This window comes from Mustelus asterias, chromosome 1, assembly GCF_964213995.1.
Source record: "Mustelus asterias chromosome 1, sMusAst1.hap1.1, whole genome shotgun sequence".
NCBI lineage: Eukaryota > Metazoa > Chordata > Chondrichthyes > Carcharhiniformes > Triakidae > Mustelus > Mustelus asterias.
Window position 1 is genome coordinate 29,311,363 of NC_135801.1, and position 144,179 is coordinate 29,455,541.

Consider the following 144,179-nt stretch of genomic DNA (forward strand, 5'->3'; position numbering starts at 1 on the left):
TTCCACAGATACTGCAATCTTTTTAAAAATTGGTGATTTTTAAACTTAATTTCACCCAATACAAAATTGGTGGCGGGTCCCCTATAATTGCGACCCAGAAACTAAAACACCTTAAAAAAAAGGGGGGGGGGCAACACAAAGCGACCCAGACCCTCACCAGCAACATGCATTTGACTAACGCCCTTTAACATTGGTGAGACGTCTTGGGACATTGATGAGGGATCGTCAAACAGACAATGGGGGGGGGGGGGGGGGAGTTAAAAACAGAACACTGCGAATCTGAAACAGAAACAATAAAAGGCTAGAAAAAGCCAGCAGCAGGTCTGGCAGCATCTGTAGATGCTACCAAATATTTGCTACCAAATAAACCTGTTGGACTTTAACCTGGTGTTGTTAAAACTCTTACAGCATCTGTAGAGAGACAGAGTTTTAACTTTTGGAGGTCATCAGAACTCTGATTGTTGAAGTTCCAGGAGTTGGTGGGAATCAGATAGCCGCCCTGAGCTGCGTCTGGGCGCGATACGTAATATTGGGGACCGCCTCGACTGTGTGTGTGTACTGGCAGCTTGAACTTTCTCTTTCGAAGTGTGATCGAGGCACGGTGCGAGGGGAAGAATAACAAACTGTTGACAGGGCAGATAGAGAGGGTGCCACCCCCCCCCAGTCACTGCGGGAGTATCGCCCATCTGATGCCAATTTTCTAAAGTGCCTGAGTTGCCCATTTGGTTTGAGTGAGAGACAGTGGGGAACTTACCCGGAAGATCTATCTTTACGCACTGTGCAGACTAGCGGGATTTACCAGCGGCTCGCCGGGACCATGAACACCGACTTGCGGCCACGGCACTCGCTGCAGTGAAGAGGGAGTGAAGCGGGCGAATGAACCCCCTATTCTGCATCTTCGCCCTAACTCTCAGCAGACTGTCGCTTATGCAGTCCGCTCTATTCACACAGGTAATCTTGATTTTAAAAAAAACTCCACTTCGAATTACAAGGAGGCATTCTTTTAAAAAAAAGTACAGGGGGCATGCATTTAAAAAAAATAATTAAATGAGGCATTCTTTTCAAAAAATAATGTTAAGTGCACGCTTCATTCCTTTAATTGTTGTGTGAAGTTATATAACCTGAGCAGGATTCTGGCTGGTTCTTTACCCACCCTCTTCCCAGCAAACTGGCGCGCTGAAATTGACTTGTTTCTTGGACCCTGTTCAGCAGCTGCCACTGAGCAGAGGTTATATTCTCTCTCTGTCGGTGTGTATGTCTCTGTCCGTATGTGTGTGTCTGTCTCAGTGTGTGTGTCTCTGGCTGTCCGTGTGTGTGTCTGGCTGTCTGTGTGTGTGCCTGTCTCTGGCTGTGTGTGCGCCTGTCTCTGGCTGTCTGTGTGTTTGTGTGTGTGTGTGTGGCTGTCTCTCTGTGTGTCTGTCTCTGGCTGTCTGTGTGTGTGTCAGTCTCTATGTGTGTGTGTGTCTGTCTCTGTGTGTGTGTCTGTGTGTGTGTCTGTCTGTGTCTGTGTGTGTGTCTCTGTCTCTATCTGTGTGTCTCTGTCTCTGTGTTTGTTTCTGTCTGTGTGTGTGTGTCTGTCTCTATGTGTGTGTCTCTGTCTCTGTGTGTGTGTCTCTGTCTCTGTGTGTGTGTCTCTGTCTCTATGTGTGTGTCTCTGTCTCTGTGTGTGTCTCTGTCTCTGTGTGTGTGTCTCTGTCTCTGTGTGTGTGTCTCTGTCTCTGTGTGTGTGTCTGTCTCTGTATGTGTGTGTGTGTGTCTGTCTCTCTCTCTATGTGTGTGTGTGTGTCTCTGTCTCTATGTGTGTGTCTCTGTCTCTGTGTGTGTCTGTCTCTGTATGTGTGTGTGTGTGTGTCTGTCTCTATATGTGTGTGTGTGTGTCTGTCTCTCTCTATGTGTGTGTGTGTCTCTGTGTGTGTGTGTGTGTATCTATGTGTGTGTGTCTGTCTCTATGTGTGTGTGCGTGTGTGTCTCTGTCTCTGTCTCTGTGTGTGTGTGTGTCTCTATATCTGTGTGTGTGTGTGTCTCTGTCTCTATGTGTGTGTGTGTGTGTCTGTCTGTGTGTCTCTGTCTCTATATCTCTGGGTGTGTGTGTCTCTGTCTCTATATCTCTGGGTGTGTGTGTGTGTGTGTCTCTGTCTCTATATCTCTGGGTGTGTGTGTGTGTGTGTCTCTGTCTCTATGTGTGTGTGTGTGTGTCTCTCTGTCTCTATATCTCTGGGTGTGTGTGTCTCTGTCTCTATATCTCTGTGTGTGTGTGTGTGTCTCTGTCTCTGTATCTCTGGGTGTGTGTGTCTCTGTCTCTGTATCTCTGGGTGTGTGTGTGTCTCTGTATCTCTGGGTGTGTGTGTGTGTCTACCTCTGGGTGTGTGTCTCTCTCTGTATCTCTGGGGGTGTGTGTGTGTGTCTCTGTATCTCTGGGTGTGTGTCTCTGTCTCTGTATCTCTGGGTGTGTGTGTGTATGTGTGTCTCTGTATCTCTGGGTGTGTGTGTCTCTGTCTCTGTATCTCTGGGTGTGTGTGTGTCTCTGTATCCCTGGGTGTGTGTGTCTCTGTTTCTGTATCTCTGGGTGTGTGTGTGTGTGTCTCTGTATCTCTGTGTGTGTGTGTGTCTCTGTCTCTCTGGGTGTGTGTGTGTGTGTCTGTATCTGTGTGTGTGTGTGTGTGTCTCTGTATCTCTGGGTGTGTGTCTGTATCTGTGTGTGTCTGTATCTGTGTGTGTGTGTGTGTGTGTCTGTATCTCTGGGTGTGTGTGTGTGTGTGTCTGTATCTCTGTGTGTGTGTGTGTGTGTGTGTCTGTATCTCTGGGTGTGTGTGTGTGTGTGTGTGTCTGTATCTCTGGGTGTGTGTGTGTGTCTCTGTCTCCCTGGGTGTGTGTGTGTGTCTCTGTCTCCCTGGGTGTGTGTGTGTGTCTCTGTATCTCTGGGTGTGTGTGTGTGTGTCTGTATCTCTGGGTGTGTGTGTGTGTGTCTGTATCTCTGGGTGTGTGTGTGTCTGTATCTCTGGGTGTGTGTGTGTGTCTGTATCTCTGGGTGTGTGTGTGTGTGTCTGTATCTCTGGGTGTGTGTGTGTGTCTCTGTCTCTCTGGGTGTGTGTGTGTGTGTCTGTATCTCTGGGTGTGTGTGTGTCTCTATATCAGTTGGGTGTGTGTGTGTGTGTCTGTATCTCTGGGTGTGTGTGTGTGTCTCTATATCAGTTGGGTGTGTGTGTCTGTATCTCTGGGTGTGTGTGTGTCTCTATATCAGTTGGGTGTGTGTGTGTGTGTCTGTATCTCTGGGTGTGTGTGTGTGTCTATCTCTGGGTGTGTGTGTGTCTGTATCTCTGGGTGTGTGTGTGTCTGTATCTCTGGGTGTGTGTGTGTGTGTCTGTATCTCTGGGTGTGTGTGTGTCTCTATATCAGTTGGGTGTGAAGTGAAGTCAAAGAGGCTGAAAGTGTGCCTAACTTTAAAGTACGTTGAGTTGGTCAGTCACCTTTGAAACCACACATTTACCCAACTCCACAGTAGCAATGACCTGTGTAATTTTAATCATTGATTTTTCTAATCGGTGCAAGGGTTCCCTGATTGCTAAATACAGACTCGAGTGAGAGTCCACTTGTTGAAACTTGAGCTCCCTTTGACACACAGTCACTTCTGAGTTGAATGTACAGTTCTCTAGCGGTATAACTGACTGCCAAAGGGAGAGAGTGATCAGGGTTATTACAGCACTGGGGAGATTTCCAACCCCCCTCTGTAATTATCTCCCTATGATCAGCAGAATCAGCTGTAATCTTTTAACTATTTTCGTAATTATGTGAATTTCCAGTTTTTGTCATTTCAGTCACAACCACCTCCCCCCCCCCCCCACACCCCGCCCCCCCAAACACGGAGTGCTTTCAGTAAACACATCAAAGAAAATATTTTAACTTCACGAATCAGTTGACCTGTTTGGGGGTTGAGCAGTCATTCCCACAGTGCAGAATGAGGCCATTCGGCCCATTGAGTCTGCACCAACTTCCCAACAAAGGATCTTACCCACCTGCTCCACGCTGCAACCCCATGTATTTGCCCCGCTAATCCCCCTAGCCTACACATCTTTCATCACTAAGGGGCAATGTAGCATGGCCAATTCACCTAACTTGCACATCTTTGGACTGTGGGAGGAAACTGGAGCACCCAGAGCCACGGTGGTACAATGGTTAGCACTGCTGCCTCACAGGCCAGGGACCCGGGTTTGATTCCCAGCTTGGGTCTCTGTCTGTGTGAAGTCTGTACGTTCTCCCCGTCTCTGCGTGGGCTTCCTCTGGATGCTCCGGTTTTCTCCCATAGTCTGAACAGGTGCCGGAGGCGTGGCGACTAGGCGATTTTCACAGTAACTTAATTGCATTGTTAATGTAAGCCTACTTGTGACTAATAAATAAACTTTGATCTGACATTCTGTTTTCAGGGTGGCACAGCGGTTAGCACTGCTGCCTCACAACGCCAGGGACCCGGGTTTGATTCTAGCCTTGTGTCACTATCTGTATGGCATTTGCACATTCTCCCTGTGTCTGCATGGGTTTCTGCCAGGTGCTCCGGTTTCCTCCCACATTCCAAAGATGTGCGTGCGGGTTAGGTGGACTGGCCATAGTAAATTGGCTCTCGTGTCGGGGATTAGCAGAGTATATATGGGGTTACGAGAATAGAGCCTGGGTGGGATTGTGGTTGGTGCAGACCCGATGGGCTGAATGGCCTCCTCCTTCACTTCAGGGGCTCTATATTTAAACAAAAAAGAAAACCACACAGACACGGGGAGAACATGCAGACTTCACACCCAAGCCAGGAATTGAACCTGGGTCTCTGGTGCTGTGAGGCGGCAGTGCTAACCGTGGTTAGCACTCTTATCCACTCTGGCATATATGTGATTCCAAACCATTGTGCTGCCGTGCTGAGGGGAACTTCTCTTCGCATTTGGCAATAGTTCAAAAGAAAAACATATTTGGTAATTTTTGCTTTGTGCTCCTTTCATTTGGAAATTCCAAAATATAATGTAAATTCAACTAAAACGCCTTTTAATATGGAAGAATATCAAATAATATTTAGTTCCTGGATTTCATGCCTTGTTAATTTGTTTGCTGGGACAACACAAGGTGGATCATTGGTTGGAAATTATGAGTTCAAATGCTATCCTTATGGGGTGGGTGATGCAGGTGGACACATTAATGTAGTTACTTAGGTTATCAGTATGGGATGTTGAGTTAGCCTCTTAAGGAAGGTAAACCCATTGGGAGGGGAGAAAATGAGAATTTTTGAGATGTTAATGCATAGAAGACTTACTTAGGCACAGCCTCAGAGTAAAGGGACGACCCTTTAGAACCGAGATGAGGAGGAATTTCTTCAGCCAGCGGGTGGTGGATCTATGGAATTTGTTGCCTTGGAAAGCTGTGGAGGCCAGGTTATTGAGTATAGTTAAGACAGAGGTAGATAGGTTCTTGATGGGTAAGGGGATCAAAGGTTACGGGAAAAAGGCAGGAGAATGGGGTAACCAGCCATGTTGAATGGTGGAGCAGACTCGATGGGCCGAATGGCCTAATTCTGCTCCTATATCTTACGGTCTTAATACCATAATCCTCACATTTTCCCCTCTGAGGATCACCTTCCTTTTAAAAGCTTACTCAAACTCCTGTACTGACATTCTCTGTAACAACACAAGCATGAATTGCACTGATGTGTTCACCGGAACCTGCATCTCTATTTCACCCATTCCCACAGCGATGGGAGCACAGGGATGCAACACTTCTCACTCATAGTAATGCACCAGCAACCGCAGTTTGGCAGGACATGAAATCCAGGAGTGAAGTATTGTAGAATATCTTTCCCCATTTAAGGCCAAATAATGCTACACACATTTTTGGAATTTTCCTGGAAATAATACAAAGTGAAAGTCGGTAAATAGATTTTCTCGTCCTGGGACTTTCACCAGATGAATAGACAGTCTGGAGTTCCCTCCCCCCTACCCCTCCAACATGAATTCAGTAGAACTGAAAGGAAATGGTTGAGTGAAGTTAAGATATTTAGTGTGATGTTTTTACAGAAAGTCTCCAAATCAGCATGTTTGAGGGAGAGGGGTCGGGGTGGGGGGGAACTAAAATGCTAACATGTCAAAATCTGAAAGCTCATTTTTATGAAAATAATTAAAATGTTGATTCTTTGGTGTGAATAAACAGATATCTCCCACTGCCCGAATTATCCTTAGCACCCCCCAGCGCCCCCCCATGGCGGCCCATTGGACTGCGGTAGAACCATATGTTGCACATCTCTTTAAATTGAAAATGATTGTTTCAAAGGGTGCAAGTTTCAAAACCAGAGAAGAAGCTTGATATTCCTTTTCGAAGCGGGAATTCTACAGGCAAGGATGGATGGCTGCTCAAATCCAACGTGGAAAGATACAACATAATTCTATTACCAGGGGTGCAGTATCATAAATGGCTACGTTACTGGAGTAGTAATCCAGAGGCCTCCACTAAAAGTGCAAGAACATGAGTTCAATTCCCTCCATGGAAATGTAAATATAATTCAAGAAAATCTGGAATAAAATGCCAGCATCAGTAATGGTGACCATAAAACCGTTAGATTGTTGTCAAATTCCATCTGTCCATTAGGAAAGGAAATCTGCCACTCTTATCCACTCTGGCATATATGTGATTCCAAACTATATCAATATGGTTGACTCTTAACTGTTCTCTGAAATGGCCTAGTAAACTATTGAGTTATATCCAAGAAGGCTACTCACCATTTCTCAAATGCAATTAGGGATGAGTAATAAATGCTGGTCTTACCTGTGAATGAATAAAAATCGTGTTCCCCTTATAGACACTGATTTATTTGCAAATTTGTATGTTACGTGATGACCGTATGGCCACTACTTAACAAAACCTTCCAGCTCTCCCTTTAATGCTTGCATAAAAGTAGATGATAGGTTATGAAGGAATAGGTTCCAGGGACTTGTGGTCCTTCTTCCTCCAGAATAGGTTAGAATCATACAGTGCAGAAAGAGGCCATTTGACCCATCAAATCTGCACTGACCACAATCTCACCCAGGCCCTTTCCCCATAACCCCATACATTTGCCAGTCCCCCTGTCTGTCACTAAGGGGCAATTTAGCATGGCCAATCCACCTAACCCACATATCTTTGGACTGTGGGAGGAAATTGGAGCACCCGGAGTAAACCCACGCAGACACGAGGAGAATGTGCAAACTCCACACGAACAGTGACCCAAGCTGGGAATCGAACCCAGGTCCCTGGTGCTGTGAGGCAGTGCTAACCACTGTGTCGCCCTAATAACTTCATGGTTATTAAGAACCTATTCTGCAATCTGAGAAGAAAAAAATAGCAAGTAGGCATCTCTTGAGGATCCCTTTTCAGTGCCATTGTTGAAATGGGGATATAGGAAGACGGTGGTGTAGAAGTATTGTCACTGGATTAGTAATCTGGCGACCTGAATCCCACCATGGCGGATGGTGAAATTTGAATTCAATAAAAAAATGGGTAATTAAAAATCCAACCATTGTATATTGTCATAAAAACCCATCTGGTTCATTAATGTCCTTTAAGGAAAGAAATCTGCCAGCTTTACAGGGCCTGGCCTACATGTGACTCTTAACTGTCCTCTGAAATTTCCTAGCAAGCCACTCGGCTCAAGGGCAATTAAGGATGGGCAATAAATGCTGGCCCAGCTAGCAATGCCCACATTCCATGAAAGAATTAAAAATTAACTATGAACGGGGAGAGAAAGTGAGCTGCCTGTCTATGGGCGGCTGATAAAACTCTGCCTCCCGCTTTAAAATAGACATTGGGGGATGCAGAGGAATAACTTTCAGTAATCCTTCACTACAGTATTTAAATGTGATTTTGGAACAGAGTTATTAACATCAGGATAATAAAAAATATGTGCAAGAGGCCAGAGGTTATTTGAGTTCATGAGTAAAGTAAAAATTCAACCATATGCCTCAGATCAGATAGTAGGATGCATACCAGCTGATAAGTGACTTGTTTGATAAGCAGCACAGAAATAGGCAAAAAGAGCTTACTGTAAAACCCGTACATAAGTTGCACAGTTCCGGCCGAGTATCCTTTATCCAAAAGCCCCGGAGTTGATTGCATTTTGGATTTCAGATCATTTATTTTTTTGCATACCACGTATAAACTTACATTATAATAGTCTAAGCCTCGATCACCTCTCATCTAAATAGCTCAAAGTAAGATGTATCACTGAATAATAAATACAAGGCGCCTGAAAGAGTTTCTTTTTGAGATGGTCAACAGAAAAATCACAAGGTGAATAGTGCAGACAAACAAAACCAGACTTCCTAAAGGTCAGGTCAATGAGGTCAATGCGCTAAAGGTCAATGAGGTTCACAAAAAGGTGTGATTTTATTTTTGGATGTGTCCTGTTTTTGGATTTATAGGTAAAGGAAACTCAATCTGTATTTCTTTCAGTTTATCCAGGTTAAATCCTCTTTTTGCTACAATTTGCTGGACTCAATTTAGTCAATTTTTCTATTTGACTTTTTCTTTGCTTCTTGATTTTGATTTTTAAATTAATTTATATCATGATAGCCCATGCCTAAGTTCTATGCTACCTGCATGTAGTTTATTATCCGGAACCAAGTTCAGTATTGCATGGATCCTTGCGGAACTTATATACAAAGTCAAAAATAATCTTGAATGTATTCTACAAATCCCTCTCCACCTAAACCATCTCCTACTGCTTCTCAAACTTCATTATGACTGTAACACTACATTCTGCTCTTTCTCGTTTCCTTCTTTATGAACGGTATGCTCTGTCTGTATAGCGCACAAGAAACAATACTTTTCGCTGTATGCTAATACATGTGACAATAAATCAAATCATAAAAACCAGAGAGTCTGGATGACCCTTTGCCAGAGCCGATGTTTTGCTTTTATACTCGTGCTTGTAATATGTTTAGCCTAGATCTTAATATCTCAAGCCCTTCTGAATGACTTGCATTGAACTCCTTCATATTTTTGTTTGGATATGAAGAATAACTCCAGGCTGATTAGCATCCTTTTTTGAAAAGCTTTCCCATCCTTTACATTATAGGTGGGATTTTCTGGCTGCACTCGTCCCAAAATCAGGAAATCCCGCCTGAGGTCAATGGACCTTTCCATGGTCTGCCCCCCGCCCACTACGATTCCCATGGCAGGTGGGACGGGAAAATACCCCCCATGTTTCTAACAGGCAGCAGACTTTCTTGGTACTGCCAATTGTAGCTGCAAAAATAGTTCTCTATCTTTCTAATTATGAAATACCCCAGAACTACCACTTATCTATTCTGTTTGTTAGTGTTGTTCTTTGCTGGCCCCATGATGATTTGCTTCATGGCATTGTGATGTTGCATCTGGTTATCTTCCCTATCCGGTCTCCTTGTTGGCCTCAGAAGTATGAAGTACGACATTCTTGAGAGATAGATTAGACTGGGGAAAGGTGTCTCTTGCATTGACTCCAACAAGTTACATTTATATAGTATCTTTATGTAGAAAAATGCCTAACACATTTAACAGATTGGTGATAATAGATGCTGAATCAAAGGAGATAGTGACTGTAAGCTTGGTAAATGGGTAAATTGTAAGAATTAAACTTCAAATCTACCTCTTTCGTTGAAGGGGATTTGGGATGTCTTGAGCTTGTTGCATGCTATATAAATACAAGTTTGTTTTTCCTCCAAGTGTTTCCTTTGACATAAGTCTTATCTATTGGCCTTCAAATAATTGAAGAATACACGTTTGATCAGGTTGTACAACCTGGTGTAAAATCTAATAGTGCAAATTTATCTTGGTTACAGACCTTATTAGTTGCATGTCTTTGAGTACAAAAGTAAGAAAAGTTACAAGTCGCGTAAGTATTAAATTTGTGTTAGTTCCCACAGGGCAAATCTATCAGAGAATTTGTCTCATTAGTCGAGTCTTCATTCCTTGTTTCTATCTCATCAAAAATAGATCATTTGCAGTTACATTGTTTCTTTCACTGCCTTACAACCGCTAAAAGTACTTTTGAGGTGCAGTCACTATTGAAATATGACAATCAATTTGTACACAGCAAGATCCCGTAAAGAGCAATAAGAGATTTGACCAGAATCTCTTAATTAATGATATGGATTAAGGGATAAATATTACATAGAATATACAGCACAAGCGAAAGGTCATTTGGCCCAAACAGTTCAAGCTGGCATTTATGCTTCACTTAAGCCTCCTCCACCCTGTGTTATTTTGCCATAGCTACATAACTGTATGCAGGTTGCCCTTGTGTACTTATCTGGCTTCCCCTTAAGTGCTATTATACTATTCATGTCAATAAATCACTTTGACGCGAGTTCCACATTCTCAACAATTTGGATTGATGAGGTTTCTGAATTTCCTATTTGATCTCTTAGTGACTCTCTGATATTGATGTAGTTTTGCATTTCTCGCAAAGGAAATACCCTTTGTTTATGCAATCAAAATCATTTCATAATTTCAAAGACCTCTATTAGATCTACCCTTCGCCTTTTCTTTTCAAGAGAAAAGTGATCCAGTCTTTTCAGCCTGTCCTATGGGATCTAACCTACTATGATTGGAAATCTTTTTGCCCACTCTCCAGTTTCAATATTCTTTTATATAATACATGGTGGCACAGTGGTTAGCACTGCTGCCTCACAGCACCAGGGACCCGGGTTCGATTCCTGGCTTGGCTCGCTGTCTGTGTGAAGTTTGCATGTTCTCCCCGTGTCTGCATGGGTTTCCTCCGGGTGCTCCAGTTTCCTCCCACAGTCTGAAAGACATGCTGGTTAGATGCATTGACCCGAACAGGTGCTGGTGTGTGGCGACTAGGGGAATTTCACAGTAACTTAACTTAATGTGACAACAAAACCTGCGCTTGGTCAAACCAGGTTTCTCTACAAGTTTAGCATATGTTCTATACTTTTACACACTATCCCTCTGGAAATAAGCCCTAGTGCTCAGTTTGATTCTGTTATTGCCTTATTGAGTTGTGTCACAACCTTAAGTGATTTGTGTATGTACTCCTTCTTATTTTCCAAGTAGTATGTAACCTCCTTATTTTTCTTGCCAAAATTGAGAGCCTCACACTTTAAGATTTATTTTCTAATTATTTACCCATTCTGAAAGTTAATTAATGTCTTTCAATCTGCTGGCTACCAATTCTGTTACTTGTCCCTGCTACCGCCCGTGTAGATGAACTAAATTGGCCTTCACAAAGGGGCCAAATGTAACTTTTTGATGTCTCATGCAAAAGATGGCACCTCTGACACAATGCTGCACTCTCTCAGTATTGCAGTATTCAAGTCTCTGGAATGGAACTTAATTGTACCTACAACATCCTGACTCCAGATTGTTACCACTGAGCAACCTCTGAAATCTAGGCTGAATTGACAAGTATTCAAGAGCTGTATGTAAATGATCTGAAGGAAAATGTGGGTGGTCTGATTAGTAAGTTTTCGGATGACACGAAGATTGGTGGAGTTGCTGATAGTGCCGGGGATTGTCAGAGGATACAACAGGATATAAATCGATTGGAGACTTGGGCACAGGAATGGCAGATGGAGTTTAATCTGGACAAATGTGAGGTGATGCATTTTGGAGGATCAAATTTAGGTCTGAATTATATTGTAAATAGCAGAACCCTTAGGAATATTAACATACAGAGGGCTCAGAGCATGCAGGTCCACAGTTCCCTAAAAGTGGCAACACCGGTGGCCAAGGTGATTAAAAAGGCTTATGGCATGCTTGTCTTCATCAGCCGGGGTATTGAGTACAAGAGTTGGGAAATCATGTTGTAGCTATATAAAAGCTTGGTTAGGCTGCATTTGGAGTATTGCATGCAGTTCTGGTCGCCACACTACCAGAAGGGCGTGGAAGCTTTGGAGAGAGTGCAAAGTAAGTTCACCAGGATGTTGCTGGTCTCAAGGGTGCTGGCTATGAGGAGAGGTTTAATAAACTGGGATTGTTTTCACTGGAAAGACGGAGGCTGAGGGGAGACCTGATAGAGGTCTACAAAATTATGAGGCATAGACACAGGGTGGGTAGTCAGAGGCTTTTTCCAGGGGGAGAAATGTCAATTACAAGGCAGCACGGGTTCAAGGTGAGAGGGGAATGTTTAGGAAAGATATGTAGAGGAAGTTTTCCACACAGAATGTGACGCGCTGCCAGAGGAAGTGGTGGAAGCAGGCACAGTAGCAACATTTGAGAGGCATCTGGATGGGTACATGAATCAGGAGGGAATAGAGGGATATGGACTGAGTAAGGGCAGAAGATTTTTTTAAGTTTAGTTAGAGCATCATGATCGGCATGGGCTTTGGAAGACCGAAGGGCCTGTTCCTGTGCTGTACTTTTCTTTGTTATTTGTATAACAGGCTGCCAAAATGCATAGCAATTAAAAAGAAAAAAAAGGGGTACTGGGTGTTATGGGAAGAAAATGTTAAATCAAGAATAATGGCAAATCCATATGAGCTATAAAACCACAGTTGGATTATTGACTTCACAACATAGGAAGGATATTGTGTTAATAGAAAGGATACAGCATAGATTCATCAGAATGTTGCCTAGTAAAATTATTACAAAACATGAGTAGGAAAAATGAGACCATTTTCTTTAATAGAGGGGAGATTACAAGATGATTTCATAATTATAAGCACTTATCAAGAGATGGGACAGATTAGATAGAAACAGACAACTTAAGGTACTAGAGGAGGTGAGAATGAGGGCCTTACATAAGATTATATATAAAATTAAGGTGGCTGACCATGTAAATTACCCCTTTGTGTCCCAAGATGTGTAGGTTGGATGGATTAGCCATGGTGGGGTTACAGGAATAGAGTGGGGGAAAGGGCCTGGGTAAGATATTCTGTCAGAGAGTGAGTGCAGTCTTGATGGGCCGAATGGCCTTCTGCACTGTAAGGATTCGATGATTCTAAGTGATTTTGGACCAAGAGCAGGAGAGATGTTTTGAAGTAATTGGTTACGAACTGTACATTGCAATACTTTAGTTATTAATTGAAACAGTGCCCATATCAACATTTAAGAATAGATTGGGTATGTGATTGATGGTAAGGAGGATATAAGGATATGGGAACAGGACTAGCACATGAATTTGGAACTACTGCTGATGTGAAGGATAAACACTAACACTTGCTAGTTGGGCTGAATGGCCTGTGTAATTCTATATAATCCTATGCTAGGCTGAGAGATGGTATTCGTACCTCTGAGCAAAATACCTTGTTTATTTCCTGCCTCAAAGAAAACTCACTCACGGTATGTTCACCCAAGCCTTGTGCAGACAAATTGGGACCCAGCCGGTGCCACCCAGTAGATGCTTGATACTTGCATGCTATAAAGGTTTTGCCTTAAATTAGTTGTTCTTAAACAATTTGAGTCACTTGCTTTCTATGTGCACTGAAATCAAGATAGGTTTGCGATCATAATTCTATCTCCTTCACGATAGCATTGGAAAGAGATAGGATCAGGCAGGCTAGGAAAGTGTTTCTCTGGAGTAAAGGGAAATACAGTGTCATCAGGGAGGAAATTAGACGGGTAAATTGGAAGGAGGCATTCTTGGGGAAAAGTACCGAAGGAAAGTGGAGGATTTTCAAGGAATGTTTGTCTGGAGCTCTGCATGACAACGTTCCAATGAGACAGGGGGGTGTTGGTAGGGTACGGGAACCGTGGTGCACGAAGGTTGTGATGAACCTGGTGAATAAGAAAAGAGAGGCGTACAGAAGGTTCAGAGAGCTAGGAGGTGTTAAGGATTTAGAGGAGTATACGGGATGTAGGAAGGAGCTTAAGAAGGAAATTAGGAGAGCGAGAAGGGGTCATGAGAAGGCCTTGGCGGGTAAGATTAAGGAGAATCCCAAGGCTTTCTACAAATATGTCAAGAGTAAAAGGATGAGATGTGAAGGCATAGGACCCTTAAAAGGTGAAGGGAGAAAAGTTTGTGCGGAACCGTTAGAAATGGCGGAGCTGCTTAATGAATACTTTACCTCGGTATTCACGGTGGAAAGGGATCTGGGTGGTTGTACTGCTGGTTTGCGGTGGACAGAAAGGATCGAGCATGTGGACATAAAGAAAGAGGATGTGTTGGAACTATTGAATGGCATCAAGGTTGGTAAGTCGCCGGGACCGGATGGGATGTACCCCAGGTTACTGTGGGAGGCGAGGGAGGAGATTGCGGAGCCTTTGGCGATGATCTTTGCATCGTCGATGGAGACGGGAGAGGTTCCGGAGGATTGGAGGATTGCAGATGTGGTCCCTATATTCAAGAAAGGGAACAGGGACAGCCCGGGAAATTACCGACCGGTGAGTCTAACCTCAGTGGTTGGTAAGTTGATGGAGAGGATCCTGAGAGACAGGATTTATGATCATCTAGAGAAGTTTAGTATGATCAAAAGTAGTCAGCACGGCTTTGTCAAGGGCAGGTCGTGCCTTACGAGCCTGGTTGAGTTCTTTGAAAATGTGACCAAACACATTGACGAAGGAAGAGCGGTGGATGTGGTCTATATGGACTTCAGCAAGGCGTTCGATAAGGTCCCCCATGCAAGACTTCTTGAGAAAGTGAGAGGGCATGGGATCCAAGGGGCTGTTGCCTTGTGGATCCAGAACTGGCTTGCCTGCAGAAGGCAGAGAGTGGCTGTGGAGGGGTCTTTCTCTGCATGGAGGTCAGTGACCAGTGGAGTGCCCCAGGGATCTGTTCTGGGACCCTTGCTGTTTGTCATTTTCATAAATGACCTGGATGAGGAAGTGGAGGGATGGGTTGGTAAGTTTGCTGACGACACCAAGGTAGGTGGTGTTGTGGATAGTTTGGAGGGATGTCAGAAGTTGCAGCGAGACATAGATAGAATGCAAGACTGGGCGGAGAAGTGGCAGATGGACTTCAACCCGGATAAGTGTGTGGTGATCCATTTTGGCAGATCCAATGGGATGAAGCAGCAGTATAATATGAAGGGTACCATTCTTAGCAGTGTAGAGGATCAGAAGGACCTTGGGGTCCGGGTCCATAGGACTCTTAAATCGGCCTCGCAGGTGGAGGATGCGGTCAAGAAGGCGTACGGCGTACTGGCCTTCATTAATCGAGGGATTGAGTTTAGGAGTCGGGAGATAATGCTGCAGCTTTATAGGACCCTGGTTAGACCCCACTTGGAGTACTGCGCGCAGTTCTGGTCACCTCATTACAGGAAAGATGTTGAAGCCATTGAAAGGGTGCAGAGGAGATTTACAAGGATGTTGCCTGGATTGGGGGGCATGCCTTATGAGGATAGGTTGAGGGAGCTTGGTCTCTTCTCCCTGGAGAGACGAAGGATGAGAGGTGACCTGATAGAGGTTTACAAGATGTTGAGAGGTCTGGATAGGGTAGACTCTCAGAGGCTATTTCCAAGGGCTGAAATGGTTGCTACGAGAGGACACAGGTTTAAGGTGCTGGGGGGTAGGTACAGAGGAGATGTCAGGGGTAAGTTTTTCACTCAGAGGGTGGTGGGTGAGTGGAATCGGCTGACGTCGGTGGTGGTGGAGGCAAACTCGTTGGGGTCTTTTAAGAGACTTCTGGATGAGTACATGGGATTTAATGGGATTGAGGGCTATAGATAGGCCTAGAGGTGGGGATGTGATCGGCGCAACTTGTGGGCCGAAGGGCCTGTTTGTGCTGTGGCTTTCTATGTCTCTGAATGTTTCCCATTCATTGGTAATTTTCAGCAAACCATATGAAATGTGGATTCGAATTCCAACCCAGAGAAACTTAAAGCTGCGGTAAAATAAATTCATAATGACCAGGCAAATTTCCAAAGGCCATATTTGAAAAAAAATCATGGGCGGGATTTACCACGCAACCCGGCGCGTGTTTCGTGAAGGTGCCCCACCATTGACCAGCGGCTGGATCTTCCAGTCCAGCCATTGTCAATGGGGTTACCTATTAAATGCACCCCTCCCACCATGAAACCCATGGCGGGGGTGCGTCTTCGGCAGGTCTGGAAGATTCCACCAGTGTGCAAAGCTGGAAAGTTCTGGCCCAAATTTCCTTGAACTCCACATCTGAGAATTGCTGAAAAAGGACATTTTGTCGAAGCTTTTTGTATTGCACTCATCAGGACATCAGTGTTGGGAAATAGCAACTTTATACTGTATGAGAAGAGAATGCTGATTGAGAGTACAAATCAGAGTCTACTTGCCAACTAATGTACTGGTTGAGAAATCTGCCAGGGAGTTCTGTACCACATGCCTATGTGCACTTGTCAATGCATGCATTGGGATTCTTAAAGTTCCACGCGCTATACGATTGGCCTTCTATTGACCTTGTAAATAGGGCTCGAACTATGTGCTCACCATGCAAGCTTGATGCTGAAATAAGGAGCGTTAAAGACATCCTGCGGTATAATGGCTACCCTGATCAAATCATTTTGTGTTGTATATCACACAAACTCATGAATGGGCTTAAGGCCATCATTTCAGCTCTGCAAAGAGCCCAATGTACCTCAGAGAGTATCTCAAAACTTTGAAAACAGGTGAAGCTGGTTGTTTCACACTGCTCCAGTGCAGTGGCAACACAAGTGGTATTTGCCATCAACAGAATGCTGCCGACAAACCAAAAAGACATTCCGCCTAGCACACACATGACTAATGTGGTAAATGAATTTTCAGTGCCAGTGGGATGCTAGGTATGTAGGCCATATGTATGTAGAGTGGCACAATGATTAGCACTGCTGCATCACAGTGCCAGGGACCTGGGTTCAATTCCCAGCTTGGGTCACTGTCTGTGCAGAGTCTACACATTCTCCCCGGAATCTGTACGTTCTCCCTATGTCTGCATGGGTTTCCTCCGGGCGCTCCGGTTTTTTCCCACAGTCCAAAAGACATGCTGGTTAGGTGCATTGGCCATGCTAAATTTTCCCTCTGTGTACCCGAACAGGCACCGGAGTGAGGCAACTAAGGGATTTTCACAGTAACAGCATATCCCAGCTGATGGTCACAATTGACAAGGTACAGACTGTACTGACCCAGCCTGTGCTTGCAAATCAAAACACAGGTGTGATTCTGAAATTGTCCAACATTTGCTAAGTAATCCTAAGAATTACGCTGACAACCAATTTAAGATTGTCAGTCAAGCTTGCAGTGTGGTGCATTTCCATGTACTGGAAGCTGTGTGTATTAATACATGATGTGGAGATGCCGGCGTTGGACTGGGGTAAGCACAGTAAGAAGTCTCACAACACCAGGTTAAAGTCCAACAGGTTTATTTGGTAGCAAATGTGGATGGAGGGAGACAATGTGGGTGGAGGGAGCATTCAACACAGGTTAAAGAGATGTGTATTGTCTGGAGACAATTGTCTGTACCTTTAAGACCTGGCTGGCTGTAGAGATTTGCATTCTAATTAGTATTCTGTAACTTGATTTCTGTGTCTGTCCACTGTTGGAGAACAGATATCCACTCCATCTGACAAAGGAGCTGTGCTCCGAAAGCTTATGGTATTTGCTACCAAATAAACCTGTTGGACTTTAACCTGGTGTTGTGAGACTTCTTACTGTATTAATACACACAGGACCTTGTTTTTTGTAGACAGGACTTGTGTACTCGTGGCTGTTTCGGCTAAAATAAGTGACAAGCTATTTGCTGGTCTGTTCCTCAGGACAATGCCTTGATCAATCAGAGTAAAACTGGCAGGTTTAAATTTTCAAACAATGCTTGGCAGTTAACTGTCAGTCACCATTAAGAGCATAAGAATATAAGTAGTAGGAGCAGGAGTAGGCCATCTGGTCCCTCGAGCCTGCTCCACCATTCAATAAGATCATGGCTGATCTTTTTGTGGACTCAGCTCCACTTACCCGCCCGCTCACCATAACCCTTAATTCCTTTACTGTTCAAAAATGTATCTATCCTTGCCTTAAAAACATTCAATGAGGTAGCCTCAACTGCTTCACTGGGCAGGGAATTCCACAGATTCACAACGCTTTGTGTGAAGAAGTTCCTCCTCAACTCAGTCCTAAATCTGCTTACACTTATTTTGAGGCTATGCCCCCTAGTTCTAGTTTCACAGGAACATTCTCCAAGGCAATGCCTCTGAATCAGAGTCATTTGCCAACCAATCACCACTCTCTTCTCTTACAGTATAAAGTTCTTGTTTCCTCTGACAAAGAACAAAGAACAATACAGCACAGGAACAGGCCCTTTGGCACTCCAAGCCCGCGCCGCTCCCTGGCCCAAACTAGACCATTCTTTTTTATCCCTCCATTCCCACTCTGTTCATGTGGCTATCTAGATAAGTCTTAAACGTTCCCAGTGTGCCCGCCTCCACCACCTTGCCCGGCAGCGCATTCCAGGCCCCCACCACCCTCTGTGTAAAATATGTCCTTCTGATATCTATGTTAAACCTCCCCCCCCCCCTCACCTTGAACCTATGACCCCCTCGTGAACGTCACCACCGACCTGAGAAAAAGCTTCCCACCGTTCACCCTATCTATGCCTTTCATAATTTTATACACCTCTATTAGGTCTCCCCTCATCCTCCGTCTTTCCAGGGAGAACAACCCCAGTTTACCCAATCTCTCCTCATAACTAAGCCCCTCCATACCAGGCAACATCTGGTAAACCTCCTCTGCACTCTCTCTAAAGCCTCCACTTCCTTCTGGTAGTGTGGCGACCAGAACTGGGTGCAGTATTCCAAATGCGGCCGAACCAATGTTCTATACATCTGCAACATCAGACCCCAACTTTTATACTCTATGCCATATGCCTTCTTCACCACCTTCTCCACCTGTGATGTCACCTTCAAGGATCTGTGGACTTGCACACCCAGGTCCCTCTGCGTATCTACCCCCTTTATGGTTCTGCCATTTATCGTATAGCTCCCCCCGACATTAGCTGTACCAAAATGCATCACTTCACATTTATCTGGATTGAACTCCATCTGCCATTTCTTTGCCCAAATTTCCAGCCTATCTATATCCATCTGTAGCCTCTGACAATGTTCCTCACTATCTGCAAGTGCAGCCAATTTCGTGTCGTCCGCAAACTTACTGATCACCCCAGTTACACCTTCTTCCAGATCGTTTATATAAATCACAAACAGCAGAGGTCCCAATACAGAGCCCTGCGGAACACCACTAGTCACAGGCCTCCAGCCGGAAAAAGACCCTTCCACTACCACCCTCTGTCTTCTGTGACATTGGTATGCTTGCCATTGTTCTGATGAGTGCAAGGCGAAAAGCTTTGACAAAATGTATTTTTTCGCAATACTCAAGTTCTGTTGTTACAAATGACTCTGAACTTCCTATCTGTTACAACTGAGTTAACTAAAGTTGGAAAGTAATGGACTCTAAGCTTAACCTGTCTTGTCACCAGGAAGCAGCAATCAATAAGGCAAACGTAATTGTGAACCTCAGAGTCAAAATAATTGCATGCAAGATAAAGAGTGTTCTGCTAAAACACTGCAGCCAGATTATGCCCTATTGTTAGCGGGATTTTCCGACGACATGGCAATTATACTCATGGAATCAATGTCACAGTGTAAAGGTAAAACTTTATTAAAAACCAGTGATCAATGGGAGAAATTATATCGATGGTCTCAGATACAGAATACCTGGACCGCTCAAAAGTTCTAATGTTATCAGTAAAAAAAAAGATGGTTATACATTTTCTTAATCTGATTCTCCACTTTACATTAGTTTAAAAGGGATTTCATTTAATGTCCGTACATCAATAAAATCTTTGTCAGATACTTCAGCCAATAGCTTAGCACTTTCCAGCATAATGGTTTTTCATTTGTCCATTTCTAACCGGACGTGATTTCCATCTTGGCCGAAGCTATTTCCTTGTTGCCTGGATACGGCAGACATTACTGGAAGGGTCAATGTGGAAGTTCCCACCTGCTCACTGCCAAGCTGAATGGACATGTGTTCCTGCGTCCGGGGTCATGCCTCATCTATGTCTGGGCTGTAAATCGACCTATCGATAAAGTTGCAAAATATGTTCCCTCATAATGGTCTCCCAGATAAGAGTATGCTAATTAGGGGTTCCCAGACCTTTGGCTCTAAACTATTCAACTTTCCCATTCTAACCCATACCTTGCATTGACTGAAAGTTTAATCACAGTAAAATACTTTGAAATGCATTTAAAATATCAATGTATATGTCTTAAAATCATAGTTACTTGTTTTAATTCTCTAACTGCATTCACATGTGGGTAGGTAATCATTCCTCTTCCTACTGTTGGCTCTGTCAGTGCCTGTATTCTGTTTAACCGAAGGGGAAATCTGAAATAATCGCTTTCACCTATATAGTGACAAGAAAATAAGGGTGACATTCCAGCTCTCTATTTAGCGCAAGTAAGAACATTAATGCCCCAATTTATCTACAGAGTATTGTTTGGGAAATTGAAAAGCTCGTGTCAAGGTGCCCCATATGCTGTTGGTACTGCCAGCAACAGAAGCATATTGATGAATAATGCTGGAGTGAAAATGAATAATGCAAAAATAACATGAAAGCATGGGTGCAGAAGACTTGTGGCAAACAGTAATAATGATACTTAATTATTTTAAAGATGACTGCATTCCAGCCTGAGGAAAAAAACTGAAAGAAACCTTCACTGTAATCTTAGCAGGTGGAATGACCAGAATCCTTTAGCCTCTAGGCAGAGGAGGTAAGAATAACATAACCATAAAGTAATGGGTGGATTAGAGCAGAAGTGGCACCCAGCCTTTCACTGCAGAAGTCGTGTGACAATAAATACATAAAGCAAAATCTAATAGCTGTGAAGCAGTTTTGTTTTGGAGTGTGGCGAGCAGGTCAGAGGCTAGGAATACAGCAGCGTTTCAAGAAGGCAGCTCACCACCACCATCACCTCAAGGGCAACTAGGAATGGGCAATCAATGCTGGTCAGCCAGCGACGCCCATGTCCCACGTTTGAATAAATAAAGGGGAAGGCAGAAAAGTCATGACTGTGTTTTTAGTTTAATTTGATGCAAATTTAAAAACTAAAATGGAACCAGAAGATTCACACTTGTAATTAAACTTGATCGGTTAATATGTATGAGAAGTTCCTTAAGAAATCTCCCGAGGATTGTTACTTATGTAGAAGGTAATGGGAGCAATTACTTTGACCGTTATTTAAAACAATGGCCGTAATATAAGTTGTTGAATGTGGCGTGTAGATTTGTTCATCCTGTTTGTAGCCACTCCAGGGATATTGAAAATATAAATAATTCATTCTATAAGAAAACCCAATTATGGCTTTCGATCTCGGAATTTTATATACTTGTCCCAGTCCAATAAAATGTGATAGATTTAGGACCAAGAGCAGGATAAGAGACATTGATATTTTGTGCCTAAAAGTTATGCCACTTTCAGTAGGCGCAGATTGTCAAAATCCAGAGCAGGAATATTCCAGATGGCATGTCTTTATAGTTGTACCTCTTGATGATGGAACCAAAAATATTTGTGATGTGAATGCAATATGGAGATGCATCATGTTATGTTGAGATTATCCTATATTGCTAAATTTTCTTTCTCCAATTTTATACAAATGATTTAGTCACTCCACAATCACGTTATCAGCTGCTAACTGGGCGGTCAGTGGTTAGCACTGCAGCCTCACAGCGCCAGGGTTCGATTCCCAGCTTGGGTCACTGTCTGTGTGGAGTCTGCACGTTTTCCCCGTGTCTGCGTCTAATCTTTGGCATGACTCAACAGAATCCAAATCCTTAGTGAATAATACAACTCAATGTTAACTGGGTTCAATTTAATATATTGGCCCGTAGTCTGCATAGAGTGGCAATCACAGTCAGATTGCCGTTCTGCTCCTGTTGCTTACCTGCAAATGAAGCTGCTCCTTTCTTGCCCAACCTCCCGACTCAGGCCGGGTGAGAACTGTGCGGCACAACGGATTCCCAAGGCCTTGTGTCAAGGCAGCTGAGTCAGAGAAAAGGAAGCCTACCGCAGCTGTAGTACAGCAAGTAGATTTAAAGGTCCAGCCAGATTGCGAAGCCAGTGAAAAGGTAGGTGGGTAGGATTGGGGATTTGGTGATGGGATCAGTGGGTTTGGTGATTTTGGGGAAGTTGGGTGGTCGGTGGGGAGGTCCTGGTGGTCGGGGCTGGGGTTGGGTTGAATAGTCAATGGGGGTGGGGGGTGGGGGTGGGGGTGGGGGGGCGGTGATCACTGGGGAATTGGTTAGTTTGGAAGGTCAGGTGGTCAGCGGGTGGTTGGGAGGGGTGGTTGGTCATATGCAGGGAATTGAGTGGTCAGCAGCTGTGGTCAGGCTTGTAACAGGCGGACAGGTGAATACAGCAGGAGAATGCCAACTAAGGACCTCCTGTGAGCCCGGAGCAGAAACCTGACAGGGGCAACTTGGAGCACTTTACTAACACTGTCTAAGAGAAGGACTCTCAGAGCATGCAAGAGCGCAACAACCCGGGAATCACCGTGACAGAAGAGGACACCGAATTCAGAGAAGAAGAACAGTCATTCTGTAAAGAAGACCCTGATTTCGGAGCTCAGATATCCGTATTGAGTAACTGAAGCTTAGCCAGCTTCATCACCGGTGTGGGTAATACCTTGATCTCAGTACTGAGTCTGAGTTGCCTCTGTACTATATTCTCAGAAATCGTGATTAAGCTAGCTCTTCTGAATGAAGTAGAGTTGTACTAAATTGCGGTGTCTTCATCGTGTCTACCTAGGCCAAATGAGCAAGGTCTTGGCCAACAGTTTGGCGCCTCCTGGGTGGCCTCGATTAAAACGATCGCCTTAAAGCCGCAGCCTTAAAGTCGAGCTGGAACCCCCAAAAGCTTGGTGGACACAATGGCGCACGCTGGTGAAGCCTGGGTCTGAGGTATTTCGGAAGCACCTACAGGGAAAAGGGCTAGAGGGCACAAAGTTTCTCGAACTCCCTCTAGAGCATCTGGGGTCCACTGGGAGTCAGTTGTGAGTGGAAACTAAGGAACAACTAGGCAAAAGCCACGAAGGCTGAAAAGTCTTTGGGGAGCACTTGCTTGATTCGGTCTCTCCTATGAGGCTGAAAAGGAAAATAAAACCCTCCAGGAGGGGAAAGACATCCGTAAAAGGCAAGTTGCTGAATTAGAAAAACGACTGAAAGAGGAAGTAAGAAAGGGTGAGATAAATGTGATCCATGTGACTCAGTTCCAGAGTCAGTGTGACAGAATTTACTAAGAAAAGTAACAGGCAGTGAGAGCAAATCAGAGATCCACGAGTTAACCCGTGAAAACACGGATCTTAAAGCAGCAGTTACAACGTCCCACATCAGAACAAGCCACATCACCAACCAGTGGCGGACCGCGCAAAATGTTGCAGAGAAATCGAAAGGTTGGCATCGCACCTATCATTCCAGAGAGCGATGATATGCACAAATGGGGGATGTTGAGGGAAATGATGTGCTCTGGAGAAATTTAGCAGAAGAGGCGTCTGAATATGGACGACGGGATGCTTGGCCTCGAGGGGGACCCCCACCTCCCTATCACATCACCTCGGAGTATTTGGCACCTCCCCAGACAGAAGCAATCCTCACCAAACCGTAGAGGAGGATCAACTCTCAGACAACAGATTCCAAGACATTAAATGGTATCAGATTATAAAAACTGTATATAATAGCAGGAGTTATCCTGATCTGTATTTCAAGGGGTATAATACTAAATGGTATGGTTTGTTGTTCTCGTCATCCTGGGACTGATCGGAGCCTCAGCGGATTCAATTCATCCGGTGAACTTGTTGAGTGAAGGATCGGTACCCTTTAGTGAACCAAAGGTCACGATAACGACTCTGACATAGAATCATAGAATCCCTACAGTGCAGAAGGAAGCCATTCGGCCTATCAAGTCTGCACTGATCCTCTGATAAAACACCCCACCCAGGCACTGTCACCATAACCTCACATATTCACCCAGCTATTCCCCTAACCCGCACTAAGGGGCAATTTAGTTTGGCCAATCCACCTAACCAGCACATCTTTGGATTGTGGGAGGAAGCCAGAGCACCTGGAGGAAACCCACGCAGACACAGGGAGAATGTGCAAACTCCACACACAGTCATCCAAGGCTGGTCTTGAACCCGGGTCCCTGGCGCTGTGGCGCTAACCACTGTGCCACCATGCCACCCATGTGCTTTGCATGTCTGGTTAATCCCAGTCCTTTGCAACTCACCTGGGATTTGGTAGATACTCCCGCAGGTGGGTTGGGGAATGTGGGATGCCTTCAGTCATGGAACCAGACCACAGAAGTTCTGTGTCAGAACTTTTTGACAAACACCGTCCGCAGCCTGATGAAAACAGAATGCTGGAACAGTGTGACAACAACTCCAGTATCTGACCACATGATCCCAAAATTCCAGTGTAAAAACGTGTGATATTAGAGACATGACTAAAGTCTGGTTTAACAAAGAATCATAAAATCCCTACATTGCAGAAGAGGCCATTCAGCCCATTGAGTCTGCACCGACTCTGACAGAGTATCTTGCCCATGCCCTCTATCCTGCCTGATCCTGCAACCCCACACATTTACCTCACTAATCCCTCTAACCTACACATCCCGGGACACTAGGGGGCAATTTTGCATGGCCAATCCACCTAACCCACACATCTTTGGACTGTGGTGGGGGGAAACCGGAGCACCCGGAGAAAACCCACGCAGACACAGAGAGAATGTGCAAACTCCACACAGGCAGTTACCCAAGGCTGGAATTGAACTGTGAAATGAAGCTGTGAGGCAGCAGTGCTAACCGCTGTGCCACCTTGCCACTCGAATTCTCCTCATGTCTGCATGGTTTTCCTCCGGGTGCTCCGGTTTCCTCTCACAGTTGAAAAATGCGCGGGTTAGGTGGATTGGCCATGCTAAATTGCCCCTTAGTGTCAGGGGGAATAGCTAGGGTAAATGTGTGGGATAGGGCATGGGTGGGATTATATTTAGTGCAGACTCGGTGGGCCAAGTGGCCTCCCTCTGCACTCTGATTCTATGAATGTGAAGGGAATACTGGGAATGCCCTGGGCATAGTACTAAGGATACCTTTAGTACTATCCATTGCCCAAGGAATGAAGATATTTTCCGTAGATAATATTGGGGATACTAAATGGGGAACATTCATACAGCAGAAGAACATTCAACCCTATGCCATCAGTCATAAGTGCTCAGTGGTTGGAAATGCCCTTTCTAAATGTAAATAGACCAGCCGAATTATTCTATCTATCCAGAAGTGAAAGCGAAGTGTGGGTGGAAAACCAATGTAATGTCCATAAATTGTACCTTAGAAATAAGTGAGGAGGAAAAGACTTAGTTAAGAGTCGGATAAGGGCAGTATATTGCTTTCGGCACTTTATCTGCTGTTACTGGTTGTGACGTTAGTATACCTTTAAGAGTTTTTAAAAAATCATTTCCTCTGGAGCTCACATCCTTAGCTGATGTCAGTGTTGCCAAGCTGTCTACGAGGAGTCCTTTTATTACTCCTTCAGTGGCTTAAATAGGGGTTGTTTTATTTTTACTTTGGGGATTAATTTTATGACCCTGCATTGTCCGGAGGAAGCATGTTTGCAGATCAGCTGATAGGAGCTCTTTCATTTTCAGCTCTGAGCTGCAGGGTTTGGTTTTAGAAGGGACATCAAGCTGGAAAGAAGTGTGTCTCTCTCTTTTTCCCTCTCTTTCTCTCTCTCACACACACACTCTCTCCTTGGTTTTGGGAAATTCTGCTGGTTAGCTGAAAGCCTTCCTGGAGTAGAAAATCTACTGTTGGTGGTTTGACCAGAGCCCCTCCCTGGTGTTCTGGGAAGCTGTTCTGAGTGTTTCAAGAGAACTGCAGCACTCATCCAAAGGACTTGGTTCCAGTATCACGTGAGCACTAGTTTTTGCTCTCTTAAACCTGCGGAAGGGTTTTGTCTAAAGGAAGTTTTTGTTTGATTGGAACATCTTAGATATATTTGTTAAGGGTTATACATTATTGTGGTTATTTTGTGTTTGTTTGTAATTGATAAAAATTATTGCTAATTTTCTTTCCATACATGTTAATTATATTCTTAAATAAACTTTGTTTGATAAAGGCTCCCTAGTGGATCATTTGAATCATACCAGAGGTGAACCAGATCATGCTTATCCTAGCCAAATTCAAGGTGAAAACGTATGATCCAGGCAGGCTTCATAAAACACTGGAGTTACTGACCTGAACCATAACATGATCAGGCAAAAATCAGACAAAAGCTGTGAGCTCCAAACTGTGGAAGAAAGGCTCCTGACATTTTAGCAGATACACTTGCACAAGTACAAATCCCACTGTTCTAACAACTGATAGTGGAGGAGGAAAGAGCCCATTCTGGTGCACTTTCATCACTCTACTGTCTCTGTTTCTCGACCTTAAATGGTTGAATCCGAAACATTCAGGGACACAGAGGATTCTGCCGTCAGGTTAGCTGAACCAGTGACACTGGAATCCGAATACCCATCAGCAAAGGCCATTACAAATTCTGGGGCATTAGACATAGAAAATCAAACCCTTTAGTTAGCATGTTGTAATTTATCTGTAGCCGTCTTCTTGCTTGATTTAATGGTATTATTGCCACAAAAGTAACACATCTTGCATAGACTTGTAAAACATTCCTTCAACATAATTTCCAGCGACCTACAAAGGTGATTTTATTTTTTAAAATTCTACGTTTCTAAAATTGATCATCACTTCAGATAATCTGACCATTCAAAACAACCAAGTCTATTTTAGTCAACCCTAATCCAGCTGTACAAAAATGCCCGAGGAACTAACATTTGCTGATGGCACAAAGATAGATAGGAAAGTAAGTTGTGAAGAAACATAAGGAGGCTACAAAGGGACACAGGTTCAGTGAGCGGGCAAAGATTTGCCAAATGGAATATAATGCCGAAAATTTGAAATTCTCATTTTAGCAGGAAGAATGGAAAAAAAAAAGAAGCTGATTATTTAAATGGTGAGAGATTGCAGAGTTCTGACATCCAGGGGGATCTGGGCGTCCTAGTTCTGCCGATCACACAAATAATGTGGTATTTGTGTTTCAGTGCTGGTGTGATGCCAGGTATGTAGTCAGTATGTCCCTATGACTGGCCGATCATATCAAACAGCATGCCCCTTCAGTTCTTTATAACAAAGTACTGACCGTACCCAACCAGGCATTGCAATGTCCAACATTAGATGTGATTCTGTGATTGTGCTAAGGAATGCACTGACAACCAATTTAAGAATGGCCAAGGTGATCAAGTAAACATATGGCATGCTTGCCTTCATCGGCCGGGGCATTGAGTACAGGAGTTGGCAAATCATGTTGCAGCTATATATAACCTTGGTTAGGCCGCATTTGGAGTATTGCGTGCAGTTCTGGTCGCCACACTACCAGAAGGACGTGGAAGCTTTGGCAGGAGTGCAAAGAAGGTTCACCAGGATGTGGCCTGGTTTCGAGGGTGTTGGCTATGAGGAGAGGTCGAATAAACTAGGATTTTCACTGGAAAGATGGAGGCTGAGGGGAATCCTGATAGAGGTCTACAAAATTATGAGAGGCATAGACAGGGTGGATAGTCAGAAGCTTTTTCCCCAGAGTGGATGTGTCAATTACAAGGGGGCACAGGTTCAAGGTGAGAGGGGGAAAGTTTAAGGGAGATGTGTGGGGGAAATGTTTTCATGCAGAGTGGTGGGCGTCTGGAAACCGCTGCCGGGGGGGAGGTGATGGAGCAGGCACATTAGTAACATTTAAGAGGCATCTGGATGGGTAAATGAATAGGAAGGGAATAGAGGGATGAAGTCCAAGTAAGGGCAGAAGCCTTTTTTTTAGCTTGGGTAGGGTGAAGGATCGGCACAGGCTGGGAGGGCTGAAGGACCTGTTCTTGTGCTGTACTTTTCTTCGTTCTAGTATCAGTTGGGCTTACAGTGTGGAAGCTACGTATATTCACATTCAGGACCCTGTCCTTTACAGACACAAGGAGAATGTCCATACATTGCACCTTTTTCAACTAAACTAAAGCTTGGGGGTGACAGTCATTCCCTGCTTCATTCTCGTTGGCAATAACTTATCCAATCCAAGATGACCTGCCTGGTCTGAATTAAATCATAGAATCATAGAAACCCTACAGTGCAGAAGGAGGCCATTCGGCCCATCGAGTCTGCACCGACCACAATCCCACCCAGGCCCTACCCCTACATATTTACCCACTAATCCCTCTAACCTAGACATCTCAGGACACTAAGGGGCAATTTTTTAGTATGGCCAATCAACCTAACCCGCACATCTTTGGACTGTGGGAGGAAACCGGAGCACCCGGAGGAAACCCACGCTGACACGAGGAGAATGTGCAAACTCCACACAGACAGTGACCCAAGCCGGGAATCGAACCCAGCTCCCTGGAGCTGTGAAGCAGCAGTGCTAACCACTGTGCTACCGTGCCGCCCCTCTAAAACAGAAGCTTGGCAGTTAACTGCTCCCTGGTGCATTCTCCATGGCAAAGACTCTACCATTCAGTGTCCACTTGTCAACCAATCAGTGCTGCCTTCTCATGCCGTACGAATTGTTGTTCCCTTTACTATAGTCATTCTTGCCAATTCTGTCCTGATGAGTGCAAGGCGAAAAGCTTCGACACTATGTCTCTTTTTCTTAGCAATACTCAAACTCTTCTCGTTCTTCTAAACTCCGGTGAGTATAGGCCTAAAATGCTCAATCTCTCTTCATAAGACAAGTCCTTCATCCCTAGAATCAATCTAGTGAGCCATCTCTGACCTGCCCCTCATGCATTTGCAACCTTCCTCAAGTAAGGGGATCAAAACTTTGCGCAGTGCTCCAGATGCAGTCTCAGCAATGCCCTAGTTTTATCCTCTGTTCCATCAGCAACAAATGCCAAAATTCCATTTGCCTTCCTTATTACCTGTCGCACCTGTTTACTAACTTTCTGCAATTTGTGTATGAGGGCACCCAGATCCCTTTGCATCGAAGCATTTTGAAGTTTCTTGCCATTTAGATAAGTTGCCTTTTTATTCCTCTGACCAAAATGGATAACCTCACACATCCATATTAAGTTCCAAATTTTGGCCCACTTACCTAACCTATCCAAATCCATTTTTAAATTTCTTACTTCCTCATTGCAGCTTGCTTTCCCACCTATTTTGATGTCATCTGCAAATTTGGCTTTAGTACATTCTATTCCTGCATCTAAGTTCTCAATATAGATTGTAAATAGTTGGGGCCCAAGGCCCCAAACCCTGTGGCACCCCATGATTACAGCTTGTCAACTAGAAAAAGATTCATTTATCCCCATTCTCTGCTTTCTGTTGGTTAGCCAGTCCGCTATCCAAGCTAATATATTACCCCAACTCCATGAGATCTTATCCTGTGTATTAACCTTTTGTATGGCACCTTATGAAGTAACCTCCTTAGTGTAAGATATTTAAGTGCTTGCATGATTGCTTTAAGAGTTGGTCACATGATTTGATGGTGATGTCACTAAGGTGTTTCACAGGCTCCTGCCTTAATTTAATTTTCTAGTCTATAGAGTCAACAGCTCCTGCAACAAACCTGTTTTGTTATTTTGAATCTACGTGTGCAAGCCACATCTTTTTCTTTATGTTCAAAACCTACAACTCCTAACATATTTAGGACATTAAATTTCGGCCCAATTCTCTTTTGGGTAATAAGTTCCACTAACTGTTTTACATCCATTATTGGTGGTTCTATAATCTCAATGTTCTCCCCCTTTGTGAGAACTAAGGAGAAGTACTTAATTAGTATCCCTGCTATTCCCTCAGTATCCACTGATTCACCCTTCACCTTCTTCATCACTTACTGAGAGGAATATAGGGCTCATTCCTTATTTACAATGCTTGAGAATTGGAAGCTTGGCGAATGCATTAGCTTCTTTTTGGAAAACATCTGTTTGGAGTCTTGAACAGCTGGACAGTTTTGGACAGTACTAACTCATTTACATTAATATGTTACCTGTGAATTGGACTTGCAAAGCAAGTTAAAGTGCATTTTATGCTTTAACAAGTGCTATGTGTTCAGGTTCAGTTCAAAGTTCCTGATTATCACCTTTTTGTTTATGAGGCAAAATATTGAAATTTACACCTTCAAGAAAGTTAGGAATTCTTAAATTCAAACCTGTTTGCTTAAATTCTTTTTGGAATATCATAGAATGCCTACAGTGCAGAAGGAAGCCATTTGGCCCACACGAGTCTGCGCTGACTCAGCATCTCATCCAGGCCCACCCCTGTCCTATCCCCATAACCCCGTGTATTTCCCCCACTAATCCTCATAACCAACACATATTTGGACACTAAGGGGCAATTTAGCATGGTCAATCCACCTAACCTACAGCTCTTTGAACCTGCAGGCTTCGGTAGCATTGTTCATGGCCAGTTGGAGAATATGCTGGGGCAACTTTGATACGAAGCGTAAATCAGGTGTATGTATGGTGGGCTGAGCAATTGCACTGTCCACTCATTGGCATTAGCGAGAGGCCTGAATCATCTTCATGGTTGGGTCCTCTTTAAATTTGCATAGCAAGCTGCCAACTCTAAACTTGATTGGGGACAGTTTTGGAAATCCATTAGCCCCATGTGGGTGGCATGGTGGCACAGTGGTTAGCACTGCTGCCTCACAGTGCCAGGGACCCGGGTCCGATTCCCAGCTTGGGCCACTGTCTGTATGGAGTCCGCACGTTCTCCCCGTGTCTGTGTGGGTTTCCTCTGGGTGCTCCGGTTTCCTACCACAGTCCAAAAGACGTGTTGATTAGGTGCATTGGCAATGCTAAATTCTCCCTCAGTGTACCCGAACAGGCGACGATGGGATTTTCACAGTAACTTCATTGCAGTGTTAATGTAAGCCTACTTGTGACACTAATAAATAGACTTTAAAACTTAAACCTTTGCCGAGCATTGGATGTAAAACCTTAATGGGAAGAGACAATCCTGGGGCGGAGTGCACTGAAATCCTAGCAGTGGGTGGGCATATGAGTGCCACAGTGTGTTTTGCAGTGTTTTCAAAGAGGCCTTTAGTTTCCTGTTTAGGCCACTACATCAGGTAGCAATGCAACTACCTGATGTAGATTATTTTTTAACACTTCTTGACACTTTTTGAAAATGTGTGTAAAGGTACTCATGTTTGCATGGCTATTTTTCATTTTATATGTATTGTTTTCTTTTTGCAGAGAAGGCAAGAGAAGCGAGTTTGTTTCTACTGTTACCTTCACCTTAGTCTGGACTGCCATATTTTCACATTCATAAACACTGAGACTGGGATTTCTCTGCTCTTACTATGGTAACCTATTATTTATAGATATCTGTTTATCAGAGTGAAATATGCAATAGTATGTTAAGCATTTATTAAAGTGGTCTAATACATTGTACTGTACAAAATGGACATTTGCTGTATGTGTTTCACCTATTAATTAATTTGCTTACCTCTGATCTAGATGATAGCTGGTTAACTATTGCACTGTTGGTCTATGTGAAAGAATTTCAAATTTCCTTCCCCCTTAATCGATTATACTTCAGTTGCAATTGGTAATTTAAATTGACTTTGAAGTAGCTAACACGACGGCGGCACGATGGTTAGCACTGCTGCCACACAGCACCAGGGACCTGGGTTTGATTCCCAGCTTGGGTCTCTGTCTGTGTGGAGTCTGCACGTTCTCCCCGTGTCTGTGCGGGTTTCCTTTGGGTGCTCTGGCTTCCTCCCAGAGTCCAAAAGAAGTGCTGGTTAGGTGCATTGGCCGTGCTAAATTCTCCCCCGGTGTACCCGAACAGGTGCCACAGTGTGGCGACTAGGGGATTTTCACAGTAACTTCATTGCAGTGTTACTGTAAGCCTACTTGTGATACTAATGGCTTTTAAAAACTTTAAAACATGTTGTGGTGAAATCGGTGAACAATGAGGGAGTAGTTTCAGATTTTGATGTAACATTAAATTCTATTTAAGTCAAAGATGCATTAAAAGACTTGATTTACATAAATCATTTGATGATATCAGATAGTGTTACAATTATGAGGTTTATAACATTTGCTCTGTTTTGGGATTGTGTCTTTCAATTTAAGGTAAAAATGACGAGGGTCATGTTTTGGAGCTTTCCTGACAGCTTGGGTAGTTTGATTGTTAAAGGAGGTCCAGATTGTTTTACTTGGAAGAAAGTGCAAGGTGTTTCTACCTGGAAACAACGGCAGCAGCCTATGTGCTAAAGGTCAATAAACTGAGGGTCTCCAAAGTCCCAGAAAGTGTTGAGAAAGTTGGGTTGTAAATAGTTATGTTTTAAACTATCCATTTACTTTCAAGATCAGAGAGAGTTGCAGTCTGAAGGATAGATGATCAGCACCTCCACCTGGATACAGGGCCCGTGTAATTCACATTGTCAGGGTGAATGCCTTTAAGATGAGAAGTATAGAGAGGAAGCCATTGTGATGTCAGGTTTTCCTAAAATATCACTGAAATGTAGTGGAAATTTGTGATCAGATTGGAAAGACCAAATTTGCGAAGAGTTAAAATGAGGCTGGATGATTTGCCCAGCTTGAGCTAGAGGGAGAAGTCTCCAGGAAAATTCACACTGTAAAAGATGGTTCTAGAGTTAAAATTTCCAGGCTGGGAAAGAAACAGATTGCAAGTAAACCCTCGGGAGCTAAGAATCATTTTGGACTGGCTTGGGAGAAATGAGTATCCACATCAAGGACAATGTAAAGTATGTCTGTGAAATGTGTTTTATCAGTTGTGCTGAAAGTATAAAGGGAAAAGCTCTGGTCCGTGGTTTGAAGTATAAGGTGCTGCCGAAATTGTGTTTAACTGATGTTTCTTTTAGTCTGACATTACAGTAAAAGTCTTAAAATGTGGAATAATGTCATGTTACCTGTGTAGCGATTAACTGGAAGTTTGATTTTTTTAAAAATTGGCCTGTATGGGGATTGTAATGTTCGACAGCTCAAAGGGTGAATGAGTTACACAGAACCGCCTTTCTCAGTTTATTGTTCTTAACCACCAAATCCCATACTTAATTTATTAACACCACACATCAACTGCCTTTAGGGATTCCTGTAATGGTGTTATTCTATATATAGTTTATGTTTAGGGCACAAATATACCCTTCCTTACATTCACAGTGCATTTTGCCCCAACAATTGAATGTGTTGTTTACTTTTATGATTTAATAGCCAACCTTGTTTCCTACTGAAATAAATAGCTTCATTTTATGGCATTGCATGTTAGTTATAATGCAATGTTTATTTTTTTCCTCATTCAACTTAGTATTTTTGCCACTAATTGTGTGTACATGTGTATGATGCAAGTGCTTTTGAGTTGAACTGGAATTCAACATATCAAAGGAGATGACCTCTGAGGAAAAATACCAGGAATTTTGAATTCTGATGATCAAACAGAAGTTTAATTTCACTTCCCACAATATAGAGGTTTGTGGCAAGAGAATGGAATCATGAGAGTTTATTTTTCCCAAGGCTAGAGTTCTGCATATTGCATCTTCGATGAGCCTTGCATAAAATTGGAAGACACCCCTAAAGACTAATTGATTAATTATGGAGCTTTTATTTATGGCGGCAGTGGTTAGCACTGCTACCTCCCAGCACAATAAATCACGTGAGGAGCAATTTGCTGAAAATGTATTTTTTCAATTTGTAATCGGATTTGGATTTCAGAAGGGGAACAATCTATTTTGAGCTGTACAGTGTGTTTGACACGAGTCACTGAAACACTGATTTGATTGTAAAGCATCTTTTCTTCCTTCTGAGTTGTACAGTTTGCATTTTAGTTGCTCCTTACAACAGAGTGGATCAACCAAAGCCAGAACACCCTGGATGACAAAAGTGATGGAGAGTAGGATGAAGCAGAAAATGATAGATATCAGGTTGCTAATGCAAGTGAGAATCAGGCTGAAGTTCAGAAGCAAAATGATAAAGGAATTAAGAGGACCAAAGTGAGAGTTTGAGAAGAAACTGGCAGCTATACATTACATGTGCAGTGGACAATGGGGACCCTGTGGATGTGGTGTATCTGGATTTCCAGAAGCAATTAACAAGGTGCCGCACCAAAGACTGCTACATAAGATAAAGGTGCACGGTGTTACGGGTAATGTATTAGCATGGATAGAGGATTGGTTAACTAACAGAAAGCAAAGAGTGGGGGTAAATGGGTGTTTTTTGGTTGGTAATCAGTGACTAGTGATGTGCCTCAGGGATCAGTGTTGGGACTGCAATTGTTTACATAGAAACATAGAAAAACTACAGCACAAAACAGGCCCTTCGGCCCACAAGTTGTGTCGAACACATCCCTACCTTCTAGACCTACCTATAACCCTCCATCCTATTAAGTCCCATGTACTCATTCAGGAGTCTCTTAAAAGACCCTATTGAGTTTGCCTCCACCACCACTGACAGCAGCCGATTCCACTCGCCCACCACCCTCTGTGTGAAAAACTTACCCCAAACATCTCCCCGTACCTACCCCCCAGCACCTTAAACCTGTGTCCTCTCGTAGCAGACATTTCCACCCTGGGAAAAAGCCCCTGAGAGTCCACCCGATCTATGCCTCTCAACATCTTATACACCTCTATTAGGTCTCCTCTCATCCTTCGTCTCTCCAAGGAGAAAAGACCGAGCTCCCTCAGCCTATCCTCATAAGGCATGCCACTCAATCCAGGCAACATCCTTGTAAATCTCCTCTGCACCCTTTCAATCTTTTCCACATCCTTCCTATAGTGAGGCGACCAGAACTGAGCACAGTACTCCAAGTGGGGTCTGACGAGGGTCTTATATAGCTACATCATTATCCCCGGACTCCTAAACTCAATCCCTCGATTGATAAAGGCCAGCACACCATACGCCTTCCTAACCGCCTCCTCCACCTGCGGGGACGATTTTAGAGTCCTATGGACCCGGACCCTAAGGTCCTTCTGATCCTCTACCGTACTAAGAGTCTTTCCCTTTATATTGTACTCCTTCATCCCATTTGACCTGCCAAAATGGACCACGACGCATTTATCTGGGTTGAAGTCCATCTGCCACTTCTCCGCCCAGTCTTGCATCCTATGTATGTCCCTCTGTAACTTCTGACATCCCTCCAGACTATCCACAACCCCACCAACCTTCGTGTCGTCGGCAAACTTACCAACCCATCCCTCTGCTTCCTCATCCAGGTCATTTATGAAAATGACAAACAGCAAGGGTCCCAGAACAGATCCTTGGGACACACCACTGGTGACCAACCTCCATTTAGAAAAAGACCCATTTATACCCACTCTCTGCCTCCTTTGGGCAAGCCAGTTCTGGATCCACAGGGCAGCAGCCCCTTGGATCCCATGCCCTCTCACTTTTTCTAGAAGCCTTGCATGGGGGACCTTATCGAATGCCTTGCTAAAATCCATATAAACCACATCTACCGCCTTCCCTTCGTCAATGTGTTTAGTCACATTTCGAAGAACAGTTACAATTTACATAGAGGATTTGGAGTTGGGGACTAAGTGTAGTGTGTCAAAATTTGCAGATGACACTAAGATGGGTGGCAAAGCAAAGTGTGCAGAGGACGCTGAAAGTCTGCAAAGGGATATAGATAGTCTAAGTAAGTGGGCAAGGGTCTGGCAGATGGAGTACAATGTTGGTAAATGTGAGGTCATCCATTTTGATAGGAATAACAGCAAAATGGACTATTATTTAAATGGTAAAATATTGCAGCATGCTGCTGTGCAGAGGGACCTGGGTGTCCTTGTGCAGGAATCTCAAGGAGTTGATTTGCAGGTGCAGCAGATAATTAAGAAGGCAAATGGAATTTTGTCCTTTATTGCTAGAGGGATATAGTTTAAAAACAGTGAGGTTATGTTGCAGCTGTATGAGGTGCTAGTGAGGCCACACCTGGAGTACTGGGTACAGTTTTGGTCTCCTTACTTGAGAAAGGATATACTGGCACTGGAGGGGGTGCAGAGGAGATTCACCAGGTTGATTCCGGAGTTGAGAGGGTTGGTTTATGAGGAGAGACTGAGTAGACTGGGGCTATACTCATTGGAATTCAGAAGAATGAGGTGAGATCTTATCGAAACATATAAGATTATGAAGAGAATAGATAAGATAGAAGCAGGGAAGTTGTTTCCACTGGCGGGTGAAATTAGAACCGGGGGCATGGCCTTAAAATAAGTGGAAGCAGATTTAGGACTGAGTTGAGGAGGAACTTCTTCACACAAAGGGTTGTGAATCTGTGGAATTCCCTGCCCAGTGAAGCAGTTGAGGCTACCTCATTGAATGTTTTTAAGGCAAGGATAGATAAATTTTGAACAGTAAAGGAATTAAGGGTTATGGTGAGCGGGCGGGTAAGTGGAGCTGAGTCCATAAAAAGATCAGACATTAGGTTATTGAATGGCGGAGCAGGCTCGAGGGGCCAGATAGTCTACTTCTGCTCCTAGTTCTTACGTTCTAACATGAATAGGGAATCCAAAAATCTTAATATCCTTTTAGTATTGATATACTTATTTAAGAAGGGGGGGGCAACTCTGAAGCAGAAAAAGGCTTACAGATGTAGGCACAGGGCCTAACTGATGTACTAAATAAGTATTTTGCATCTGTCTTTCCCAAGGACAACAATGCTGCCAAGTTATAGTGAAAAGAACTTTTAGTTGAGATACTGGACAGGCTAATAACTGATTAGAGGAGCTACTGGAAAAACTAGCTCTACATAAAATTAGTAAGAATCAGCTTGGGTGCATCTGAGATTGAAGAAATTAAGGATAGAAATTGTGGAGGACCTGGCATGTGGCACAGTGGTTAGCACTGCTGCCTTACAACGCCAGGGACCCGGGTTCGAGTCCCAGCTTGGGTCACTGTCTGTGCGGAGTCTGCACGTTCTCCCCGTCTCTACGAGGGTTTCCGCCGGGTGCTCCGGTTTCCTCCGACAGTCCGAAAGACGTGCTGGTTAAGTGGATTGGCCATGCTAAATTGACCCTTAGTGTACCTGAACAGGTGCCGGATTGTGGCGACGAGGGGATTTTCACAGTAACGTCATTGCAAGCCTACTTGTGATAGTAATAAATAAACTAAACTATTATCTTGTGTTCTGCCTGAGATATGGAGGTGGTACCAGAAAACCTGAGAACTGCAACTCTATTCCGAATAGATTCAAAGGATGAAGTCAGAAACGACAGACCTCAAGGATGGGGAAGCTTCGAGAACTGATGATCTGGGACAATATATCGGGTGGCACAGTGGTTAGGACTGCTGCTTTGCAGCTCCAGGGACCTGGGTTCGATTCCTGACTTGGGTCACTGTCTGTGTGGCGTTTGCACATTCTCCCTGTGTCTGCGTGGGTTTCCTCCAGTTTCCTCCCACAGTCCAAAGATGTGCGGGTTAGGTTGATTGGCCAAGCTAAATCGCCCCTTAGTGTCCCGGGATGCGTAGGTTACAGGGATTAGCGGGGTAAATATATGGGGATGGGGTCTGGGTGGGATTGATGTCGGTGCAAACTTGATGGGCCGAGTGGCCTCTCTCTGCACCGTGGGATTTCTGTGATTCTGTGAATATTAACAATGGACATATAGGGATTAAGTAAGAGGAGCCAATGTGGGTTTGCTAATTATATTTAACTTGTTTGAACTCTTGATAGATAACAGGGTTGGTGAGGGTAGTGTGGTTGGAGCGGTGTTTATGGGTCTTTTTAGACATTTAATAAACTTGTCAGTTCTTTGAAGTCCGCGGAGTTAGGGAGATAATGGCAGCATGGATATGAAATTGGCTAGATGACAGGAAGCAGAGAGTAGTGATAAGTAGTTGTTTTTTTAGACTGAAGGAATGTACACAGTGAAGTTTCTCACGACCACTGCTTTCCTTCATATTTATTAATGGCCTAAACCTGGGTATAGAAACATAGAAAAACTACAGCACAAAACAGGCCCTTCGGCCCCACAAGTTGTGCCGAACATATCCCTACCTTTTAGGCTTACCTATAACCCTCCATCCTATTAAGTCCCATGTACTCATCCAGGAGTCTCTTAAAAGACCCTATTGAGTTTGCCTCCACCACCACTGATGGCAGCCGATTCCACTCGCCCACCACCCTCTGTGTGAAAAACTTCCCCCTAACATTTCCCCTGTACCTACCCCCTAGCACCTTAAACCTGTGTCCTCTTGTAGCAGCCATCTCCACCCTGGGAAAAAGCCTCTGAGAGTCCACCCGATCTATGCCTCTCAACATCTTATATATCTCTATTAGGTCTCCTCTCATCCTACGTCTCTCCAAGGAGAAAAGACCGAGCTCCCTCAGCCTATCCTCATAAGGCATGCCACTCAACCCAGGCAACATCCTTGTAAATCTCCTCTGCACCCTTTCAATCTTTTCCACATCCTTCCTGTAATGAGGCGACCAGAACTGAGCACAGTACTCCAAGTGGGGTCTGACGAGGGTCTTATATAGCTGCATCATTATCCCCGGACTCCTAAACTCAATCCCTCGATTGATAAAGGCCAGCACACCATACGCCTTCTTAACCACCTCCTCCACTTGCAGGGCCGATTTTAGAGTCCTATGGACCCGGACCCCAAGGTCCTTCTGATCCTCTACAGTACTAAGAGTCTTTCCCTTTATATTGTACTCCTTCATCCCATTTGACCTGCCAAAATGGACCACTACGCATTTATCTGGGTTGAAGTCCATCTGCCACTTCTCCGCCCAGTCTTGCATCCTATGTATGTCCCTCTGTAACTTCTGACATCCCTCCAGACTATCCACAACCCCACCAACCTTCGTGTCGTCGGCAAACTTACCAACCCATCCCTCTGCTTCCTCATCCAGGTCATTTATGAAAATGACAAACAGCAAGGGTCCCAGAACAGTGGTGCAGACTCGATGGGCCGAATGGCCTCCTTCTGCACTGTAGGGTTTCTGTGATTCTATGAACAGATCGCTGGGACACACCACTGGTGACCAACCTCCATTTAGAAAAAGAGCCATCTATACCCACTCTCTGCCTCCTTTGGGCAAGCCAGTACTGGATCCACAGGGCAGCAGCCCCTTGGATCCCATGCCCTCTCACTTTTTCTAGAAGCCTTGCATGGGGGACCTTATCGAACACCTTGCTAAAATCCATATAAACCACATCTACCGCTTTCCCTTGTATACTGGGCACAATTTCAAAATTTTCAGTTGACGCACACTTGGGAGTACCGTGAGGAGGATAGTGATTGAGGACATAAAAGACAGGTGATCTTTATTTCGAGAAGTGTGAAGTTACTATTTTTGGTAGGGAGAATGAGCAGAGGCAATGTGAACTAAAGGGTACCACCCCAAGTGCAGGACAGAGATAACTGGGCGTGTATGTTGAAGGGTGGCAGGACAATTTGAGAAAGTGGTTAAAAAGACATTCAAGATCCCTATTTCTAAAATAGGGGCTTAGAGTACAAGAGTAAGGAAGTTCTGGAAAAACTGGAATATTGAGCGAGATTCTCAGGCCTTCCCGCAGCGTTTTTCTCAGTGGCATGGGGTGGCGTACCATTCACCGGTGGGATCTCTTGGTCCCGCTGCTGTCAATGGGAATTCCTTTTGAAGCCATCCCACGTCACCGGGAAATCTGCAGCAGGGGGCGAACAGCCAGAGAATTCCAACCATTGTGCCTAATTTTGGGCAGCACGCTTTTGGGAAGATGTGAAAGTTTCAGAGAGGGTGCAGAAAAAATTGATGAGAATGATTCCCGGAACAAAAGGGACTTCAGTTACATGGTAGATTGGAGAAGTTGAGGTTGTTTTCCACGGAATAGAGGAGGTTCAAGTGCTCAGAATCATGAGGGTGTTGCATTCCTCTTTTAGTTGTAAACATACCAATCATACACAAGAATTGAGAAAAAATAGAATCCCTAATACAGAAAGAGGCCATTCAGCCCATTGAGTCTGCACCAATAATAATGCCACCCAGGCTCTATCGCCGTAACCCCACATATTTACCCGGGTAATCCCCTGACACTAAGGTCAATTTAGCATGGCCAATCCACTTAACCCGTACATCTTTGGAGTGTGGGAGGAAACCGGAGCAACCGGAGGAAATTTACAGAGACACGGGGAGAACGCGCAGACTCTACACAGTCACCGAGGCCAGAATTTAATCCAGGTCCCTGGCGCCGTTGAGGCAGCAGTGCTAACCACTGTGCCGTGTGGGTACTTTATTTGGAGTTAAGACTATACACAAGTACTGTTAACTGGGAGACCCTCTAACAGTCTCACCTCCACTGCTGCTGCTTGCAGGGTCATGGGACTGCCGGATCATATCCTGTGTCAGCGGCAGTAGTTCATAATACATTCCTTAAAGGTATGTGCACATCATAACTCATTCCCCTTTTTACTAACTAAAGCCTCACCCTTAGAGAATCAAAGTATTTGCATGAAAACAAGGGGAAGTAACATTTTGACTGAATGTACTCTATATCACAGAACATTAAACTTACAGGTTTCTACAAAGTATCGCGTGATTTGTTTAACCCATCCAGCTTTAGTTATGGAGAACTTTGTGGGAGGCTGCTGCATGTTTCTAGAATGCTGGTTAGGGTTGTTTTATTTGTGTTACATCTTAGACTGTGTTCTACTCACAATAGAGTTACTGGGTATTTCTGGTTCTGGTCTTGTCCTGATTTGGTTTAATTTGTCACCCTGTCATACCATTTGGTGTTTGTACCTGATACCATCTTGGTTCTGGCTGTTTTCTGATGATTCCTGCTGGATTCCATGTGCCATCAGTTGGATTTGTCTTTGAACATTCTGATGGATGTTTGGGTTGTATAATTTGTTGGTTGCTTGCCAGTAACGGGCATCTTTCATCTTCGCCTGTTTTTTCAAGTGATGCGACTGGAACATGGTCTAAGAGACAACACAAATAAAGCAACCCTAACCACCATTCTGAAAGTATACACAGCCCCCAGCAAGGATCACCATAACTAAAGGGCGGCACAGTGGTTAGCACTGCTGCCTCACAGCGCCAGGTTCAATTCCAGCCTTGGGTCACTGTCTGTGTGAAGTTTGCACTTTCTCCCCCTGTCTGCGTGGGTTTCCTCCGGGTGCCCCGGTTTCCTCCCACAGTCCAAAGATGTGCGGGTTAGGTTGATTGGCCATGCTAAATTGACCCTAGTGTTAAGGGGATTAGCAGGGTAAATGTGTGGGGTTGCGGGAATAGGGCCTGGGTGGGATTGTGGTCGGTACAGGCTCGATGGGCCGAATGGCCTCCTCTGTACTGTGGAGATTCTATGATAAAGCTGGATGGTTAAGCAAACTGCCAACATGTTTCAGAGACTTGTGCTCCTGGGAGTATCAACAAGATGATTGCGGAGGGTTAGCCACACTTGTTCGCTGAATAGCAACTCGGTTGCAATTGGTTCCACTGTATGAAGTTTGGAATGGCTATACAGGTCATGTAGCCTGATGGCTGATGACCTGTGCTGTAGAGTTGGGTGATCATCTCCCAGTGTAAACACCGGGTTTACGCTGGTTCTCCTTGTGGTCTGTGGTCCTTGTCATTGTCTTGACGATACACGGATGGTGACCAAGGATAGGTCCTTGCGCACTGGTAGTCCTGCGATTACAACCTGTGATGACTACAATATAAAAAATCCAGGGTACCTAGGGTGGGTTTTGCAGCAATACCGGAGTGTAATTGATCATGGATACCCTACAGTGCAGAAGGAGGCCATTTGGCCCATCAAGTCTGCACCAACAACATTCCCACCTGGGCCTTATCCCCGTAACTCCATGTATTTACCCCACTACTCCCTCTAACCTATGCACCCCGGAATACTAAGGGACAATTTAGCATGGCTAATGCACCTAACCCGCACATCTTTGGACTGTGGGAGGAAACCGGAGCACCCGGAGGAAACCCACATAGACACTGGGAGAACGTGCAAACTCCACACAGACAGTGACCCAAGCCGGGAATTGAACTCGGGTCCCTGGAGCTGTGAGGCAGCAGAGCTAATCATTGTGCCGCCCATAAACATTTAATTCCAGATTTTCATTGAATTCAAATGTCACCATCTGCTGTGGTGGGATTCAAACCTGAATCCCCAACAGCATTACCCTGGGTCTCTGGATTACTAGTCCAGTGACAATACCACTGCACCACTGTCTCTCCAGGGATGGAATCTCTGAGTCATTGTACATGGTGAGTTTGGCATTAGTAGATTGAACCATCACTCGGCACTTCTGTGGGTATGTACATTTCAGTGTGAGAAGAGGCAGGAGGTTAGTACCTTCTCCGGTAATCAGTTTTGCATATAGATTACATTAACCCTTCATCTGTGGGCACATAATCTGGACAGGGGCAAAGGCTTCTGCTGGTACCACCGTGCCAATACATTCCTTGATTTTCACTGTGCTGAACGTTGGTTAACATTGTGTGTCACTGGTCATCATCATCTGACCGTATAACTTGGCTACACGTTTTGTGGATATTGTCATCACAACTGTTTGGTGCATGCACTTGTTTGTTAGAATGCTGTACACATCTGGCCTCTATTTGTAGCTTCTTATGACATTGAACCACTTGCTCTGGCCATTGCTTTCTGCATTGCTGGTTCTAAGCTCTTCTGATGCCCCATGCCTTGCATGCACCATTAAAAGCTGGGCATTTTCTGGGTGCATGTATGAGGCTGCATTGCCCACATTTTTACACTTGCATGTGTTGGCCAATGGTGAATGAATTACGCAAAGCCTTTGGAGTCTAAGGCTTTGTACTTGTATCCTCTTTGTAATACTGCTTACATGGTAACCTTTGGCTTGGTTCAAGAGTTCTTTTTGGAGTGCTTTATTGGGAGAGATGCTATCATGAGCCTCAGTTATTCTGTCAGCCTAACTCTGCTGCTGTAAAGCCTCTTGTCTTTGCATCCATATATAAATTGATCAATGGTCTCTGTTGGTTGTTGCCTAAAAGACATGAATTTCAGATGGTGTATTCTAAAGTTGAGCTTGACACGTAATTAATCTTCAGATGTTAGTGATATTTTATCTGGAATTTTAATCGTCGGACAGACCTGATGTGTTCAGTTTGTGGAATTTTCATGCCTCCAGTAATTTTCATTTTATTGGCTTGTTTATCTGGTTTGGAAATATTGAGCTCCAGAAAACACAGTTCGATGTGTTATCAGAACAAAGTAAACACATATAAGAGATATGGGCCTGGATTCTCCCGGCCTGCCATGCTGCTTGAGAAGTGAAGTGAGCCGGGAGACAACAGCGGGAGGCCTTTTGCAAGGGGACGCCAGTCGCGAGTCTCCTGGACGCCTTTTCTTTAGTGCAATCAGCTCCACACTGGAAACCGGATTATCAAATTATCATAGGGAAATGTCATGGAAATTGACATTTCCATATGATTAGCGGGCCCGGGATGGTATTCTCCAGGCCCGCTAGTCTCTCTCCACTCCTGCTGGGTGTGGTTCCCACCAGCGGGTTTTACAACTTCCCAGTAAAGGCGAACAGATGTCCTTACAACGCTGGTGAGGACAGTGACCCCAGGAGATTGGGGTTGGGGGGGGGGGATGGGAGGGGGATGCCAAGGGAGCAGGGCCAGAGGGGGTGGGGCATACTGACTGGGGGCTGGGGGGGGGGGGGGGGGAGGGCGATTGGTGCTGGTGGGGAGGAGAGACCCGCTGCCACTCTACAAGTGAAATTGGTGGGAGAGGGAGGGAGGAGGGCGATCGGGGCTGGTAATCGTGGCCCGAGTCGTGCTGGGTGGGGAAGGGAGGGGGGGGGGGTGTCAGGGCTGGCCATTGGGGAGGGGGAATTGGGGGAGGGGGATCTGGTAGATCAGCGATCAAGAGGGGGGGGAGGGAGGGTGGGGATGGATTGGAAAGGCCAGCCATCAGAAGGGGTTGCAGTGAAGGGGGAAGGCCAGTGATCGGGTGGCCAGCAATGGGGCGGGGGGGGTGGGGGTGCAGGGAGTGGTCAATGCACATGTACCAATCTCCACACTGACAGATCAGTACATGCGCAGTGGTCCATTCAGCACTTTCCTACCGACCTCTTGAGCAGGAATAGGCCTCACCCCCTGCTTTTCTTGAGTGGGTTGGTATGTCATCTCAGACGTTTGTATCTTTTTCATGAAGGAAGAAGGTAGACGAGAGAATGTCCGGGGTGCGTGGGGTCCTTGAGTATGCTGGCTGCTTTTCTGAGGCAGCGGGAAGTGTAGATGGAGTCAATGAATGGGAGGTTGGTTTGAGTGATGGACTGGGCTACTTTCACAACCCTTTGTAGTTTCTTGCGGTCTTGGTCAGAGCAGGAGCCATACCAAGCTGTGATTCAGGCAGATGGGATGCTTTCTATGGTAAATTGGTGAGAGTCGTAGTGGACATTTCCTTAGCCTCCTGAAAAAGTAGAGGCATTGATGGGCTTTCTTAACTGTAGCGTGAAGTATGTTAGCTCTTGTTGCAAAGGGATTAGAATATAACTTACTACAATTATACAAGACATCATTACAGCAACTCCTGAAGTTCAGTGTGTGGTTCTGTTCTCCTTTACTAAGCAAGGATATACTTGCATCAGAGGGAGTGCAACAAGGGTTCACTAGACTGGTTCCAATTGAGGGATTTGTCCGATATGATGAGATTGAATAGAAGAGACCTATGTTCTCTGGAGTTTAGAAGAATGAGAGGTAATCCAGTGAAAAAACATAGAATCCCTACAGGGCAGATGGAGGCCATTTGGCCCATCGAGTCTGTATTGACTCTCTGACAGAGCATCCCACCCAGAACCTATTCCTGTAACCCCCCATGTTTATCCCGCTAATCCCCCTAACCTTTGGACACTAAGGGATAATTTAGCATGGCCAATCCACCTAACCTGCAGATCTTTGGACTGTGGAAGGAAACCGGAGCACCCGGAGGAAACCCGTGAAGAGATGGGGAGAACATACAATCTCCACACAGACAGTGACCCGAGGCCAGAATTGAACCTGGGTCCCTGGGACTGTGAAGCAGCAGTGCTAACCACTGTGCCACCTTCCTAAGGGGTTTGACAGAGTAGATGCTGAGAAAATGTTTCTCCTGGCTAGGGAATCTAAACACGGTAATTGTCAGGATAAGGGATCAGCCTTTTTAGGACTGAAATGAGGAGACATTTCTGCATTCTAAGGGCTGTGAATCATTGGACTTCTCTAACCCAGATGCTCAGTTGTTGAGTATATTCAAGACAGAGATTGATAGTTTCTTGGGTACCAAGGGAATTAAGGGATAGGGGAATAAATGCAGAAAGCCAAGAACTTGTTCAATGATGGAGCAGGCTTGAAGGGGCAAATGACCTACTCCAGCTCCTATTACTCATGCTGTATTATAAAATATTATAGAATCAATTATTTGCTTTGTTAATAAGTTAAGAGCAATATATAACTAATTGTTTGCCACTCTGATACCCAGTACAGACGTGCTCATTGTAAATTAGCTGAACAGCAGGGATCAATATTTTATGGGAGTAGATGGGTAGAGGCATAAGGAGAGATAATTAACAAAAAATAGATAAAATAAACATGAATGATTTTTCCAACCCCTGTCCAAAACCACAATCCTTTGTCAAGCTTTGGATGGGACAACTTTCCATAACATTGAGCCAAACACTCCTTTCCATAGAATTATAGGTTATAGCACAGAAGGATGCCATTTGGCTATTTTATTTGGCTAATTTAACTAGCCCCACCACTCTGCACTCCCTAATTCCTGGACAAAACCCACGCCGACACGGGGAGAACATGCAAACTCTACACAGACAGTCACCCAAGGCCGGAATCGAACCTGGGTCCCTAGCGCTGTGAGGCAGCAGTGCTAACCACTCTGCCGCCGTCTCACCATATCTTCATGTGACTTCTGCGGTTTTTTCTTTTCCCAGTAGTAGTTCCTCAATGTTGATTCACTCGATGAGATGATTTGGCTCACTGTCCAGAACATTGCTGGATGCCCTTTCGAGTGACATGGCCTGTTAATGTTGATTGTTGTTGTTTTGGCTTGATTTCCTCTGGCCTGGAGCAAGCAGTCAATTGGCCTAATCAAACTGAATACAACGTCTTCCCTGTCTATACTATATTACAGGTCTTTCCATGCTGTTAAAGACTAGCATTTTCACCCATATGAAAGATATCATTGTGGCAGGTAACCAATGAGCAGTAACCAAGGAAGTAAGCAATCAAAAGCCCTCAATCACTGTGCTTTTACGTCTTGCCCCATTATCAAAAAGTGCACAAAAGGGTCAAAATAATTGCAAGTATTGAGATCACATAGAATCATAAAATCCTTACAGTGCAGAAGGGGCTGCAACAGAGCATCTTACCGAGGCCTCCCCCCCCACCATCCCCGTTATCCCATGCATTTTCCATGGCTAATCTCCCTAACCTACACATCTTGGGACACTTGATGGCTATTTAGCACAGCCAATCTACCTAGCCTACACATCGTTTTATTGTTAACTAATCAAAAATGCAAATACCAACATTTGAATTCCCATTGCAATTCCCATTCCCATTGGTCATTTCTTATAGAGATTGTTCCATCCAAGAATATAATTTGAAATCTAAATCAGAAATATATAACATTTAGATGTAGACATTTTTGGCGGAACTTCTACCCATGAGTCAGAGAATGTGTTCAGAATGTTTTCAAGTTTGTCAGTAGTGAGAGGTGTGGAGAATAATGACTTCAATATATCTGTACATGATTAACTTGTAATAGTGTGAAGTGTAAAGTCAAACCAGAGTTGTACAGGACAATTTATACACTGCCACGTTCAAGGTCTTTATAAGGTTTAGCAGAATTATCATCTTGAAATGGTGTGTGAAAAATAATATGTGTTTTTTTCTTCCCCTTCATTGCCAGCAATCTTGCTCTGTGTCTACCAACAGCTGACGCTGCAGCTGACTATACAAGTAAAACATCGCTGGCAGCGTTGTCGGAAATGTCACAAGTAGTGAGAAGTATGCAAGTTAGTATTCAATGTATTTCTAAAAGCATTTAATGTGTCATTCAATGCAAAATTATTTTCATTTTATTGAAAGATATTTTTTATTTCTTTCTTAGGATCAAGTGGGGAAAAAGCAGAAAGCTGTAAGTGTGGCCCTCCAATCTTAAACTAAGAAAGGCTAATGTTGACTCAACATACACAATGCATGTGGGGGTTTTGTGGAGGCTGCCCCTTTGCTTGGGGGAGGGTTCTCGATGCCTGTGGGAGGGGGGCCTGTAATTTAACTTCGGCACAGGGGCATCCTTTAAAAACAGCACCCCGAATCCTTGCATTGCTGCCAAGTTTAGGCCCCATCCTCCCAGCTGGCTGTGTGACCCTCAATAGCAGTTTGAAATTTCACAGAATGTTGTTGAATCAGGGTGAGAAAAGGTGGCTGTGAACCCGGCGAGTTTCACACGGTTTTTCCTCACCTGATCCAACACTCTGTAATTTGGGGAAAATTGTCACTCAGTGTGGATAATACAAATGTTGCACGTGAACTCAAAGTCTTATAAGAACTCTGCCAGCCAATACCCAGGGATGGACACACACTTGGACATTTCTGACTCTGCCCTTTAGGTCCCTCACTTTCTCATCTTGACTGCCTGACTGTTCTCCCCCACCATACCCAGGATGCCAGGCCCTTCCCACTTCACTTCTCCATGCCCCTGTGATCTCTCTGGAATGCTCTTCCGACCCCCCCGTCCCCACCCTGATCCTTCCTTGGATGGTTCTTCCACTCCTCCATGCCACCGACCCCACTGTACACCCATTCCCCACCATACCACTGACTCACCTTCACCGGTCCCGAGCCTCCATGCAAGCTGCCATTCTCCCGCTCCCCTTGCTTATGTCGTAGTGTTAAATGAGGGAAACCTCTGATCATAGAATCATAGAAACCCTACAGTGCAGAAGGAGGCCATTCGGCCCATCGAGTCTGCACTGGCCACAATCCCACCCAGGCCCTACCCCCACATGTGATCTTGCACACAATTGACTGGTGCCCACCAACATATACCCTGTGCCACCGCACTCACTTGCTTTGCTGACTTTACCTTGACGTAATTAAAAACATGTTTTATGCTAATAAATATTTGAGGCATGCAAATATACTACAAATTTGAACCCGCCACCGTCTGGCATGAGGCTTGGCACCCTTCTCCGTGTCTCAACCCACTGTCGTGAAATACTCACTACCCACTGCATAAAATAGCCCATATTGTTAAACTTTTACCCGCAGTATCTGCTTGTGTGCTGATTGTATCGAGATCTCAGATTATATAGAGCAAACAAAAATTAGTTTTATTGTCATACTAGGCTAATTTCAGGACCAGGGACCAACCCAGATCCAAAAAATAGATTAGCTGAATTGAAGAGTATTCTATTGGCAGTTTGCTAGGAAAAAGTGCAATTCTCCGATTCAAGCTGATAAGTGCTCTGTCGCCTTTTATCGGCATCTCCACATCATGCCTTTTATTCTCCAGAGCGGGTTTAATTCTTGAAATTTCCAGAATTTTGCACTGTATTGGGATGATGCATTTGCTCATGAGTGTGAATTATTGAGGGAGGCTGTTAATTCGCTGATAGCAATTCGGATCTTCTTTAGCTACTGTATGTGAAATTAAGTCAATCATCCTTTTTCTTGTTGCACCTTGCATCTTACTCACTTGGTATGTTTAAGTTTCCTCAATCTCTGTCGCCCCTGAAGCCAACAACTGAGGGGTAAATCACAGAATCCTTGTACATTGAAGTGTTGAGGAACACTGTTAGACCACAGGATATAGGAGCAGAATTAGGCCCTTCGGCCCATGGAGTCTGCTCCGCTATTAAATCATGTCTGATATGATTCTCATCCCCATTTTCCTGCCTTTTCCCCATAACCCTTGGTCCCCTTATTGATCAAGAACCTATCTAACTTTGTCTTAAAGACACTCAATGACCTGGCCTGCACAGCCTTCTGTGGCAATGAGTTCCACAGATTCACCGCCCTCTGGCTGAAGAAATTCCTCCTCATCTCAGTTTTAAAGGAGCATCCCTTCACTCTGAGGTTGTGTCCTCGAATTCTAGTCTCTCCCACTAGGGGAAACATCCTCTCCACGTCCACCCTATGAACAGAGTAGTCCCTTTATATGTTAAACATGTAGAGGGAGATGGTTCCAACTGATTGCTGACTCTTCCAAGTCTGCTCAATTTACATACATCTAGTCGGTTGGTACTACAGAATTTAAGTATTGTTTGAAAAAAAGAGGCATATCAAAGCTTTTCATCTTGCACGTTGAAAGTTTCTTATTCAGTATACATTGTTGTTTTCCCTTTATACTGAAGTTTCCTGATGAGTGCAAGATGAAAGATTCCGACATATCTCTTTATTCAGCAATAATCTACATACATCCTTGAACCTATATATGAAGATAAAGAAACTGCCACAAAACTAAAATTTGTTACAGACACTAATATCTCTCTCTTTCTTTTTAGGAATCACTTGTGAATGCTCATAAAAATGTACCAGTAAGTATTTGACAGACTTTTCTGAACAATTAAGACAGCTGAAAGGTTGAACCCTTCACTGTGCAGTTTGTTACCTAATGGAATATAAAACTGTTCATATAGTCCATATGTTGCTCCTGTTCTAGCATCAGCCTCCTCTCTAATTCCAATTGATTATTAGGGAGCTTTGTAGATGGTGGGTGGGTGAATGCGTGCACAAATTCTGCTGTTGGCATTCATAATAGTACCTGTCACATTGTAATTACATTCTTTCCAGAGTGAGTGCAGTTACAGTGGGATAAACGTACATAACAGTTTTCATTATAAATGTGGGCAGAGAGGACAAGATCTTCACAGATATTGGCAGAAGCCAGTAGAGGGTGGGGAAAAGCAGCATTGAAGCTGCCAGCAACAATGGTGGTGGAACTCAGGCTCAAAAACCTCAAAGGGCAGATCCCACAACATAATGCTGGCAGGATGGACTGTGATCTTGCCCCACCAGCAGCTTAATTTCACAAAGATCAGGGCATCATTTTTAAAGGCCGTCCCGGTGCACAATAGTTCACCAGGAAAACGCCCCCAACACCATCCTCTGGCACTGTCCAGGTGACCAGGGAGCAGTGCCTGAGCATAACCCTCTTTCCGCCCCTGAATGACGCACTCACCTGAGTCCCTCCCAGCTGCACACCTTGGGAGACCAGTTGGGTTTCACCCCAGTTTGCCCTTTTATAGGATGATTCAAGCATAGAGGCCTTATTATTAGATGCTAATGTATGGAAACAATGAAGTTTCCTCATGAATGCGAGTTGTCCAATGTTGGAAAACCTGCTACATCACTGGCAGGGGGAGGGGACAATTGAGTGACACGTTTAAGGCAGCGTGAAATGTGATTTGGGCTTCTCGTAAGATTTCTCGCTCCCATCGCAAAGCAACCTGAGAAAAACAGGAGCGGAAAATCCGAGCAAGAAATCTATAGTGGAAAAGATAGCCAGGATTGGTGCAAAGTTGTAAGTAAGGAGTAAGATTAACAAGAGCAGAGAAGTGAGGGTAATAAACAAAAAGTAAAATAGGGCAAACAAAAGACAGTTGAATATAACATGGGAAGGAACTATTGATGCAACTATCCTTCTCCTTGCTCAGAGGTCCAAAGAAGTTTTAAGAGTTTATTTTAGTGGAGCCAGGTCCTAAAAGAAAAGTATGAAAATGAATGAATTGGTTAGTTTTGTTGAAATTTGTTACAAATGATAAGTGGATTTTATAACTCTGGGGTTCCCAATGGCGATCTGACTATTTAATCCTCCTTTTGTCCATTACCAATGCTTATGTTCCTGTAATCCCTGCTTTCTCCTTTCCCACTTTCTGACATGCTTGTATTCTTTGCAGCAATGGCACCCTTCTCTGAGCACTTTTGCGAGCTCCAAAAACTCCAATGCTAAGAAACTTTAAAATGACCTGAATTTAAATTAACAATTTAGCTTCTATAAATTATCAATTCACATCATTTATTTCAGTCACACACCCATCAAACAATGATGCCAGAATTCTGCTTCCTATATCCTTCTGTTTCTTCACATCAGCCCTAAACGCCTGACTATATTCCAATCCCTATTATTGAAAATTACCTACCATTTTCGCTGACCCACTTAACTACCTTACACAGATTTCACTTTCAATTTATCACTGTCTCCTTAATGATTTCCTGCTCCAAAATTCAAATTCCCCAATGCCACCCACTGAATTGATTACTACTACGGATCTAAATACTCCTTGAATACTAATTGGAGAATCATTAGTTAGTTTTCTCCCTCACTATACTCCTTAAGTGCTAACAATCCCTACCAAAATACCCATTAGGTTCCAACTACTCAGTACTCCCAGTGCTTCACCTCCTTCATCCATTTAACTACTTACACAATCTTCCCACAAGGTTTTTACAAAGTCATAAACTTCCCGACAAACCACTTTGTCTCAGCTACAAGAGAAATGTTGCAACAAATCCACTTCCTCCTACTTGTGATGATTGTAATGGGAAATCAACTGTGTGCCTGTGCGTGCGTGTGTTTGTCGGATAATTAATGCATTTATTACATCTGCTGTATGTGGTTAGAATGAGGAGAGAAGTTTTTTTATTCTTTTATGGAATGTGTTGCCCGTCCCTAATTGCCCTTGAACCAAGGCATGTCATTTCAAAGGGCAGTTAAGAGTCAACCACATTGACTGGTTATCTTTCTTCACTGTCTGTGCTCTCAATGTCCAACTCCACAATCTATCCTGTTTCATTCAACAAAACCATTCTTTTACAAAAGCTGTTGAAGTAGCCATTACTATGTATTTGCATATGGAAGAATAACTGCCTTCTATTTTCATCAAAACACATTTTTTTCTTTTAGGAATTAAGGTTGTACACGCCCGAACAGGTATCTGTAAGTATTAAGTACTGGCATGCCATAATTTTCTGTGCTAATTAGATAAGTTAAAAGATTGAGTAGTCTATTGCCTAGCTGGATAATTGAATTGATCACAGATTCCTGTGAACTAGGAGGCTGTAGCTATAACTTTGGCTTTCTCTCCAGCTATGTGTGAATGATGGGACGCTGGGTTGTAGGGTGAGTTCCTATGTACGTATTTAAAATTGAACAGGCTGTGATAGAGATCTATAATCTGTAACCTCTTCATATCACACACTGGAAAGTCAGATCCCTTCCCTCTTAAACTGTTGGTTGGTCATTTCATTGAAGTGTTCCACGTGTTCTTAAATAGAATGCACAGTGGTTAGAACTACTGCCTCACAGCGCCAGGGACCCAGATTTGATCCAGCCTTGGGTGACTGCCTGTGTGGAGTTTGCACATTCTCCCTGTGTCTGCATAGGTTTCCTTCAGGTGCTCCGGATATCCTCTCTCAGTCCACCTGTAATCTCTTCATTCTACAGTCCAAAGATATGCAGGTTAGGTGAATTGATTATGGTAAATTGCCCTTAGTGTCCCGGGATGTATCAGTTAGAATAATTAGCCATGGTGAATGTGTGGGGTCACGAGGAAGGGGCTGGGGGGAGAGCCTGGGTAAGATACCCTGCCAGAGAGACGGTGCAGGCTCAGTGGGCCGAATAGCCTCCTTCTGCATTGTATGGATTCTATGAAAATATGCCACCCTGGCCAGTGATCAATTTGGCAGATCTGGTATCAGCATCCAGGACTGCAAATAGATTCCTCGACTGTAACGCCCTCTAGTTTCCAACATACTGCTGCCAAGAGAAGGGCATTGGCAATTTCTGCTAGCGGGTAGGATTAATTATAACTCATGTATACTATTGTGCATCTCCTGAAGCTGTCTGTGGCAGGACCTTTTGACAGCACATTTATAATGTAGTGTTGTGCATAACGTTAGCAGAAAGGGTTGATCTCTTGAACCTCCCACTACCTAACACACTGTTGAGTGCATCTAAACTTAATTTAGGAACATTGACTGATTTTATGTCAAAAGAAATATTTAGTGATTCTCCACATTGAAACTAGTCTGGCTCATAATTCAACACAAAATGTGGGAGAGTGGAAATCTGCAGCAATACTCCCATTATTTGAATGGGCAAGAAAAGCAGAATATTCACATGAGGAATTGAGTGAGGTGCCATACATGTGGAACTATAGGGATCTGTGCCTTTAGTTTCAAGTTATTTATTAGTGTCACAAGTAGACAATGAAGTTACTGTGAAAATCCCTTAGTTGCTGCACTCTAGTGCCTGTTTGGGTAAACTAAGGGAGAATTTAGCATGGCCAATGCACCTAACCAGCATGTCTTTCTCACTGTGGGAGGAAACTGGAGCTCCCAGAGGAAAACCCATGTAGACACGGGCAGAATGTGCAGACTCCACACAGACAGTGACCCAAGTCCGGAATCGAACCCGGGACCCTGGCGCTGAGAGGCAGCAGTGCAAACCACTGTGCCACCGTTTTATTTAGGAGAAGAAAGGGAAAATTGGCAAGTTGAAGGGGGACATTCCCCAATTATTCCCTGTTAAATATTGTCACGACGAATTTTAATATTTGATTCTGTAACACCGAAGGAAACTATAGGTTACAGGAGGCGGATATTTAAAACAAGTCTGCATAGTTGGGGGAGGTCTTCCTGAACGTTACACGGATGCAGTGTCAGAGCCTGTAACATCTTGACAGGGCAATGGGACCCTGTGCGAGAACCTCTCCGGCTATGTCGAGGGCATCCTGAAACCCATTGTACAAAGAACCCCCAGCTTTTGTCGCGACACTACGGACTTCCTACAGAAACTCGGCACACATGGAGCAGTTGAACCAGGAGCACTCCTCGTCACAATGGATGTCTCGGCACTCTACACCAGCATCCCCCATGACGATGGCATTGCTGCAACGGCCTCAGTGCTCAGCGCCGACAACTGCCAGTTTCCAGATGCAATTTTACAACTCATCCACTTCATCCTGGACCACAATATCTTCACCTTCAACAACGAGTTCTTCATCCAGACACACGGAACAGCCATGGGGACCAAATTCGCACCTCAATGTGCCAACATCTTCATGCACAGGTTCGAACAAGGCTTCTTCACCGCACGGGACCTTCAACCGACGCTATACACAAGATACATCGATGACATTTTCTTCCTTTGGACTCATGGTGAACAATCACTGAAACAACTCTATGACGACATCAACAAGTTCCATCCCACCATCAGAGTCACCATGGACTACTCTCCGGAATCGGTTGCATTCTTGGACACACGCATCTCCATAAAGGACGGTCACCTCAGCACCTCACTGTACCGCAAGCCCACGGATAACCTCACAATGCTCCACTTCTCCAGCTTCCACCCTAAACACGTTAAAGAAGCCATCCCCTACGGACAAGCACTCCGTATACACAGGATCTGCTCGGATGAGGAGGATCGCAACAGACACCTCCAGACGCTGAAAGATGCCCTCATAAGAACAGGATATAGCGCTCGACTCATTGATCAACAGTTCCAACGCGCCACAGCGAAAAACCGCACCGACCTCCTCAGAAGACAAACACGGGACACAGTGGACAGAGTACCCTTCGTTGTCCAGTACTTCCCCGGAGCGGAGAAGCTACGGCATCTCCTCCGGAGCCTTCAACATGTCATTGATGAAGACGAACATGTCGCCAAGGCCATCCCCGCACCCCAACTTCTTGCCTTCAAACAACCGCACAACCTCAAACAGACCATTGTCCGCAGCAAACTACCCAGCCTTCAGGAGAACAGTGACCACAACACCACACAACACTGCCACAGCAATCTCTGCAAGACGTGCCGGATCATCGACACAGATGCCATCATCTCACGTGAGAACACCATCCACCAGGTACACGGTACATATGCTTGCAACTCGGCCAACATCTACCTGATACGCTGCAGGAAAGGGTGTCCCGAGGCGTGGTACATTGGGGAAACTATGCAGACGCTGCGACAACGGATGAATGAACACCGTTTGACAATCACCAGGCAAGACTGTTCTCTTCCTGTTGGGGAGCACTTCAGTGGTCACGGGCATTCGGCCTCTGATATTCGGGTAAGCGTTCTCCAACACGGCGCAGAGTCGCTGAGCAGAAACTGATAGCCAAGTTCCACACACACGAGGACGGCGTCAACCGGGATATTGGGTTCATGTCACACTATTTGTAACCCCCACAGTTGCCTGGACCTGCAGAGTTTCACTGGCTGTCTTGTCTGGAGACAATACACATCTTTTTAGCCTGTCTTGATGCTCTCTCCACTCCCATTGTTTTGTTTCTTAAAGACTTGATTAGCTGTAAGTATTCGCATTCCAACCATTATTCATGTAAATTGAGTCTGTGTCTTTATAAGCTCTGTTTGTGAACAGAATTCCCACTCACCTGAAGAAGGGGCTTAGAGCTCCGAAAGCTTGTGTGGCTTTTGCTACCAAATAAACCTGTTGGACTTTAACCTGGTGTTGTTAAACTTCTTACTGTGTTTACCCCAGTCCAACACCGGCATCTCCACATCTGGAATAGATGGCAGAGAGGAAAAGGGGAAGTAAAGGGGCTTTGGGAGCGAGCAACAAGGGGAGTGGGAGGATATGAGGAGAGCGGTGAAGAGAGTGTGAGGGGCATGATGAAGTAATATTTAATCTGCTTTCTTTTTCCTCCAGAGAGACTGTTTTGAAACTGCTTTCAATTGCTTCATTGAAGAACTGAAAGTTTTGTACCGTGAATTTTCATTTGATTCTTTCAAATTCACAAACCATGAAAGGCTGGATAGAGATGCAAAAGGATTATCTAAATTTACCCGGGTAAGTAGCGTTTTAATACCATATTAAACATTTTGGCCTTGGCGAGGGGAGGAACCATTTGAATAACTGGTACCTGTGTGTTATCTTCACGATAGAACATCTGTTGTGCAAATCTCTTCAAGTTACCCGGGGATTAGTCAGGCAGAGGAATTGATGAACATTTATCGAATCCCTCACATGTCTAGTAGGCAAATAAGCAGCGCCATTTTCTTTCCCTTAATCTACCTCACGGGGACGTAATCCCAGAGTGATTTGATTGAGACTGCTTTCAGATTCATTAAAGAACTGAATGTTTTACCCCTCTTTGAAATGGTGCCAAGGAAGAGCAGAGGGAATTTTCTCTGTTTGATATTGCTAACGAAATTATAAATAGGTTCTTTAGTCAGAAATTTAGCAGACAGCTGCCTGACAAATTTAGATTCAGGCTACCATATGTGCACAAAATAAATGCAATGCGCATTGTATAGCGGATTTTCTGATAGTTGACCATTTTGTCATCAATTCACTAGGTCGAATATATAACTGACCTACTGAAGGAAAATTTGACTGAGTCAATAATAGAAAATAGAAATTTACTTGTCCTTTCACGCATCAGGTTGCAAAGTTTATCTATCTGTGTCATCTCTCCTCTTCCTCCTGCTTTTTTTAATGTTCTTTCATTTCTGAAGTCATTTTGTACAGAGTCTCGTGGTTTCCTGGAAGAACCTAGGTCTGGGATTTTTTTTCACTCTGTGTCATAGAATAAAATCCCTTTAGTACAGAAGGAGGCCATTCGGGCCATTGAGTCTGACAGGGCATCTTGCCCAGGCCCACTTCCTGCCCTATCCCTGTAACCCCATGCATTTATCCCGCTGATCCACCAAACCTGTACATCTTTGGACTGTGGGAGGAAACCCACGCAGACACGGGGAGAAAATGCAAACTCAATGCAAACTCCATGCAGTGAGTCAGCCAAGGCTGGAATCGAACCTGGGTCTCTGGTGCTGTGAGGCAGCAGTGCTCACGATTGTGCCAACGTGCCGCCCCTGCGTCTTGATACATTTCCAATGGACTTGTGCCCAGGAACGTGTATAATTGGGGCACGGGGCAAATAAGCAGCAAGAAAGACCTCAGATAATTGAATGAAAGTGATTTATGGGTAAGGTGCCCAAATCTACTCAATCTTTTCATGATCATCTGCTAAGTGTGGGGATAGCAGGGTGGGGAGGGGAGGTCAAGACCAAGGGAATGGGCAGAGCAGGTTAGGGGTTTTGGTAGAGAGGCCGGGGTTGTGGGGTGGAGAAGGACCTGCAGGTCTGAACCTTCTCGGGGTGGGGGGGGAATGCCCAATGCCTGCCCACCACCTCCACTTTCTCACCTGAGGCTGAAGCACGGTCCATTTTTGAGCCTCTCTCCTGACCCTGAACTCCTACCAGCCTGAAAATTGTGGTTGGCCAGGAAGCTGCCCTTAAGGGACCAATAGCAGAATTTTACATTCCCCTCTAAAATTTCCCAGGCAGCCTTCCCACCAGGCTCTGGCCCACCCTGACCTCTCTGCAACTTCACAGCAGGCCAGTCCCCACCTGTCCAAGCATAAAATAGTGGTGAGGTTGTGACAGGTGGGAGTCCAGTGAGAAGGCTGTCCGAGAAATTCTATGGTCACCGCGCAGTGGGAATGTGCAAAATTTACGTTCAAAGTGTAAACCTAGAAAAGTACTTGATTGCTTCATCACAAGTTAACGGCAGCTCATAAGTATCCTCGCGTTTGACTCCACATTGCTGTCCCCATTTGGCTGTAACCTGAATAGAATTATCCCACATTTAATGAGAGGAGTGGGGAGTTTGTTATATTTACTGAAATCATAAACGCATGTATTAAGGCCGCATTTACGATGTCACCTTAAATAAAGGGGAGCAGAAATGTTTCCTCCATGTCTGCAACTTCTTGATTCCATTTCGCTTTCTATCCAGACTTGCAAAGTTATTTCCTCTCGTTGCCTGAGTTGCGTTTGAAAGCAAACTATTAAATCTAATGTATCAGATCCACGCCTGAGTACAAATATATTGCAGTGTAATTGGATCTCCCCTTTGAGTGCCTTTTCAGTATTCTATTTGGTCATTTGGTACTGGGCTCTGATTTATTTTTACTTCTTTGGGCAGCAAGGTGGCACAGTGGTTAACACTGCTGCCTCACAGCTCAATGGACCTGGGTTCAATTCCAGCCTCGGGTGACTGTCTGGCCAGAAGTTTACCGGCCCGCCTGCCACGGGAATCGGAGCAGGTGAGGGGCGGACCATGGAAAGATCCGTTGACCTAGGGTGGGATTTTACGGTTTTGGGATGAGCGAGGTTATAAAATCCCACCCTCTGTGTGGTGTTTGCACGTTCTCCCCGTGTCTGCGTGGGTTTCCTCCGGGTGCTCCGGTCCTTCCCACAGTTCAAAGATGTGTGGGTTAGGTGGATTGCTCAATTGCCCCTTAGTGTCAGGGAGATTAGCTGGGTAAATGCGTGTGGTTATGGTGATAGGGCCTGTGTGGGATTGTTGTCAGTGCAGGTTCGAATGACCACTTTCTGCGCTGTAGGGATTCTATGATTCTTTACCATTTAGGGGAGATGATGGCCTAGTGGTATTATCACTAGACTATTAATCCAGAAACTCAGCTAATGTTCTGGGGACCCGGGTTCGTATCCCTCCATGGCAGTTTTGAATTCAATAAAAAATATTTGGAGTTAATCTACTGATGACCATGAAACCATTGTCAATTGTTGGAAAACCCCCCTGGTTCACTAATGTCCCTTTTAGGAAAGGAAATCAGCCGTCTTTACTCGGTCTGGCCTACTTTCGACTCCAGAGCTACAGCAATGTGGTTGACTCTCAACTGCACTCTGAAATGGCCTAGCCAAGGGTCAGTAGGGATGGGCAATAAATGCTGGCCAGGTGAGATTAGGTTAAGCAGGTACATTGCATTAAAATTGGTGTACAAAGATCTTTTGTTGTTGTTGTAGTCCTAACCCTGTGTTTTCAATGTAGCCAGAGAACTGTACAAGATGTGAAGAATTCGAAGAGAAAAATGTAACAGATTTTCTTAAGGCCTTTGAAGTTCTTCTTCAGCATATGTATAAAGGATTATAATACTTCTTGTATAAACCATATTGCATGGTATGGAAATTGTGAAGTATGATTTTTTTTATATCAAAATGAGTTTTTATAAGTTTGATTTTTTTAATTTAACTTAACCTCATGTATTGTATGCAAATGCACAAAATTTAATGTTTATATTGTGTATATATATTTTTATGGAAACTATAGTGAAATTTATTTTCTTTGTAAATGATGGAGCTATGAATTACATAATATGAAGTTCATAATATGTACAGTGCATAAAAACTGTATGGATAATTTTCACTAATCCAATCAAAAATATGTAGACTTTGTCAGAATCTCTTCCAATAATACCAGTTTTTGGAGTTATAAAGAGGTTCTGGGCCAGGGGAAAGAGTTAAAACAAAACATTGATGTATGTTTAGCCATTTAACAATCAGATTCAGATGTGATTTGGAATGTACCTTTAATATGCAATTGATTTAAAATTACAAAAAAGTTTTTAAAATGACGTGTGCCTAAACTTCTCCCCACCTCCTGCTCCTCTCACTCAACTTGACTTTGATCAGAGGGCATGATAGAATTAAATCATAGGATCAGAAAGAGGCAAGTTTCAGATAAAAGACTAAACTAAACACTGGATGACTAACATGTTATGGCTCCCTTTTGACACAACTGATGGTGCTAAAGGGTAAAGCTGCTTCTGTTCTTTTTGGTTTTAATGTATTTCTACACAACCTGAGCTCTTTACGTAGTCGGCAGGAACCCTGGCACCTGAAGAGTCAGTGGGGAATGCATCCCTGCCCATCACGGAGGCCCCAGAGCCATTTAACTCTCTGATTCACTCTTCAAAGTGCTGGGGTCCAGGACCAGGCAAATGTGTGGAGATTTTCAGCAAGGAAAGAAGGGGAGGTCTGGGGAAGTTGGGGAGAGAGTGGTGAGGTCTTGTTGGGGGAACATCAGGTCAGGAGAAAGAACACCTGTGGTGAGTAAGCCTTGGGAAAGGCTGCCTGATGTGGAATGGGAGCCCTTGAGGGAAGTGTCACTACCTTAACACCTGAGGCCCTAATAGGGAGACCTGCCGGGCTTCTCTGTCTCTGAATTCTTCCTGCAATCCTCAAAATCAAGGCCTGGGGGGGAAATGTTCTGGGGCCTTAATTGGGGAACGGTTAATTGGACTGCCCTAGGTCTTGCCCCCTTCTCCATAGAATTGCGGGCAGATGTCGGACAGGCAAGAGTGTGACAGGAGGGCCAACCAGGGAACTTTACAGGCCCACACGCCTGCAAATCTGCCACTGGGATGCGTTAAATTCTACCACTTCTATTTTCTTAAAATATCATCGTTGAAACAGCTCGGATGATGTTCTGGATATAATGGATACAATGAGGGTCACACCCACCAGCTGGAGAGCTGACGGGAACCTCGCGTCATCTCTTTTCGGGAAGGATTGCTGAATTTGCCACTCAGGCACTTGACAGGCCAGCAAAAGGCCTTCCCTGAATTCAAGGAACCCGGAGCGGAAATACCACCAAAGCCACTGGTCTTCCCGCCATGAGCTTAATCAGAGTGAAATCAGGAAAGTATCAGGGTCCCAACTTGCCACCCTCCCACAGAATTAAATCTCACCCAGCATCTCAGATTTGAATTACGCTGCAGTGACTAGGATAACAATTGACACGAGGATCTGGGTTTTCACATTAGAATGCCAATAGTAGCCTGTTCATTTCAATAGGTTAAAATATGATTGGGCAACCTCTCTCTTCATGCAAAAATGAAGTCTAGAATTTATTTTTTGCAACCTTCTTTCAAAACTTTGCTCTACGTGCCATATCCTATTTTTAATAGTTAATAAAAATGTTGGGAATGACTTGATGTGGGCACTACCAAAGGAGTACAAATGTTGGACAGAATCGGAGCTTGGGGGCAGGAATTTTCATCCGTGGGTCAGTGTGCCTACACACACTCACCCCCCCCCCCCCACCCCTCCCCCCCTCACTTCCCACCCACCCTGAGATCTGCATGAAGATTCCAAGGGTTCCTCGTCTTCACAGCAGAGACCGTTTAAAGTAAATTCAATGCTGATCCATGATGGTTACAGTGCCCAGGGCACAGGGTTTTAACACCAGGCCCAAGTCACCACCAATCGCCACCTGCTCAGAATCACTTTAGTTTCCACTTGGCTTGTTTATAATAGACAAGCGAAGTAAGAGTTGGCACAGATGCCAACCTGGCAAGAGGCTTATATTCACTGGAGTTCAAGAACAATGAAATGTGATCTCATTGAAAGATACAATATTCAGAAGGGGCTGATACAGAGATCGTTTCTGCTGGTTGGAAAATCTAAAACCCAGGGACACCATCTCAGGAATGTGGGGCCATTCATTTAGGACAGAGATGAAGAGAAATCACTTAAAGGGCCTTTGGAACTCAAGATCCTGGATTCTCCATCACTGAATATTTTAAGGCTAGGGTAGATTGATTTTTGGTCTGTCAGGGGCATCAAGATAATGGGGGGAGCAGACAGGAAAGTGGAATGGAAGCCGAAGATCAGCCATGATATTGACTCGCAGGGCAAGCTGTACATGCCATGTGGTCTACTCCTGCTCCTATTCCCTGTGTTCTTATCAGTGCTCTGTCAGCTCCAGTGACACCACCAAGTGATAATCTACCAATCTCAGGCAGCCAGTTTACCCATCTCAGTGACAATCAATAGCTTGAGAGTAACTGAGCCATGGGTGACAACTAAACATAATGCTCTCTCCCAATGTGCAGATTCATAGCCACATCTATAAATGTTCCCTTAAGTTGCTTCTATCGTACAATAATGTAATCCCGAGGAGGTAACCAGATGATGAACCAGCCATAAAGCTACATATTTTTCTATAAGCCAATATTAGTCATATTTACAAAAAAATATATAGCCAGTGCTAATTTCCTCCTTTATAGTAGTTCCAGCTAGATTTTATTGGGGTGCTGCTGTTTTCAACTGGGCATTCAAATTGCCACCTGAATTATTCACTGTTAACCCATTACAGCTTTTGTTTAAAATAATAGGCAGGTCTCCCTTTAAGCAATAAGGGAAAGTTTGACTGTTCTGTGCATAGCACTTTCAAAACCCTGCCCATCTTGGAAACAGAATTCTTTTTTGGAAAAAAAGTGTACTTACACAAAAATGAATCTTGCCCTGTAATGTTTGTACAGTGACATGCAATGGAACTGATGTTGAAGTTTTATTTCTTCCCCATATAATGTGTAATAATTCTTAAATTGGGTGGAAATATGTATTATTCCTCACAAACTCAATCCTGTGCCATAGATAATGCAATTATTGATAATTTTATTGATGTTGATAATTTTGTGATCTCCAGCTGATGAGGAACTGTATCTTTAGTATTAAAAATTTTCCACTAAAATGCGGTAATTGAATATAAAAGTATCTGCTTTAACACTATTAAAATCAGATGTTCACATGTATGTGTTCAGCTCCAATTTGTATTGGAATTCAATGATTTTGTCCTATTCTTGAGTTTGACCTGCGTGAACAAATTATTTGCCCAAGTGCCAAATAAATTCCATTAATTTCTGGTTGGCTAAAGAAAATAACCAGTATGTGTACTTGATGCTTAGGAGAACAAACCTTGATTTTTAAAAATGGAGAGTTTAGTTTCCAGATAGAGGCCTGAATTTTTTGCCCATTGGACATGTGCATTTGGTGGGCCTGGAAGCGGGTGGCGCTATTGGCCCCGGAGCGCAATTTCACACCGGCTGGCCAATTCACAGCCATCCAGCATGCAACGTGCTCTGTGAAAGGCTGAGTGCTGTGTTGAAACTATGTCACAAGAGTCCAGGCAGCACAATCATCAGCACAGTCCCTCAGGCACATTGGTTAATTTTATCCGAGCCCTGACTCTCACCCCACCCTGGATTGAAGTTGCAGCTAAAACGTAAAGGTCGCCTTGTTAATCGGCCCACCCACCAACCAGTAAAGGCAGAATGGCCAATGTCAAACCAGCCAAGTGGTGTTTAATTAATTTAAATTAGATTCCTGATTGGCGGCGGGTGTGCTTCCGACTCGCGCGCCCACCCGCCGACCGATGCATCACATGAGGGCACAGTGACACCTGGATGTGCGCCCGACATCATCTCACCCGATTCTACTATGTGCTCCTGGGTTGGGAGCGCACCCTAACCTTCTGCATAAAATTCCGGCCGGAGTTTTGCCGTCAGTTTTCAGCATCGTTCAAATCAATTAACACAATTCCGAAATAATTGAAATTAGAAAGTTCAACCTCGAGGTGGAATCTTCCGGCCGTTCACACCGGTGGGATTTTCCGGTCCCGCTGCAGTGAACAGAGATTTGGCTGGGCACCAAATTCTCCATCCTCACTGCAGCGACGACAGGCAGTGAACAGCCAGTAAGATTGCGCCAGTGTTTTCTTAGTTGAATATTATTTTTAAGTAACTATCACAGGAATGTCTCAAAGAATGATTGTGATGCATTTATTTTAAGTTTGGAATAATACCGACTGTTAATTTTGATGGGGGAATGGCCGTTACTTTGTTTGTCAAATTGGATTCGGGGTTAATTGCATGACAGTGGGTATGACCAAGTAACTGAAACTTGCCCATGTGTATCATTGATCGGGTTACAGTAGGCACAGTATCAGAAAATACGGTGCCTAAAAATGGGCCTGCTGCTGAATCTCATTCGTAAGTTGATATCTCTGGAAATTGTTGACTCGGGCCGCTTCCCATTGGCAAAGGTGCACAAGCTTTGTCAGATATGTTTGGTGAGTGGAATATAGCGTAAAGATCAGTGTTAACTTCCAATTGAGCCATGAAGATAGGGAGGCTGGAAAATACCTGCAGGCAATAGTGAGGAGGGTGTGTGATTAGCAAACAAGAAACGCTGTTTATATCTATATAGGGTGAAGATGGGTATTGCGGGATGCCTAAGATGCCGGACTTGGGAGGAGCGCAGGGATCTGGAATGCTAGTGATGCATTTATTTTAAATTTGGAATAATACCAACTGTTGATTTTGATGGGGGAATGGCCGTCGGGCTGGAGGAGGTTACAGAGATAGCGAGGAGTGAAACCATAGAGGGAGTTGAAAATGTGGATGATCGTATTAAAAATTGAGCTGTTGCCAGCCCAGGAGGTAATGAAAGCAAGCGGTGATGGGTGAAATGGGACTTGAAATAAGTTGAGACACAGGCAGAGTTTTAGATGAGATTACGTTTACGTTGAGTGAAAGATGGGAGGCCGGCCAGGACAAACGATTCAGATAGCTCAGAGGTAACGAAAAGCACGAATGAGGGTTTTAGCAGCAGTTGAGCTGAGGTAGGTCTGGAATTGGGTGACGTTACAAAGGTGGAAGCAGGCAATCTTCGTGATGGGACAGAAGTTCATCTCTGGGTCAAGGTCAACATTTGGGTTGTGAACACCTTGGCTCGGTTTCAGGCAGTGTACCCGAGCAGTGTGGCGACTGCTCGGATTTTCACAGTAACTTCATTGCAGTGTTAATGTAAGCCTACTTGTGACACAAATAAATAAACATCCATGAGACCCACCTTCTGCTCCCTCAACCCTATTCCCATGAAAATGCTGACCACCCAATTTCCTTCCCTGATCCCCATGTTAGCTGGCATTGTTAATGGCTCTTGATCTTCAGGTACTGTCCCTCCTGTAAATCTTGTCATCACCTCATTCCTTAAACAAAATGCAGATAAGGAGGAATAGTCTCAAAAAAATCAGAGCTAAACCTCTCAGGAGTGAAATCAGGAAACACCTCTACATGTAAAAAACGGTAGAAGACCATAAGACACAGGAGCAGAAGTAGGTCATTCAGTCCATCGAATCTGCTACATCATTCAATGAGTTCATGACTAATCTGCTATGATAATCCTCAATTCCACTTTCCATCCTTGTCTCCTTGATTCCTTACTGATTAAAAATCTTGAACATACATAACAACCCAACCTCTCCAGTCTTCCGCAGTAAAGAATTCCACAGATTCACTACCCTCTGGGAGAAAACAATCATCTTCATCTCGGTCTTAAATGTCTTACTGTGAGATCACGCCCTCTGGTCCTGGACTCTCTCACAAGGGTAAACAATTTCTCTATTTTTATACTCCATTCCCTTTGAAACAAAGGCCAACATTGCATTTGCCTTCCCTGTTACCTGCTGAACTTGCATGCTAACTTTTTGTGATTTATGCAAAAGGACCCCAAATCCCTCTGAGCTTCAGCTTTCTGAAGTCTTTCTCTATTTAAATAATATTCAGCACCTTTATTCTCCCTACCAAAGTGCTTAGCTTCACATTTTCCGACATTATTGCCAGAATTCTACCACCTCGCCCGCCACGGAACGGGCAAGGGTCCGACAACGGAAATCTCTGGATGAGACTGTAAAATCCCAACCTATTTTTGTCCACTCACTTAACCTGCCTATATCCCTCTCTAAGCTCTTTGTGTCATCTTCACCACTTGCCACCTCACCTGGTTTTGTGTCATCCTCAAACTTGGCAATAGCACATTCTCTTCACTTGTCCAAGCCATTAATATATATTGTAAATATTTGTGGCCCAAGCACTGATCCCTGTGGCACTCCACTAGTTACAGGTTGCCATCCTGAGAATACCCCTCTTGTCACAACTCTCTGTCTTCCAATAGTTAGCCAATTCTCTATCCATGCTAATATACTACCCCCAATGCCATGAGTTCTTATCTTATTAAGCAGCCTTTTGCATGGTACCTTAGTGAATGCTTTTTGGAAATCCAAGTTTATTACATCTACTCGTCCCCTTTATTGATCCTGCCCCATTACCACCTCAAAGAATTCTAATAAATTTTTATGTATTTGTTATTATGTATTTCTAAATGCTCTGCTATGACATTCTTTATAATGGACGCTAACATCTGGTAGAAGTTTGGAACTGTCTTTGCAAACAGCAATTGATGCTAGATCAATTGTTAGTTTTAAATCTGAGATTGATAGTTTTTTTGTTATCCACAGATGTTAAGGGAGGTGGAGCAATGACCCATATCCCAGCCTTTCATATGAAGCTAAGTCAAAGATCAGGCATGATTCGTTGATGTTCAAACAACTTTGTTTTTACAAAATGGAGTTCCAAAGAGGAATCATGTTGGACTCGAAACTTTAACTCTGTTTCTTTAGGCACAGATGCTGCCAGACCTGCTGTGTTTTTTCAGCATTTTCTGTTTTTATTTAAAAACAAACAATATTTGACCCCATTGTCTCCAATGTACGCAAATCGGAGGTTAAAGGGCAGATCTGAAGGAGGGATAAGGAGGACTGACTGATCAGAGCAGAGGTCAATCGGGGAGAGGGCAGTAATCATAATTAGCAAGAGCTTTCCCTACTCTTGTTTGACCTGATACTGTGAGATTTTGTGGAATCTGGAGTCATTGTTGAGAACACTCAAGGCTACTCCCTCCAGACTGAACACCACTGTGTTGCCATGATGGATGGGACAAGACACACAAAGGGATGATGAAGGAGCATCCAAAGATGTGTTGGTTAAGTGGATTAGCCATGGTAAATGCTATGCTATATGGAGATAGGGTTGTGGGGGGGGGAGGGGGTTGGACCCGGGTGGAGTGCTCTTTCAGAGAGTCAGTGCAGACTCAATGGGCCGAATGGCCTCTTTCTGCATTATATGGATTCTAGGATTCTATGAGGAGCCAGGGAAGTAAGCTGATAGCATGACTCAGTGAACATAATTATATCAAACTGTTGTTTAACGAGCCTGTGGGGTAACTCTTGCAATTTTGGCTCAAATCACTGATGTTAGTGAGCTGACCCTTATAGTGTTGCCTGAGCTGGAAGTACCTTTGTCATGCTTGCTGCCTCAGTCAAGATTGAGTGGCCAATTTTATTGTAGTCTTATTGTTTTCCTTTTTGGGGTTTTATACAACGAAATGATTTGCTAGCCTGATTCAGAGGGCAGCTAAGAATCAGCCACATTGCTGTGGTTCCGAAGTCAATCACATGTAGGCCAGACCAGGTAAGGGCAATAGATTTCCTTCCTTAAAGGACATTCGTGGACTGGATGGGCGATTCAATCGTTTCATGTTCTCGGTTAATTTAATTAACGGAACATCTCACATGTATAAGTAAATAAATGAACATGTATTAAGCAACTAGGTTTGTTAGAGCCCTGTATTGTTGGCTCAACTTTAATGTGATAATTCCAGTTTTAAGTTGCCATTAGAAAGTGTGCCCTGTTTGCAAAATGGGCATATCCATCTTGTGGCTAAGGAACGGCAAGTTGACATTGTGCGTGTATTTGCTGTCTGGGTGTAACAGTTGTACCATGCACTTTGGCCATCATAAAAAGTAGTTAATCCGTTGTAAAGCACTTTGGGACACCCTGAGGCTGCACAAGGCCCCATATAAATGTGTGTCTTCCTTCATTTATTTACATTGTACTAGAAAATATCAGGTGACCTGACCTTGGCAGTGTTTCTAAACCTAACAAACATCTACTTTATCTGTGCATCGATCATCTGATATTCACCCTCTCCGCCACCTCCTCCCATAGAGTTGGCAGTGCTTTCTGTTGTGACCTTTCACATCCAGGAACCTGATCAACAAACTGAATATCTTACTGGACAGAGCCTCCACTCGCCTGCAGGAGACACATTGGAGGCTGATAAATTCCAGACAAATTCAGCTACAGGAACACAAGGAGGAGGAGAAATTATGGAGGTACAAAGACAGTGCTGCCACGGCGCACAACCACACAATGGCCATGCAAGCCTTGTCCTGTCTTAAGTAACGTTTATTTATTAGTGTCACAAGTAGGCTTACATTAACACTGCAATGAATTTGCTGTGAAGATCCCTTAGTCGCCACACTCCGACACCTGTTCGGGTACACTGAGGGAGAATTTAGCATGGCCAATCCACCTAATCAGCACGTGGACTGTGGGAGGAAACTGGAGCACCCAGCGGAAACCCACGCAGACCTGGGGAGAATGTGCCGACTCCACACACAGTGACCCAAGCCGGGAATCGAACCCAGATCCCTGGCGCTGTGCAGCAGCAGTGATAACCACTGTGCCACCGTGCATGTGTAGTTGTACAAGAAAATCTAAAGGGACCACACATTGAAAAACTGGAGCCAGGCACAACAACTATGTTTTACAGGGAACATTGGGAGCAGAGAATTAATTTCAGAATATTATAGATGAATTGTTCTTATAATCTGGTGAGAAGTGTTCAATGCAGAAACCCTCTCCTCATGAGAAATACTATTGTGACTCATTTTTTCATGGAAAAACCTCGCACTGTGAATCATACGAACATACAAATTAGGAGCAGGCCATTCAGCCCATTGAGCCTGCTCCACCATTCAGTAAGATCATGGCTGATCTTATTGAACTCCATATCCCCGCCTATGCCTGGTAACATTTCACTCACCCCTTGCTCATCAAGAAACTATCTATCTCTGCCTTAAAAATATTCAAAGACTCCGCCTCACTGCCTTTTGAAGTGGCTACATTCCATCAAATGATGGAATCACTCAACACTTCCAAAAGCCTCCCTTTCTCAGAAAAGAAAATTTATTGGGTACAAACTAAAGCAGGATGCTAGCAAATTTGTTAGAATAATATTGGTACAACATTACACAATAGGTTCAGTCATCACTATGTGCTACCTACCTTCCTGAACCCTTGCCAGATCATGCCTACCCATTGGAATCTCATGGGAGTGAAAGGGCCAGTTGCAGTTATCATTTTCATTATTGACAGCAGGGGAAATTTATCCTGCTGAAGCCAGATATTTCAGGTATTGGAAGGGGCAGCAATACAAGAATTTCCTGGCCCTTTTGGTGTCAGCTGGGATGGTCAGAATATCATGACCGAAGCCCCATGATATGTAGAAACCAGACCCTCTGAAGGGTAGCCAGTGTGACGGAAGGATGTTTATGCTCAAACAAGGTGGGAATCCTGTTAAACAGGAAATTAACTTCAATCTTGGCAGGGTTTTCCAATTTTTTTGATTTGATTTATTATTGTTACATGTATTGGGATACAGTGAAAAGTATTGTTTCTTGCGCACTGTTCAGCCAAAGCACACTGTTCATAGAGAAGGAAAGGAGAGAGTGCAGAATGTAGTGTTACAGTCATAGCTCGGGTGGAGAGAAAGATCAACTTAATACGAGGTACCTCCATTCAAAAGTCTGATGGCAGCAGGGAAGAAGATGTTCTTGAAACAGTTGGTACATGTCCTCAGACTTTTGTATCTTTTTTCTGACGGAAGAAGGTGGAAGAGAGTATGTCTGGGGTGCGTGAGGTCCTTAATTATGCTTTTCGGAGGCAGTGGAAAGTGTAGACAGAGTCAATGGATGGGAGGCTGGTTTGCGTGATGGGCTTCATTCACAACCCTTTGTAGTTTCTTGCAGTCTTGGGCAGAGCAGGAGCCATACCGAGCTGTGATACAACCAGAAAGAATGGTTTCTATGGTGCATCTGTAGAAGTTGGTGAGAGTCGTAGTGGACATGCCAAATTTTCTTAGTCTTCTGAAAAAGTTTTCAAAGAATGCATGGAAATTACAAGGCTTCAGGGCCACTCCAGGGATAAGGAGGTGGCAAGTTGGCAGGCGGGAGGTGAATGCTACTTCTAAATGGCAGCCATTGTGAAACCTAACCTTTGAATGAAGAGTGGGACAGCGTAGGCATTGGCAGCCTCCATCAAGAGCAGGGAAAATGTTGCCAAACTTTTGGGGGCATACCATCAGAGAAGCCAACTAGGAGCTGACACTCTTGGGGAGGGTGGGAGATAAATGGAGACTAAATACATTTACCTGCCTTGGGCATCATTCACTCAAGTTTCAGCACCACTAATGTGGGAGGAGCATCTGAGAAGGAGAGTGGGAGCTACAGCCAAAGACAGTGGTCCAGCAACAACCCAAAGGAGTGCTAGCACTGGGTAGGGTGGTGTGGGAGAAGGATAAAGAGTCGTATACAACTAGCTTCCTTTGCTGCAGAAGAGGTTATCTTTTAGAGAGGGTCTACAGTCCTTGGCTCGGCTACCTTCAAATGTCAGAGCTGCAGTGTCACTGAAGACTGCTCCTCTTCAGGCAGGCTGCCATGGCGCTGGGTGCCATGATGAAGATCAGACTGAGCCCTGTGGGCAGCGCTAGCCACCCAATATCAGCAGCACTCAAGGTCACAGTGGTGCTGCATTTCAATTCCTCAGGATCATTCCAGGGACCCACCGGAGATATGTGTGGGATCTCTCAGTCCGAGGCTCATCGCTGTATCAAGGTGGCCCCTAATTCCAACTTCAAGAGGGCTAGGACAACTGGCTTGTGATCAGTGTAGGTGGTTCCTGATGGTTCCTGGTGGACCCCACCCCAGTTTTTGGCTCTGCCTGTTCTAGTCTTTGCTCTGTGTAATAGAGAAGATTAATTAGAGGGTAATGGGCATTCCATCACATCCTTCAGTCTTCTACTATGGAGCTCCATGTGAGCAGAGGTGGACATTTGGGCATCATACCTCATGTTTGCCAGAGACTTTCTTATGGCCATCTATTAGACCACTCACTTTTTTGTGTTTTCACTCCTGTCTCGTGATCTTCGATGGAATACACACCCACCCATACCCCCTCCCCTTTGCTGGTTTCAGGTTCCAGAACCTCCCCTGAGAGAGTCAGGATTACAAGGTAAATTACATTACTGCTGTGCTAGGCACTTTCTTTGACATTGCACACAGATATCTTCTGCAAGCACATAGAAGTCCATTGCTGGTGGCCTGCCAAAGACAAGTACATTGCCTCTGCTGGTGGCAGTCTGACTGACCATGACGGTGCCATGGGATTGCCATGTGGCCACTCAGATGCATCAATGTAAGAACCACCATTGATACTCCATGGCCATTCATTATGAGGCTTCCATCCCAGTGCAGTATTAGTGACCTCAGGCCAGAGAGTGCAAGTGGCTCTTCACAAAATCTCACACGCTTAAACACACTCCATGTGCAGGTTGTTCAGTAAATCAAACCAACCAATGTATCAGACAGCCAAGTCCAATGGCTATTGGGAAGTGGTGACTGGGCAGGTAGAGGATGATACTGGCAGTCTTCAGTCATGAACCTACATACAGGCCACCTCAGGGTGACACGGTACTTTGAATAAGTCTTGCTAGAAACTAATACGCAACATTCTTCAGCACCAATGCACCAACAATGACACACACACACAAAATCAAAGAAACATGATCTCCACAGGATCAGAGAAGTACCGCACCAGGACAAACTCTACCGTCTTGGTGATTTCAATGTTGGTACAGACCATACATTTGTGTTGGTACAGACTATACATGCAGTGGAGTACTGGGACACCATGGCATTGGTAGAGTGAACTACAGTGGCCAGCTTCTTCTCTCTAAGTGCAGCAGTTTGAATATTGCTGTCCACAAACTCAATCTTCCAACTAGCAATAAACTGAAAACAACATGGGGGGCGCTGAGATCTAAACATTGGCATCTGCAGGACCACATTATTGTACAATGCAGAGATCACAAGGGTATGCACTCTATTCACTGTCTCGGAGGTGCAGAATGCTGGTCAGTGTATCAACATGTCAAGAGCATCATAACCTTTCGGCATTGGACGGGGGGAACAATCCAAGAATTTTCTGGCCCTTTGGGGCCAGCTGGGGTGGTCAGAATATCATGACCAAAGCCCCATGACACAAAGTCAAACCACAAAGGGAGTTTCATGTAACTACCTTAAAAGACTTGGCCAAGAGACAGGAGCTGGAACAAAAATTAGTCACAGATCTTACTGGTATTGTGGAAGATAACAGACATTGAAGATTGTTGGAAGCAGTTAAGGGATATCTGAGGTCCTTGGATTTGTGAAATGGAAGCACCAAGATTGGTTCAACAAGAATAACCAAGATACAGCCATGCTACTAGATGATGTGCACAATGCTCACAGATCCTACATATAACCATCAAGCAAAACACATGCTGCAGGCCAAACTGAGATATAGAACTAATGATGGAAGAACAAGGCTGTGCAGCCTCAGGAAACTACTGTGTGAAGGTTCTCCATGTAAATCTCTGACCTGTCTCTGTTCTCAGATCCAATGGTTTGTCACCATCCTCTTAGAGGACACCAATCAGCTCCTAATGAACAATTGTGAGATTCTCCCTCATTGGCCAGAACATTTGAACAAACCTTGAGCCAAGAATCTACATTGTGCAACAACACTGTTGCATCATTTCCACAGCACTGTTTTCTGGATGAGGCCCTCAAGCAACCTCAAGTTGAACTCACCACAGTTCATAAAGCAACTGTCTGTGGATAAGTCTCCGATAGCCAATGGCATTCCACATGAAGTATTCACATACAAAGGAAGTCACATGGTTAGGAAACTCACTAGCCTCTTCTACATAATCTGGAACCAGTGCATCATGCCCCAAGATTACAAGGATACTCCCTTGTAAGTCATGATACAATGGAAAGGAAGCACGTCCATCTGTGAGAATCATCATGGTATTTCACTTTTCTCCATGTCCAGAAAAATTCTTCTGACAGTTATTCTCAACAGGATTGTCACTCATCTAACAGACTCGGTGCATCCATGGGGGCAGCATGGCGGCACAGTGGTTAGCACTGCTGCCTCACAATGCCAGGGACCCCAGTTTGATTCCCGGCTTGGGTCACTGTCTGTCTACACATTCTCCCCGTGTCTGCGTGGGTTTCCTCCGGCTGCTCCGGTTTCCTCCCACAGTCCGAAAGACGTGCTGGTTAGGTGCATTGGCCATGCTAAATTCTCCCTCAGTGTACCCGAATAGATGCCGGAGTGTGGCGACTAGAGGATTTTCACAGTTTTTGCAGTGTTAAGGTAAGCCTGCTTGTGACACTAATATATAAACAAGTAATCAGTGTGGCTTTTGTGCTGGACAAGGGACTGTCAACATGATTTTGTGGCACGTCAAATTCAAAGGAATATCTCATGAACAAAATGAAGATCTCTGCATAGCAATCATTAACCTGACCAAGGCCTTAAACACAGTGAATCATGAAGGCCCCTGGAAGATGCTGTACAAATGTGGCTGTTCTGAAAAAAAATAATCAGGGTCATCTGCTCATTACATGGCAGTAGCATAGTGATTATGTCACTGGACCAGCAGATATCACAGCAGATACTTGAGTTTTAAACATCTGGAATTAAAAGTCGCGTGCCCTTTAGAGAAGGAAATTTGCAATCCTTACCAGTGGTCCCAGACCTTTCTACATCCATCCTGTCACAACCCCTCAGTATCTTGTATAGAATCATAGAATCCTACAGTGCAGAAGGAGGTCATTCGGCCCTTCGAGTCTGCACCAACCACAATCTCACCCAGGCCCTACCCCCATAACCCCATGCATTTACCCCAGCTAGTCCCCCTGACACTAAGGGGCAATTTAGCATGGCCAATCTACCTAACCCGCACTCCACACAGACAGTAACCCAAGCCGGGAATTGAACCCAGGTCCCAGGCGCTGTGAGGCAGCAATGCTAACCACTATGCCACCGTGCCGTGATTGTATGTTTCAATCAAGTCACCTTTTATTTTTCTACTCCAGCGGATACAAGCCTAGCCTCACAAGACAATTTTTCCATTCCAGGTATTGGTCTCGTAAACCTTCTCTGAACTACTTCTAATGCATTTACATTCTTCTGTAAATAAGATGACCAGTACTGTACACAGTACTCCAAATGTGGTTTCATTAGTGCCCTGAACAACTGAAGCATAAGCTCTCTACTTTTGTCTTCTCCATCTGCAACATCAAATTCCAGGACAAAATCCCTGGCACAAATTTCTTATAAGGTGCCGCATACCTTGTGTTAAGAAATGTTCAGCTTTGCTGGGTTGGCCATGTAGGCTGAACAGAGGACTCCTGCTTACCGAAGATGGTATTCTGCCTACAGCTGAGCACAGCAACCCGTAGCAGAGGACGTTCCAACTTCAATACAAAGACATTCTGAAAGTCAATCTCAGAACTTGTAAACTGAATCCTGTATTAGGGGAAAAAAACAACCCTGAACAGATCAAACATAGAAATTTCTGTCATCAAGCATCTCAAAGTTTGAGGAGAAGAGTCAGGTCTTTAGAGGAAGAGCGAGCATGCTGCGAAGATGTTTCTTCACCCACTTCTCCAACAATGACTTTGTATGTAATGATTGCAATCAGGCCTGAAAATCAAGACTTGGCTTAAGATCACACATTGACACCACACCAACCTAGTTGATGAACAACTGATCTCCTTGCTGAACATTCATCTGTCACAGTGATGAGAGAATCAAAAAAATCATGTTAGATGTAACTGGTGATAATATTGGTTTTGTTGTAATGTGACCATTGGAAAGAAGCTGTAAGGGTCAGCTGACCCAGTAAACCATGTAACCAATGACAGCATGACGTGATGATCAACTGATTCAGTATAAATAAGAACCTGTTGGGAGTTGTTAAATTGCTTAGGGTGAGGGCCTCAGGGTGAGGCCTCAAGTTTGGAGTAATGAAGTTTCTTTACTAAACCTTTTCTTTGATTTATAAGTTGGAGTAAGTTTTGTTATATTTTTATTGTTGACACTGGAAGAGTCCCTGTTGGATCAACACACGTGACTGATTGTGACTCAAAATCATGGGAACCAAAGGCTTAACTCTTCTTAACTATATCAGTCCTCAATATTAATGAACCCTGCATTTCTCACAGTGTCTCATTAACTCCATTTCTTCAATACTTTTCCATTTCTCTTAAACTTCAGTTACGCTAGTTTGTTGTAACAGTTAGGTTAATTAGGTTTATTTTATTTGTTATCCTAAATTCAGTTTATGAGGTGAGCTATCATGAAATGATGCATCTGTTTTTGCTCCTGCTATCTGCCTTCAGACACTAACAGGTATGACATGCTGTGCCAGACATTAATCTTCCTGGTGCCTTTATGTTTTGACTTGGGTGAGGAATCTCTCCGAATTGATTTCCTTTTCACATAATTGCAGGAAGGCCACTGTGCTTTAACTCTTTTGTTAATGTTCACAGTCAAACATTAACATTGCTACACTTTGCAGTTATTTTCTCCTGAACTTTCACAGACTTGCTAAATCATTGCTGCAGCTGTTGTCGGGCATGGTGAATCTTCATCTGATTTTATTTTTCCCAACGTTACCCTCTTCAGTGCTTTTCCTCCATTTCTCGAAGGAGCAGCTTCACAACTATGTCAGTGAATGGAGTCAACTGTGTGGATGCCGCACCATTCTTCAACACTGCAGTTCTTGCTTCCCAGTTTCTTTCGGCAGAAAGTGATCAGTTCCGCTCAATTCACAGTTTTATTCACATGAAAGCAGCAGCCCATCCGCGTGGGTTTCCTCCAGGTGCTCCGGTTTCCTCCCAGAGTCCAAAGTTGTGTGGATTAGGTGGATTGGCCATGCTAAATTGCCCCTTAGTGTCAGGGAGGCTAGCTAGGGTAAATGCGTGGAGTTATGGGAATAGGACCTGGGTGGGATTGTGGTCGGTGCAGATTTGATGGGCTGAATGGCCTCTTTCTGCACTGTAGGATTCTGTGTCAGATTTCCCTCCCCTTGAGCGAGAGTCTAGCAGGAACCCAGGGAAAATCACATTGCACAAGTAGGAAACAAAGTTGGATCTCACTGAGACCACTTTCTAGAACAACTGGCACAGACGCTCATTTTATAGGGAGATGATACTCCAGGTCCAGACAACATTAGAAATATACTGGCACATGCTTGGAATTGCTAGCAGCATCATTAGCTTAAAGGAGGCATTAGGCCTCTTGAGTATACTAATAAGTGGCCTAACATCTGTTTTAACACCCTTTTCTGAAATTGATTGTAAACTAGGCAGAGCTTAATATGTACAAATTAGTTGCTTTTCGCATTGCAGCAAGCAAGTCACTGGATCAATTGCTGGAGGCCATCAAAGATGAGATGTGTTTTTGTTTTGTAAGTAGCCCTCGTGCCTTCAAAGCAATGTAGTATCACCACTGACAGCCCAGTCCCCACCACACCCCCCCGCCCCTCCAGCAAACTGTAGCTCACCACTAACAGTCAAACAACAGCGTAAGCAGTCCTATATACACATGCACACAAAGTTCCAAAACACACAATCATAGAATCATAGAATCTACAATGCAGATGGAGGCCATTCGAGCCCTGAACATTTACCATTTTCTTTTGATCTCCCTGTCCATTATTGAATGTCAAAAATTCCTTCCTATTTGTAAATCATTCACTATGACACTTTCCTCAAGATAGTTCCAGAAGATTGGCACGAGAGTGGTTGGAAATGAACTTGGGATTGCAGCCCAGTAGAGTCCATGCACAACTCAATGATTTTTTGGCACCCAGTGCCAATAGGAATGCAACATCAGTTATACCAAACCAAGAGCAGAGTGGTGGGATAATGGTATCTGTCACGTTTCCTGCCATCATACATTTTATTACTTAGGAATGGATAAAGGTCCGACTGAATCACCTCAGGTGTGCCCATGAGTCTATGAATAAGTCCATTGGATGTACAATTATGGTTCCAAATTTTAAGTTGAGTGCATTGAATTTTAATGCAATTGGAAATCGAGAAACGTTATCAATTATTGCCTGGTTCTCTCTTTTCTAATGATTGTGTTTTAGCCTAATGATTTCCTGAGGGCTAAAGCTGCCAATTCTGATTGAAAGCTATTTAAAAGAATCGAACTTGCCTCTTAAAGGAGAAACCGCCATCTCCCAGAAAGGTGGTAACACAGCATTAGTATTAAGCATATTGCTAAATTTGACATTTCTCTATGGAGACAGAGGAGAACCTTGAACAGAGAAGGGAGCAATTCATCATAGCGGATTGATTAGCGTGTCATTCCCTGCACAAAGGCTTTGAAACACCGATGTTATTTTAATTTTTGATCCATGTAACAACCGAGAAACAAAAAAATTGGTGCTTTAATTGCAATGAGATCTTGTATAATGTCTGAGTCCTCAAGGTGTACTTAATTTGTAAGAAATGAATTTTATCTTCTCTCTCACCTTAGCTGTGACTGCATGAGGGTGAATGGGTTGGTGAGCAGATTAGAGCTGTGTACATCGATGTGGGTCCCCCTGGATTAGCTCTCACAGCTCTCATTCTCCCACACTCATAGATAGGCTGGAAAATTGGACGGAGAAATGGCAGATGGAATTTAATCCAGATAAATGCGAAGTGATGCATTTTGGAAGAACTAATGTAGGGGGGAGTTATACAATAAATGGCAGAGCCATCAAGAGTCTAGAAACACAGAGGGACCTAGGTGTGCAAGTCCACAAATCCTTGAAGGTGGCAGCACAGGTGGAGAAGGTGGTGAAGAAGGCATATGGTATGCTTGCCTTTATAGGACGGTGTATAGAGTATAAAAGCTGGAGTCTGATGATACAGCTGTATAGAATGCTGGTTAGGCCACATTTGGAATACTGCGTCCAGTTCTGGTCGCCGCACTACCAGAAGGACGTGGAGGCTTTAGAGAGAGTGCAGAGAAGGTTTACCAGGATGTTGCCTGGTATGGGGGGTCTTAGCTATGAGGAGAGATTGGGTAAACTGGGCTTGTTCTCCCTGGAAAGACGGAGAATAAGGGGAGACCTAATAGAGGTGCACAAAATTATGAAGGGTATAGATAGGGTGAACAGAGGGAAGTTTTTTCCCAGGTCAGAGGTGACGATCACGAGGGGTCACGGGCTCAAGGTGAGAGGGGCGAGGTATAACTCAGATATCAGAGGGACGTTTTTTACACAGAGAGTGGTGGGGGCCTGGAATGCACTGCCAAGTAGGGTGGTGGAGGCAGACACGCTGGCATCGTTTAAGACTTAACTGGATAGTCACATGAGCAGCCTGGGAATAGAGGGATACAAATGAATGGTCTAGTTGGACTAATGAGTGGCACAGGCTTGGAGGGCCGAAGGGTCTGTTTCCTGTGCTGTACTGTTCTTTGTTCTTTATTCACTGACACACATTCTTGTGTTTACTCACAATCATTGATGCGCACTTACCCTCCCTCTCACTGATTCAGATTCACTCTCACTATCATTCATTTTTATTCACTCATTCACTCAAACTCCCCCAGTCACTTAATCAGTCTCACATTCACTTACCCATTCAATAAGTGACTATCTTGCACTCACCCTTTTACTCTGATATGTACTTTCTCACTCAGTCTCATTCTCTCAATCTATTGGCAAGATTGCCAAATGTGCAGGTGATACAAAGATATGTAGAGGGACAGGTAATGTTGAACATAGAACATAGAACATTACAGCGCAGAACAGGCCCTTCGGCCCACGATGTTGCACCGACCAGTTAAAAAAAAAAACTGTGACCCTCCAACCTAAACCAATTTCTTTTCGTCCATGAACCTATCTACGGATCTCTTAAACGCCCCCAAACTAGGCGCATTTACTACTGATGCTGGCAGGGCATTCCAATCCCTCACCACCCTCTGGGTAAAGAACCTACCCCTGACATCGGTTCTATAACTACCCCCCCTCAATTTAAAGCCATGCCCCCTCGTGCTGGATTTCTCCATCAGAGGAAAAAGGCTATCACTATCCACCCTATCTAAACCTCTAATCATCTTATATGTTTCAATAAGATCCCCTCTTAGCCGCCGCCTTTCCAGCGAAAACAATCCCAAATCCCTCAGCCTCTCCTCATAGGATCTCCCCTCCATACCAGGCAACATCCTGGTAAACCTCCTCTGCACCCTCTCCAAAGCCTCCACATCCTTCCTGTAATGTGGGGACCAGAACTGCACACAGTACTCCAAGTGCGGCCGCACCAGAGTTGTGTACAGTTGCAACATAACGCTACGACTCCTAAATTCAATCCCCCTACCAATAAACGCCAAGACACCATATGCCTTCTTAACAACCTTATCTACTTGATTCCCAACTTTCAGGGATCTATGCACACATACACCTAGATCCCTCTGCTCCTCCACACTATTCAAAGTCCTCCCGTTAGCCCTATACTCAACACATCTGTTATTCCTACCAAAGTGAATTACCTCACACTTCTCCGCATTAAACTCCATCCGCCACCTCTCGGCCCAACTTTGCAACCTGTCTAAGTCTTCCTGCAAACTACGACACCCTTCCTCACTGTCTACCACACCACCGACTTTGGTGTCATCAGCAAATTTGCTAATCCACCCAACTATACCCTCATCCAGATCATTAATAAATATTACAAACAGCAGTGGCCCCAAAACAGATTGAGGAAATGGGGAGGCTGCAGAATGACTTGGACAGGCTAGGAGAGTGGGCAAAGAAGTGGCAGATGGAATACAATGTGGGAAAGTGTGAGGTTAGGCACTTTGTGGGAAGAATAGAGGCGTGGACTATTTTCTAATGGGGAAAGGCTTCGGAAATCTTGGGAGTCCTGGTTCAGGACTCTCGTAAGGTTAACATGCAGGTTCAATTGGCAGTTAGGAAGGCAAATTCAATGTTAGCATTCATTTCTAGAGAGCTAGAATACAAAAGCAGGGATGTACTACTGAGGCTGTATAAGGTTCTGGTCAGCCCCCATTTGGAATATTGTGAGCAGTTTTCAACCCCATACCTGAGGAAGGATGTGCTGGCTTTAGAGGGGGCCCAAAGGAGGTTCACAAGAATGATCCCAGAAATGAAGGGTTTGTCATATAAGGAGCGTTGAGAAGTCTGGGTCTATACTCGATGGAGTTTAGAAGGATGAGGGGGGATCTAATTGAAACTTACAGACTACTGAAAGGCCTAGATAGAGTGGACGTGGAGAGGGTGTTTCCACTATCAGGAGAGACTAGAACTCGGGCACAACTCCAGAGTGAAGGGACGCTCCTTTAAAACTGAGATGAGGAGGAATATCTTCAGCCAGAGGGTGGTAAATCTGTGGAACTCATTTCCACAGAGGACTGTGGAGCCCAGGTCATTGAATGTCTTTAAGACAGAGATAGATAGGTTCTTGATCAATAAGGGAATCAAGGATTATGGGGAGAAGGCAGGAGAATGGGGATGAGAATCATATCAGGCATGATTGAATGGCAGAAGAGACTTGATGGTCTTATGGTTTTATAATCTCTCCCTCACTTGACCGCACCTTCTTGCTCACTTGCTTATTTGCAGTCTCACTGCTGTCATGCAGTTATTTTTTAGTATAAAGATAGGCTGGCTGCTTAATAAATTATGACAACGTAGATGCTTCCCTAAGTCTAGAGACACATGAGGCAGACAAAGCAGCTGTTTATGTTTGTTTCCATGGCTAGTTTTTCCTGGAACAGGTATACCAGCCTGTCACCAGAGGCTATATGTAACTTGAGAGGTGCCATTTTGCATCAAACATGACTGACCAGGTGACCTTCCCATTTTTACCACCTGTCATAGGTGAATTAGAAAGATTTACAGGTTGATTATTGGGCAGCACGGTGGCACAGTGGTTTGCGTTGCTGCCTCATAGTGGCAGGTACCCTGGTTCAATTCCAGCCTCAGGTGACTGTGTGGAGTTTGTGCATTCTCCCCATATCTGAGTGGGTTTCTTCCCGGTGCTCTGATTTCCTCCCGCAGTCCAAGGATGTGCAGGTTAGGTTGATTGGCCATGCTAAATTGCCTCTTATTGTCAGGAGGATTAGCAAGGTAAATACGTGAGGTTACGGGGATAGGGTCTGGGTGGGATTGTAGTCAGTGCAGGATTGATGGGCCGACTGGTCTCCTTCTGCACTGTTGGGATTCTATGATTCCATAAAATGACAAAAAATGAACAGAAAAAATAAAATGACCCTCTGGACCTTTCTCATTGCTGCATTGTAAATCATGGTCTGTACCATGGGGCACAGGGTGTCAACTCATTGGATCCACTCAGGGTCCCTAAACGGCTCAGGCCCGATGGAATTGTTTGGATCACATGACCCTAACTCTACACTTGGAAATTGGGGCAACTGTGGAATTATCCAGGAAGGGGACGGTACAGACGGAGCCTCTGCCATGTGTCTATCCGAGGACCAACAAACAAGTTTCGCAAACCGTGTGCCCTGTGAAGTCTGAAGAATTTGAAACCTGACTTGAGGCTACCCTCTTTAAATGTCACTCTACTGTCTGTGGTGGAGAATCTCTCAACAACACTCACTTTTAATGTGCCTGATCTTGTCAGGGAATCCCTGTCACTCAACGCTTTTAAAAATTTCCCTTTCTTACAAGACATATTATTACATATGAACTGAAGCAGAATGAGTACCTGATTAATTTGTGACAATAACATGTGTACAATAATACACACTAATCTCACTCATACCTCCTGTGCCACCCTGTTGTTATTTAGACTGCCTTAAGATCTTTACCGCGAGTGGGATGCTTAGCCTTGTGAAGGTTCTGTGGAGGGCGGGAAAGGCTGGTGTATTCTATTACATTGACCTCACCTTTTAGTGATGCAATTTCCACTCCAGTCTACTATCCAAACGATTCGCTTCCTTCGATTGTTCCTTATCTGCGGCTGGAAAGTGATTTATTTTCCATCTGTATACCACACTCAACTCTAAAAAGTTAAAATTTAAAGTTTATTTTATTAGTCACGAGTAGGCTCACATTCACACTGAGATGAAGTTACTGTGAAAATCCCCCAGTCGCCACACTCCAGTGCCTGTTCGGATACACTGAGGGAGAATTTAGCATGGCAATTCATCTAACCTGCACATCTTTGGATTGTGGAGGAAACCAGAGCACCGGGAGAAACCCACGCAGACACGGGGAGAACGTGCAAACTCCACACACAGACAGCGACCCAAGCCGGGAATCAAACCCAAGGTCCCTGGCGCTGTGAGGCAGCAGTGCTAACCACTGTGCCATCTTGTAGACCTGTGAAAACAGCAATGCTTGAGCTCATGAAATCAATGAGTTTCAAAATTGTTTGCACTTATGTTTTCTCTTCACAAGTTAGGAGATTTAAAGTTGATTAAAGACAACCACTGACCTTCAGATATTCAGGGACCTTCTGTAAAGCGAAGGACTCGCACAAGCAATTATGAATTATTAACGGCAAAAGATTAATGAGGGAGAGATTAAGGCCCATTAAAGATCAGCGAGATTATCTATGTGCAGAGCCACAGGAGATGGGTGAGATCCTACGTGAATATTTCTCGTCAGTATTTATCGTGGAGAAAGACATGGAAGCTAGGGAACTCGGGGAAGTAAAGAGTGATGTCTTGAAAAGCATCCACATTATAGTAGAGGAGGTGTTGGAGGTTCTAAAACGCATTAAGGTAGATAAATCCCCGAGACCTGATCAAGTGCATCCCAGGACATCATGAGAAGCTAAGGAAGAAATTGCGGGGCCCCGAGCGTAGATACTTGTATCATCGACAGCCATGGGTGAAGTGCCAGAAGACTGGAGGGAGGCAAGTGTTGTGCCGTTATTTAAGAAAGGTGGCAGGGAAAAGCCAAGGAACTATAGACCGGTGAGCCTAACGTCAGTGGTGGGTAAGGTGTTGGAGGGGATTCTGAGAGACAGGATCTACATGCAGTTGGAAAGGCAAGGACTATTTAGGGATAATGTGGAGATGCCTGCGTTGGACTGGGGTGGACACAGCAAGAAGCCTCACAACACCAGGTTAAAATCCAACAGGTTTATTTGATACCACGAGCTTTCAGAGCACTGCTCGTGATACCAACTAAACATGTTGGACTTTAACCTGATTAGGGATAGTCAGCATGGCTCTGTGTGTGGGAAATCGTGTCTTACAAATTGGTGGAGTTTTTTGAAGGGGTGACCACGAAAATAGATGAGGGCAGTGCGGTAGACGTTGTCTACATTGACTTTAGCAAGGCCTTCGACAAGATACCACATGGTAGACTGGTCAGTAAAGTTACATCACATAGGACCCAGGGAGAACCAGCCAATTGGATACAAAATTGGCTTGCTGGTAGGAATGATGTGGAGATGCCGGCATTGGACTGGGGTGAACACAGTAAGAAGTTTAACAACACAAGGTTAAAGTCCAACAGGTTTATTTGGTAGCAAAAGCCACACAAGCTTTCGGACCTTCAGCTCCTTCTTTAGGTGAGTGGGAATTCTGTTCACAAACAGGGCATATAAAGACACAAACTCAATTTACAGAATAATGGTTGGAATGCGAATACTTACAGTTAATCAAGTCTCAAAGGTACAAACAATGTGAGTGGAGAGAGCATTAAGACAGGTTAAAGAGATGTGTATTGTCTCCAGACAGGACAGCCAGTGAAACTCTGCAAGTCCAGGCAAGCTGTGGGGATTACAGATAGTGTGACATGAACCCAATATCCTGGTTGAGGCCGTCCTCATGTGTGCGAAAGTTGGCTATCAGTTTCTGCTCAGTGACTCTGGGCTGTCGTGTGTCGTGAAGGCCGCCTTGGAGAACGCTTACCCGAATATCAGAGGCCGAATGCCCGTGACCACTGAAGTGCTCCCCAACAGGAAGAGAACAGTCTTGCCTGGTGATTGTCGAGCGGTGTTCATTCATCCGTTGTCGCAGCATCTGCATGGTTTCCCCAATGTACCATGCCTCAGGACATCCTTTCCTGCAGCGTATCAGGTAGACAACGTTGGCCGAGTTGCAAGAGTATGTACCGTGTACCTGGTGGATGGTGTTCTCACGTGAGATGATGGCATCTGTGTCGATGATCCGGCACATCTTGCAGAGGTTGCTGTGGCAGGGTTGTGTGGTGTCGTGGTCACTGTTCTCCTGAAGGCTGGGTAGTTTGCTGCGGACAATGGTCTGTTTGAGGTTGTGCGGTTGTTTGAAGGCAAGAAGTGGGGGTGTGGGGATGGCCTTGGCGAGATGTTTGTCTTCATCAATGACATGTTGAAGGCTCCGGAGGAGATGCCGTAGCTTCTCCGCTCCGGGGAAGTACTGGACGACGAAGGGTACTCTGTCCACCGTGTCCCATGTTTGTTTTCTGAGGAGGTCGGTGCGGTTTTTCGCTGTGGCGCGTCGGAACTGTTGATCGATGAGTCGAGCGCCATATCCTGTTCTTATGAGGGCATCTTTCAGTGTCTGGTGGTGTCTGTTGCGATCCTCCTCATCCGAGCAGATCCTGTGTATACGGAGGGCTTGTCCCATCAGCCGCACTCACAAGACAGCCCCGAACATCACCCAAGCACAACGCAACGCCATTCACGCTCTCAAGACCAACCGCAACATTGTCATCAAACCAGCAGACAAAGAAAGGGCCATCGTCATACTGAACAGAACGGATTACTGCAAAGAAGTGTACCGACAACTGAACAACGAGGAACACTACAGACAGTTACCTGCAAATCCGACCAAAGAACACACCCGTCAACTCAACACTCTGATCAAGACCTTTGATCCGGACTGAAGGAGGAAAAATATACAGATGGATACACATAAGATGGTGGTCTGGCACACAAACAGTCACCTGGGAAAGAGACATTAAACGGACACTGACTCTTAGCCCAGACAATTACTTAGGATTAAAGACACTCAGACAACTACTTGTAAATTAAAATATGCAGGAATTAGATACTGCAGGAAGCCAGTGGAAATAGGGACAAAAGGGTCTGGTAAAGAGATTAGCTCCAGGTGGGATCGGGAATATAAAATGCAAGAAAACCAATTACTGTAAACTACTGTATGAATAGACCAAAACTAAAGTCATTGATAGTCACTGACGTAGGAAATGTATCCATTCATAGAACAATGCGATGTTAACATGCTTATGTCTGTATCTGTCTGTATCTGTCTATAATGATGTGTTTAACGATCGATCACCTACTTGATCACAACGATGTGATAATGGCTAGATGTCCGGTCCACCTATTGTGTAAAGGGTATAAAGATGGACCGCTCCTATTGTCTCGAGAGGGTTTTGCTGCTTGTTAGTGCCTTTTCTCCACAAAGCTTCGTTTAATAAAACTGTATTGTTGAAACCTTCAAGTCTGACTCACAAGTGGCATTTTTCCCACAACAAATTGGCGTAGTCGGCTCAGATCCTATTACTGGTGAGATCGATTGGCCACGATTGGAGCCGGGGTAGAGATCACTGAATCTGTGAGAGTCAGACAAGGTCAAGAATACAGTTTGCAAGGGGTTAAATTTAAGGGGTTAAACTTAAGGGGTATTTGTAGTAATAAGTATTGTTGTATATGATATAGTGATAAGTACTAACTGCAGATAGTGATAAGTAACTGCTGCTTGTGCTGACCGACAAGAGGACAAGGTAGTGCCAGTCTCAAAACCCTGCCTTAGACCAGTTGGTAAGAAGAGGAATCTCCCACGTGAAGGTCAGGAGATTGAAGTGTGGAAAGAGACACCAAGGGCACTTAGGATTGTGAAGTACAAGTGGCAGAGGTCGGTTAACATCAAACTCTGTAATGGCGAACAAACGCAGAATTGCTATCTGATTGCATGAAACTTTGAAAAGTTGGGAACTGTACTGTCAATGTTGTGAAAAACGGGGCGGAAAAGGAGCTTGATCAACTCTGACCTAAACCGGACTCCGGTGGAGAAGCACCTTGCCGAGGTGGTAATAGTGGAAGCCGTGAGTATAACTTGAAACCCTGTAACGGTAGTGAAACACGGTGCTAGAGTAGTAATAGTGGCCGGGGGTAGTGAAGTCCCTACGGTAGAGAGCACACTTTACTAGCGAGTAATCGTGGCCGGGGTTAGTGAAGTCTGCGAAATGGCAGATAATGAAGTTAAAAGGGGACCTGCAGGATCCCTCATTGAAATTTACATGACAGACAGGAAAGAGTTAATAAAGAGAATGCAAAAGGATGGCTGGGATACTTCCCACACCTTAGAACAGCAGAGAGAGTGGATAGATAAAGAAAAGAGAAACATGACAAAGAAGATAGGAGTAATGTTAACACATCAGTTAGCTGGTCTAATTGAGCAAGTAGTCGCCTCTACTAAGAAGTGGAGAGAAGATAAAGAAAGGATTAAAGAATTAGAATCCCGAGTGAGGGAACTGGAAAAGCAAAACCAGGTTTTAGAAGAAAAGCAATGGAGAGGGGAAACTGTTCCTCTACCTCTTTACGAATCCACACAGCAGGAACCAACCGCTCCCCCAGAGGAGTGGGAAGCGCTAGAACACAACTTAGCACCAGTAACCCGAGGGGGAACAAATGCGTGACCAAAGGCAACTTATCAACCCTTCACCCCAGGTGAGAGACAACAGATAATGGCTTCCCTGGGTAAATTACAACCTAGAAGCGCAATCACTAAATTCTGGGAAGAATTAGACACAATCTGGGTAGGACACCAATTACACCTGAGAGACATACACCAGCTGGTCAGGGCAGCCTGTCCAGCGGATAAGTGGAGGCAGGTAGCAGGTAGACCCGCCGCTCCTCCAGCACAGGATTATAATGGGGGATGGTGGACACATGCAGTCGCCCTAACATTGGAGATAGATGCCCAACAGGCACCCTTCACCCACTTTAAAACAGAGATTCAGAGGGTATTAGGGAATGCTCCCACTAACTGGAGCAGAATTACCACAACAAAACAGTTAAAAGAGGAAGGAGCTTCTGAATACGGGGAACGGTTGTTCCAGGTATATCAAGAGTGCTCAGGACAAGGGAACCCAGGTTGAGGGGATCGAGCGTTCATCCAGGCTTTTAAGGATGGACTCTCCAGCGCTCACCAGGTCATCCTAAAAATGGGAGTGATTATGTCCCAAGATTATGATGAATTGGTAGAGTGGGCTAGCGGAGTACTGGGAGAAGAGAAATCCCAGGCAAGAACAAGGCTAGAAAGAGTAGTAGCCTACAGTAATGGGAATGGAACAAAGTCTAAACTGACTTGCCACAATTGTGGCCGGCAAGGACACTTTGTGAGGGATTGCGGGACTCCACGGAAAGGGAACAGATTTGGGAACAGTGGGAAACATTGCAGCCATTGTAATAAATATGGACACACAGAAGCAGTGTGTTGGAATAAGCATGGGAAACTCTCGACCCGATCCATGACCACAGCAGAACCGGAGGAACCACAGGACGTCCGGGGTCAGCAAGAGTGATGGTCTGCAGCCCCCATCCACAAAGGTAAGAAGGAGGGAAGGGTTTATGTGTCAGCACTAGTAGGGGGCAGGCAATGTTAGATGCTAGTGGACACAGGAGCATCCATATCTGTCACCGACCTATCTTTACCCACTACAAATAAAATGATTTACCTGACCGGGATAGGAGGGAACAAAACACCCGCCTACCTGAGCGAGACCACGTTAGTAGAAATAAATAATCTGTATATACCAATGAGGTTTTCTGTGTGCAAAAATAACGAGGGTACAATAATGGGAAATGATCTGATGAAAGAATATGAGATTCTGCTAGACTGTGGAAAGGGAGAATTAATCTGGCCAAGACAGGATGGTCGGAAAACGAGAATAGGGAAACTTACAAGTCACCTCGAAACTATTAGGGTGGCCACAGTCATTACCAGAAATTGGGAATTAGAAACAGGGGGGTTCGGAGCCATCTGTGCCTGTGTCCCCGGAGTATGGGCCAAAACGAAGTTCGATACCGGTTTGACTAAAACAGACCCAATAAAGGTACCGGGACTGGAGCATAAGCCACACCGACAATACCCAATCGAACCAGAGGCAGAGAAAGCTATAGTGGAGATAGTTAAAGGATTAGTGGAAAGGGGGATTCTGAGAGAAACCACAAGCACCACTAACTCCCCAACATGGCCAGTGTGCAAGCCTGACGGAAGCTATCGGCTCAATAAAGTCACGTCCAAATTGCACCCCATTGTAGCAAGCCCTTCGACAATCCTGAATGGACTGTCACAGGAGCATAAAATATTCACAGTACTGGACATAGCCAACGGATTCTGGTCCGTGCCATTGGATCCTGAATCCCAAGACAAATTCACCTTTACAGTGGGAGACAGACAGTACACTTGGACTCGTTTACCACAGGGATTCCACAACAGCCCCGCTATATTCCATCGAGCAATGAGTGACATCCTGAACAGGGTAGAACTGCCGGAGGGTAGTACGGTCCTACAATATGTAGACGATATCCTGATAGCTTCAGAGTCCAAGTCAGGACATCAAGAAGCCTTATATTTAGTACTGAATGAATTAAAAGCCGCAGGGTTAAAGGTGAGCCCCAAAAAGGCAGAAATCGGGAAAACACAGGTCCTATACCGAGGACACCTTATATCCCAAGGACTTAAAGAAATGCCAACGGACTGAAAGAAGGCGGTACAACAAATGCTGCGACCCGTCACTGTAAGAGGGGTCAGAAAGGTGCTAGGACTATTCAACTATAGCCGGAGTTTCATCCCAGGGTTCGCAAAATTAGCAGAACCCATACAAAGACTAGTCAAAGGGAGAAAACCAGCTTTAGATCCAATAGAATGTGGACCTGAGCAGGAAGAAGCTTACACTAAACTAAAAACAGAACTGATATCAGCCCCTGGACTAGGATTACCCGATTCTAATAAGGACCTCCACATCCACTGTAGTACTGTGGGAGGGTTCTATTCCGCCGTGGTAACACAAGACCATGGCGACAGAAAGAGACCCACAGGATATTATTCCACAGCAGAAGGGCCGGTAGTCACCGGACTGCCAAGGTGCATAACCGCCTTGGATTGCGCTGCCTGGGCTGTACAGGTTAGCGAGCCAGTAATCATGGCAGGGAATATAATCCTCCACACCAAACACACCTTGGTAGAAATGTTGAACACGGGAAAACTAAGGTCAGTCTCAAATATGAGAAGGGCTAAGTGGGAAGCTGTCCTCGTACCTCCAAGCAAGTCCATGATAATAATAAGGGATACAGGAAATAACCCAGCAGAAGGGATTTTAGACGAAGGAGAGCCACACAATTGTGAAGATGTAGATAGGGACGAAGAAGAGGGTAGGATAAAGGATGTACCCTTAATAACAGCTGAGGAGACCCTTTTTGTGGATAGGTCACGCAAATAAATGGAAGGATCACCCCGAACAGGGTGTGCAGTAGTGAATGACAAATTAGAGACAGTAAGGTCAGGAAGGATTGATGGAGGTCTATCTGCGCAAGTGGCAGAACTAGTGGCACTCACACAGGCACTAGAGTTATCTAAAGGTAAAACGGTAAACATCTATACAGACAGTCGCTATGCATTCGGAATCATACATGACTACATGACAGCATGAGGAAGAAGAGGGTTCATAACCACAGGAGGGACCCCTAGTAATCACCAGCAAAGAATTGAGGCATTATTGAGAGCTAGCGAGAAACCTAGAGAAACCGCAGTAATCAAAATTAAAGCGCACCAGAAAGATCCAGGAAGAGATAACCCGGACTGGTTAAATTTCAAAGGGAACCAAGCCGCAGACAGGGTGACACAGTTAGCCTTAGGACAGGAGACAATTGGTGAGCTGCCAGTAGCAGCAACAGAACAGACAGGAGACAAAATAGATATTCGGGACTTATATGAGGATACCCCAAGGGAGGAAAAGGAGAAATGGGAAGCACAGCGAGCAGCCAAAGGGACTGAAAACATTTGGAGATGGGAAGATAAGGTAATAGCACCAGAGTGCATCCAAAACATCCTGTTGGAACTACACCACGGACTCTCACATGTGGGTAGAGAGGCCATGATAACTAGTATAGGAAAGGAATGGTGGTGGAAAGGAATGGGAAGAGATATAGCCTGACACTGTCACCGATGCGTGATGTGCACGCAATACAACCCTGGTAGACCCATAAAAATTAAAATAGGACACCAGCCAAGACCAAAGGGACCCTGGGAACATCTGCAAATAGATTTCACAGGGCCATTACCACAATCCCATGGCAAAACTTATTGTCTGGTTATTATAGACCAGTTCACCAGGTGGGTAGAAGCGTTCCCTACTACAAATTGTACTGCTACCACGGTGGCTAGGATATTGGCAGAAGAGGTCATCCCTAGATGGGGTGTACCCCTAAAAATCGATTCGGACCAAGGGACGCACTTCACTGGAAAGGTGGTAAAAACAGTATGTCAATTAATGGGGATAAAACAAAAATTTCACATCCCCTACCACCCACAGAGTTCTGGAATGGTGGAACGCATGAATAGAACATTAAAAAATGCATTAGCTAAAGCCATACAAACATTGGGGAAAATGTGGACACAGAGGTATTGGCCACTATACTAATGAGATTAAGGGCTACCACAAACCGGACCACCGGATTAACCCCTTATGAGCTAATGACAGGACGGGCGATGCAGTTACCCGAAAGCATCATAACAGGTGGGACCGATGTAGGTCCACTAAAAGATAAAACCAGGAGATATGTCCTGGAACTAAGCACCCAACTAAAAGGGATGCGCAAATTGGTAAAGGACAATCAGGAAATAAAAGACGCAGAGAGAGAGCTTGGAATGCTCCCTGACGTCCCAACAGCAGGAAGTCGCGTCCCAGTGAAAACGCTACCTGACAAACCAGGGTTTGCACCAAAATGGAATGGGCCATAAGAAGTTATAATTAGTGGAGATACCTGTGCCTGTATAGACATAAGAGGGAAAGGTGTCTGGAAACACTGGACACAACTAAAACTATACAAGGGGACAAATATGTAATTAAATTGATGAACTAACGAAAATGCTTTCCTCAACACAGGCAAAGACTGCAAGCAAGAACGACTGGCGCGTGGGTTGAATAGATAATATAACTTGTAAAGATTATATGAATTATAGTGTTAGGTTTGATATTTGATCGTTGCGAATATGTATGCAATCGCGTATGTAACTGTACTTCTTTGCGTTGTCGCGATTGTAAATTTAACTGGATTGGAGGATATCTTGTTTTACAAAGCTCACATACATTTACACAGGAATCGAACTGTATGTTACCCGTTAGCACAATTGGTTGAAGCCCTATTTGTAGCCACCCCTGGGTGGACCCCTCATGACTTATATACCGTAGATACATCAGATACACCCTGTAAGGGGCAAATTGGCAAATCTAAAAGAGGTATTCAGGGGAGATGTGTGGGACTTGTAAACCCCACAGATCCTGTGTGCAGCTTGTTCAGATACTGCAAGCTGTCCGCTTTGTTTTACGGGGCAGGGATGGGAATGTGCCTATGCCTTGGTCCCTAAGAATGATTCCTGCGTACAGACGCAGTGCATCCGTCAACATTGTCGGGTTAATACGGAACAGTTTACTTGCACTTGTGATGAACAGAAATGTCTGAATATAACCGCGGGAAGACAGCTTATTTGTGGACAATGCAATGGAACTCATGTAAGCTCAGACAAATGGACATACCCCTTTGATACTTACCAGGTGGTGGGATCAAACGGGGAGTCAAGTAAACCGAACAATTGGCAATATGAACAAACTCATAATCAAGACACTAAATGTTACCGGGCTAAGAAGGGATATGTGTTCCTCTTCAATGGTACTTACATGACAGAAACACCAAATCTCCCAAACCGTTTTGCAGTAGGAACAATCGGACCACTGACTGTTCCATGCCCTCAGAAGGGGCATATTCGGAGGAGAATAGTAACTCGGGCTATCAGCAAAGAATTCTGCGCTGACTGGGAAGCCCCGGGCACAATGGGATCCTCACTGGGATATGGGTTCCTTGGAGCCTTATCTCTGGGGGGGAGGGGGGGCGGGACGGGGGGGGGGGGGGGGGGGCGGCAGCAGGAGTGATTAGTGCAAAGAATAGGAATCATATTGTTTGTCGACTAACAGTCCTGGGAAACAGCACTTCAAAAGCACTGGAGGCTGTTAACCAAGAAATGGCTGAACTGAGATTATATGCACAACAGACATGATATGCAGTGGACTATCAGTTAGCACAACAAGGGGGAGTGTGTACAATTATAGGCAATAAATGCATAACCCATGTCACAGACGAGTCCTATAACATTACACAGGTCATCAATAGCATCAGAGAACAACTTGATAGCTTCAGACAGGGACCCAAGAAAGGAAGTAACTGGCTGGAATGGCTAGTGGGGGGGGTCCTGGGAATCTTACTTATTACACGGATTGGTCACGCTCATTTCAATTGTAATTGTCTGTTGTCTCATTGTTGGATGCCTAAAAGTCTGTTGCAAGGTGATGGTGACTAGAATTTTGCCAGGAGCCAGTGTATACATCGAAGAAGAAACCCCGATGAAGATCCCCGAAGACATCAGAAGAAACGAAGAAGGAAAGAAGAAGAACAAAGAATTATACAAATAAAAATTCTATTATTGGTCTAAGGATTAGTGAAACTCATAATCCGACCAAAAGCGGGGACTGAAGGAGGAAAAGTATACAGATGGATACACATAAGATGGTGGTCTGGCACACAGTCACCTGGGAAAGAGACATTAAACGGACACTGACTTTTAGCCCAGACAATTACTTAGGATTAAAGACACTCAGACAACTACTTGTAAATTAAAATATGCAGGAATTAGATACTGCAGGAAGCCAGTGGAAATAGGGACAAAAGGGTCTGGTAAAGAGATTAGCTACAGGTGGGATCGGGAATATAAAATGCAAGAAAACCAATTACTGTAAACTACTGTATGAATAGACCGAAACTAAAGTCATTGATAGTCACTGACGTAGGAAATGTATCCATTCATAGAACAATGCGATGTTAACATGCTTATGTCTGTATCTGTCTGTATCTGTCTTTAACGATGTGTTTAACGATCGATCACCTACTTGATTACAACGATGTGATAATGGCTAGATGTCCGGTCCATCTATTGTGTAAAGGGTATAAAGATGGACCGCTCCTATTGTCTCATTGAGAGAAGGTTTGCTGCTTGTTAGTGCCTTTTCTCCATGAAGCTTCGTTTAATAAAACTGTATTGTTGAAACCTTCAAGTCTGACTCACAAGTGGCATTTTTCCCACAACACGGACTTTCAGAGCACCCTCCATGCTCTCATCCCACGTACTCCCCGTGTTGGAGATCTCTATTGTCTCCCGAAGATACACAAGGCAAACACACCCGGCCTTCCCATCGTATCGGGCAATGGGACCCGGTGCGAGAACCTCTCCAGTTATGTCGAGGGCATCCTGAAACCCATTGTACAAAGAACCCCCAGCTTTTGTCGCGACACTACGGACTTCCAACAGAAACCCGGCACACATGGAGCAGTTGAACCAGGAGCGCTCCTCGTCACAATGGATGTCTTGGCCCTCTACACCAGCATCCCCCACGATGATGGCATTGCTGCAACGGCCTCAGTACTCAGCGCCGACAACTGCCAGTTTCCAGATGCAATTTTACAACTCATCCGCTTCATCCTGGACCACAATATCTTCACCTTCAACAACCAGTTCTTCATCCAGACACACGGAACAGCCATGGGGACCAAATTCGCACCTCAATATGCCAACATTTTCATGCACAGGTTCGAACAAAACTTCTTTACCGCACAGGACCTTCAACCGATGCTATACACTAGATACATCGATGACATTTTCTTCCTTTGGACTCATGGTGAACGATCACTGAAACAACTATATGATGACATCAACAAGTTCCATCCCACCATCAGACTCACCATGGACTACTCTCCGGAATCGGTTGCATCCTTGGACACACGCATCTCCATTAAGGACGGTCACCTCAGCACCTCACTATATCGCAAGCCCACGGATAACCTCACGATGCTCCACTTCTCCAGCTTCCACCCTCAACACGTTAAAGAAGCCTTCCCCTACGGACAAGCCCTCCGTATACATAGGATCTGCTCGGATGAGGAGGATCGCAACAGACACCTCCAGATGCTGAAACGTGCCCTCATAAGAACAGGATATGGCGCTCAACTCATCGATCGACAGTTCTGATGCGCCATAGCGAAAAACCGCACCGACCTCCTCAGAAGAAAAAAACGGGACACGGTGGACAGAGTACCCTTCGTTGTCCAGTACTTCCCCGGAGCGGAGAAGCTACAGCATCTCCTCCAGAGCCTTCAACATGTCATTGATGAAGATGAACATCTCGCCAAGGCCATCCCCACACCCCCACTTCTTGCCTTCAAACAACCGCACAACCTCAAACAGACCATTGTCCGCAGCAAACTACCCAGCCTTCAGGAGAACAGTGACCACGACACCACACAACCCTGCCACAGCAACCTCTGCAAGAGGTGCCGGATCATCGACACAGATGCCATCATCTCACGTGAGAACACCATCCACCAGGTACACGGTACATACTCTTGCAACTCGGCCAACGCTGTCTACCTGATACGCTGCAGGAAAGGATGTCCCGAGGTATGGTACATTGGGGAAACCATGCAGACACAGCGACAATGGATGAATGAACACCGCTCAACAATCACCAGGCAAGACTGTTCTCTTCCTGTTGGGGAGCACTTCAGCGGTCATGGGCATTCGGCCTCTGATATTCGGGTAAGCGTTCTCCAAGGCGGCCTTCACGACACATGACGGCCCAAAGTCACTGAGCGGAAACTGATAGCCAAGTTCCGCACACATGGGGATGGCCTCAACCGGGATATTGGGTTCATGTCACACTATCTGTAATCCCCACAGCTTGCCTGGACTTGCAGAGTCTCACTGGCTGTCCTGTCTGGAGACAATACACATCTCTTTAACCTGTCTTAATGCTCTCTCCACTCACATTGTTTGTACCTTTAAGACTTGATTAGCTGTAAGTATTCGCATTCCAACCATTATTCTGTAAATTGAGTTTGTGTCTTTATATGCCCTGTTTGTGAACAGAATTCCCACTCACCTGAAGAAGGAGCTTAAGGCTCCAAAAGCTTGCGTGGCTTTTGCTCCCAAATAAACCTGTTGGACTTTAACCTGGTGATGTTAAACGTCTTGCTGGTAGGAGACAGAGGATGGTGCTATGTGCTGGTTAGGTGCATTGGCTATGCTAAAATTCTCCCTCAGTGTACCCGAACAGGAGTATGGCGACTAGGGGATTTTCACAGTAACATCATTGCAGTGTTAATGTAAGCCTACTTGTGACACTAATATTTAATCATTTGGCTAGTGTTTGTTGCTCTTGAATTTAAAAGACATATGCTTTTTGCAGATTTGAAATTCTTGACTCGGGAGGGGAGCATCAGGAAGCTTTGTCAATCCTATTTACGACCCACGCACCTCTGCTGGGAAGTGGTCATTTTTCCTTGTTGGAGTTGGAAAGGTGGTTGTTCCACACAGTCTAATGAATAACCTGGCAATTGTTACTCTCCAGGTACACATAAAGACTGTTCACCTGAGGTGAGATATCAGAGGAGACTCGGTGACTGGTGAGTCACACCTCAGAATGCGTTAATGATGAGAGAACACAAGGGAAAAAATGCTTTGCCAAAATATATTCTCTGCAGGTGACCAATTACATCCACATGTGTCACTTAATAGGTGATGCACTATCAATTACGCAAAGACTAGTTAGTACGCAAGAACAAATAGGCTTTTATTCGCAAAAGACTTGGAGCACACCCATGCTGATGAACTGGTCCAGCGACTGAGGCAGGGGGGTTGGGAGCAGTCACCTTTATACCTGGACCAGGGGGGGAGGAGTCTCAGGCAGGGCCGGCAGGGGCATGTCCAGACATGTCACACACACACACTGGCAATAAGCTTAACAGTGGTTTACCACATTCACCCCCTGCTTTTAAAAAAGAGTCCGGCGGGGGTGAGGTGGATGGAACAATATTTACAGAATTACAATTTTACAAATTCAGTCTCTCTGGGGGCTTGATCTTCCACTGCGACCACCGTAGTGCCGGTTGTGGTGTCGGTTCCGGTGGCTGCGGTTTTGGTTCAGGCGCCAGGCCGTAGTCGCTCGAGTCGTTCATAGTCCCTTCCGGTTGTCGGGAGCGTGGTGGCGGCTCCTGGGGCTCAGGCGTGCTGTATACGGGGGTTGGGGGTGTGGGGTTGTGGGTCGTCGTGGTCCCTGGGGCACCTGCGGGTGCCAGGTGTCGAATAGAGACCGTGTCCTCCCACCCGTCGTGATACGCCACATAGGTGTATTGGGGGTTGGCGTGGAGGAGCTGGACCCTTTCAACCAGGGGGTCCGACTTATGGGTTCTCACGTGCTTCCGGAGCAGGACAGGGCCTGGGATGTCAGCCACGTCGGTAGTGAGGTCGCCGAGGAGGACTTCCTGGGGAAAACAAACATCCTATCATGAGGGGTAGCATTGGTAGCTGTGCAAAGGAGTGATCTAATCGAGTGTAGTGCATCAGGGAGGACCTCTTGTCAGCGGGTGACTGGAAAACCTTTAGACCTCAGAGCTAGTAAAACAGCCTTCCAGACTGTCGCGTTCTCCCTCTCTACCTGTCCGTTCCCCCTGGGGTTGTAGCTGGTGGTCCTACTCGAGGCTATGCCTTTGGAGAGCAGGTACTGTCATAGCTCATCACATATAAAGGAGCATCCCCGGTCGCTATGGATATAGCTAGGGAAACCGAACAGGGTGAAGAGGCTGTGCAGGGCCCTGACGACCGTGGCCGAGGTCATATCCGGGCAGGGAACAGCGAAAGGGAAACGTGAATATTCATCAATGACGTTGAGGAAGTATATGTTGCGGTCAGAAGAGGGGAGGGGGCCTTTGAAGTCGACGCTTAGGCGCTCGAAAGGGTGGGTGGCCTTTATGAGGTGTGCTCTGTCTGGCCAATAGAAGTGCGGTTTACACTCTGCGTGGACCTGGCAGTGTCTGGTTATAGACCTGACTTCCTCAATGGAGTAGGGCAGGTTACGGGTTTTGATGAAGTGAAAAAACCTGGTGACTCCCGAGTGGCAGAGGTCGTTGTGGCAAGTCTGCAATTGGTCTATTTGTGCGCTGGCACATATTCCCCGGGACAGGGCGTCTGGGGGTTCATTGCGTTTCCCGGGCCGGTATAAGATGTCGTAATTGTAGGTGGAAAGCTCGATTCTCCACCTCAATATTTTATCATTTTTGATCTTGCCCCACTGCGTGTTGTTAAACATGAATGCAACTGACCGTTGGTCCGTGAGTAGGGTGAATCGTTTACCAGCTAGGTACTGGCACCAATGTCGTACAGCTTCCACTATGGCTTGGGCCTCCTTCTCGACTGAGGAGTGTCGAATTTCAGGGCCTTGGAGGGTTTGTGAAAAGAAGGCCATGGGTCTGCCCGCCTGGTTAAGGGTGGCGGCTAGGGTGAAGTCAGACACATTGCTCTCCACCTGGAACGGGATGGATTCGTCTACAGCGTGCATCGTGGCCTTCACGATGTCTGCTTTGATGCGGTCGAAGGCCAGGTGGGCCTCTGCCGTCAGGGGAAAAGAGGTGGATTTGATGAGTGGACGGGCTTTATCCGCATAATTGGGGACCCACTGGGCGTAATACGAGAAGAAGCCCAGGCATCTCCTCAGTGCCTTGAGGCTGGTGGGGAGGGGAAGTTCCAGGAGGGGACGCATGCGGTCGGGATCGGGACCGATGACCCTGTTTTCCACAACACAACCAAGGATGGCGAGGCGGCGTGTGCAGAATACGCACTTCTCCTTATTATAGGTCAGATTTAGGAGAGTGGTGGTGTGGAGGAATTTGTGGAGGTTGGCGTCGTGGTCCTGCTGATCATGGCCACAGATGGTGACGTTATCCAGGTACGGGAAGGTGGCCCGCAGCCCGTTCTGGTCCACCATTCGGTCCATCTCACGCTGGAAAACCGAGACCCCGTTGGTGTCGCCGAAAGGGACCCTAAGGAAGTGATAGAGGCGGCCATCCGCCTCGAAGGCAGTATATTGGCGGTCTTCCGGGCGGATAGGGAGCTGGTGGTATGGAGATTTTAAGTCGATGGTGGAGAACACCCGATATTGCGCAATCTGATTAACCATGTCAGATATGCGGGGAAGGGGGTATGCGTCAAGCTGCGTGTAGCGGTTATGGTCTGACTGTAGTCAATGACCATGCGATGTTTCTCCCCAGTCTTAACAACGACTACTTGGGCTCTCCAGGGGCTGGTACTGCCCTCGATGATCCCCTCCCCTAGGAGCCGTTGTACTTCGGACCTGATAAAAGCCCTGTCTCCAGCACTGTACCGTCTGCTCTTGGTGGCGATGGGCTTGCAGTCGGGGGTGAGATTTTCTCAGTGAGGGAGGGGCGACTTTAAGGGTCGAGAGGCTGCAGGTGGTGCGCGGTGAGCGATCTAAGAACTGGGGATTGCAAACAGAGAGCGGGGGAAAAGGCCCATTATACTCCATGGTGACACTCCTAAGGTGACACAGGAAATCTAGCCCCAGGAGTATGGCAGTGCAGAGTTGTGGCAGCACGAGGAGCCTGAAGTTTTTGTGCCCCGTACAGTCAGGGTCGTCACGCAGTACCCGAGGACATCCACCGAGTGGGATTTTGAAGCCATGGAGATCGTTTGCTTCATTGGCAGTACTGAAAGCGCGTAGCGACTCATTGTGTTAGGGTAAATAAAGCTCTCCGTACTCCCACAGTCAAATAAACACGTTGTAGTGCGACCATTTACCTCGATGTCCATCATGGACCTGGCGAGATGGTGAGGCCTGGATTGGTCCAGCGCAACCGAAGCCACCATTGGATTTTGCGGCGCAGCTGAAGGCGTCCAAGATGGTGGCCCGCACGGCTCACACGCGGCTGATGGCATCCAAGATGGCGGCCCACGCGGCTAAAGGCGTCCAAGATGGCAGCCCGCACGGCTCACACGCAGCTGAAGGCGTCCAAGATGGCGGGTCGCACGTGGCGCTACTGGGCTTGGAGGTCGACTTCTCCCTGCATACCTTCGCGTAATGGCCTTTCTTTCCACACCTGGAGCAGAACGCATCCTTCGTCGGGCAGCATTGTGGGGGGTGCTTCCCCAGGCTGCAGAAGTAGCACTTCGGGCCTCCAGAGACTGCCGCAGCGGTCGGGTCATTGGTGGGACGTGGCGTGGTGTAGGCCTGCGGCCCTCCCGAGTACAGAGGTGGTAGCGACTGCGGCGTCCACGATGCACCACCGTGGTCGGGGGTGTAGGCCTCGAGATTACGGAAGGCCACCTCTAACGAGTCGGCAAGCGCTACAGTCTTTTGTAGATCCAGCCCACCCTGTTCCAGCAGTCGTTGTCGGATATAGTTTGACCTGATACCCGTGACACAGGCATCTCTGATTAAGTCCTCAGTGTTTTGGGTGGCTGTTATGGCCTTGCAGTTACAGGCCCTGCCAAGTGCTCGCAACGCACGCTGGAATTGGTCGCCCGATTCTCCTGGCTGTTGTCTGCGAGTAGCCAGAAGATGTCTGGCGTAGATTTCATTAGTTTGTTTGTTGTACTGGCCTTTTAAAAGTTCGATCGCATCCTCGTAAGTTTCAGTGTCTCTGATCATCGAGAATACCTGATCGCTTACCCGGGCATGGAGCACATGGAACTTGTCGGTTTCGGTCCGGACGACGGAGGTGGAGGCGGTGAGGAAGGTTTCGAAACATCGCAGCCAGTGATCGAAGCTGTTAGAGGCTCCTACGGCTTGAGGATCCAATTCTAATTTATCGGGTTTTAATATCTGCTCCATCCCAAAACCTTTTTTTTTCTTTTGCGAATAAAATTGATGCACTATCAATTACGCAAAGACTAGTTAGTACGCAAGAACAAATAGGCTTTTATTCGCAAAAGACTTGGAGCACACCCATGCTGATGAACTGGTCCGGCGACTGAGGCAGGGGGGTTGGGAGCCGTCACCTTTATACCTGGACCTGGGGGGGAGGAGTCTCAGGCAGGGCCGGCAGGGGCATGTCCAGGCATGTCACACACACACACACTGGCAATAAGCTTAACAGTGGTTTACCACAATAGGTTCAAAGGAATGACATGACTTGGGTTATCATTAATTCCAATATTCTGCAATTGAACTAAACTGAGAAGTTACCAACATTCTTGTTTCGGTAATCTGATATTTATACTGCGTTGTATTGATATCTGCATTTCAGTTCTTTATGGGACAGAATAATAAATTCTCATTTTCCCCCTTCCATCGCACACCAGCATCAAGAGAATAAAACGGTAATAAAATCTGAAATGTGTTAATGGTAAAAGCAATGTTAATAAGGATCCATTTTTACTGATCTTTGCCAATGGAACATCTATTCCTAGGCACAAAGGTTGGAAAAATAGGGTGGAGATCCTTTGAATTATGATACCAATTTGGAGAAGCTGTGACACAGAACTACATGCATGCTAAAAGGTGGAAGTAGCATAAGACAGACAGAGCTGAGCCATTCCACAACCAACAGATGAGATCAAAGCTCTATCGTCCTTATTCTTGTTCCAGTTCTGATTCATGCTCCTTACTGTTATAAAAAAACTCAAAGAGCCTGATTTTACCATTTTCATTCTAAGTGCTGAATCTGGGTGCAATTCAGATCCGACTAGGAAATCTGCTTTCAGGCGTCCCAATACGCACTTAGCCTGAAAAAAAAATCACGGGTTTGAATCGCGCTGTGGGCGGGGCTTAGTGTGCCCAAAGCGATCGGAGCTCTGAACTGCGCATGCGCAGTTAGAAAAAAAATTGGAACAGCGCGCCCGTGTCAGATCGCTCCCGGGCCGCAGAAAGCGGAGAAAGCGGCCCGGGAGCAAAAAACGAGAGCAATGGCCCCCACAGACATCACTGTCCCCCTTATCCACTCCCCCTCCGCCCCGCTACCCAGACCGATCACGACTCCCTGCCCCCTTCCCCGGCACCGATCGCCCGAAGAGTGGCAGCGGAACCCCCTGCTGCCCCCGTCGCCCCCACGAGAGATCCATCTGGTCTCCCCCTACTCCCCCCCCCGCACCAGTGAACGATCGGGCCTCCCCCCTCAGCAGAGATACATCTGACCCACCTACCTCCCCCCCCCCCCCTCCAAGAGAATGATCTGGCCTCACTCTCCACCCCCTCCCCAGAGGTACATCTGACCCGCCTTCTCCTCCCCACCCCATAATCAGAGAATGATCTGACCCACCTCCCTCCCCCCTCCACCACCGATCTGAGTCAGAGAGCCTTGGAAGCTCTGAACTCGCCTCTTCAGCAGCTGGAGCGCCCGAAACAGACTTTTATTCAGCAGGTCCATTTCGGCTCGATTCGGGATTGGCAAACGCGGTGGTAAAGGGGGAAATGCTGATAAAGTTGGGTGGGCAGTTCATTAATTCAATTGAAATGCATGCAAATGCATTAACGCGTTAATGACCTCACCCCCGACTTGACCACGTTTTGGCGCCCGTGGTAAAATCGGGCCCAAAGGCTACAGATGAACTTCACTTACACTAAGGACAGTGTAATAGATGTCAGTGACCCCCCCCCCATGGCTGGAATTTTACCAGCCCGCCCGCCATGGGAATCAGAGCAGGCGAGGGGCGGAGCATGGAAAGGACGGTTGACCTCGGGCAAGATGTTATGGTTTCAGGATGAGCAAGGCTGGAAAATCCTGCCCATTATGTCCACAAGATTTTGTTAACCAAAACATAAAGGAATGTTAAGGGGGCGATCTTGGGCCCACGCTCACCATCCGTGCAACTGCCGGCAGGCGCTCATGATCCAGAAATTACCATTCTCACCGGCGATTTTGGATCTTCCCTGCCCCTCGCTGGCGATATAAGACCATAAGATCATAAGATATAGGAGCAGAATTAGATCCCCCCTCATCCTTCTAAACTCCATCGAGTATAGACCGAGACTCCTCACCCGCTCCTCATATGAAAACCCTTCATTCCGGGATCATTCTTGATATCATCAAGTTCATGCCCTTAAGGGGTGTGAGCCTGCCTTACATGCATTTGAATAGTTTTTAATATAATTAACCTGCTCCCTCACCAAATATTTGCCCCTCGTCATCTATTAACACTTCAGTCAACATGGTTTACAACAGATTCACCTAGACGTGAACCCGTCGTGAGGGTCTTCCTCGGGGCACAAAGGTAAGTATAGAAGACATTGCCAAACAGTGGCTTGGCACTACCCCCTACCTCTACCCCATGGCATCAGGTTGTCTTTGGCAGGTTGGCACCATGCCATTCTGGCATCAAGCTAACATGGCACTGCCAACGTGTGCCAAGGGGCAGGCCCCAGTGGGAGCCTCACGAGGTGTGCGCGAGGGAGGGGGATTCATTAAGATGTGGTGGTGGTTGGGAGCAGGAGGAGGAGCTGGGGATGCCAGCAATGAGCGTTTGGGGAGGAGGGTGGGGGTAGCTGCTGCCTCAGATTGTGGGGCGCAGATGGGGGGAGGGGAGAAGGGGGGATTGGCGAGGATGTGGGATGGGGGCTGATGATCAGCGGGGCGGAAGGGGCCAATGATTGGAGGGGGTGGGCAGTGGTAGAGAAGTGCCAATTCGGATTGGAGGTGGGGAGGGGAGCCCTGGAGACAAACATGGTGGGCTGTGAGGGGGCAGAATGTTTACTCAGGTTATGATCGGGATGCCCTTTAAAGATAGCGCCCCAATCTCTGTGCCGCCAGGATTTGCTGGCATGTTGAGGCCTGCCCCAGTCTGTATGGCGGTGTGAAAAACGCTCCCTTGAATCTTTTGGGCATAATGTCACAAGATCTGGAGAGAAAACTGATCAGTTTCACTACAGAGAAACACGCCGGTTTTCTCACCAGAAACAACACTGCCATTTTTTGGTAAGATTTAGCCCAAAGAACCCGAGAGCACTTGACAGGTTTGATACTGACAGGTAATTCCCTCTTGCAGGGTAATCTGAAACTAAGGGGCACAAGTTAAAAATTAGGAATCTCCAATTTAAGACAGATGAGGAGGATTTTTCTCTCTCAGAGCTTTGTTCGCCTGGGGAATTCTCTTCCCCAGAGAACAGCGGAGGCTGGTTCAATGAATAGATTCAAGGCTGAGTTGGATCGAAGTTGTGATTGGCGAGGGAGTCAAGGACCAGGATGGGGGTGGGGGTGTGGAGGGTGGGTGGGCCAGACAGCAAAGTGGAGTTGAGACCACAATCAGATCAGACATGCTTATGTCAACTGGTGGAGTAGGTTCAATGGGCCAAGTGGCCACCTCCTGCTCCTAATTCTCATGTTCTTACGTGTTCAATGTAATATCTATGTTGAAAGTCTCGTCAAGAACAATTAGTATTGATTTCAATTTAGAAATCTTGCCCCTATACCCCTGAAATTTCTCCAGACCGCAGATTGCCTCTCATATGAGCTTCTTTCATTATCTGCTCAATATTATTGTTTAATCTTATTGGAAGCAGAGAGGATGATTTTCACCTTACGCACCTTGTGGGAAAGTGAATGACTCGGGTGCCATCCTCGGTGTTAGCACCCTGATGAATTTTACTCTTCAATCGGGGCACTTGTCAGTGGGTAGCTCCTAGTTTAACTTCCACTTCTTTAGCAGAGAGCTTTTGCTTGGTTCCTTCCCTTAGTGATAAGGCAGAGATCGTGAATGTTTGAGGAATTAACCCACACCTTATTTATGGCACTTTAAGGGACGGAAGCCATGGCTGCACTCGATTGAAACAAGTTAGGTCAGGTTTAATCTACAACACCCTTAGATTAATCAGTTTGAATCATTTGCTCAAAACCACAAGTCTGAATAGGTTTGTGGGTTTGACATGGCAAGAATAATTGTGGCAGATGTAATTCTCGTTTTGGCTGTATTTCATGCATTGGCAGAGGGTATGTAATTCAAGATGCTGAAAATGATGTATGGGAACTGAACATGACTGATGCAAATCACATAATAGTCATGTCACCTTGATGAACAAAGCTCTTACTACAGAGCAACCTTATTGCAAAATGTTTCAAAGTCACTGGAATTCAGCATGAAGTCAGGACAAACTATGATGGAGAGATATTTAAAGTTCTGCTTTTGATGCGCTATTCAAACACGAGGCTTGAAGCTCAGTAAATGAAAGGCTTTTATTTACTGTAACGAAGCTACCAGAACTTATATACACTATCCCAGACTGAAGGGGTCCCGGCCAGAGCAGGGACTCTTATACCTCTCCCAGGAGGCGGAGCCCGACTGGGATGTGCCACAACACTACAGTACAAAGGTGTAACAACCCCACCCTAACCCCAACAGCAACAATAGCACAACCCAACAGTAACATATGTACATCCTTGTAGTACTGGCCAGCCCCTGGCTCAGCACTATCCAGTGGGAACCAACGATGGTTCACCACATTCACCCCTCCTTTGAGAACAAAGGTCGGCGGGGTACAAAAAACAGAATAAAGTGTCAGCAGTCTATAAGGCACGGTAGCACAGTGGTTAGCACTGCTGCTTCACAGCTCCAGGGGCCTGGGTTCGATTCCCGGCTTGGGTCACTGTCTGTGTGGAGTTTGCACATTCTCCTCGTGTCTGCGTGGGTTTCCTCCGGGTGCTCCGGTTTCCTCCCACAGTCCAAAGATGTGCGGGTTAGGTTGATTGCTAAAAGTGCCCCTTAGTGTCCTGGGATGTGTAGATTAGAGGGATTAGTGGGTAAAATATGTAGGGATATGGGGGTAGGGCCTGGGTGGGATTGTGGTCGGTGCAGACTCGATGGGCCGAATGGCCTCTTTCTGTACTGTAGGGTTTCTATGATTTCTATGAAGTTCAGACGGTCAGGGGGACCGCACCGTCGTTGTGACCTCCTCAATACCGGCAGTGACACCGGAGTCGGCACTTGCGGTGGCGTTCTCCCCAAGGCGGCGTCCAGCTGTTCTTCCACGGATTCACAGGCCGGATGACCCTGAGGTGACGGTAGTCCAGGGGATCCTGACACGCCCTGCGGTGGCGACCATCTTCTGGGCTCAGGCAAGCTGTACATGGGAGTAAAATGGTTAAGCAATGGTCCCGATGCTGCCCGCGCCGTGTATGGGGAAGAAACAAGAGATAAAGGGTTTGTTACAGGGGGTATGGGAGCGACAGGAGTTGCTACGTCCCCTGCTGGCACCAGGTCTCAGATCGAGACCGTGTCCTCTCGCCCGTCAGGGTATGTCACATAGGCATACTGAGGGTTGGCGTGGAGGAGGTGGACCTGTTCGACCACAGGGTCGGACTTGCGGGCCCTTACATGTCGCCGCAGGAGGACGGGTCCTGAGTATGTCAACCAAGACGGTAATGAGGTCCCCGAGGAAGACTTCCGAGGGAATGAGAACATCCTCTCGTGGGGAGTAGCATTGGTTGCCGTACACAGGAGAGAGCGAATAGAATGGAACGCATCAGGGAGCACCTCTTGCCAACGGGAGACTGGAAGACCTTTTGACTTCAACGCCAGTAAGACAGCCTTCCAGACTGTAGCATTCTCGCGTTCCACATGTCCATTACCCCTAGGGTTGTAGCTCGTGGTCCTACTAGAGGCAATCCCGTAGGAGAGCAGGAATTGCCTCAAGTCATCGCTCATGAACGATGAGCCCCTGTCGCTATGGATGTAACCGGGGTACCCGAAGAGGGTAAAGAGATCACGGAATGCCTTGATAACCATGGCAGTGGATGTATCAGAGCAGGGAACAACAAAAGGGAACCGAGAGTACTCGTCAATGATATTGAGGAAGTACACATTCCGACCTGTTGAGGGAAGGGGGCCCTTAAAATTGACACTCAGTCTCTCGAAGGGACGAGTGGCCTTGACTAAATGTGCCCGGTCATGTCGGTAAAAGTGCGGTTTGCATTCGCGCAAACCCGACAGCTCCTTGTTACTGACCTGACGTCCTCCACCGAGTAAGGCAGGTTGCGGGCTTTAATAAAGTGGTAGAGCCGAGTGACCCCAGGATGGCACAGGTCATTATGGAGGGCGTGCAAACGGTCCTGCTGTATACTAGCGCATGTTCCACGCAAGAGGGCATCCGAGGGCTCATTGAGTTTCCCTGGACGATACATGATGTCGTAGTTATAGGTGGAGAGTTCAATTCTCCACCGCAAGATCTTGTCATTCTTGATCTTGCCCCTCTGCGTGTTGTTAAACATGAACGCCACGGACCGCTGGTCCGTGATCAGGGTGAACCGTTTTCCCGCCAAGTAATGGCGCCAGTGCCTGACGGCCTCCACAATGGCCTGGGCCTCCTTTTCCACCGCTGAATGCCGAATTTCGGGGCCTTGGAGGGTGCGGGAAAAAAATGCGACGGGCCTGCCCGCCTGGTTAAGTGTGGCGGCCAGGGCGAAATCAGATGCATCGCTCTCCACCTGAAAGGGGATGGACTCGTCTACAGCGTGCATCGTAGCTTTCGCGATGTCGGCTTTTAATTTATCGAAGGCCAATCGGGCCTCTGGTGTTAAGGGAAAAGTCGTGGACTTAATGAGCGGACGGGCTTTATCCGCGTAGTTGGGAACCCACTGCGCATAATAAGAGAAGAAGCCTAAGCATCTTCTCAGTGCTTTTGCACAAGCAGGTAAGGGAAGTTCAGCAAGGGGGCGCATACGGTCTGGATCAGAGCCAATGACCCCGTTTTCCACCACGTATCCTAGGATGGCTAAACGGCGCGTACGAAACACACACTTCTCCCTGTTGTAGGTCAAGTTCAGGCGAGATGCAGTGCGTAGGAAGTTCAGGAGGTTCGTGTCGTGGTCCTGCTGGTCATGGCCGCAGATAGTGACATTATCCAGGTACGGGAAGGTAGCCCGCAGCCCGTTCTGGTCCACCATTCGGTCCATAGCATGCTGGAAGACCGAGACCCCATTGGTGACACCAAAGGGAACCCTGAGAAAGTGATACAAGCGACCATCCGCCTCAAAAGCCGTGTATTGTCGGTCCTCTGGGCGAATGGGGAGTTGGTGGTAGGCAGACTTGAGGTCTATGGTGGAGAACACCCGGTACTGCGCAATCTGATTGACCATATCAGATATGCGCGGGAGGGGATACGCATCCAGCTGCGTATATCGGTTAATGGTCTGACTATAGTCAATGACCGTCAGGGGTTTGTTCCCGCTCTTGACCACCACGGCCTGCGCTCTCCACGGACTAGCACTGGGTTGTATGATCCTTTCTTTGAGGAGCCGCTGAACCTCAGATCTAATGAAGATCCGATCCTCAGTGCTGTAACGCCTACTTTTAGTCGCGATGGGCTTGCAGCCTGGCACAAGATTCTGGAACAAGGAGGGTGTGGTGATCTTCAGCGTCGAGAGGCTGCAGGCGGGGCGCGTTGGGCAATTTGGAGGCTGCTGCTGTTTTCCCACTGCCAGTGAAAGGAGTGGCCCACCGTACTGTAGGATTACACTCCTCAAGTGGACCATGAAGTTTAGTCCGAGAAGTATTGGCGCGCAAAGATACGGCAACACAAGGAGCTTGAAACGCTCGTAAACTGTGCCTTGCACCTTCAAGGTTACCACGCAACTCCCTAGCACGGCAACAGACCGGGACCTTGATGCCATGGAGATTGTCTGTTTGGCAGGTTGAATCTGGAGTCCACACCGCTTCACAGTGTCTGGGTGGATAAAGCTCTCAGTGCTCCCGCTGTCAAACAGACAATAAATCACGTGGTCATTTACCTGGATATTCATCATAGATTTGTCAAGTCTATGAGGCTTGGCCTGGTCCAGGATGATCGACGCCACCGTTGGTTCATGAGCGCCACTGCAGGCAGCTGAAGTCGATGAGGAGGACCCCTGCTGGTCGTTCGTGGTCAGTGTCGACCAACATGGCTGCCCCCATGAGTCGCACGTGGGTGAGGGCGCCAAACTCAGCGACCCCTGGTGGTCATACTCCTCCGACTACGTCGATTGTAATGGCGTCGTCCTGGTCTCGCACGTGGACGAACCCCGCGACGACTTCGACGACGAAGACCCGAGCTCTGAAGAATCGCAGGCCGCACTGCCGTTCCTGGGTTTAGATCGGCACACTTTTGAATAATGCCCTTTTTTACCGCATGCAGTGCACAACACAGCTTTAGCGGGACACTTTTGCCGAGTATGCTTTGCTCCTCCACAGAAATAGCACCGCGGGTCGCCCGGGGCTGCTGCCGTCGTCTGGCCCGAATGGGAGCACGCCATTACACAGCATTTCGAACCCGAGGGACGAGGAGGGATTTGCGACTGCTCCTGCCATGTTGTCTCCACATGGTCCTCCGGATATAATACTAAGCTTTTGGAGGCCGTCTCGAGCATCTCTGCTAACTCGGTGGCCTGGGTAAGATTAAGGTTACCCTTCTCCAACAGTTTAAGTCGAATGTACGACGATCCGACCCCGGCCACAAACGCACCTCGGGCGAGGTCGTACATGCTCTGCTCAGCCGACACAGCTTTGCAGTCACAGCCCCTGGCTAGCTGTAGGAGCTCGTTCGCATAGTCCTCCATCGTTTCGCCAGACTGCCGTCGTCGAGTGGCTAGGAGGTAATGAGCGTGTATCTCATTAGGTGGTTTGGTATAGCGCTTCTTCAGAAGCTCGAGGGCCTTAGGATAATCGGTGGCCGCACGGATCGCGAGGTAGACAGTGTCGCTTACCCTCGCATGGAGGACCCGGAGTCTGTCATCATCTGTGGTGACCGCTGCGGAGGCTGCCAGGTAGTCTTCGAAACACTTCAGCCAGTGGTCGAAGGTGTTAGAAGCGCCCACCGCACGTGGATCTAGCGTAAGGCGTTCCGGCTTCAGAATTTGCTCCATACTCTCTCTCTTTTTTTTTTCCTCGACGAGAGTTTAACGACAGTAAATAAAATTGATGCGCTATTCAAACACGAGGCTTGAAGCTCAGTAAATGAAAGGCTTTTATTTACTGTTAACGAAGCTACCAGAACTTATATACACTATCCCAGACTGGAGGGGTCCCGGCCAGAGCAGGGACTCTTATACCTCTCCCAGGAGGCGGAGCCCAACTGGGATGTGCCACAACACTACAGTACAAAGGTGTAACAACCCCACCCTAACCCCAACAGCAACAATAGCACAACCCAACAGTAATATATGTACATCCTTGTAGTACTGGCCAGCCCCTGGCTCAGCACTATCCAGTGGGAACCAACGATGGTTCACCACAGCTTTATCAGTTCTAACTTTGATTCCACATTGTTTTCTTAAGGTTTTGTTGTCCAAATACAGTGAGTGATTGATTAGTCATCATGATACAACGGTTCAGAGTTTAGAACTCGAAAAGATTGTATGTTACAAAGTTCAGCAAAGTGTAAATCTTCCGTCTGCGCCGTGTGTGATCCTGAAATAGATCAGCACATCTGTTGGGATTTGGTCCCTGGAACTTAATGTCGGTTTTGGACATTATCTAATTGTTCTTGAGGCCTTTTCTTTTCATCTGTCGAGTTTCTGTTTGAAGCTGACAGCTGCTTCCTTTGGATATTTAAAAGTGGTAAGAAGTTTAACAACACCAGGTTAAAGTCCAACAGGTTTATTTGGTAGCAAAAGCCACACAAGCTTTCGAGGCTCTGAGCCCCTTCTTCAGGTGAGTGGGAATTCTGTTCACAAACAGAACTTATAAAGACACAGACTCAATTTACATGAATAATGGTTGGAATGCGAATACTTACAACTAATCCAGTCTTTAAGAAACAAAACAATGGGAGTGGAGAGAGCATCAAGACAGGCTAAAAAGATGTGTATTGTCTCCAGACAAGACAGCCAGTGAAACTCTGCAGGTCCACGCAACTGTGGGAGTTACAAATAGTGTGACATAAACCCAATATCCCGGTTGAGGCCGTCCTTGTGTGTGCGGAACTTGGCTATCAGCTTCTGCTCAGCGACTCTGCGCTGTCGTGTGTCGCGAAGGCCGCCTTGGAGAACGCTTACCCGAATATCAGAGGCCGAATGCCCGTGACCGCTGAAGTGCTCCCCAACAGGAAGAGAACAGTCTTGCCTGGTGATTGTCGAGCAGTGTTCATTCATCCGTTGTCGCAGCGTCTGCATAGTTTCCCCAATGTACCATGCCTCGCTGCGACAACGGATGAATGAACACCGCGCGACAATCACCAGGCAAGACTGTTCTCTTCCTGTTGGGGAGCACTTCAGCGGTCACGGGCATTCGGCCTCTGATATTCGGGTAAGCGTTCTCCAAGGCGGCCTTCGCGACACACGACAGCGCAGAGTCGCTGAGCAGAAACTGATAGCCAAGTTCCGCACACACAAGGACGGCCTCAACCGGGATATTGGGTTTATGTCACACTATTTGTAACTCCCACAGTTGCGTGGACCTGCAGAGTTTCACTGGCTGTCTTGTCTGGAGACAATACACATCTTTTTAGCCTGTCTTGATGCTCTCTCCACTCCCATTGTTTTGTTTCTTAAAGACTGGATTAGTTGTAAGTATTCGCATTCCAACCATTATTCATGTAAATTGAGTCTGTGTCTTTATAAGTTCTGTTTGTGAACAGAATTCCCACTCACCTGAAGAAGGGGCTCAGAGCCTCGAAAGCTTGTGTGGCTTTTGCTACCAAATAAACCTGTTGGACTTTAACCTGGTGTTGTTAAACTTCTTACTGTGTTTACCCCAGTCCAATGCCGGCATCTCCACATCATATTTAAAAGTGGCCAGGAATAGGCTGGAGATAGAAACCAAGTAGGAAGGAAGCTTCAATAGCACTACAGACAGAAGGGTCTTTGAAGGACTCATAAATCTTTCAGACCTTTAAGTGCACTGCTTGCAAACACTTCTGTTATTTATCACTGGACTTCACTTTCAAAAGACTTTTTATGTTCATTATCATTATTTCCTCATGACCTCAAGTATCAAGCCCATCACATTTTGATTCGGCATTTTACAGTCTTTGAGACTCAACTTTGAGTTCACCAATTTCAGACATCGTCCCCTATTAGTTTTCTCTATGGGTGGCAGTCGTTGCTGATGTTTCTACTTTTCTCATTTATGTCTCCTCTACAAAGATCTTTGTTGATTTGTCCCATTGCCACTTCCTTTTGCCTTGTCCATTATCTCTTTCATCATTCCTTCTCTCCTGCCTTCCACCTAGTCGCGGGTCTTTTCTTTTGTCCTTGCCTGAGTCCCTTTCCATGCCCCCAGACTTACTTAAAACCTCTTAACTATCTAAATGCTGATAAAAAGTAATCAATCCAAAATGTTAACCTTTCTTTCCTCTCTCTACAGACACTGTCTGGCCTGATGAGTATTTCCAACATTTTTAGTTTTTATTTGAGATTTCCATCATCTCCAGTTCTTTGTGTTCTTCATTATTTCTTCCGTGAACTCCCTTTATCAACACAGAGTTTCTTTATAGCGATTATAGCAGGCAGGTTTGGAAGGGTTATGAGGAGATGCTCGACAGATCAAAGTGCCCGAGATGTGGTCCCATGCTCTCCCACCTTGTGTCCACATTTTTTGAAAGGGATATGAGTCATTAAAGGTGGCAGAGCAGGTTGACAAAGTGATTTTAAAAATATACGAGATCCTGGGCTTTCAAAATGGAGGCACAGAGTAGAAAAGCAAGGGAAATATGGTATAAAAAAAGGATTGGGCCTCATTGGAATGTTGTGTGCAATTCTGGGCACCACATTTTAGGAGGGATCTGAAGGCTTTAGAGAAGGTGCAGAAAAGATTTATGAGAACTGTTCCACGGATGAGGGACTTAAGTTACACAGATAGATTGGAGAAGCTGGGATTGGTCTCCTTAGAATGATTGAGAGATGATTTGAGTGTCCAAAATCATGAGGGGGTCTAGACAGAATAGAGAGAGAGTGACTGTTTCCATTCAGAAGATTGGAAAAAGAATCAATGTTGGAATGAGGCAACCCACTTTTATGCAGTGAGTGGTTCGGACCTGGAATGCATCGCTCGAGAGTATGGTGGAGGCAGATTCAATTGTGGTTTTCAAAAGAGAATTGATTGAGCACCTGAAGAGCAAAAAAGAGGCGGCAGAGTGGCACAGTGGTTAGCACTGATGCTTCACAGCACCAGGGACCTGGGTTCGATTCCCAGCTTGGGTCACTGTCTGTGTGGAGTTTGCACGTTCTCCCCGTGTCTGCGTGGGTTTCCTCTGGGTGCTCCGGTTTCCTCCCACATTCTGAAAGGCGTGCTGGTTAGACACATTGACCTGAACAGGCGCCGGACTGTGGTGATGAGGGGAATTTCACAGTAACTTCATTGCAGTGTTAATGTAAGCTTTACTTGTGACTAATCAATAAACTTTAACTATTCGGTCTGGGGCCAACAGGGAAACACCAGGGGACTGGGAGTAGCTCATTGATCTTGCAAAGAACTGGCACAGACATGATGGGTGGATTGGCCTCCTTTTGTGCCGCAATCATCCTATTATTCAATATACCATACATATCATGCTTTAACAGACCCCTGGGGTAGAAATTGGACCATATTGTGCCTATTTTCTGGGGGTAACCTGGGGCATGGAGGTCCAGTTTAGGAGGCCAGCTTTCTGTGCCTGTACACGCAGGGCGGCACAGTGGTTAGCACTGTTGCCTCACAGCACCAGGGACCCGGGTTTGATTCCCAGCTTGGGTTACTGTCTGTGTGGAGTTTGCACATTCTCCCCGTGTCTGCGTGGGTTTCCTCCGGTTGCTCTGGTTTCTTCCCACAGTCCAAAGGTGTGCGGGTTAGGTGATTGGCCATGCTAAATTACCCCTTAGTGTCAGGGGGACTAGCTAGGGTAAATGCATGGGGTTGCGGCGATAGGGTCTGGGTGGGATTGTGGTTGGTGCAGACTCGATGGGCCGAATGGCCTCCTTCTGCACTGTAGGATTCTATGATTTCTATGAAAGATCTTCAATGCCATTTTGCTTTGGATACTCTAGTGGTGTCTTTGACAGGCATTAACACAAGTTACAGCAAGAGTTGACTCGAACCCTTCCATATAATGCAATGAGTCCAAAAGATGCAGCGATTATTTACAATATTTGTACACCTGTTCTACTAGAGTGAACTTAAACTTCTTTATTTTCCTTACCACTATGTCTAGGTGCTTCCCCGACATCTGCCGCAGAGGTGGAGGCAGTCTGTTGACCATCATGCATTTTTCTCTCCAGTGACTTTGGTGGCTGTACTCTGGAAGGCCTGAGGCCTGGAGGGCCCTGGATTTCTTCAGATCAATTGATATGGGGCAGGCACACACTCAGCAGTCCCAGAGGCTGGAGCTGATGGGGATCACAGGCACGGGGGGCTCAGGACGTATGGAGGAGGATTCTGGTTGGAGGCCCGGAAGGTGGGGGGGTCCTCCTGACACTCTTCCGCTCTTTAGCTGCTCAAGGACCCCTCCACATTTCCTTGAGGAGGAGGGCCACCTGGAGGGAGGCCAAAATGCCCTGTCCCCTCATGTAGCCATTGTGAAAGTTCCCCGTGGTTGCAGCAATGGTGTGCAGGTTTGACCGCATCACAGGCAGTAACTAGGTATTCTGCTGGACCAGGGTCTCCATGGAGACCACCTTCCTCCCTCCGGAGATCTTGATGTATTCACATCAGAGAGCATGCGGACTGACTCCTCCACCTCACATGCCACTCTGTTGAGGGCCTCTGACACCTCTGCCTGATGTTCTGCTCCGTCTTTCTGCCCTCCAAGAGGCATCATCAGACTTGGACTTAGCAGAAGCCTCTTCTAAAGCATTCATCCGAGTGCCAGTGACCTTGGCTGTCACCTGCCCATGAGGTGACCACCAGAGAGTGGAGACCAGCCTAAACGAGATCTATGCCCCAGTGAGGTGAGTGTCACTGAGGCGGTGGAGGGTTGGGGTGAATATTGTGACAGCTCTACAGGTGAGAATTTATCATTCTCGTCCTCTTCCAAAGTTCTCTACAGCTGGAGCTGGGACTGGTGTGGTTCAGGTGTGGGAACTGGTCTCCCTTTCTTCCTGCTGGCACCTGTAATGGGAAGAGGAGGGAATGACCAACTGCATGGGCTGCTTCCTACATTGCTCAGAGCCTCACCCTTGGCTTTGGAGTTGCTGAGGTTAAACATGCTTCCTCATTGGATGGCTGGGGGAGGATGGCCTTACCATCACCACAGGCACGGTTACAGTCCTACCCTGCCAGCGTGGTAGCCCTCTGTATGAGGGGGCGGATTTCAGATATGCCTCCTCTGTCTCACACCGATTGAGCACTGTCTTCTTCTGGAAGATAGAAGATGGTTTGCGAGCACTTCTGATGCAAGTGCAGGCCCCGTGCTGCTAATTCTGTGTCTAATGAATAAACTTGTGAGTCCCCATGTCTACCATGTGCAAGGCAAAAGTGGGGGGTTTGAGGGAATACAGCTACTTGCCTGGATAAATGTAGCTCCAACAGCACTTCCTCCAGGTATGTGTGGTGGGATGAGTGGACCTCCCCCTCCCCACCCCTGGGAAAGAGGATGTCCCTTCTTTCCTCCACAGCCAGCAGTCGAGTCTAGAGTGAGGCGTCGCTGAGCCGGTACCCTCCGCTTCCTGGGTGACATGTCTGACTTGCAGAGTCCTCGTGCAACCATGAATCAATGTCCAGGTGCCTTTTAAATATGGTGTCCAAATATGGTGGTGGGACGCATGACTTTCTGCCCTTCCTTCTGCACGATTCAGTGCCAAATCCCTGGCTGCGTAAATAATTAATTCAACATGGTACAATTTGGCAAGTTTACCTATTGCACTCTTGCAAGTCCCTCCAACTTTCCACCTTCACCTCGGGACTTAGACCCAGAGTGGTAAATCCCGGCCCCCCAATTCCGTCTTTTATGAAGGCTGTTTACCTTTATCTCCATCACCTGCATACATTTCTACCTTCCCCATTGCCCCTACTCCTTCATCATGAAGTCATCATTTCTACACTCATTTTTCCAACTCCCATCATGTGTGCGTGCCCAGATCCATCCTAAATAAGCTCCAAATCCTGAACCTTGTCACTTAAAGCCCATCTTATTCAAAGTCCCATCTACTTATCACTTGATCATTAAGGAACTTCTCTCAATGCTTAGACTTCCAAATCTTCTACCTCATTCCATGCTTCAAAACTTCTTATGCTTTTGCTTCATCCTACCTTTCCAACTTCCTTCTATCGTTTCACATTTTCCACTCCTCCAACTCTGGGCATCTCCTTCTCCTTTCTCATGGAATCATGGAATCCTACAGTGCAGAAGGAGGCCATTCAGTCCATCAAGTCCGCACCGACCACAATCCCACCCAGGCCCTAGTCCCATAACCCCATGTATTTACCCTAGCTGGTCCTCCATATTACTGACCACAGAATTATGTGTCACTTTGCCCCTAAAGCTTTCCCCAACAGATTTACCTTTCCACTCCTCCCAATATTCAAAGCTTGCATGTTTCAATGAGATCTTCAGCCTCTCATCACAGCACAACCCTTTCACCCCAGAAAACAATTTAGAGAACTATCACCATACCAGCTTCAAGGCGAGTATATCCTTTCTGTGGAGACTGGACTCTGAATGTGATCTTAATGAAGCCAGGAAGTGTACAAAAACTTTCTGTTCTTGCACTCCTATCGCCTTGCAATAAAGATCATTTGTCTTCTTAATTGCTTGCTTTACCCTCACACAAACTTTCTGTGCACCTTGCATGAATACACCAAAGTCTCACTGAACATTAATATTCAAAACTTACATGCCTTTTAAAAAAATATACTGTTTTGCCGTTTCTACTACCAAAATGAATGCCCCCCCCCCCCCACCCAACATTATATTCTATCGGCCACTTTGGTGTCCACTCTTTTAACCGGTCGGTATCTCTTCCAACCTCATTGCGCTCTCCTCATAACCTTCATTCCCACCTAACTTTGTATTGTCAGCAAATTTTGGTCTCTTCATTTAAGTCATTATAGACTGTAAACAGCTAAGGCCCCAACAATGATCCTGGGGATATTCCAATAGTCACAGCCTACCAACTTGAAACTACCCTATTTAGACTTGCCCTATGCTTCCTGTTCATTAACCAATATATGATCCACAATTCCATTATCTTGCATATTAACCTGCAGTGTGGTACCTTGTCAAGTGTCTTTTGGAAATCCAAATATGCTACATCTCCTGGTTTCCCTTTGTCTACCCTAATAGTTACAGATCGTCTGCTGGTCCCTGGTTCTGTTGATCGTATTGCATCCTCACAATGCAAGGTATGAGATTCCACAAGGATGATGTTTGAGCTTCTGTCTTGTAACTGGTCTTGGAAATTTCCAGAAACTGTAACCAACTTATGAATCATGAGACCCATGGCAGCCATATTTTAGTTTTGCAAAGTCCACTTTGCAAATAAGCAAAAAAAATAAGGTTTGATTTACATAATTTATGATCTCTTTCATGTCTGATGGACATGTTAACGGTGTTGCATTTGCTAATTTCCAATCTACCAAGACCATTCCAGAATCTAGGGACGTGGTTGGCACTGCTGCCTCACAGCACCAGAAACCCAGATTCAATTCCGGCCTCGGGTCACTGTCTGTGTGGAGTTTGCACATTCTCCCCGTGTCTGTGTGGGTTTCCTCTCACAGTCTAAAGATGTGCGAGTTAGGTTTATTGGCCATGATAAATTGACCCTAGTGTCAGGGGATTAGCAGGGTAAATATGTGGGATTATGGGAATAGGGCCTGGGCAGGATTGTGATCGTTGCAGACTTGATGGGTCGAAAGGCCTCCTTCTGCACTGTAAGGATTCTATGAACATTATACCACCAGCTTAAGCTGCAGATACTCACTGCAGGTATGATTGCTTGGGATTGCAATGCTTTCCTCAAGCTCCCACATATTGCTGCACCACATGTCCTCCCATATCAGCCAATCCTTATTTACTTGATTTATTGCCAATTTGGTAAAGCAAAATAATTGCAAGTTACGGTCTCCTAGCTTGGAGACAGAAGTACACCCACCAGCTACTGGAGGTAAAAGAAGAAGAAAAATAAAAAGTAGTACCTTTTTCTACCTCTGTACCGAATTCCCACTTGCACTAAATTCCGAACTTTAACACTAAGTTTATGAGCTTCACACAGGAGGGTGAAGTGACTGAGGCAACAGTCAAAACAGCTTGGAACACATTCTTCCAAATTATTCCACCAGAAGGATACACCAAGCCAAACAAGCCAGATAGAAGATGTTAATCACACAGAATAAACAATAAACTAGCAATGATCAAATGTCTGTGATTAAATAACAGATGAAAAGTACTTGGAATAAGAGCTCCCGCTTTCCTTGATGTTTATCACTTTCTTTATCAATCAGAGCCTTTCCACACATATGTAATCGCTGGCCTCAATAGAGACTAAATTTGTCAGAAATATGCCTTTCTGTATTACTAATGCTGTCAGCCCAAAGAAAACATTTTAAAACAGCAATTGTCACTTTTATGAACACATATGACTTCATTTATTCATAACTGATTTTTGTTTATCATTTGGATGTGTTCCATTCTTCATATTCGCTGATAGAAAGATTCCAAGTTCATTGCACCGACATATCAGTTCGCTGAGGTCAACTCTAGTAGGATGGTGACCATCATGGAGACCCTTGTCCAGAACATTGTGCCGAATCTGCACCAGGACCTGCACTCCATCGCTCTAGGCATAGGTGGGATCCATTAGTGACTAAGTGAGAGGAACAGGCCAACCCTGCCTCACTTGAGGTGCCCATTCTCCTCAAGGAGTCAGGCAGGGCCCTCGGACGCCCAAAGGGAGGAAGACCATCAGCTGAACACCCAAGAACCATCCATCCAGGTGACTCCAAGAGTGTACAGCCAATCTCAATCCCCTCTGCTTGTGATCCCAACATCTGCAGCTTCACAGGCCAAGGAAGGTGCTCCCGCCCCACAGCGGGAGACCCAAGGCAGGCTGGGGCACTCTAGCCCTTGGCCAAGGATGAGGACATCATAATGCAAGGTTGTAACTCCTCATTCAGAGATGGATGTGCTGTGATTACCTGATTAGGATCACGATCGATGTGTTAAAGTGAACTCAGCATGGAAGGCTCTGGTGAAAGAGGCTAAAATGAGCTTTTGACATCCACCTCCTGGAAACTGTTGGCTATAAGCATGTCACCTACACACGTGCAGCATCTGGCCCATGCTATGGCCTCTTCCCCTGGAGCCTCTGTTTGCTCGTCCTCATTGAGCTCAGCCCTCTCGACATCTTAAATATCAGAGGAGCTGTGGAACTTCTCCACCTCTTGCCTGGTAAGTCATCCCCTCTTTGGAGTGTCAGGTTGTGTTGAGCACAGCAAGTCACGATGGTCTGCTCAATCAATGAACATGTTGCAGGATCAGCAGCATTAAGTACCCCTTCTCTAAGGCACTTTGTCGCTGACAAATCGGCAACCTCAACCACATTCTCCGCGGGTAAGCCTTTGTCATTGGGGGCTATCCACTGGCTGTGCTGAGGGCCCTCAAAGATCTGTAGCAGTTGTGAGTGACTTAAGGTGTATGAGGCCTGGGAGCTTCCAGACTATCTCACCCATATCTGCATTATCTGCTTCTGGTGGTTGCAGCCCAGCTGTGCATTGAGAGAGTGCAGCCCTTTCCTGTTGATGAATTGTAGCGGCTGTTCCCTGGGAGCTCATAAAGCTGCATGTGTGCAGTCGATGGCACAGTGCAACTGTGGGAACTGGAGATGGCTGCAAATCCCACTGTGTTGGCAGCCTGGCTGGCATCATCTAAGGAGAATTGGATGTAATTGTGTGCCTTGCTAAATTGGGCATCTACAACCTCTTGAATGTATTTATTAGCAGAAACGTAGAGATCCCCAGTGAAGCCCTGGAATGAGCCACTTGCAAAAAGTTCAGAGTGGCGATCACTTTTGGAACCACTGTCAATGGCTGGCCTCCCAGTCCCTGCAGCATCAACTCCTCCCAGAGAATGTGCAGATGTGAGCCACCACACCTCTAGATATGCAAAGACATCTAGGTGCTGTCATTTGCTCAGCTGGAGGTATAAGAAGCAGCTTCTGCGTGCCCTCGATCTTGTCGGATGCTCAATGGCTCAGTCAGTCTCAGCTTTGGATGTTGAGAGGCTGAGCCTTGTTCATTGGGGTGAGGCTTTTCCTTTAGCCCAGCCTGGTAGCGATGCACCCTGCTTCTCCTCCTTCTTTACCCGATTACCAGGATGAAGGCAACATTGCCTGCTCCATTCATGAGGCACGCATGCTCGTGTCTATGGAAACAGTGAACAAAACAAAAACATAACAAATATAAGCTTGCAATGGTCACCTTTCAGTTGCTAACTAGGAAGTCATTGTGGAGCCCATGGGTCACTTTTAGCCCAGTCATTACATCCCCCACTGAATCCCTCGAAAACAGCCTGCAGGAGAACTGAGCTCCCCCCACCAAAGCCGCCCCAATCACCTCCCTCATCTCCCCAAATGACACAGGCTGTTCTGTTTTGTTCTTTTAATGATCCGGGGGCATGTTAAATAAGAGGCAGACTAGAATTATCATCTGTAAACTATTATCATGGTTTATTGAAAAACAGTAAATAATATGAAAGCAATACAAGCAACGAGTCTCACGGCCTTCTGCCCATGGGGGACGCCGGTAACGACGGCTAGTCTGGAGCTCAAACGGTCCTGGCACCATTTACAATTCTGGTCTGAGATGAAGTCCGACATACCTGGGTCAAAGCCCCCCCCCTTTTTACACTGTGACACAAACAATTTCGGTATGAGACCTCGCATGAACAGACTTGGAAAACGGAATCATAGAATCCTACAGTGCAGAAGGAGGCCATTCGGCCCTTCAAGCCTGCACCAACCACAATCCCACCCAGGCCCTATCCCCATAACGCCATGCATTTACCCTAGCTGGTCCCCCTGACACTAAGGGGCAATTTAGCACGGCCAATCCACCTAGCCCGCACACCTTTGGACTGTGGGAGGAAACCGGAGCACCCGGAGGAAACCCACGCAGACACAGGGAGAATGTGCAAACTCCACACGGACAGTGATCCGAGCCGGTAATCGAACCTGGGATCCTGGCGCTGTGAGTTAGCAGTGCTAATAGAGATAGTGGATGCGGCGGTGGTCATTTTCCAAAATTCGATAGATTCTGGAATGGTTCCAGAACACTGGGAGGTGACAAATGTAGCCCTGCTATTGAAGGAAGGAGGGAGAGAGAAAATGGAGAGCTTCAGGCCTGTCATCAGAAGTAGGAAAAATGCTCAAATCTATTATAAAGGATGTGATAACTGGACACTTAAAAATAATGGTGGGATTGGGTGGAATCAGCATGGATTTATACAAGGGAAGTCATGTTTGACAAACCTGTTGGAGTTTTTGGAGTATGCGGCTCGCAGAATAGATAAGGGAGAACCAGTGGATGTGATGTATTTGGAGGCTTTCGAGAAGGCTGCACACAAGAGGTTAGTAAACACAATTCGAACACATTGGCCTGAGGGTTATATACTGGCATGGATTGAGAATTAAGAACATAAGATACATAAGAAATAGGAGCAGGAGTAGGCCATCTAGCCCCTCGAGCCTGCCCCGCCATTCAATAAGATCATGGCTGATCTGACGTGGATCAGTACCACTTACCCGCCTGATCCCCATAACCCTTAATTCCCTTACCGATCAGGAATCCATCCATCCGCGCTTTAAACATATTCAGCGAGGTAGCCTCCACCACCTCAGTGGGCAGAGAATTCCAGAGATTCACCACCCTCTGGGAGAAGAAGTTCCTCCTCAACTCTGTCTTAAACCGTCCCCCCTTTATTTTGAGGCTGTGTCCTCTAGTTTTAACTTCCTTACTAAGTGGAAAGAATCTCTCCGCCTCCACCCTATCCAGCCCCCGCATTATCTTATAAGTCTCCATAAGATCCCCCCTCATCCTTCTAAACTCCAACGAGTACAAACCCAATCTCCTCAGCCTCTCCTCATAATCCAAACCCCTCATCTCCGGTATCAACCTGGTGAACCTTCTCTGCACTCCCTCCAATGCCAATATATCCTTCTTGGTTAATGGACGGAAAACAGAGTCAGAATAAAACCTGATCCTCAGGTTGGCAGGCCGCGATGAGCGGGGTGTCACAGCAGAATTCCCAGCCTCCGAGTTGCTCATGGAGCCACTTGTGGCTGGACCATTAAGTTTCAGTTCAATGGTAATCCCCAGGATGTTAATTGAAGGGGAGGTGGGTGGGGGTGCTGGCGGGAGGAGGTGGGGCGGGTAGTCTGCAATGGTAATATCGTTGAATGTCAAGGTTAGATACTCTGTTGTTGAAGAGAAAGGAAGTTTGATCATGGAATTGCCACCCTGGGTTGTATAAATGGTGAGTTAGCTGGTTTCTGCACAAGTGTGTAAAGTTACGTGCAGAAAAAGCTGACTGGAGAACCAGATTGTGTCACTGAAGTGAAAATAGCACTGAAATAGTAATTCTATCATCTGATGATTCCCAACTTGCATTTATTAGTGAGGTTTGGGTCTGATTCCAGGAGAAGCTCTGGTTGTCTACATTATGGTCTGGCTGAAAATCTGAATAAGCAGAAATCAAGCAGTAATGTAGTGCTTACATGCGTCATTTTTGGTCCCACCATTGTGCATTTTGAAGCGCAAATAAGGCAGTACAGACACACAAATCACACCTTGAGTGTCATGAGGCATTTTGATCCCTTTTCTCTTAAATTAATGCCCAATGTCTTCCCTGTATAGTCAATTTTAAAAACATCCAGTTAAAATCTAGCTTTCTCAGTGTCATATATAAATTGGACATTGACCTCATGTGATCTTCATTTCCTTCTCCTTCTTGAATGATTGCCAAGGTTTGCTGAAAACCCTTGAGACCTGAGCATTTTTGTTCCTCCCAATCTGTGTGAAAATGTAACCATTGTAACCATTCTGCTCTTGCAACAAGTATGCTTAAACAGTTTGTCACTTCATAAAGTTCAAAAACAACTTTTACTTATATAACATCTTTAAAATAATAAAATGTCCCAAGGCACTTCATCGGAGCATTATGAAACATAAATATGAGAACAAATCAGTCAAGGAAATATACTATAATTAATGACAGAACCCATCAGGAAGTAGCCTTCACAGATGTTATCTAAAGGGATTGCAACCCTTCAGTAACAATAAAGCACACTGGAATCTGGAATAAACAGCACTATCTGACTGTAACATTCAAAATGAAATTGAATAACTTATCATAGGTACAAAGTTCCAGGGACATGGACGAAAGGCAGGAGGGTGGCACTAGTTAGATAACTCTAATAGAGATAGACAGTATGGGTTGAATGGCCTCCTTCTGTTTTGTACCATTCTATGATTTTCTGATTCTACATCCATTATCCAAACTCTCTGTCATCTTCCTCCTAATTCCATACCCATGCCAGTAAGTTGACTCAATTTCTATACACTTTAATTTTTGTTAGACTTTCCATTGTGGAACAATATTTCTTCTGAAGGTCCATGTAAATAACTGTCACAGAAATTTCCTTCTGTGCCACATCCATACATACTCAGTGAATTCAAACAGGTTCATTGGATATGAATTATCTTTAACAAATCCATGTTGCCTTATTCTGATCAGTTTACATCTACACAAGTACTCAGTCTCTATGTCCCACCAATAACAGATTTTAACAGCTTCCCCATTGTAATAGTGTCATAGCACCCTCTTGTAAGTATTTGTGTATGTAGGTATCTATAGATACATCAGAATAAACTGGTTTTTGGGGTATTTGACTTCCCGTTTGGCATACTTCCTGTCCTGAAAATATACTACGCCACAAGAGACATTGGGGCGAATTTTCCCGTTCCGCCCGCCACGGGAATCGGAGCAAGCGAGGGGCGGACCATGGAAAGGTCCATTTACCTTGGGCAGGATTTTCCGGTTTTGGGGTGAGCGTGGCCGAAAAATCCCGCCCATTAACACAACCGGCTGATCATTTCATTCTCTATCTCTCCTTCCATTCTTAAATAACAGAGTGACATAGACACTTATCCATCCAAAGGGACACTTTCTGAATCAAAAGAGTTTGGAAAGTTGTGACCAGAAATTTCCTGCCCTACTTAGTTTAATGGCATAGAAACCATAGATACTAGAGACTTGTCAATCTTCTTTTTTGTTCTTCCACAGGATGAGGAGGGAGGTGATGGCCTAGTGGTATTATCACTAGACTGTTAATCCAGAAACTCAACGAATGTTCTGGGGACCTGGATTCAAATCCTGTCACGGCAGATGGTGGAATTTGAATTCAATAAAAATTATCTGGAATTAAGAATCTACTGATGACCGCGAAACCCTTGTCAATTGTCAGAAAACCCATCTGGTTCACTAATTTCCTTTAGGGAAGGAAATCTGCCATCCTTACCTGGTCTGGCCTACATGTGACTCCAAAGCCACAGCAAAGTGGTTGACACTCAACTGCCCTCGAGCAACTAGGGATGGGCAATAAATACTGGCCAGCCAGCGACACCCATGTCCCACTTGCAGATCATGTGATGTTGCTACACCCACTGTGTATTTTGAGTCACATTATTATTTTTTAAATCTAATATTTTACTTATGTTAGCAATTCCTCCCCATGGTTAAGTTTTATTTTTGATTGTATCTCTGGTACCATACCCTGCACTGTGAAGACTGACAGAAGATCAATATCTAGCAAGACTGCCATTTCTTAGTTTCAATTACAATGTCTCCGGCATCGCTTTCTCAGCAACTCACGTTACCCTTTACTGATTCCCTCTTTCCCTTAATATACTGGTAAAACCTTTCGGATTATCTTGAGATCCCTTAACAGTTTTCTCTTATGTTCCCTTTTTGAAGCTCTCTTTCACGTTTTTGTAATCTCTCCTACTCTGGGATCATTACTGCTCCTTACGTTCAACAACAACTTCTATTTATGTAGTGCCTTGAACATTGTCAACTGTTCCACGGTGCTTCAGAAGAATGCTAGAAAGCAAAGTCTCAAACTGAGCCAAAAAAGCTGACAGTAGGGCAGAAGGCCAAAAGGTTGGTTAAAGAGGTCAGTTTTAAGGAGCACCTTAGTGAAGACAGAGAGAGACAGAGAGGTTTAGGGAGGTAATTCCAGAGCTTTCGGCCGATGCGCAGAGCAAGTGTTAGAGTAATTAACATCGGAATGTTAAAGAGGTCGGAATTAGATGAGTGCAGATGCTTCAGCGGTTTCTGGGACTGGGAGAGATTACAGAGGTAGGGAGGGGCAAGGTCATGAGAGATTTAGAAACATGGGGCAGAACTTTGACCTGGGAGGGTGGTAAAATGGTGTTGGAAGGGAGTCTGACATGTTCTCATACAGGGTATAACTGGAAGAATATTGGCTCAACAAATTGCCCAACAGAAGTGGGCAACCAATTAATTTGTCTGTTGAGGACCACTTCACAAGACTGTCAAATGTTATGAGCGAGGGGAGACTTTAGAATGTACATCCCTTTACAGATTGCCACATGACCTGTGCACTGGTAGTGACATGAGATGTGGGGGAGGGTACCAGGAGCTATTCCCGCCTGGCTACAGACATGTGAAAGCACCTTTGTATTAAATAGCTGACATTATTATCTGTGCCACTATTCCCGCACGGCTATGCAATAATACGTGGTGACAGGAGCTGGCTGAGATGGCACATGGACTCCACAGCTTCGACCCGCTTACTTTCGATGCAAACTTCGCGAACAACTGGAAAAAATTCAAGAAGGAATGAAATGTATACTGCTATACCAGTCTCTCCCTCTGTGCTTTGCTGAATTTGGCAGGCCCGGAGGCTATGGGGAATTCAGAATCCTTCCCATTCCAGGAGAAGGAAGACCAAGAGGACCCTGATTAGGTCTTCAGTGAGAGTTCCGAATGCCAGTATGAAATATTTGCCAATATTTTTAGGGTAGCTGTGTCAGATTGTAATGACTCATCTGCTTTCTGGTTTGTGGAACCGAACACATGTCAATCAAGAATTAGTTTTTTACTGGGAGGCAAATGCGCTCGAATTGTTTCAGGATTATCTTGGGGTCTTCTTTTTCCTCCTTTCCCTGGAAGATATACAACTCAAATTTTTCAATGGCTTCGGGACTCATGAGGTTCAATCCGGTATAAGCCTGTATCTTTTTAAACTTGTCAGAGAGCACAGCACTGCACTAAATATGCCAATTGTTCTGAAACTTTTCAAGTCTTACCACTATATTTTCATTAAAGCCAAGTGGGTCAATGTGGCGAAGTCCTTATGCCATACTGCCAACTTCTTACACCATGTAGAACATGTGGGTTCCTCAAATCACCGACACTAAGGACTCCCAACAATAGGGATTTATTGCTGAACTCAACAGGTACATATAGTACTTGTGCTCCATCTGAGATACTGGGGATAACTCCCGCAACTTCGCCACATGATCTCCTATATAGCTGTGTCATCATGTTCACATGTGACCAATTACCGCTCATTTTCCATCATGTGATCCTGCCACAGAAAGAATGTGCCAGGAATATAATGCCCTCCCCCCGCATCATGATTCTAACTATATATCATCCTGCTATATACTCCTATTTCTAATGTGTGTGTGTGTGACACTGGGAGTAATCCTGGGCTCATGGCCTTTGAGATCCTGCTTTTTAACTTACTCCTTAGCTCCTTCAGCGCTTATTTCTGGTCCCAAACATCATTACTCTCCACATTGTTGGTTCCCACACGGACCATGACTCCTGCCTCCATTTCCCCTTCAGAATGTTCTGCACTCCCTCAAAGAGTCTGGCACCAGGAAGTCAACATAATATATGGGACTCATAGCATCCGAATTGGCTGTTTGTTCCCCTGACTATCAGTGATCCTGGAAATGAAAGACTTGGTGTTTGAGAAGCGTTTGAGGACTCTGAGTCTGCGCCCATTGGAGTTTAGAAGGATGAGAGGGGATCTCATTGAAACTTACAGAATATTGAAAGGCCTGGATAGAGTGGAAGTGGAGAAGATGTTTCCGTTAGTAGGATCCAAGGGTACAGCCTCAGAGTAAATGGAGGATTCTTTGGAACCAAGATGAGGAGGAATTTCTTCAGCCAGAGGTAGCGAACCTATGGAATTCATTGCCACAAAAGGCTGTGGAGGTCAGTTCATTGGGTGTATTTAAGACAGAGATAGATAGGTTCATGATTGGTAAGGGGATCAAAGGTTATGGGGAAAAGGCAGGAACATGGGGTTGAGAAACATATCAGCCATGATTGAATGGCGGAGCAGACTCGATGGGCCGAATGGCCTAATTTTGCTCCTATATCTTATGGTCTAAATCCTCACTTAGTACTGCCTTCCTACATTTTGCATCATACCCACACACATACAGCTCCTGACTTATTCCCTTCAGTCATTTACCTCAGCCTTTCGAGATGTTATTACCCTCATTGGTATTCAACACCAAAAACTGATTTGAGGAGAACATACTCCTGAAGAATTCCTGCATTGACTTGCAATCAGAAAAAGCTTATCAGTAAAATCACCCAACACTTAAGAAACGGACGGTAGCACAGTGGTTAGCACTGCTGCTTCACAGCTCCAGGGACCTGGGTTCGATTCCCGGCTTGGGTCACTGTCTGTGTGGAGTTTGCACATTCTCCTCGTGTCTGCGTGGGTTTCCCCCGGGTGCTCCGGTTTCCTCCCACAGTCCAAAGATGTGTGGGTTAGGTTGATTGGCCATACTGAAATTGCCCCTAGTGTCCTGTGATGCATAGGTTAGAGGGATTAGTGGGTAAATGTGTGGGGATATGGGGGTAGGGCCTGGGTGGGATTGTGGTCGGTGCAGACTCGATGGGCCAAATGGCCTCTTTCTGTACTGTAGGGTTTCTATGATTTCTATGAAAACAATTCATAATTAAGTTATTAAGTAATACGTAAAAAGCTGAGTACACACAGTTTAAGATTGTATGGGAACAATCCTTAATTTCCAGCGAGAATTCAATGCACGTTATGTTTGATTGATTTATAATCTAATTTCTAGGTGTCAATTTAAATTATACCTTCAAAAAATTAATGATCAGTGGTGCTCCTGAAACATTTTTTGAGATGCAAGTCACAGATTAAATGTAAGTAAACTGCAAATAATGCCTTGACAAAAATATTCCTCAAAGATACAGGGCAACAAATCCTTCACTCCCCTTCAGAACAGAATCATAGACTCATAGAATTCCTACAGTGCAGAAGGAAGCCATTTGGTCCATTGAGCCTGCACTGACAACAATCTCACCCAGGACCTATTCTTGTAACCCCACATATTTACCCTGCTAGTCCCCCTGACATTAAGAGGCAATTTAGCATGGCTAATCCTCCTAACCTGCACATTTTTGGACTGTGGGAGGAAACCGGAGCACCCGGAGGAAACCCACGCAGACATGGGGAGAACGTGCAAACTCCACACAGACAGTCACCCATTGAACCCAGGTCCCTGGCACTGTGAGGCAGCAGTGCTAACCATAGTGCCCCCCATAATGTTAACTCTAATGCTAACTTTGTTTCTCCACTGACCTGCTGCGTTTTTCCAATATTTTCAGTTTTTGTTACAGATTTCCAGCTTCTATAGCATTTTGCTTGTGTTATAACAAATCCTTCACCTTAGCCTCTTGACAAGAAATTATTAATGGTGCTTAGACTTTGGAATTAATGATTAATGGAATTGTTTTACAGCAAATTAGTTTGGATTATTTGGGAGTTATGCTCTCAACCTATATTTGCGAACTGCACAAGCCACTAAGTGAAAGAATTAACTGCTTGAGCAAGTTATCAAGACACTTTCAGTGATTTTCCTTCCCTGACCTCAGTCTATATGGGCTAGGTATAATGTCCATGCCACTGACTCGGCTGAAACAAGTTAAGTCAGCACAGATCAGTAACTGAATGTGGTTTCTTCCTGATCCCTTGGCATGTAGAGACAGATGGGGCAATTTTCACCTTACCACTGGAGTATAAAATTGATGTGGATCAGATATTCCTTACAATTTAAAAGGGAAATTGATGCCTAGTTTACAATTTTGCAGTTTGCCAGTAAGTTGAAAATGACACCCAGAGATTTAACAGCCAGACTGGCCCCTTACACCATTTTCCAACTGATTCTTACTTCTCTGTTTTGACATTGTTACGTGTTGGGAGAGCTAATGAAATTTGATCCCATCAGAAATCAGATCAAATCAGAGTTGTGCATGACATGTTGCAACATAACTGATTGAAGATCAATATAATTTAGGCTTAATTGCATGTTACTCTTTCTCCTGATGTATTAGGCTCTTATCAAAGGTTAATATTTGAGTCCGGATGCCAAGGTGTTTTATTACCTTCAAGTTATAACTGGTTTATTACCAATAATATTTATATATGTCCAAACAAGGGTCTGACAGAACTGTAATACATGTCTCTTTTCCTCCCTGGCTCCAACTGGGGTTCCTCCCCAAACTAGGACACGCGTCCTTGCACCCGATTGGCTGCACATAACTGGTGCAGCCTTTCTGTGCAGGTGACTAAACTTCTCTGCCCTCCCTGTCAAGATGCAGTAACACTCCCAAGTCCAGCAAGTCAGCAGAACTTCTCTAAAAACTCCCCACAATACTTGCAGAACGCCAAAATCAAAAGCACCTCACCTGCGAATTAGATGGCTGACCCTTTTAATGGGTTGGGGAGGGTGTGGTCCCTCAGACAGCTGAACCAATATTCAGCGTGACGTTACCAGGAGAGGGCATTCGCTGGACCCACTCAGCCCAACTTTGCAACCTGATGCCATGATCTGCCTACTGCAGAAACTTCTGGCGCACAACAGCACAACATAGCTGGAAGCATGCCTGCACCAGCATGCTTCCAGCTATGCTGGAGATAGCTGGTAGCTCTGTGCTTACAATTTGGAGAGTTGCTGGCTTCCATAACTCCAGCTCCAGTGAGGCCAAGGAATCAAATTTTGCAGCATAAACATTTTTCATTATTAGTGTCACAAGTAAACGCCAATGGAATCTTGTCTTCTTTTCAAACATGCTGAAATATTTATTTCAATTTTTATACAGGTTCTTATTCCTTCATTCTTCATTAACAATCTGGAAACTTTTCTGGCTATTGCTTAGAGTTCCAGTAAATCCAGTAATCCACCAACACTGCATTGCGTACCTACCTTGTCATTAGAGCAGAACTTGGCCCAGTGTACCATACATCATGGATTTGAGGCACATGCCTGATTGGCTACTTTGCATAGATTAAAATGGTTTCACAGGAAATTATGTGGACCAAGATTTGGGCCACATTCAAATTTTGTCTTCTGCCCATACTTTAAGATGGATTCTCCAGCTGCGTACATCCCTGCGGACCTTTGAATGGTTCGCTGAATTTTGTCTTGCCCACTATGATTCCCGCAATGGGTGAAATGGGAAAATTTCGGCCTTGGAAATTATTTTCTTTGTTCCAGTACTTTTTAGTTGCTGGCATCCATTTCTGAAATTCCTAGGGCAGTTTTCAGAGTTTGCAGTTGTGGCAGGAAACCTTGCCCATTAGCAGAACAATATCAGAAATTCAGGTTGGCATTGCAGATAATCCTCTGGATATTTAAATTAACGGTTAGAAAATTTCCACCATTACTTTTGAACTAGATGGCTCTGAATCCAGTTCAGAAATGCTCCAGGTAACACGTTTAGTGGCATGATGAGTGGATTAATCCTGTACAGGCATCCTTTATGCAGTATGATGGCATAGTGGTTAGCACTGCTACCTCACAGCGCCAGGGACTCAGGTTCGATTCTGGCCTTGGGTGACTGTCTGTGTGGAGTTTGCACGTTCTCTCCGTGTCTGCGTCAGTTTCCTCAGGGTGCTCTGGTTTCCTTCTACAGTCCAAAGATGTGCAGGAAAGGTTGATTGGCCATGCTAAATTGCCCCTTAGTTGCCCAAGATGTGTAGGTTAGGGGATAAGCAGGGTAAATAAATGAGGTTACGGGGTAAGCCAGGATAGGAGTCGGTGCAGACACGATGGGCGAATGGCCTCCCTCTACACTGTATGGTTTCTATGCTCCAATGAATGATTATTCCCAGTTCAACTGACATGGTTTTTCCATTCTCTGAACTGGAATAAATGGGAATGACAATGTGAATCAGATCTACTTGAAAATTTACAGGAATCTGAATACGTAGATAGAATCTGAATACATGTTTGGAAGAGAGTCAAGTTAGGAGTCATTAGCTGGGCTCGCGTTTTATTTTTATGAAGCTGAGTTGAAGAAAACTGTAATAATTTTACTGAGGCCAGACTTGCGTCACTCTTTAGTTACAGTGAGCTGCAGAAAAACTACTGCTGTTATACCCATTTCTCTGAAAATTACAAAACAGTGGCTTTAAGGAGAAGTTCAACATTGATCGAGTGATGAAGGAAATGTTAGAGTTGGGTACAAAATGGATTGTGTGGTGACCGGGGTGGTGGGGGGGGGGCTGTGGTGTTAGTTGTTAAAGGGATATGCGATACATTTATGGCTTCAGTTACTTCGCATGGACAGCGGGCAATGCAACATGGAAATTAAGTGTCTGACTTAAATCAAAAACTAAAAGAGAAAAGGCTGGAAAATCTCAGGAGGTCTGGCAGCATCTGCAAGGAGATAAAGAGTTGATGTTTTGCGTCCAGATGACCCTTTGTCAAAGCTAAAAGGCATAGAAAGTTGGAGATATTTATGCTGTACGGTGAGGGAATGAAAGATGAGTCATAGCCACAGAAACCAGGGGAAAGGCTGCTAATGGCAGTCCATGGAGAGAACAGAAGGTGTGAATGGCCAAATGGCAGAGAAGCTGAAATCCGAGGGTAAGTTGTGACAGATCAAAAACTAACTCCATATGGCAGTCCATCAAATGCCATGGGAAGCCATTAGTCATGCAAAGATTTTATATGCTTGTATTTTATGCCAGTCCATGAAATGACCAGGACACCTTTGTAACCTGAGTTATGCAAGACTTTTATTTGTTTATACTTTGCACTATTTTTCACAAGTGGGTTGAGGAGATTTGAGGGCTATATTCTATTGCAGTATGGTTTGTATTTAAACAAACACACCAAGCAATCAGAATGTGGCGACGGTCCAGAACAACGATGTTGAGGGAACTATATGAAACAGGCACATTGCAAAATTTAATCTGTAGTGACCATTTTTTCGGATAAAACAAATGACATTACAGATCCAAAATTGCACCCACTGTGCACACGCACAGCTGGGTAATGCTGATTTGATGCGTGCGCTGCCATTTTGGAGCTCATAAGAACATATGAACTAGGAGCAGGAGTAGGCCATCTGGCCATTCAAGACTCCAACTAATCACTTCTCTTTCTCATGCACGGTTGAATTGGCATTCAGCAGAAGGAAGGAATCCTCCACTATCAGCAATACCTAAAGGGACAATTACCAGAGCCATACCTCAGTTGTTAGCATTTTTGTCTCTGAGTCACGAGGTTCTGAGTTCAAGTCCCATTCCGGGGTCTAAGCAAAAAAAATCAAGGCTGATGTCCCAGTGTAGTATTGAGAGAGAAATGCACTTTGGGAGGTGCCGTCTTTCACCCGAGGTGCTAAATCGAGGCCCTGTCTGCTTGTCTGCTAGATGTGAAAGATTCCAGGACACCATTTTGAAGCTAAGCTGGCGAGTCAACCGTGGGGTCCGAGCCAATATTTATCCATCAATCAACTTCCCTAAAAGGCTATTATTGCTGTGTGTAGGCATTTACTTTAAGTATATTGGCTGTTATTTTCCTACATTACAACAATGACTGCACTTTGAAAGTACTTTATTGGCTGTAAAACACTTTAAGATGTCTGATGGTTATGAAAAGTGCTACACTGTTGTGAGTCTTTCCGGTTAGTTGTTGATTGATTTCTAAGGCTGTTGTTACAAGTGTACTTGGATTTGATGCTTTCTAGATTTCTTTAACATTGCTAAAGGCTACAGGAAACAATGTGGCGCATGCTGAAGGTCTCGATCTTCAAGGTTTCTGTGTAAACCAGTTTCTCCAGGCATGGAAGCAGTAGTAGACATTTTGCTTAGAGTACAGCACACCATGAAAGCTGAGCAGAGATAAAACAGAATAGGACCAGCTTCGAGAAGAGGGAGGAAGAGGAGGGGAGGAGGGCTTCAGCAGGAGGTCATATTCACCCCAGGGATCAGAGAGCAATTCAACTATATCTCTGTGAGGAACAATGTTTGTGATGTTTGCATTTCAGTAAAGCTGTCCTCACTGACATGTGTCACCTTTTGCAGCCTCAACCAGAACCTCGGTGGCAGTGGCTATGATGGTGACCATAGTGATGGACTTCGATATGTCTAACTCCTTTCAGGTTGGACCAGAGGTTTGCCATCCACTGCTGCAAAGTTGGCTGGTGGTGGAGGTCACTGGAATTTTACTCAAAGGAGCTGACCACTCTTTATTCTCTCTTGCTAGGAAGCATTGATGGAGCTAGCACATAGTCTTGCTAGGACTGCATATTTCTTCATGGTTCTGGATGACATTGATTTCACACAGATCACTTTGCAGACAACTGTTTAAAGTTTATTCATCAGCGTCACAAGTAGGCTTACATCAACACTGCAACGAAGTTACTGTGAAAATCCCCTAGTCGCCACACTCCGGCACCTGTTCGGGTACACGGAGGGAAAATTTAGCATGGCCAATGCACCTAACCAACACGTCTTTCAGACTGTGGGAGGAAACCAGAGCACCTGGAGGAAACCCATACAGACACGGGGAGAATGTGTAGACTTCACACAGTCACCCAAGCCGGGTATCGAACCCAGGTCCCTGGTCCTGTGAGGCAGCAGTGCTAACCACCATGCCGCCCCTAATAATGTTAACTCTGAGATACACGCCAACTAAAAGAACATTGCGTCCCCTCAAAATCCAGCTGGCGTCCGAACATACGCAGCAGCCACCATTTCCATACTGGAAAAGATGGGCTCCATGTTCTGTATCATGGTTGGTGCCAAGTGTCTCCATACTCCTTAACATTGCAGCCAAGCTTTCTGGTAGGCCTACCCCCAATGCACCAAGCGTCTCATTGTGCACACCCATCAGTCTTGTCCTGTAGCCTGCGCCATTGCAGTGCTCATGAGTCCATTGCAGCAGAAATCTTGTGCGCCTCATCCTCAGTAGAGTTGGCACTTGCGCAACCTTGCCCCCTACCTGGGCCCAGTGTCCCACCACACAGCTAACTCTCAATTTCATGCAATGTCATTATCTGAGCTGGTGGCCATGAATGTGAGACTGAGAACTAGAAAACTAAAGCACAACGGACATGTATTTTAGATCATATTGATGTCCAACCTAGCGTAAAGGAAAATCAAAAAGGTATCCTTTCAATTAATTAAAATGTAAATCAGCATTGACTTAAAAGGGTTCTCAGACGCCTGATTCACCTAGATCACACTAGTACAATCCACAACAAAACAATGAGGGTTTGCTCCAAGATGGAGAGCCATTCCTAAAGCTTATAGCACTCAAAGGTGTAATAGAGTACATATAGGTAATTGGTAGTCCAGCAATCAATAGTAATAATTCCTGTCAAACATGTGGGCTCTTGTCTGTTGACATTTGTTAACAATCAGTGGAAAAGATGTGTGTGTGTGATATACGCCGGAATTCTACCAACCCACCTGCCATGGAATCAGAGCGGGTGAGGGGCGGACAATAGATATGTCCGTTGACCTCGGGCGGGATTTTCCGGTCTCGGGTCGAGCGAGGCCATAAAATCCCACCCATAGTCTTGTGAAAAGACATCTACACATTACATGTGGTTGTTAGCTTTCTCAAGTAAGTAGCACAGAAAATGGGAGCAGGAGGAGGTCATTCGGCCCTTCGAGCCTGCTCTGGCATTCATTTTGATCATGGCTGATTAAAAGGGAAAACAAAGATATCAGAAAATCTCTCACGGAATGCAGAAACAATCTTAAAGTAGTTACAATACAGGCATAGGAACAGGTTCCCAGAATAAATAACATTCCAGTGGGCAGTTGCTGTGGGGGCGATTGAATGTAAAGTTTCCCAAACCGTCTGATATATGAGTTTTAAGGTGGGGCTTAAAGGACAGGCAATACTTCTACTGTAAAAGTCTCCTGCCAAATCTCAAATAATGCAATTCCTGTAGCTCAGGTGCCATATGTTATACTGTATTATTGCAGGGTACAATTATAGTGCTTGTCTCTGCACAGGCAAAAATTGGCCAGCATTTTGCAAAAGGACATAAGTATGATCATCCTTCAGATAAAAGTTCAAAAATCTAGCAAAACAAGTACAAGAAATTATAGATGGTCTTTCACTTTCTGACAGAGATGGTAACCCTCTCCAGTGTTTTTTCTATTGGAAACCAGACATTTTCATTTTTAAAAAATCTTTTGTTCTTAAAATGGTGCTAGAATGCAGAAATTCCTAATTACCTTTGTGCTGGGAAATGACGTATGCAGTGCTGGGCATGAAGTGTGCCAGCTAGGTGTGATCAAGAGGCTGAATATTTGTTCAGTGCAAGTGTCTGGAAGAGCAAGAAGAACAACATTCAGCTGCTGTATCTGCCAGTAATAAATTCTTGCACAAAATATTTATTATAATACAGGTCCCTGTGATTTACTGGAAATCACTTGATCACTCCCCTACCATCATCATTACCATGTTTGTTCAGTAATTTATAACTACCAGTTTTGTTTCTTTGCCATAGTGACTATCCAGTTGTTGTGGGGGAATTAAAGAAATGGTTACCTGACACACAAAATGGTTGCCTGGCACACAAAATAGTTACCTGGGAAGGGACATTAAACAGGCACTGGCTTTTAGCACAGACAGTTACTTAAAGTTAAAACATGCAGGAACCGAAATGCTGCAGGAAGCCAGTCAGAGCTTGAGGCACTTTGAGATAGGATCAGACCCAGAACAATAAGTCTGATAATAAGATCAGCCACAGATGGGAACATAAATACAACAACATCAGCCACTGAATGTATAGATCGAAACCAGTCATTGATAGAGGAAATGTATCCATTCTATGAGCAATGCTATGTTAACTGCCCATGTCTGTACCTGTCTGCTTGTAACGATGCGTTAACTATCGATGTCCGTAATCTGCCTACTCAACTTATAACGATGTGTTAAATGGCTAATATCCGTACTGCCTATTGTCTAAAAGGTATAAAAATGATCAACTGCTATTGTGTAGTTGAGAAGGTAGCTGCCAAGTACTGCGGAGTACCAGTGCTTTCTCCCGAAGCTTCGTGTCCGAAATAAAACTGTATTGTTGAAACCTCAAAGTCTGATTCCAGTGGTAAATTTGCCACAACACAGTCAATCACATTCTGTGTACTTACTGGCTTGTGTTTCTATTTGACAAATCTACTATCCTGAAATCTTAAGTACAATTTACTGTTCCGTGCCGATTGTAAGCAGCCCTTATGGTGGGAGCCTGTGCCAAAATACTTTGCATTGGCAATAATTTTTATTATTCATTTGTGGGAAATGAGTGTCACTGGCTGATTTATTGCCCATCCCTAATTGCTCTTGTTCAGAGGGCAGTTGAGAGTCAACCACATTGCTGAGGCTCCGGAGTCACATGTAGGCCAGACCAGGTAAGGACAGCAGATTTCCTTCCCTAAAGGACATTAGTGAACCAGATGGGTTTTTTCCGACAATCGACAATGGTTTCATGGTCATCAGTAGATTCCAGATATTTTTACTGAATTCAAATTCCACCATCTGCCGTAGCGGGATTCGAACCCGAGTCCCCATAACATTAGCTGTGTTTCTGGATTAATTGTCTAGTGATAATACCACGAGGCCATCACCTCCCCCTAATTATGTTCTGAGATCTTAAAACCCAGGCCCTTTTAAAAGGCTCACTGCCTATTAAAAGGAGGCTGCACGCCAGCAATTGTGCCTGATAGGAAATATAGTTTCATTTTTGGAAGAATGTCTCTGCAGGCATGGGAGAGGGTTGCCCACTTTGGTGATGCCTCAGTGGTGACCGAGGTGCACTGCGAGTGGGAGGCAAGAGATGGAATCTTGGAGGCAGGTGAATGGGGAAATTCAGAGAGCTGTGCCCACAGTACATCTCTTGCTGCTACATATATTTCTCAAGCTACAACAACGCACTCCCATCACACCTTCTACAGCATTCCCTGACACACAGGACTCACCCTAACATTCATATAGCCCACTTCACTCTACCAATGCTGCCGGCATCACACTTACATCACCTTGCCTCCACACACCACCAGCTATCATATCACTCAATGCCACACAATCACTGCCACTCTTCCTCCTCTCTTGCAGGAGAAGAATGCTCATAACTAAAGGGAGAGACAGAAGATCAAAGTCGGGGGGGACGGGGGGACCCACAAATGCATCGCCTCCGCCTCATGAAGGAGACGGTGCTACGTGCCATGAGGTCAGAGGTAACACAGCCTGCGGCTTCTGGTGCCACAGAGGCTGTCCAGAATGATGGCAAAAGGCAGCCGTACGCCCCTTTTCAACTTCCTCCTCACTCTCCTCCCGAGATGTAGCACAAAGATGGTGTGACTATGGATCTCCTGCTTTCTTACCCATATCCCTTCCCTCACCCCAAATCTCACAATGCACTTGTATCTTTTCAGGTAAAGAGCTGCTGCCCTGGACAGCCTGAGCAGAGATAGTGGGTAGAGGGAGAACTACCCTGTGAAAATGATGAGGATGCACTAGCTCTTGATCTTACACTCATAGCCACCAGCTCAGATACTGGCACTACGAGGATCTCAAAGGGTACAGTTGTAGTCTTACTGGGCATGGGTGAGCTGCAGACAGGCCAGATGGAAACGGTGGCTCATGTGTCAGCTACCCGGAGGGCAAATCCACTGATGTCTTGTAGCATCCATAAAGTGGGTGCAGCAGCGCACAATGTATCGTCAGGGGATTTTTCTGATCAAAGACTGGTCTGGAACAATGACACACTTGGTCATCAATAGATCTACTGCTTGTAAATATGATCAATGCCGTTATTTGCCTTTAATCACGTATAAACTTCTCATCGAGAACTGACTTGCTGCTGTCTGTATCGGCAAGGAATTGACTGGAAGGAAATAGAATCCAAATAGAGCAACAGAGAAAAAAGGAAGCTCATATATTCTCAGATATAATGATGGCAGCCTTTGTCCAGGAGGTTGAGAGGAGGAGAGAGGCTGGAGGTCCTCAAGGAATACACTCAGAACGGAAAGGAAAATATGGTGACAGACATCAAACCCCTGAGTAAGGCCTTCAGGATTAGGCAGCAATGCTGCAGGACATTCAATGACCTCATGGGATAGTCAATGTCACTGCTGAATCATCACATGAACTCTCCTACTCACCACACCACCAATCTCAAAGGCTGTTCCTAGCACTACATCCCATGTCTTTCACCCATCAGCGGTCAGGACTCAGTCCGCACATCCAGATACAGCAGCTTACCCTCAGATACCCACCAATGATGCCAGCCTCACACCCGCCTTTCACTGCACTCAGCTGTGGCAGGTAGATCACTCACAAGAGTGCAATGCAATCACTGTCATTCTCCCTTCTCCATTATAGGACAAGGTGACCCAGAACTGCAAGGAGCAAAGCAGAACCAGTGGTGGGAAGAGGGCAGGGGGTGGTTTGCAGTGATATATGCATCCCATAAGCTAGAATTAACAGTGCTTCACGTCATGAGGCTGACTGTGGCAGAGGACATGATATCCAGTACCACCCAAACTATTCCAGATTTTTCGGTAATGCTCCTTTGCAAATCTCTCAACCTATCATCTGGCATGATGTTATGACAATGGGTCTTTTGCTTTCCACCCTTCACCTTTTGTCATTATTAACCCATTCCTCTGATGTCCTCTGGACATTCAGATAGCCTGGGCCTGCTGTCTGTTCAGCAACTGCAGCCTCAGGAGTATAGGCGAGAGTAGCAACAAACCCCCAGTGAAGAAGCACCATCACTTGATCTGATACTCACAGTCACCAGCCACAGCAAGTGCCTTAGTGGGTAGTATAGATGGTATAGAATTGGAAGTCTGTTCATGCTGAATCAGTGCACACAAGTGTACAGAACCACTGCTTGAGGATACCGATGGGCTGCTCCAGGATGTTCTTGGTAGCAGGTTGGGTTCCACTACTCATCGTGTGATTGGCTGGTGAATGGGGATCACCAGCCATGTCCAAGCAGCCGACCTCTGATTCTTTGTGGTGGCCCGAAGATGGCAGGGATAGCAGACTGCCTCAGGATGTAGGCAGCATTGCTGCTGCCAGAATAGTGGGCATTCACTGACAGGATGGTTTGGACATGCTAGAATCTCCTCCAGCCCCAATGATACCAAGTCATAAGTGCTCAATTCATTGTGGCCTCTTTAGCATCCCTGATTTTAATTGCTTCGCCACTGGTGACTGTGCCTTCAGCTGCCTAGGCCCTAAACTCTGGGAATCCTGAGAGTTATCTTCTTCTCTATTTTTCTTTCTCTTTTACAATGCTACTTAAAACATACCTCTTTGTTTTTAACCATCGATCCTAATATTGCCGAACAGACCTCCAATTCTATACCATCTATACTACCCACTAAGGCACTTGCTGTGGCTGGTGACTGTGAGTATCAGATCAAGTGATGGTGCTTCTTCACTGGGGTTTGTTGCAACTCTCGCCTATACTCCTGAGGCTGCAGTTGCTGAACAGACAGCAGGCCCTGGCTAGGACGCAGACCAGCTGCGAAACTCTGCCAAGCAGACGAGACAAAGGAACTACACCATCTACATGCACACCAAGAACAGGAAACTTGAGAAACTCGGCATCACCACCAGCAGCAACCAAGCCTCCCCCGGTACCACAGTAGAAAACAGTACCACTGCAGGGAAGTCCATTGTCAACTTGTCCGACTACACACTTCAACCAGATGAAATCGAAGTTCTCAGCCGAGGGCTTAATTTTTGCCCCACCACCAAAATAGACCCCATCAGTCTCGCAGCAGACACAGAGGAATTCATCAGGCGAATGAGGCTGAGGGAGTTCTTCCACAAACCCCAAGAGGCCAACAACGAACACAATGAGACAGCCAATGAACCGGAACAGCCGACAGAGAGATCCGCAGTGCATCCGAAGAGGAAAGAGTCGAATTGGACTCCTCCGGAAGGCCGCTGCCCTCGACTTGACATGTATGCCCAAGCCGTCAGGAGGTGCGTCAACACCAAATTCATCAGCCGCACTCACAAGACAGCCCCGAACATCACCCAAGCACAACGTAACGCCATCCACGCTCTCAAGACCAACATTGTCATCAAACCAGCAGACAAAGGAGGGGCCATCGTCATACTGAACAGAACGGATTACTGCAAAGAAGTGTACCGACAACTCAACAACGAGGAACACTACAGACAGTTACCTGCAGATCCGACCAAAGAACACACCCGTCAACTCAACACTCTGATCAAGACCTTTGATCCGGACCTTCAGAACACCCTCCGTGCTCTCATCCCACGTACTCCCCGCGTTGGAGATCTCTACTGCCTCCCGAAGATACACAAGGCAAACACACCCGGCCGTCCCATCGTATCAGGCAATGGGACCCTGTGCGAGAACCTCTCCGGCTATGTCGAGGGCATCCTGAAACCCATTGTACAAAGAACCCCCAGCTTTTGTCGCGACACAACGGACTTCCTACAGAAACTCGGCACACATGGAGCAGTTGAACCAGGAGCGCTCCTCGTCACAATGGATGTCTCAGCACTCTACACCAGCATCCCCCATGACGATGGCATTGCTGCAACGGCCTCAGTGCTCAGCGCCAACAACTGCCAGTTTCCAGATGCAATTTTACATCTCATCCGCTTCATCCTGGACCACAATATCTTCACCTTCAACAACCAGTTCTTCATCCAGACACACGGAACAGCCATGGGGACAAAATTTGCACCTCAATATGCCAACATCTTCATGCACAGGTTCGAACAAGACTTCTTCACCGCACGGGACCTTCAACCGATGCTATACACTAGATACATCGATGACATTTTCTTCCTTTGGACTCATGGTGAACAATCACTGAAACAACTCTATGATGACATCAACAAGTTCCATCCCACCATCAGGCTCACCATAGACTACTCTCCGGAATCGGTTGCATTCTTGGACACGCGCATCTCCATTAAGGACGGTCACCTCAGCACCTCACTGTACCGCAAGCCCACGGATAACCTCACGATGCTCCACTTCTCCAGCTTCCACCCTAAACACGTTAAAGAAGCCATCCCCTACGGACAAGCCCTCCGTATACACAGGATCTGCTCGGATGAGGAGGATCGCAACAGACACCTCCAGACGCTGAAAGATGCCCTCATAAGAACAGGATATGGCGCTAGACTCATTGATCAACAGTTCCAACGCGCCACAGCGAAAAACCGCACCGACCTCCTCAGAAGACAAACACGGGACACAGTGGACAGAGTACCCTTCGTTGTCCAGTACTTCCCCGGAGCGGAGAAGCTACGGCATCTCCTCCAGAGCCTTCAACATGTCATTGATGAAGACGAACATCTCGCCAAGGCCATCCCCACACCCCCACTTCTTGCCTTCAAACAACCACACAACCTCAAACAGACCATTGTCCGCAGCAAACTACCCAGCCTTCAGGAGAACAGTGACCAAGACACCACACAACCCTGCCACAGCAACCTCTGCAAGACGTGCCGGATCATCGACACAGATGCCATCATCTCACGTGAGAACACCATCCACCAGGTACACGGTACATACTCTTGCAACTCGGCCAACGTTGTCTACCTGATACGCTGCAAGAAAGGATGTCCCGAGGCATGGTACATTGGGGAAACTATGCAGACGCTGCGACAACGGATGAATGAACACCGCTCGACAATCACCAGGCAAGACTGTTCTCTTCCTGTTGAGGAGCACTTCAGCGGTCACGGGCATTCGGCCTCTGATATTCGGGTAAGCGTTCTCCAAGGCGGCCTTCGCGACACACGACAGCGCAGAGTCACTGAGCAGAAACTGATAGCCAAGTTCCGCACACACAAAGACGGCCTCAACCGGGATATTGGGTTTATGTCACACTATTTGTAACTCCCACAGTTGCGTGGACCTGCAGAGTTTCACTGGCTGTCTTGTCTGGAGACAATACACATCTTTTTAGCCTGTCTTGATGCTCTCTCCACTCCCATTGTTTTGTTTCTTAAAGACTGGATTAGTTGTAAGTATTCGCATTCCAACCATTATTCATGTAAATTGAGTCTGTGTCTTATAAGTTCTGTTTGTGAACAGAATTCCCACTCACCTGAAGAAGGGGCTCAGAGCCTCGAAAGCTTGTGTGGCTTTTGCTACCAAATAAACCTGTTGGACTTTAACCTGGTGTTGTTAAACTTCTTACTGTATCTGAATGTCCAGAGGACATTAGAGGAGCGGGTTAATAATGACAAATGGTGAAGGGTGGAAAGCAAAAGACCCATTGTCCTAACATCTGCAGCTTGCACGTCATTCCATATGAAATGTTACTTTATAATCCTCCTGTGAGATACCTTATTACATTTTATTATGTTAACATCGCTATATCGATAAATGTTGCTTGTGTTGAAAAGCAGCTGTTGTGGTTCCTATCTCCCTCTGCTGACATGGGGACTCCACAGATTCACACGTGCAGTCAATGGCCATCAGGAATCTTGTTATCTTAGCAAATTCCCATTCACACTCATCCTATATCTCCTTGCATTGAGAGAATACAATGAATTGCCACTCTTGTCACATAGGAATGCCGTCACCTCCCAGATGCATTGATGTATCGGGAGAAGCTGGAGATGTCCCCCATTCCTGCCTGGAATGATTCAGTCACAGAGAAGTTTAATGCCACTGTGGCCTTTGCGGTCATTGGCGTAGTGTCATATAGTAGAGTCGTACAGTACAGAAGAGGCCCTTCAGCCCATTGGGCCTGCACTAAAAAAACTACACTAAATCCACACTAATCCCATTTTCCAGCAATTTGCCCATAGCCGTGAATGTTCTGACATTTCACGTGCTCATCTACATACTTTTTAAAGGCTGTGACGCTTACCTTAATATTATGTCCCATCGTTATTGACCCTTCAGCTAAAGGGAGCAGCTGCTTCCTATCCACCCTGCCCATACCTTTCATAATCTTATACACCTCAATTAGGTGCCTCCTTAGCCTTCGCTGCTCTAATGAAAACAACCCAAGCCTATCCAGCCTCTCTTCATAGCTTAAATGTTCCATCCCAAGAAACATCCTGGTGAATCTCCTCTGCACCCTCTCCAGTGCAATCACATCCTTCTTATAGCGAGGTAACCAGAACTGCACACAGTTCTCCAGCTGTGGCCTAACCAAAGTTTTGATCAGCTCCAACATAACCTCCCAGCTCTTATAATCTATGCCACAACTGATAAAGGCAAGTGTCCAATTTCTTAACGACCTTAATTCTCTCCTTCACCGTTTTCTCCAGTAGTTTCCCTATCACTAATGTGTGACTCACTGATCTGTAATTCCCTGGTTTATCTCTACCACCCTCTTGAAAAGTGGAACCACGTTAGCCGTTCTCCAATCAGCTGGAACTTCCCCTGTGCCCAGAGAGGAATTAAAGATTTGCGTCAGAGACCTGTAATTTCCTCCCTTGCCTCCCACAGTTGCCTGGGTTACCAATCATTTGGAACTGGGGATTTGTCCACTTTTAAGCCAGCCAAAACCTCCAGTACCTCCTCATTCCTCACGTCAAAATGTTCAAGAGCCTCACAGTCCCTCTCCCCAAATTCTATGCCCACATCCTCCTTCTCCCGAGAGAAGACAGATGTGAAATAATTGTTTAACACCCTCCCAATGTCCTCTGGTGCTACACACAGATTGCCCCCTTGGTCTGTAATGGACCCTATTCTTTGCCTGGTTATCCTCTTCCCCTCAATATATTTAGAGAATATCTTGGGATTCTGCCTAATCATACCCACTTTTTCATGCCTCCACGTGTTTTCTTAAGTTCCCCCCTGCACTTTCTGTACTCCTCTAAGGCTTTCGCTGATTTGCTCATTTTGTATCTGCTCTCGTTTTCTTCTTATCCAGTCCGGAAGATTCAGAGACATCCAGGATTCTCTGAGCTTGTTGCTCTTACACGTCACCCTAAAGGGAACATGTTGGACCTGTACTCTCCTCATTTCCTTTCTGAACTCCCCCAATGTTCTGCTCTAGATTTTCCCACAAGAAGCTGTTCCCTCTGTCTACTTTGGCCAGATCTTGCTTTATTCTCATAAAGTCGACCTTCACCCAATCCAAAACTGTTTTTTGCAGACTATCTTACAAACTTAAATTGTATGGTGTTTTGGTTGCTGTCACTAAAATTCTCCCCACTGCCACCACTAACACCTCTCCGGCTTTGTTGGCCAGAATTAGATCTAGCACTGCGCCATTCTACATTTGACATAAAAAGCTCTCCTGAATGCATTCCAAGAAATCTGCCTCCTCTAAACCCTTTACACTATAACTATCCCAATTAATGCTGGGAAAGTTAAAATCACCTAATATAATTATCCCATTATTTTTACACACCTCAGTGAATTGTCTACATATCTACTCCTCTCTCATCCACTGACAGATTGTTCCCCTTGCCCTCTGAGGGGCTCTTGATTGTATTAAAGGAAGTGGAACAGTTCCATAACCCACCTCTTTGGTGAACCTGAATCACCTCTGATCAGGTGGAGATATGAGAAGTGCTTTCATAAAACCCATGGTAGAATGGGCGTTCATCCTCCTCTTCCCTCTTCACAGAGCTTCCCCTCTCTGCAGTGTCTACTCAATTTGTCAGATATGATGCGCGCTGAGAAATAATGTAATTACAGCCGATATTCCTCTTGCAGAGTATTAATGGCAAAATCCTCTGCCCTCCCGAATGGATGCACAAGACCTCCAGCAGACCTCCAAAAACGAGTCAGTATTTTTTTTATTCAGTTGTGGGACATGGGTTCCGCTGGCTGGCCAGCATTTATTGCCCATCCTTAGTTGCCGTTGAGAAGGTGATGATGAGTGGCTTGCTAGTCCATTTCAAGGAGTAGTTGAGAGTCAACCACATTGCTGTGGCTCTGGAGTCACATATAGGCCAGACCAAGTGAGGATGGCAGATTTCCTTCCCTAAAGGACATTAGTAAACTAGATGTGTTTTTCCAACAATTGACAATGGTTTTATAGTCATCAGTAGATTCTTAATTCCAGATACTTTTATTGAATTCAAATTCCACCATTTGCCGTGGCAGGATTTGAACCCGGGTCCCCAGAACATTAGCTGAGTTTCTGGATTAATAGTCTTGCAATAATACCACTAGGCCATTGCCTCCCCAGTGGTATACAGTGGGAGGCACTGCTGCCTCACAGCACCAGGGTCCCGAGTTCAATTCTGGCCCAGGGTGACTGCATGGAGTTTGCACATTCTCCCCGTGTCTGCGTGCATTTCCTCCGGGTGCTCCGGTTTCCTCCCACAATCCAAAGATGTGCAGGTTAGGTGGATTGGCCATGCTAAATTGCCCCATAGTGTTCCAAGATGCACAGGTTAAGGGGATTAGCAGCATAAATATGTGGGGTTACAGGGATCGGACAGGGGTTTGGCTAGGTAAGATACTCTGTCAGAGAATCGACGCAGGCTCGTTGGGCTGAATGGCCTCCTTCTGCACTATAGGGACTCTATGATTCTATGAAAGCTCTCCAAAGCAAAAGTGAGCCA

The 144,179-nt window shown here is 45.5% G+C and overlaps 1 protein-coding gene across 1 annotated transcript; it reads left to right on the top strand.

The window, feature by feature from the left end:
• The first annotated feature begins 605 nt into the window (after positions 1 to 605).
• LOC144492625 (interleukin-15-like) lies at positions 606 to 62,269 on the top strand. Its single transcript, XM_078210850.1, has 8 exons — positions 606 to 951; positions 31,154 to 31,263; positions 46,807 to 46,912; positions 47,008 to 47,034; positions 49,406 to 49,438; positions 51,808 to 51,840; positions 55,577 to 55,717; positions 58,727 to 62,269. Exons 1-8 carry the CDS (start codon positions 877 to 879, stop codon positions 58,826 to 58,828), a joined length of 627 nt encoding a protein of 208 aa, XP_078066976.1. The 5' UTR covers positions 606 to 876; the 3' UTR covers positions 58,829 to 62,269.
• Positions 62,270 to 144,179: the final 81,910 nt, after the last annotated feature.

Excerpts from the sequence above, each read along its gene's own strand:
- LOC144492625 (XM_078210850.1), top strand. The coding sequence starts at position 877 with ATGAACCCCCTATTCTGCATCTTCGCCCTAACTCTCAGCAGACTGTCG. Across the intron at positions 31,264-46,806 it reads ATTTCTCTGCTCTTACTATG|CAATCTTGCTCTGTGTCTAC; the intron begins GTAACCTATTAT and ends CTTCATTGCCAG. Across the intron at positions 55,718-58,726 it reads GATTATCTAAATTTACCCGG|CCAGAGAACTGTACAAGATG; the intron begins GTAAGTAGCGTT and ends TTTTCAATGTAG.